Source organism: Callorhinus ursinus, unplaced genomic scaffold (assembly GCF_003265705.2).
Source record: "Callorhinus ursinus isolate GAN/ISIS: 27379988/994484 unplaced genomic scaffold, GSC_fseal_2.0 scaffold27, whole genome shotgun sequence".
In the NCBI taxonomy this organism is placed as follows: domain Eukaryota; kingdom Metazoa; phylum Chordata; class Mammalia; order Carnivora; family Otariidae; genus Callorhinus; species Callorhinus ursinus.
This window is the reverse complement of record NW_027397089.1, coordinates 21,798,661-21,940,618: the sequence shown is the minus strand read 5'-3', so window position 1 is coordinate 21,940,618 and position 141,958 is coordinate 21,798,661. Positions and strand designations below refer to the sequence as shown.

Sequence of the window (141,958 nt, the reverse complement as noted above, 5' to 3'; positions counted from 1 at the left end):
GATCCCTATTCAGCTGAATTCCTGAGACCAGACGAAATCCAGGTCTCCTACTCCTCCGCCCTCTTGCTCCGCCTGAAAAAAATGTATTTTGACTCTCGGAGATTAGGAGATAAAGAAATGTACATTTGTACCATAGATCATCAATTTTGTATCATTTAATTAGAGCTTAAAAATAAAGCCTATGACACATATATGCTAATATACTTGATAGACATATATTAAAATAGTATACATTTAAATGTATATTTAATTTGCATATAACATTTCATATTTTAATTATATACCATTTTAATTTAATTAGAAAATGATGTATGGGGCCAGGAAATAATCTCTTAAAAAGTGGTGGGTAGTGTTAACTGAAGGCATACAGGACTCATTTGCTAAATGAAGAAAGAATATATGAAGGAACTAAGGTATATGAGTTAATATATAAATACAAAGAGACAGAGTTACAAGGCTATTCCTCTAGCTGTTTTCTCGTTCTCTGAGTTCTCTCCCTCTCACTCATACCCTGCAAGGCACTCTTTCTCACCCAGCCTGGGACAAAAATGAAACTAATTTATGAAGAAAGTACTCTAAAAGACTAAAGTAGAAGTGTGCTTGTTGAACCTGATGTTTTCCTCCAGGCCCTGGGGAAGGGAAAGCAGAAAAGCTGAGTACAAGATGATGTGGAGATGGATTCCAACAAGAGACCTTTTGAACATAATGGAACAGAAAACAGGAAATAACCCAGCTGGCATGCGTCATTCATTTTCTACCACCTACCCATTGTCTTTGGGTGATTTAATATCTCAACAGTTCTGAACACTTTTAAGCTCTCCTCCAGAGAACGTAGGGAACTTGGACATCGTATGGGGGGGTTGGAACCACAAAGGGATAATTTTGACCCCTGACCAAGATGGAACTGAACTAACTTGTTCACAAATGGGATTCCCTTGAGAAAAGGCTGCTACATAAGGAAGGAGTGAACCTTAATGAGAGGGGGGGAAAAAAGTAAGCCTTCATTCTGAGAGCAGATTCTATTGTGGAAATAGCATTTAATCAGAAAATATGGCTCTGAAATGGAAAGGCTAATTGAGACTTTGAAGAAATGAATAGCAGTTTCTCAGAAAAAGCAATTTCAAGGAAGGAATTCTGAGACTCACCATACCAATACCAAAAGGGTATTGGTAAACATAATTAATGCTTTCACTATGAAATAATTAAAATAAACAAGAGCAGGGGTGCCTGGGTGGCTCACTTGGTTAAGCGTCTGCCTTCTGCTCAGGTCATGAAGCCTGGGTCCTGGGAGGGAGTCTCGCATCTGGCTCCCTGCTCAGCAGGGAACATGCATCTCCCTCTGCCTCTGCCCCTCCCCCCTGCTCATGCACATTCTCTTGCACCCTCTCTCTCTCTCTGTCAAATAAATAGAATCTTAAAAACAAATTAATTAATTAATTAAATAAACAAGAGCAGAAGGTCTAAAATTGTGGTCCTGGAATCAGAAGCATAAGCATCACTTGAGAACTTTTTAAAATGCATTGTTGGGCCCCACTTCAGAATCACGAACCAGGAACTAAGGTGGTGATCTGTACTTTAACAAGCTTTCCAGATGATTCTGAAGCAAACTAAAGTTTGAAATCTCCTGGTACTGACATCAGAAGCAAGTGAATCATAGCTGAAGAAAGTCCCTGACCTTAAATTAAACCCATGAGTGGGATATATAACAAAGAGAAACTAAAAAGTCAAATAACTAGAGGTTGGCCATAGTTGAGAAGTAAAGATGTCTCTGAATATAAAATTCTTCCTCAACAGCATCAAATGGGAATATGTTGAATCTCATATGTGGCATCTCATTATATTTTTATAGGATAACAACCAGCCTCAATTACACTTCATGTTTCTGCCTCCATGCCCAAATTTTGACAACTGAAAAAGGTCACCTCCCTTGGAAAACGGTCCAAGCTAATAGCACATCATCCCTCACTTGATGATAATATACCAAGAGCAGGCACCATGCTGGGAGTGGTTCAATTCATAGCCTACAGAGATATAGTTCTGAACTCACCTCTCAGTGTTACATCCCAAAGACTTATCCACTGAGTGGACTTACATTTGCATTTTTTCATGCTCACCTGGTTTCCTACCAGCACCTCCCTCTTCTTGGCCCACCTTCACTAATTACCAATAATTGGTTAAAACTCAGAAAATATCATCATTTGGTATTGCTTTGTCAAAGTGTATTCAACCCAATAGTAAAATATAAAATATGAAATTAACACGTAAGTGAGCTTTCGATCACCTGCTGCTTCTCTATGCCAACCCAACCCTCCACCATCATAAGCCTAGCTGAAAGTCCATTATAAAAGACACTATACAATACTCTGTGAAAATAAAACATAAAAATAGACTCAGATACTTCCTGAGAGATTATCAACATATCTAGCCCAGCAGCTGGGGCTACCTCCGGTATTTGAGCTAAAACCACACAGGAAGTCTCAAACTCAAGGAGCTCACTGTGTACCACAAGGCCCAGTGCAGAAATGTTTCAGTGGTGGAGGCATGGTGACCCTGACAAGGGCCTCCTTTCTTCCCTCATTTTCATGCAAGGTCCAAGAACAAGGCAAAAGTTAGGTTTTTAAAATAACATCAATTCAAGATTTACCTTTTAAATCCTTGGCTTACTTTAAATTTGGCCTCTTGGGTATGGATTCTTCCAGTATGGTCAGTAACAAACATCTATATGAGAATCTGAAATTGTATTAAAATGTCTGATGTTTGAAAATGTAGTGTTTGTGCCCAGTACTTGTTTTTACCTTGTATTTTTGGTCTCCTTTCAATCTTGGGAAATCTATATTAGAAAAACTGATTCCCGTCTCACAATCCAAATGTTTGTAAACTCAAATCAAGACTTTTTTTTTTAAGATTTTATTTATTTATTTGACACAGAGAGACACAGTGAGAGAGGGAACACAAGCAGGGGGAGTGGGAGAGGGAGAAGCAGGCTTCCCGCTGAGCAGGGAGCCGGATGCGGGGCTCCATCCCAGGACCCCGGGATCATGACCTGAGCCGAAGGCAGACGCTTAACGACTGAGCCACCCAGGCGCCCCTCAAATTAAGACTTTTTAATAACAGTGTTCCGTACTGTAATCTACCTGAATAACAGTGTCAATAAGATTATTCTCACAGGTAGATAATATCTTTTCCAGCAGACAAATACTTTCAAATATTATTTACTCATGTCTGCTCTTCAAAATCTTTAAACAATGAACAATATGTACAAAGTTCAGTATGTCACACTCATAAATAGAATATTTGACAGTTCAAATTGGGTGAATTGAAATTATGAAAAATGTATTATACCATTATGTCTTTTGCATCTGTCACCTTACTTTACGTATTTGCTTCTCTCTCTCCCTCTCTCTCTCTCTCTATCTGAGTTGACCATGTGTTCACTAAAGGCAGAAATTGTGTCTTACTCACTTCTGTATAACCAGCATGCAATGCGATGTCTGGCATATAAAAGACACTAGATAATTATTGAATAAGTGAATATTTTTGTGGTTTAACATAGTAGAGGACAAAGAATTTTAAGTTATGGTAGGTGAAAAAAACTTCCATTCCATTGCTCTGTTTGTCCTCACACTTGACTTCTTATTGATAACATGCAATGTATTTCTAGCTAATCATTGTTAAAAATTGGGGCAATAAACCTCAAAAAAAAATTGGGGCAATAAGGAAAACATGAAGAAAAAAAACCTTAAAATTGCCTGATAAAATATATTTCTGTATATTTCCTTTCCATATTTCTATCTATTTTTGTACATGATAGAGATCACACATTATTTTGCAATCCATTTTTTTCAATTAACATTATGTCAAAATCATTTGTCATATCATTGGATACTTCATAAAAATAATTTTAAGGCTTTCATATTTTTCAATTGGATGGTTGTATCATACATATCAACCCTCCCACTATAGTTGAACATGAGATTTTCCATGGTATTTGGCAATTCAAATAATGCTGAGGTAAAAATCTAAGCGTGTAGCATTTGGTTCACATACATCATTTTCTGAAGACAGATTTCTAGAAGTATCATTAGCTCAAAAAGTACTACCATTTTTAACACTAAAGTATATTTTGCTAAGTTTATTTGCAGTAGTGGTCTACTAACATTCCCAATAGCAGTTTATGAAAATAGATAATTATTTTATTCTTAGGTGCAAGACTTTTCTCTAAATTTAAGAGCCTTGATTTTAGAGCTTGGTCTGTGTGGTGATGCCATCTGGTGGTCATAATGCAAAATTACAACATCAGAAATGAAAAATCCTTTGGAAACTATATAGTAAACAGAATTAAATTTATAAAGTGTCAGCAGATATCACAGGTCTTATAAGTTTTCAAAAAGCACTCTTGTTGTTTGGATTTTAATTATCAGTAACCAAATAAAATAAAGCTTAAATAAAATTCAGCCAGAATTTCTGGAGCACCTCTCACATGGTGGTTATTATATCAAATGCTGAAGAAGAGGTGAGTACAGTTCACGACCTCGAGGAGTTTGTAGTATTTTTTTTTAAAGATTTTATTTATTTATTTGAGACACAGAGATACAGAGAGAGAGAGAAAGAGAGCATGAGCAGGGGGAGAGGCAGAGGGAGAGGGAGAAGCAGGCTCCCTGCTGAGCCAGGAGCCTGATGTGGTGCTTGATCCCAGGACCCTGGAATCATGACCTGAGCCGAAGGCAGACGCTTAACCATCTGAGCCACCCAGGCGCCCCAGGAGTTTATAATTTAATCAAGTTAAAAATCGGGAAGCAAACTGACCATTACAAACCTGACCACAAGCTTTTGCAAATGAAAAATAATATTTACTAATAATTGTAATTTGAATTATTTAAAATGGCCTCCAATTATCTCCCACACCTCTTGGTATTCATGCCATTGCCTAATCCTTTTCTCTGGAGTGTGAACTGATTTCTGTATCTCCCCCCACCCCCACAAAAAACAAACAGCTCTGAAGTGAATAGCCCTATGGAGAGACCCATGGAGCAAGAAATTGAAGTCTGGGGCAACAGCTGGTGAGGTCTAAGGTCAGCCAACATCCACGTGAATGAGCTCTGAAGCAGATCCTTCCTCATCAAACCTTGAGTTGAGACCCCAACTGTAGCCGACGCCCTGAGGGTGGCTTTGTGAGAAACCATGAGTCAGCAACCCAGAGGAGCCATGCCTAGCTGTTGTCGCACAAAAACTGTGAGATTGGTTGCAGGGTAATTCATTACACAGAAATAGCTAAGTCACTAACAAAGGGAATTTGAAACCTGCTTAAACATTTCAACATTAATTTCAACTTAATTGCTCAAGTCCTATACAAAATTTAAAATGCAGAGAGTTTAACTCTTTCGAACACCTCGAATGCCTAAAAGTGGCAAACATACAAAATAAGATTATTTCAAAATCTGTTGCTATTCTTACAATTAAACTCAACCTAAAACATAAGGGTAGTTTTTAACCTTCATTTTGCTTGTTATTCCTATAATTTTTTTATACTTCTCTGAGGCTATAATTGTGCTTTCCTCTTGGTGCCTTACTATGTCCTTTGTACCTTCTTGGGCTTTACAGTAATGTCCTAGATAAAAAGGCAAAATATTTCCGGAAATGTTTTGTCAAACAACTGATGTTTAGTCAGAGTTTGGGGCCTGTTTGCTTTTCCCACTGTGATCTAACTGAAGCTACCATTGAGTTACCTATTGTTTTAGGGTTAAACTTCAGTTGTTACAAAATAGCACATTTTATTTTTTTACAAAGATTGTATTTATTTATTTGTCAGAGAAAAAGAGAGAGAGCACAAGCAAGGGGAGTGGCAGGCCGAGCAGAGGGAGAAGCAGGCTCCCCAATGAGCAGAGTCTGAGGTGGGGCTGGATCCCAAAACCCTGGGATCATGACCCGAGATGAAGGCAGCTGCCCAACCGACTGAGCCACCCAGGTGTCCCACAAAGAGCACATTTTAAATTCTTACCTTTCACATAGGTTTTGGATTTTTATAACCTAAAACCTTTACTATAAATAATATCTGTTTTAAATATTATTTAGCCAACATTTCATTATGCATTATCCTATTATTATATATTAATATTATGTGTTACACTATTACAAATTATGTACAGACACACTTCAGAGATATTGTGACTTCAATTCCAGACCACCTCAATAACAGCATGAGTAAATGAATATTTGGTTTCCCAGTGCCTAGAAATTCATGTTTACACTATACTGTGATCTTTTAATAATAGCATTATATCTTTTTTAAAAAATGTGCATACCTTAATTTAAAAATACTTTGTTGCTAACCATCATGTGAGTAAACTAGCTGAGGATAAATAATACCAAACAAGTAACACAATAGAAGGTTTTTCTTTATTTCCTATATTCTGTGGTATATAGTTACTAGTTTCTTTTCTGTAAAGGACAAATGCCCTCTGGACCCATTACTTCCACATTTATTTTGGGGGATTAGTAGTAAGCAAATAAAAAATTTGTTGATATCTGGTTAAATCTTGTGTTAGGCTTGGCCTAGGGAGGCAGAGACTGTTGGCCAATCCATGAGCCTTTCCAAATCACCTTTCCTCCTGCCATTCTCACAAGTTACTCCCTTTCCTGGCTCCCCTTGCTGTGAGAGTGGCCACCCAGCCCACCTTTGGCGGTTGAAACTTAAGACAAAGTTCACTAGATTTCTGGAATGGCTTTCATTGCCTCTATTCTCTTTTTGTTTTCCTGAATACTGACAGTTACCTGGAGCTGTGGCAGTTTTTTTGTTGTTGTTGTTGTTTTTGTTTGTTTGTTTGTTTGTTATGGCAGTGAGGTTGTCAACATGCCCAAGGACAGATTAGGAAGATTTTGAGAGCCAATGACATTGATGATGTTGTCGAGGTGTTGGGCCAGTGCTTAGTCACTTGATCTCTGGGTTTCTTTGTATCTATGTCCAGACATATGTCTAAGAACCATGTCAATTTCAATTGGTTCCTTATCACACAGAAGAGGGAGGTCACACTGAATTAAAAATATAAACTAGGTAATTTGAAAAGTGGGAAAAACAGGATGGAGAAATCAGAAGAATTCTGTATTTACTATTACTGTAGCTATAAACTGTGTTCTTATAATCTGACATTACAATACACGGAGAATGTGCTGTGCTGTAAACCAAGATGGTTTAAGATTAAAAACAAAACAGGGCAACACAAATGGAAAAACTTGTGATTTGTGGCTTAGAAGTAAAAGGGCCTTCAATCTCTCAGGCAGCCAAAGCCACAGCTTCTCCCCCTGCTTTTTCTCTAACAGCTCTGCTCTTATGTATTTTAGTTCCTGGCCTATTATTTTCATTTTTTTTTATTATAGATCACATTTTGTCTTAACACCTAACGGTTTCACTCTTCTTGGATTAAACTATTTCTCCATCCACAACTGGCACAGCAGTATCCCTCAGATCTACAGAAAATCGCAAATGGGAAATCCCAATGTAAGCTTTATTTAGAAAGGCCCGTCAAAGGAACTCTCATACAAAAGGAAGAAAATCTATTCAGATATTATTTTTTATTGACAACTAAAACCCATGTCATATGGGATGTAGGAATTGTATGTAATGATTTTTTTTTCTTGAACCATTATGGAGGTTCTTCTTTCCCCATATTTTATCTCAATGTTTCTCTACTCTCCAGAAATGACTGAGGAGGATATTTACACAAGGTGAAATTGCATGACAAAAGGAAAAAATACAATCCAGAACTTCTGACAGGAAATAGGATTATAGTGACCATTTATTTTTTCAGAATCATAATGTTCGGACAGGATCTTATATGCCCAAAAGTCCCTGCTAAGCGGTGATCTGCCCTGTTTGAACACCTCTGGGGAAATCTAACTCATTTTTCCCCAAGTTAGTTAATCACAGATTTTAACTGCTCCTAGAATATTTTTCTTTATTCTGGATCATAATTTTTCTTCTTGCATCTGATCTGCACAAATATGACTCCTGAGCATTTTAATGGCAAAGAAGAAGTAATACTCGTAACATGTTTCATGACTTCTAAGGCTGAGTCCAACATCTCAGAAAATAGGTCATCATCTCTTCCTGGGACCCAAATTCATCACAGTGCAGAAAATACAGGAAAGATCATCTTATTTTATTTGACATAGAGTCAGTGTGTCTTTGCTATTTAAGGGTTTTGGGTCATTTTGGGAGATAAATATTTTTTTTAATTTTTATTGTTATGTTAATCACCATATATTACATCATTTGTTTTGGTGTAGTGTTCCATGATTTATTGTTTGTGCATAACACCCAGTGCTCCACGCAGAATGTGCCCTCTTTAATACCCATCACCAGGCTAACCCATCCCCCTACCCTCCTCCCCTCTAGAACCCTCAGTTTGTTTTTCAGAGTCCATCATCTCTCTGGTTCGTCTCCCCCTCTGACTTACTCCCCTTCATTCTTCCTCTCCTGCTATCTTCTTCTTTTTCTTTTTTCTTAAAATATGTTGCATTATTTGTTTCAGAAGTACAGATCTGTGATTCAACAGTCTTGCACAATTCACAGCGCTCACCATAGCACATACCCTACCCAATGTCTATCACCCAGCCACCCCATCCCTCCCACCCCCAACCACTCCAGTGACACTCAGTTTGTTCCTGAGATTAAGAATTCCTCATATCAGTGAGGTCATATGATACATGTCTTTCTCTGATTGACTTTTTTCACTCAGCATAACACCCTCCAGTTCCATCCACGTCGTTGCAAATGGCAAGATCTCATTCCTTTTGATGGCTGCATAATATTCCATTGTGTATATATACCACATCTTCTTTATCCATTCATCTGTCGATGGACATCTTGGCTCTTTCTACAGTTTGGCTATTGTGGACATTGCTGCTATAAACATTGGGGTGCACATACCCCTTCGGGTTTGGGAGATAAATATTAATGTCAGGAACTGTGTTCAAGTGAAAGGAAAAGACAACTGATACAGCAAACTTTATTGTTGTCTTAGTTTTAAGAAACCGACACAGCAGGGGCACCTGGGTGGCTCAGTCAGTTAAGCGGCTGCCTTCGGCTCAGGTCATGATCCCAGGGTCCTGGGATCGAGCCCCGCATCGGGCTCCTTGCTCAGCAGAGAGCCTGTTTCTCCCTCTCCCTCTCCTTCTGCCTGCCTGCCACTCGCCCTGCTTGTGCTCTCTCTCTCACTCTCTCTCTCTCTGTGTCAAAAAAAATAAATAAAATCTTAAAAAAAAAAAAAAAGATAGAAAGAAACTGCCACAGCCACCCCAGCCTTTAGCAACCCCCATCCTGGTCATTCAGCAGCTATGGATGTGGAAACGCCCCGCCAGCAAAAAGATGATGACTCACTGAGAGTTCACTTGCCTATAGCAACCATCAGTAAAAATAAACAAATAAATGAATGAATAAAAGACAAACAAGCCTTAATTAAAAGCAAAGGAATCTAAATCATTGCCTTTGAGGAAATAAACACAATGGAGTTAGAAGGATTCCTCCTGAAGTATGTGTCCAGGGTAGTGGTGATGCTAAAGAATAACACAGGAAGGAAAACCTTTAATAGAAAAGGAAAGAAGGATGAGTTCCCGGACCTGAGTCAAAGAAGAAAAGAGAAACAGTGTGGGCCTCAGCAGGAATCTTCAGATACATTTTGATCTTTCTACAATATCCATTCTCACATCTGTTCTTTAAATAACTGCCCTTTATTTGTCTGCTCTGGCTGAACACCATGCTGGTTTGTCCCTATTCACAGCTCCTCCAGCAATGTCCCGTATCCCACCTTCCGGCAACGCAACGGTCTATGGAGAGTTATGTGTTTGGCCTATAATCGCTCTGCGTGAAATTCATCCTTCCGCCTTTTCCAACTGGCAGAACACATACTCATCCTGTAAATACAATTGAATGGATTTCTTTGCAAAAGTCCTCCCTGTGCCTGAGCAGAGTTAATTCCATCCTTCCTATGGGTTCTCAGATCACCTTAATTATGACCAATTACTTACGCTTTCACATAGCGTTTCAATTATTTGTGGATATTTCTCCACCAGAGGTTTGAGCACTTCAAGGGGAGGCTCTGTGATTTAATTACAGTATCATTTCAGTACTAAGCATAATGCCTTACACATAGTGTTAAACAATTCTTGAACAAGTGTATAAAGGAACAAATGAATGCTTTTTTTTGAGGGAGATAATTATAAACAAAACTAAAAAGAAGGAGCCATTAGTTTTTAAAGTTATCTAAAAAAGAATAATTTGATTCCCTCAAATGGCTTTGTCTCAGCTAATATACAACATGCTCATGTTCAACAAGTTTTCAACTTATAAGGAAAAAAGAAATCTCATAGAGTTGTTTATCTGTATGCCTCCAGAGAACAAAACATTCCCTATCTGCACTATAGTTTATAATTAAGAATAAAAGCTAACTAAAAAGGATGATACAAAAGCACTCACAAAAATACTATTTCTAAAGAACGAAGTTAGGGCCCCTGGGTGGCTCAGTCGTTAAGCGTCTGCCTTCGGCTCAGGTCATGATCCCAGGGTCCTGGGATCGAGCCCCGCATCGGGCTCCCTGCTCAGCAGGAAGCCTGCTTCTCCCTCTCCCACTCCCCCTGCTTCTGTTCCTGCTCTCGCAGTCTCTTTCTGTCAAATAAATAAATAAAATCTTAAAAAAAAAAAGAAAAAAGAATGAAGGTAAACTTATATCTTCACTTTTCTCAGCCTTTGAAATGCACTTCTGAAAGAAAGAAACTCTGGAGGACCCAGCATTCTTCCATCACCAGAATAGAAATTCTTCTACTCAATGACCTCCTTTTAATTTAATAGGATTCTACTTGAAAATATTCTAATCCCGGAGGTTTACTTCCCCTTCCCTAGGTTTTATTTTTCTGAGTTTGTTTTCCTGTTCTTGAATTTCAAATATCAATCCCCATCAGACAGAATTAAGGATGTTTACAGAATCTCTAGAAACAATAGCTGATCATACCTTTGACCTTACCGGAAAGTGCCACACAGAGTTTGGTCAGAAATTGAGGTGAGAGGGGTTCACTTTCCCTCATCCAGGCTGAACAGAAAAAGATCTGATGTGCAGAACAACTGAAAATATCCCCAGCACTAGCACAGGGGATCTTGACCTTTCAGAGACATTCTGAAAGTGTCTGTTCTTGTCATAATTTTTACCTATGTTTACATTTTTCTTTTTTTTTAAGATTTATTTATTTGAGAGAGAGAGAGAGAGAGCCAGAGAGAGCAGGAGCGAGGGGAGGGGCGGAAGCAGAGGGAGAAGCAGGCTCCCTGATGAGCAGGGAGCCCAACATGGGGCTCCAACCTGGGACTCAAGGATCATGACCTGAGACGAAGTCAGGCGCTTAATCAGCTGAGCCTCCCAGGTGCCCCATGTTTACATTTTTTTCTTAAAAGACCCTTGCTCCTCTTTTTACCCAGGGCATAGAGCCAAAAACAAGTATCTACTAATAAATATTTTTGACTCATAACCGGAGGAAAAAATAATAATGTAGATGATGAGATAATGAAAGAAAGGAAGGGAAGAAAGAAAGGGGAGAGGGGGAAAAAAAAGACAAGACAGGAAAATGGGAAATAATTTGGTCAAAATTGTGACTACTCAGCTAGGAATCTCTGTAATCATTTTGCACGTAGTTTCCAGAGAGAGCTTTTGTCTTTCCCTGATGTTTGCATGATGGCAGAGGAAATCCAAGAATTAAGAGGACGCAAGAGTGCTCTGTCTGGTAGCACCTCCCACATCAGACAGACAGTTAAAGAAGAAAATGCACCAGAGAATTCTCTGCTTAGAAAACATTACAAATTCAAACTGTGGGAATAGGGGAGGTAGAAAAATTATCTCTTAATTAGCCAGAGAAAAGATTATAAATCATGAAATACTGTCATCTTACAACTGTTCTTATGTTTTTGTTTGGTTAAATTATTGGGTAGAAAATACACAACTTTCTTTTCTTTCAATGAAAGAATAAAAGAATAATGATCCAATATTTAAATTATATGATAAAATATGTATTATATGTACAACATTGCCACCACTTCTGGAAACATAAACAAACTTATATAATAAGGGTTTGCAGCTATCACTTCAAAATACGACATTACATGATCTGTGCTCTGTGCTATTCCTCATTAGCAGTGTGTTATGCAAAACAGGAATTAATGTCCGACATTAATGTAACATTTACATCAGGCCCTAAACATGTTTCTGTGAAGAGTTGCTTCTCATTATTTTTGTTTCTGATTTTCAGTGTATAAATCTGCACCTTTAGCATACCCTCAAGTAATCAAGAGGGTTAATGTGTAAAAAGTAAAAGAAAATATTATCTATATTTCTAAGCTTTAGCAGCCCTGTATTTGATGTTACTTATATTCTGAACCTCTCCCTAGTTATAATATCCATTTCTCATTAATAAGTTATTTCCTATTGTGGATATTTGTTTGTTAATTAATAACCACTTTGCCATTCAGCCTAGATTAGGCAGTCATGTGCATATTAATTTTAAATATCTTATACTTACCATAGTTTCCTACACACAGTAGTTTGCTTAATTAATATTTCTTGAATAAAAATCAACTCTAAAAATTTATTTATTTTTACCTTTGAAGTACATTTTGCATATATGACACTTTAAGTACACACTCTACAGAGTCTTATGTCCGCTGATGGTTTTACCATAATAAATATTCTGAAAGTTTTTTCAAAAGAAGTCTTGGAGCCGCCAATCCTCTGCTTATACTTTTCGCCACTGGGAAATAGTTTTCTTCATACTCATCCAAAGAAATTTCTTCTTTTTTTAAATGCTCACTGATCTTTTAAGAAATCCCTATAAAAGTCACTGATGTGTTTCGTTTTTGTATTGCTTTAATAACAAAAGCAAACTGCTACTAAGTGAGGAAATAAACCTGCTTTAAATTAACATAAATTATGAAAGAAAGTTAAAAAATACTTCCCAATGCAATTCATATGAACAAACACTTACTTAATATGTTCCAACATGACATAACAGAAGACAAAGGAGTTTCACAGAGTGGTAAAGTGGAAGTTAATGCTGACTGGGCTGGAGTGTGAGCACCTCTACAGAGGTCCCATGTGAGCTGACTCCCCAGAGAAGCTAGAAAGGAAAAAGTACAGCCGGCCAAATGAAACTCATGCTAGAGCACATAAGGGTGAAGCAATCAACATGTAGCATAGAGAATGAATTACATTAGGGATTGTGGTGTAAAATACCTAGATTCTACTTGGAGATGAGAACAAAGACATGGCAAATAAAGTCAAAAGAAGGAGAAAATTGAAACCAGCTCTCTGCCACAGTTGATCTGCTATATCCTTCTCTTTACATCAGGAGTTGGCATCTGCCAGGGGAAACTTAGCATCAGGTTCAACTGTTCTTTTTCTTTTGTCATGTTTTGTTTTGTTTTCTTTTATCAGATTCAGTTTGTATCTATACATGGTCTTACTGCTCCTGTAACAAACTGAAAGGCCTATTGTAAATAATTAGCATAGTAATTTACATGGAAGCATTGCACATACCATTTTTTTAAAAAGATTTTATTTATTTATTTGACAGAGAGATAGCACAAGTAGGCAGAGAGGCAGGCAGAAGGAGAGGGAGAAGCAAGCTCTCCGCTGAGCGGGGAGCTGGAGGAAGCAGGGCTCGATCCCAGGACCCTAGGATCATGACCTGAGCCGAAGGCAGCTGCTTAACCCACTGAGCCACCCAGGTGCCCCAGCACCTACCATTTTTAAACACCTATGCAAACATATACATCTGCCTTGGTACCCAAGGACATATCCACTATTATCACTAATTATTATTATCAATCATTATTCTTAATCTATTAAGACAATGCAAAGGTATCCGAGCTAAAGCTAAAGATCAGAGCTATATATATCATTGTCTGAGGGGAGGCAAAGAGCCAGGGCTCAAACCCCAACACCAACGATTAATTAATTGACTCATCTTACTAAGCTTTAGTTTCCTCATCCATAAAATGAGGATGATGTATTATCTCACGGGATTGTTACAGTGGTAAAGTGAGAAGATACATGTGTATCAGTAAGTGTGCACAAGGAAAAAAAATGCCTCTGGGTATTTAAAACAAAGGAAATTTAATTTAGGGAATTAAGAAGGTGACAAAGATGCTCAGAAACCACCCAGGAATCAGTAAGGACACTCAGAGTTTAACAACACCGGGAAGCCTCTGTTACCCCCTATTCTAGAAAGAGGTGGTTTCCCGGAGCCAGGATCACTGGCAGAATCTAGAAGCACAGGAGAGGCATTCAACAAGAGGCAAGAACATAGAAGTAATGGAGCTGTTGCTAGAAATGCAACCTCAAGTCCAGAGGGCCTAAAACTACACTGCCTTCTCCCTCTCTCCCGTCCTCCAATTTCCCATCACCCTCTCCTATTGACAAAACCCACCTTGAATCCTGGAGCCTGGTTTTACCAAACACATGTTATGTACCTTCTCAGATTCTCAGCCTCAGCGTCACACATCTCTCGGGGTGTTAACCCCTGGTCTTGCATGGTTGCCCCTGCAATGATCACCTACAAGTAAGGCTATGTGTTTCCCTTGTCTGAAGTCAACAACTGAACAGTTGGGCTCTAAAGACCATTTCCAGACTCTCAGAAGCACCACACCACAAGAGATGAGATGGGGATTCACTAGCAGCTGTACACACCACAAGGGCAGGTTACTTGTTTACTCTAGGCATGAACTATAACTAATGAGAGACAAGAGATGGAAAGGAATTGGCACGCGGATTACCTCTCCACTCCTCGCTTCCATGGCCTGCTTACACCTAGGATGTTTCTGTGCAGCCACATGCCCCGTGGTCAAGTGACAGCTTCGTTGCTTCACGGAGCTGTGGCCCGCTCAGTTGTGTGTCACCTAGTGCTTGTTTCCTGTCCTCTCTCACCCCACTGCTCTTTTCCCTAATTTCCACTGCCCTGGAAAGCATTGTTAGCATGGAAGATTTGCCCTCGGGCTTTGTTTTAAGACACAGGGAAATGCAACCTGGAGGGGTTAGCTGCCCTGCCAGGCAAAGTTGAGGAGGGGAAGAGCAAAGAATAGATCTGAATACAAACAGACCCAGAAGCTACTGTCATCCTTATATTCTTATTTAAATCTTATTTAACAGCTTCAAGCTTCAACCTAGTATGAGGCCACTATCTGCTATACCAAGAAAGAGGCTCTCACCCTCTCCCCAATAAGAAGAGACACAGAGCCCCATCAGGCATTGATTGCAGCCACCTCAAACACTGGCCCTCCAAATGATATGGAATCTTCCCCACCAGCTCTAGATGTGGCCCCTCATAATCTGGAAATCTGCCTGCCATTGATAAATTCTATTAACACTTCCTATACAAAATGGCAATGGCAAAGGAAGAAGAAAAAAATATATAATCACTTATCACATAGACATAATAAAAACAGTTTCCAATATCCTCTTTCCCGTGAAGGTCATGAAGCCATAGTTGATATTATCACTTTCTCCTCCCACCACTCATTCATTCATTCATTTGCTCTAATGCCTCAACTAGTTGGGATTCTTTATCTAGTGTTATGACCCCTCCTACCTGTTCCTCTCCTACTTTACATACACGTTTTATTTAATTAGACTGTCTCCATTATGTCCTCCTCTGCCTTGGAGTCTCTGGACTATCGTACTATGAAAACCACCTGATAACTAATCCTGCAATACAATAGCTGTCCAGGCAGGTGTGGGATGATCTCTCATTGTGATTTTGATTTGCATCTCCCGGGTGATTAGTTGTGTTGAACATCTTTTCAGCTATCGTTGGGTCATTTGTATATCTTCTTGGGAGAAGTGTCTGCTCAGGTCTTTTGTCTATTTTTAATTGGACTTTTATTATTATAATTGAGTTGTAGGAGTCCCTTGTCTATTTTCAATATTAGCCCCTTATCAGAAACTTAGTTTATGAATATTCTCTCCCATTCTGTCAGTTGCCTTTTAATTCTGCTGTTTCCTTTGCTGTGCAGAATCTTTTATTTTGATGTAGGCTCCCATTCTAATTTTTGTTGTTTTTGCCTGTGCTTTTCGTAATAGATACAAAAGCCATTGCTATGACCAATGTCATAAAGCTTTACCCCTATGTTTTCTTGTAGAATATACACAGTTTCAGTTTTTATGTTTAAGGCTTTGATCCATTTTGAATTGATTTTGGAGTATGATGTAGGATAAGCGTCCAGTTTCATTGTTTTGCACATGGATGTCCAGTTTTCCTGACATCATTTGTTGATTTCTCCATTGTGTATTCTTGGCACCCTTGTCGAGGATCAGTTGACTGTATATGCATGTGTTAATTTGGGGGCTCTCTGTTCTGTTCTGTTGGTCTATGTGTCTGTGTTTGTGATAACACCACATTGTTTTGATTACTGTAGTTCTGTACTGTATTTTGAAATGAGGTTATAGGATGCCTCCAGCTTATTCTTATTCTCAGGATTGTTTTGGCTTTCAGGGGTCCTTTGTGACAGGATACGAATTTTGGGATTGTTTCTCTCTATTCTGCAAAAACTCCATTGTGAATTTGATAGAGATTTCAATAAATTTGTGGAGAACATTGGGTAGTGTGGACATTTTAACAATCCTGAGTCTTTCAATCCACGAATACACAATAACTTTTTTTTTTGTTATCTTCATCACTATACATTACATCATTAGTTTTTGATGTAGTGTTCCAAGATTCATTGTTTGTGCATAACACCCAGTGCTCCATTCAGTATGTGTCCTCTTTAATACCCATCACCAGGCTAACCCATCTCCCCATCCCCCTCTAGAACCCTCAGCTTGTTTCTCAGAGTCTGTAGTCTCTCATGGTTCGTCTCCCCCTCCAATATCCCACCCTTCATTTTTCCCTTCCTGCTATCCTCTTCTTTTTTTTTTCTAACATATAATGTATTACTTCTTTCAGAGGTACAGGTCTGTGATTCAGCAGTCTTACACAATTCACAGCTCACCATAGCACATAACCTCCCCAATGTCTATCACCCAGCCACCCCATCTCTCCCACCCCCCACCACTCCAGCAACTCTGTTTGTTTCCTGAGATTAAGAATTCCTCATATCAGTGAGGTTATATTATACATGTCTTTCTCTGATTGACTTATTTTGCTCAGCATAATGCCCTCCACTTCTGTCCACGTCATTGCAAATTGCAAGATTTCATTCCTTTTGATGGCTGCATAATATTCCATTGTGTATATATACCACATCTTCTTTATCCATTCATCTGTCAATGGACAGCTTGGCTCTTTCCATAGTTTGGCTATTGTGGACATTGCTGCTATAAACATCAGAGTGCACGTGCCCCTTCGGATCCCTACATTTGCATCTTTGACATAAATACCCAGTAGTACAATAGCTAAGTCGTATGGCAGCTCTATTTTCAACTTTTTGAGGAACCTCCATACTGTTTTCCAGAGTGGCTGCAGCAGCTTGCATTCCCACCAACAGTGTAGCAGGGTTCCCCTTTCTCCGCATCCCCACCAACATCTGTCAGTTCCTGACTTGTAAATTTTAGCCATTCTGACTGGTGTGAGGTGGTATCTCATTGAGGTTTTGATTTGGATTTCCCTGATGCCAAGGGAAAACAGTGTCTGTTGGCCATTTGGATGTCTTCTTTGGAAAAATGTCTGTTCATGTTGTCTGCCCATTTCTTGATTGAATTATTTGTTCTTTGGGTGTTGAGTTTGATAAGTTCTTTATAGATTTTGGATAACTAGCCCTTTATCTGATATGTCATTTGCAAATATCTTCTCCCATTCTGTCAGTTGTCTTTTGGTTTTGTGGACTGTTTCTTTTGCTGTGCAAAAGCTTTTTATCTTGATGAAATCCCAATAGTTCATTTTTGCCCTTGCTTCCCTTGCCTTTGGCGATCTTTCTAGGAAGAAGTTGTTGCGGCTGAGGTCGAAGAGGTTGCTGCCTGTGTTCTCCTTTAGGATTTTGATGGAATCCGGTCTCACATTTAGGTCTTTCAACCATTTGGAGTCTATTTTTGTGTGTGGTGTAAGGAAATGGTCCAGTTTCATTCTTCTGCATGTGGCTGTCCAATTTTCCCAACACCATTTGTTGAAGAGACTGTCTTTTTTCCATTGGACATTCTGTCCTGCTTTGTCAAAGATTAGTTGACCACAGAGTTGAGGGTCCATTTCTGGGCTCTCTATTCTGTTCCATTGATCTATGTGTCTGTTTTTGTGCCAGTACCATACTGTCTTAATGATGACAGGTTTGTAATAGAGCTTGAAGTCTGGAATTGTGATGCCACCAGCTTTGCTTTTCTTTTTCAACATTCCTCTGGCTATTTGGGGTCTTTTCTGGTTCCATACAAAGTTTAGGATTATTTGTTCCATTTCTTTGAAAAAAGTGGATGGTATTTTGATAGGGATTGCATTGAATGTGTAGATTGCTCTAGGTAGCATTGACATCTTCACAATATTTGTTCTTCCAATCCATGAGCATGGAACATTTTTCCATTTCTCTCTGTCTGCCTCAATTTCTTTCATGAGTGTTTTATAGTTTCTGAGTACAGATTCTTTGCCTCTTTGGTTAGATTTATTCCTAGGTATCATAGTTTTCGGTGCAATTGTAAATGGGATTGACTCCTTAATTTCTCTTTCTTCTGTCTTGTTGTTGGTGTATAAGAATGCCACTGATTTCTGTGCATTGATTTTATATTCTGCCACTTTACTGAATTCCTGTGAGTTCTAGCAGTTTTGGGGTGGAGTCTTTTGGGTTTTCCACATAAAGTATCATATCATCTGCAAAGAGTCAGAGTTTGACTTCTTCTTTGCCGATTCGGATGCCTCTTATTTTGTTTTGTTGTCTGATTGCTGTGGCTAGGACTTATAATACTATGTTGAATAGCAGTGGTGATAGTTGACATCCCTGCCGTGTTCCTGACCTTAGGGGGAAAGCTCTCAGCTTTTCCCCGTTGAGAATGATATTCGCTGTGGGTTTTTCATAGATGGCTTTTATGATATTGAGGTATGTACCCTCTATCCCTATACTCTCAAGAGTTTTGATCAAGAAAGGATGCTGTACTTTGTCAAATGCTTTTTCTGCGTCCACTGAGAGGATGATATGATTCTTGTTCTTTCTTTCATTAATGTATTGTATCACATTGATTGATTTTCAGATGTTGAACCAACCTTGCAGCCCAGGGATAAATCCCACCTGGTCGTGGTGAATAATCCTTTTGATGTACTGTTGGATCCTATTGGCTAGTATTTTGGTGAGAATTTTTGCATCCATGTTCATCAAGGATAGTTTTGATGGGGTCTTTGTCTCGTTTTGGGATCAAGGTAATGGTGGCCTCCGAAAACAAGTTTGGAAGTTTTACTTCCATTTCTATTTTTTTGAACAGTTTCAGAAGAATAAGTATTAATTCTTCTTTAAATGTTTGGTAGAATTCCCCTGGGAAGCCATCTGGCCCTGGGCTTTTGTTTGTTGGGAGATATTTTATTACTGCTTCAATTTCCTTAGTGGTTATAGGTCTGTTCAGGTTTTCTATTTCTTCCTGGTTCAGTTTTTATAGTTGATACATCTCTAGAAATGCACCCATTTCTTCCAGATTATCTAATTTGCTGGCATAGAGTTGCTCATAATATGTTCTTATAATTGTTTGTATTTCTTTGGTGTTGGTTGTGATCTCTCCTCTTTCATTCATGATTTTATTTATTTGGGTCCTTTCTCTTTCTTTTGGAGAAGTCTGGCCAGGGGTTTATCAATCTTATTAATTATTTCAAAGAACCAGCTCCTAGTATCATTGGTCTGTTCTACTGTTCTTTTGGTTTCTATTTCATTGATTTCTGCTCTGATCTTTATTATTTCTCTTCTCCTGCTGGGTTAAGGCTTTATTTGCTGTTCTTTCTCCAGCTTCTTTCAGTGTAGGGTTAGGGTGTGTATTTGAGACTTTCTGGTTTCTTGAGAAAGGCTTGTATTGATATATACTTTCCTCTTAGGACTACCTTTGCTGCATCCCAAAGATTTTGAACAGTTATGTTTTCTTTTTCTTTTTCCTTTAAACATTTTATTTATTTATTTGAGAGAGAGAATGAAAGACAGAGCATGAGAGGGAAGAGGGTCAGAGGGAGAAGCAGACCCCCCGCTGAGCAAGAAGCCCGATGCGGGACTCGATCCTGGGACTCCAGGATCATGACCTGAGCTGAAGGCAGCCGCTTAACCAACTGAGCCACCCAGGCGCCCCTGAACAGTTGTGTTTCCATTTTCATTGGTTTCCATTAATTTTTTTAATTCTTCTTTTATTTTTCTTGTTGACCCATTCATTCTTTAGTAGTATGCTCGTTAGCCTCCATGTAGTTGAGTTCTTTCCGACTTTCCTCTTGTGATTGAGTTCTAGTTTCAAAGCACTGTGGTCTGAAAATATGCAGGGAATGATCCCAGTCTTTTGGTACTGGTTGAGACCTGATTTGTGACCTAGGATGTGATCTATTATGCAGAATGTTCCATGGGCACTAGAGAAGAATGTGTATTCTGTTGCTTTGGGATGGAATGTTCTGAATAGATCTGTGAAGTCCATTTGGTCCAGTGTGTCATTTAAAGTCTTTATTTCCCTGTTGATCTTCTGCTTAGATGATCTGTCCATTTCAGGAGGGGGTGTTAAAGTCCCCCACTATTATTTTATTGTTGTCGATGTGTTTCTTTGATTTTGTTATTAATTGTCTGCTCCCATGTTAGAGGCAGAGATACTTACAATTGTTAAATCTTCTTGTTAGATAGACCCTTCAAGTAGGATATAGTGTCCTTCCTCATCTCTTATTATAGTCTTTGGTTTAAAATCTAATTTGTCTGATAGAAGGATTGCCACCCCAGCTTTCTTTTGGTGTTCATTAGCATGGTAAATGGTTTTCCACCCACTCACTTTCAATCTGGAGATGTCTTTGGGTCTAAAATGAGTCTCTTGCAGACAGCATATTGATGGGTCTTGTGTTTTTATCCAATCTGATACCCTATGTCTTTTGATTGGGGCATTAAGCCAATTTACATTCAGGGTGACTATTGAAAGATATGAATTTAGTGCCATTGTATAATCTGTGAGGTAACTGTTACTGTATATTGTTTGTGTTCCTTTCTGGTCTATGTTACTTTTAGGCTCTCTGTTTGCTTAGAGGACCCCTTTCAATATTTCTTGGAGGGTTTCGTGTTTGCAAATTCCTTTAGTTTTTGTTTGTCTTGGAAGCTTTTTATCTCTCCTTCTATTTTCAAAGACAACCTAGCTGGATATAGTATTCTTGGCTGCATATTGTTCTTGTTTAGTGCTCTGAAGATACCATGCCAGTCCTTTCTGGCCTGCCAGGTCTCTGTGGATAGGTCTGTTGCCAATCTAATATTTCTGCCATTGTAGGTTACAGATCTCTTGTCCCGACCTGCTTTCAGGATTTTTCTCTTTGTCTCTGAGACTCATAAGTTTTACTACTAGATGTTGGGGTGTTAACCTATTTTTATTGATTTTGAGGGTGGTTCTTTGTGCCTCCTGGATTTTGATGCCTGTTTCCTTCTCCAAATTAGGGAAGTTCTCTGCTATAATTTGCTCCAATATACCTTCTGCACCTCTCTCTCTTTCTTCTTCTGGGATCCCAATTATTTTAATATTGTTTCATCTTATGGTATCTATTATCTCTCCAATTCTGCCTTTGGGATCCAGTAGTTGTTTATCCCTTTTTCTCAGCTTCTTTATTTTCCACCATTTGGTGTTCTAGATCACTAATTCTCTCTTCTGCCTCATTTATCCTAGCAGTTAGAGCCTCCATTTTTTATTGCATCTCATTAATAGCCTTTTTGATTTCGACTTGGTTAGATTTTAGTTCTTTTATCTCTCCAGCAAGGGTTTCTCTAATATCTTCCATGCTTTTTTCAAGGCCAGCTAGTATCTTTAAAATCATCATTCTGAACTCTAGTTCTGACATCTTACTAACGTCCGTATTGATTAGGTCCCTGGCAGTTGGTACTGCCTCTTGTTTTTTTGTTGAGGTGATTTTTCCCGTCTTGTCATTTTGTCCAGAGGAGAATAGATGAATGAGAGAACAAAATGCTAACAGAATAACAACGACCCCAGAAGAATATACACTAAACTAATCAGAAGAGACCTCAAACCGGGGGAAAAGTAAGGGAAAGAAAGAAAAAAAGAAAAAGATAAAAACAAACAAACAAAAACATAATATGATCAAATCTGATCATGCTGGTGCATAGATCAGTGCCACACACTAGATTTTGGGTGTATTTTGGTCTGTTAGAAGAAAGTGCCTCCCAAAATTTTAGAGAAAGAAAAATTATATATGTATAAAAATAAGGGTAAATATGATGAAGGGATGGAATATGACTGTAAAAATGAAAATTATAAAAGATTTTATAAAAGGAATCGGTAAGAAGTTGGTTGAAAAAAGAAAGAAGAGGATTAAAAGAAGGGGGAGAGAATGTGGTCAGGCAGGAGACTAGAACACAGCCATACACTAGAGATTTAGGGTATATTTTGATCTGTTAGAAGAAACTGTATCCCAAAATTTTAAAGAGAGAGCAACATATATATACCAAAAATAAGGTTAACTACTATGAAGGGATAGAATATGACTCTAAAAATGAAAAATAAAAAAGATTTTTTAAAAAAGGGATTGATAAGATGTTGGTTGAAAAAGGGAAAAAGAAAAATTCGAAAAAAAGTTAAAAAAAATTAACTTTGAAAGACCAAAGAATCATGGGAAAAAAGCCATGAATTCTATGTGCAGTATTCCCCTAGCTCTGGAGTTCTGCCATTCTCCTTGATCGGTAAACTTGGTCTTGGCTGGTTGTTCTTGCTGATGTTTTGGGGGAGGGGCCTGTTGCCGTGGTTCCCAAATGTTTTTGCCAGAGGCGGAATTGCCCCACCCTTGCCTGTCCGGGCTAAGTAATCTGCTCGGGTTTGCTCTCGGGAGCTTTTGTTCCCTGCAAGCTTTCTGTACAGCTTTAGAGGACGAGAGTGAAAATGGCGGCCTCCCAATCTCTGGTCCTGGTGGAGCCACGAACTTGGGTTCCCACTCCTCAGTGAGCCCACAGATAAAAGCAGTCAGTCACTCCCGTCTCCCCAGTCTCCGTGCTCACCTGCCCTGTGACCGAGCATTTCTATCTCTGGCACCCAACCCCATGTGGAGTCTCCAAACCCAGCAGATCCCCACAGTGAGCTCCTGCACCGCCCCTCCCTGGGGGAGGAAGGGGAGCCTCCCCAGATCTGCCGCTTGTTGGGTCCTTGCTGGAGGAGCAGTGGCCCGACCGGGCTGCGGATCACAGTTTATGGCAACCCCGAGCTGAGAGCCCGCACCTCAGCTCCGTCTCTGCAGCCAGCTTCCCCGCTCCAATACCTGGGAGCTCTACCACACTCAGGCACCCCCGGTCTTTCTGTGACCCCAAGGGTCCTGAGACCACACTGTCCCAGAGAGGGTTCAACCCCCAGCTTAGCCACTGGAGCAATGTCCCTCAGCAGAACTGACTTCTAAAATTTCCGATTTTGTGCTCCGCGGCTCTGTCACTTGCCAGTAGCAGCTGATGGAGGCCCCCTCCCCCGCCGTCTATCTTCCTGAATATCACCTCGGATTCACTTCTCCACACGTCCTACCTTCCAGGAAGTGGTCACTTTTCTGTTCAGAGAGTTGTTGCTATTCTTTTCTTCGATGTCCTGTTGAGTTCGTAGGTGTTCAGAATGGTTTGATCCCTATCTAGCTGAATTCCTGGGACCAGACAAAATTTAGGTCTCCTAGTCCTCTGCCATCTTGCTCCTCACTCACAATAACTTTTTTCAATTGGGTTTTTTAAATTTCTTTCATCACTCTATTGAGGTTTTCATGGCACATGTTTTTCACCTCCTTGGTTAAATTTATTCCTAAACATTCTATTCTTTCTGATGCTATTGTAAATGGGATTGTCTCCTAATTCCCATTGTTAGTATGTATAAACACAATTCATTTTCATATGTTTATTTTGTATCCTTTAACCTCATTTAACCTATTTGTTATTTCTAATAAAGAAGGAAAAGTCATCCAAATAAGAAAAGAGGAAACTAATCTTGCCATATCAGGCACACTAGGGCGTTAGCCCTCAGCTGCACTGAGGGACATCCCCATTACAGATGTCACATCTCTGTACAACTCCTCCATCGTATGCCCTCTGCCCTAGTTAAATTTAGGTCATCTGAGAGACTTAGCCCCTTAGCTTCAGAGAATGATCAGTAACAAAGCATCTGGACTTGGCCTTGCCTTTACCTCTTTTCTTTATATCAAAACCTGGTAGTTTACATCTTCTAGACATCCAATATCTACTCACAGCACAGAAAGTCTGCTTCCTATGTTCATCTGATGGTTACATATTATTAGCATTTCTACATTCTACAGGTTTTTCATAAATAATTTTTGATCATTTGTGATTAAATTTCACCCTCCTAAATCACCTGACAATTCAATGGTAGCAGTACAAATAACTACACATTTTGTGTGGGAGATCTGAGTTCTCATTTCCAAAGCAGGCATGAGACAACATGAGGACAGCTGTCCCTATACCTCCTCTCTAAGTATGGTTTGGATCCTAATGAAGGGATTGAAGATAATAAAGAATTCTCCATTCTGTCATATTGTAAACAGTCTAAAATAGTCTTTCCCGCTGGTTAATGGCATGTATACTTACTGAGAGAGGGGTTATATGATGTGAACCAAATCCTCATTGCAAACTCCCTTGGATGGCTACAATCCTGCCTTTCATTAGAGAGCACCATCTTACACCAGGGTCCCTTGAAAACAGAGGCTGAGGCCAACATTACAGGTGATAACACTTAAGGGGGGAAAGGCGTGAAATACAAAGGAAGCAAGCATGAGAGGCAAAAGGAAAGGGAAATCAGTCAGGGAAGGAGGAAAAGGAAGCACAAGATGGTAGGTTTTTAGGCTGGCCACAACTTCACAGGAAAATAGGCTTTTCTCATTCTATGGAACATCTCTGAGGAGCCCTTACAGAAACACCGTATCTCCAAATAGTCCATTACATTGGTGGAGAGGGCTAGCAATTCATTGGCAGCCTCTTCCCTGTCTCCTTTTTCTGTGAAAAATTGCCACATAGGTTCATATATTCTTGCATTTCTGGATTGTGTTACCTGAACCCTTCAGGCAACCTCTGGAAACCCATAGCCTCTGAGGGATCTGGTCAACCTGGGCACTGGATCTGCTGAAGCTCCTGCCAAGGTGGACACAATGAAGGCCATGCCAAAGTCTGGCCACTGTACAGGTTATGATGACCTAGTTTTATAACCATGGGTATACAACATGTGTTGCTGGGGCTGTGCTTCCTGGGAATTGGGCAAGCATCCAGGTGAGTGAGACAGATGGGGCTGAGAGACCAGAGAAAGCACATAAACCAGGTCTAGCACACTGCCCAATGATGCAAGATGCTCAAACCTTTTATTAAAACTTTACAAGCTTTTTAGGTCTCATATAGGTAAAGATCTATGTGTGACAACAGGATTAAAAGTTTTCACTTAAGGGGCACCTGGGTGGCTCAGTCAGTAAATGGTCTGACTTTGGCTCGGGTCATAATTACAGGGTCCTGGGATGGAGCCCTGTGTCAAGCTCTGCTCTGAGTGGGGAGTCTGCTTCTCCCTCTCCCTCTGCCCCTCCCCCTGCTCATGCTCTCTCTCTTTCTCTCTCTCAAATAAGTAAATAAATAAAAACACTTTCACTGAAGAAGGCAGGAAAATAAAAGCAGTCATACTCAAAACAAGTAGAAGGGAGAAAATAATAAACATAAAAGATGAAATAAGATAAAAAATGGACAAACATAAACAAATCAATGAGACAAAAATCTGGTTCATTGGCAAGATCAATAAAGTTGATAATCTCTAGCTAGACTCATCAAAACAGAAGAACACAAATACAACAATATCAAAAACATAAACAATATCAGAAAAAAACTAACAGGATCATCGATCCTACACACAGTAAACAGATAATAAGGGAATATTATTGTTATGGGTTGAATTGTATCCTCTGAAAAGATATGCTTAAGTTCTAACCCCTGCACCTATGAATATGACCCTGTTTGGAAACAAGGTCTCTGTGGGTGCAGTCAAGTTGAGATGAGGTCATTAGAGTGGGCTCTAATCCAATATGGCTGGCCTCCTTATATGAAGAGGAAACTGTACGTAAAGACAGGGATGCACACGGAGAATGCCATGTGATAACAGAGGCAGAAAGTGAGCCATGCAACTGCAAGCCAAGTAATGCCATGAATCAATGGCCACCATGAAAAGCCAGGAAGAAGCAAAGAAAGATTCCACCCAAGTCTCAGAGGAAGCATATTGACACCTTGGTTTGGACCTCTGTCTTCCAGAACAGTGAGAGAAGAAATCGTGATGGCTTTAAGCTGGTGAATTTGTGGTACTTTGTTACAACAGCCCTAGGAAATTAATACAACTGTGAAAACACTAAAACTATACATTTGACGATTTAGGCAAAATCAATAAATTCCTCAAAAGATCAAGATTATCAAAATTGACAAGAAACAGGGCCTCTGACAAGGGGCCTGACTTGAAATAGGGCCTCTATTAAAGAAATGATATTCCTAATGAAATATAATCTCTCAAAGAAAATTTCAGACACAGATTATTTCTCTAGTACATTTGAGCAAACACTTAAGGAATGAAAATTCAGATGCTACCCCAAAAAATCGATGGATATTCAGAAACATCCCAGATGAATACATAGGCCAGTATTTCTCCAAAACCATGAACAGAAAAAGATTTTTAAACAAATTAGGGGCACCTGGGTGGCTCAGTTGGTTAAGCATCCAACTCATGATTTCAGCTCAGGACATGATCTCAGGGTCATGAGATGGAGCCCTGCCTTGGGCTGCTGGCTCAGCAGGGAGTCTGCTTCTGTCCATTATCCTCTCCCTTTACCGCTCCCCTGGCTCACACATGCTCCCTCTCTTAAATAAATATATCTTTTTTATAAATAAATAAATACATAAAATAACACACCAATATCCATCATGAATATTAGTACACAATTTTTAAGAAAATATTATCCAAGCAAATCTACCAATATATAAAAAATGATAATAAATACAATATGACCACATGGGAATTACCCAAGAAGTGCAAGTTTTGTTTAACATTGAAAAACCATAGTGCCATCTATCATATTATGAATATAAGAGAATATCTATATAAACATCTCAAGAGATACAAAAATTTATATAACAAAACTCAATTTCCATTCATAGTAAAAGTCTCAATTAACAGGAATAGAAGGGAATTTCCTCAACATGATAAAGAGGATCTCCAAAAACCTGCAGCAGACCTGACATATAAGAGTGAAAAACTAAATACCTTTTTTTGTAACATGGGGAATAAGACAAGCATGACTCCTAACACCACTCTCTTCAACAGTGTACCAGAGGTCCTAAGCAGTACAATAAAGCAAGAGAAAAAAATGAAGGAAAAGAAGAAGTAAACCTTTTTATATTTTTTTAAAAGATTTTATTTATTTATTTGAGAACACTTACAACTTAAGAAAAGATTGAACAGGGGTGCCTGGGTGGCTCAGTTGGTTAAGCGTCTGCCCTCAGCTCAGGTAGGATCCCGGGGTCCCGGGGTCCTGGAATCAAGCCCTGTGTCGGACTCTCTGCCCAGTGGGGAGCCTGCTTCTGCTGCTCCCCCTGCTTGTGCTCTCTTGCGCTTTCTCCCTGTCAAATAAATAAAATCTTTTTTAAAAATAAAAAAAGATTGAATGGACACTTCAATAGGCAAAAAACTAAACAGACACTTCTGAAAAGAAGATACACAAATGGCCAATAAATACACAAGAAGATGCTCAATATTATTACTTTTCAGGAAAAGTAGTTCAGGAATGAATTACTGACACATGAAAGAACATGGATTTCAAAAACATGCTGAGCAAAAGAAGTTAGATACAAAAAAGTACATGATTATGAATTCTAGAAGAGGCAAAACTAATTCATAGTGACAGAAAGTGTAACACTGGTTGTCTGGGACCGGTAGATAGTGAGGGGGAAGAAAGGAGCTTTTGCAGGCAATAGAATTGTTCTATATCTTGACGTGATGGTGTTTACGATATGTATACATTTGCTAAAAACCCACTGACCTCATGACTTAAAATGGGTGCACTTTACTGCATGAAAGAATAACCAGATAAAGTTGATTTTTAAAATGTCAAGGTCAAGGGGTGCCTGGGTGGCTCAGTCCGTTAAGTGACCAACTCTTGGTTTTGGCTCAGAGTCCCAAGATGAAGCCCTGGATAGGGTTCTGAGCTCAGCAGGGAGTCTGCTTGAGATTCTCTCTCTCCTCTCCCTCTGCCCCTCCCACCGCTCACACTTTTTCTCTCTAAATAAATAAATAAAATCTTATAAAGTACAATAAAACAAAATGTCAAGGTCAAGAAGACAAAGAAACCTGAGGAATTCTCTGAGATTAAAAGAGACTAAAGTGCCATCACAACTAAATGTATCACATGATCCCACACATGCAGGAAAAATACCTATGCTGATATTATCAGGACAGTTGACAAAATTTGAATATGGGTTATGGATGAAATCACAGTACTCTATCAATGCTAAATATCCTGATTTTTATAATTTTACTATGGTTATACAAGACAAAGTACTTGTTCTTATAAAATATTTAGACAAAGGGACATAAGGTCCCCAATTTATTATCAATTAGAACAGCAACGGAGTAGGGGAGAGAGAGAGGAGAACTGTAAAGCACAGATATAACAAAATATGAACAAATGGTAACTACGTGCAAAGGTTACAGGAGAGTTTTTATACTATTGTTTCAACTATGAGGAAGTATGAAATTATAGCAAAGTAAAACCATTTTAATGAAAGGTGATTATCTAGATGGGGGGAGGGGAGGCAAAATAACTATTTTTTAGTTCTTAATTGTGCCACCTCTCAAACCCAGAGGCGACTGGAATGATTTATCCCACTTCTCCTACTAATAAGGAAAAGACCAGGCTATCAGAGTTGTCTAATTGGTTCTATGGGTGGGTCAGGGAAAGAGAAAGGGAATTTCTCAGGACCATTAAAGAAAGGGGAAACTTCTCTCCAGACAAAAGCATGCACTCTTCCTCAAGAAGACAGATGGCATCTGATCTCTTAAATCATAGTCCGAAAGAACATTTCCTTTCTTTTCCCACTCATCTCTGTTTCCACAGTAAAGTAACTCCTAGTAGCAGAAACATTAGTTTGTAAGTATTCACAAATTATCACAGGAACAAACAAACAAACAAATATCAGGTTCCATTGCACCTTTTCTTCTTGTATCTATTGAAGCAGGCAGAGAAAATATCATCAATTCTCTCCTCACAGATACAATTGTAGGTCTTAGAGCACTCAATAGGTGTTATTCTTGTTGGGGTTAAAAATGCACATTGTCCTCTTCCAGAAGAACTCATGAATGTATAGTTACTGTAGAATAGAAAACACACATGGTCAACTGTTTAGGGATGTCTGGGTGGCTCGGTCAGTTAAACATCTGCCTTCAGCTCAGGTCATGATCCCAGAGTCCAGGGATCGAGCCTCACATCGGGTTCCCTACTCAGTGGAGAGCCTGCTTCTCTCTCTCTCTCTCTCTCTCTCATTCGCTCTTGCTCTGTCTCATAAATAAAATCTTAAAAAAAATTAAAACCTTCTTGAATAAATTTATGAGCTGGCAAGAAGCAAATTCAGGCTCAGGCTGAGGTTAAGTAAAGATGGGAACCCAGAAAGGTAAGTGAAGGACTGGAGTCATTGTTTCCCTTAATTGATACAGCAGATTAAATATGAATTCCACTCAAGTTTCCATATGGAAGACAACCTACAGAGTTGAGACCCTGAAGATGTATCTTCAATGTAAACTACCCTTGAAAAGTCTTCAACCTTGGACTTAAGCAGAAGAAAAAATGAATAATCCCACCTAAGAATCCAAAATTACCAACTATCCCTCATGCAATTTGTATTTGCTATATTATTTGAATATCCAAATCTCCTACAGAAAAGAAAAACAAAAAACAAAAAGGAAGATAAATGAAACTAAGTAGCTTGGGAGGCGTGGGCAGAAAGCATGAGACATGTTCAATAAGTGCCGACGAGGAAATTAGTAACCTTTGAGACGTGTCAGGTATAGATACTGTAAGTACAGCATGTGCCTGCTGAACATAGGCAAGGAAGAAAGAACCAAGTAGCACTACATGTCTCACTCAAAATATACATTATGCACATAGACACTTACATCCATGAGGTCTTAAATTCACCTCCTACTGGTGACACTCATACTGGCCCTCTGCCTAACAAACTCAAATAAAATCCATAGCTGCTCATCAGGATCACTGGAAAGCTGCAGCTGTCCCCGGGCTTACATGCTCCCCACTAGAGAAAATGTGTATGCTGGCCAAAGAGCCTTCTGTTTGTCGGGCCCCCTTACTCAAAACTCAAGTGAATATCCTAGAAACCACGCCACTATCAGGAAAGGGGGATGCAGAAGAGTCAGGCCATCTGAAGATTATGTAACCGAGGATTCAGGTAACCTTGTACCTACTTGCACCTTATCCTGAATGTGATAACTGATCCTATCCCATCCCATTGTGATAAGCTATCCCATTTCTTTCCCCTTGCATTGGGCTATTTGTTCCAAATTGACTTAATTAACTAAATACAATTTGAGCATCTTAATTTGGCCCATGAGCCTTTCTGTTCTGTGCCTCTGAAGTGTTTGCCTGGAAGTGTACTCAGAGGCTATGACTGCATCAAGGTAATTTCCTGCCTGACATCTCTTAAGTTTGCAGCCACCTTTATCTCAGTCCTCAAATAATTTCCACAGCATCTCAAAAAGAAAACAAAAATCACTAAACACTACACAGAAAATGACACCATGAAAAAAATGCCAGCAGAAACTATAGAGTAGACCCACAAAACTTCAAATATTAGAATTATCAGATACCAAATATAAAATTAGTATGTTTGACACATTTTGAGAAAGCTTGAAAATGTAACTAGTAAGATTTAAAAACTTAAACCAGAATCCCTAGAAATAAAAGGTAAAAAGTTAAGATTTTTAAAAAATTATTGAACAGTTTAACAGAAAATTATAACTAAATGGAAACCCAAGACTTTACAAAATACTGCACTTCAAAATAAAACTATGGGGATGCCTGGATGGCTCAGCTGGAAGAGCTCGTGCCTCTTGATCTCAAGGACATGAGTTTGAGCCCCACATTGGGTATAGTGATAGTTAAACAAAGAAACAAACAACCCCCCCAAAAAAACCTAGTGAAGGCATATGTATGCATGCGTGCGTGTGTATACTCTCTTATATTTATATTTATAAATAATATAAACTAATAATATACAGATTTTATGATGATGTTATGTCCTGATAAACCCAACACAAATTGAAAATACCATTAAGTCAAAAATGCACGTGATACACCCACCCTACTAGCTTAGACTAGTGTACCTTAAATATGATCAGAACACTTATGTTAGCCTATAGTTAGGCAAAATCATCTAACACAAAGCCCATTTTATAATAACGTGTTGAGCATCTCATGTGATGTATTGAATACTACACTGAAAGTGAAAACCAGAACGGTTGTATGGGTATAGGATGGTTGTTAAGTGTACTGGGTTGTTGGTCCTTGTGATCAGTCAGGAGGATCACTGGGAGCTCCAGCTGCCACCACCCAGCACCACAACAGAAGATCACACTGCACATCACCAGCCCAGGGAAAGATCAAATTAAAAATTCAAAGTACAGTTTCTACTGAATGCATATTGCTTTCACACCATTGTAAAGTAGAAAAATTGTAAGTCAAACCATTGTTAGTCAGGGACCATCTATAAAGAAGTTTCAAATGAACTTTGGGGATCCTCCAAATACTTAACTTGTGATTGTGGGAGGGATCACTATAGCTGATTCAGGATGGTCCAATTCCTTCATATCACTTTATGATTTGCGTTTGTTTTGTGTACCTCATAACGCATACTTCTGAGCATGTGTTTAGCATCAAAATTTTGTTAATAATCTGTATGACATTTCTCTTTCTCTTTAATTATACTTCCTAAAACATTTTCTTCATCATTCTACTTGTTCTTACCAATGACCTCCGTGTGAAAACCATGTGAATTAAGAGAAGATTCTTTTTAGATACAGTCCTCCCAACCCCAACACCAATGTTGGAGCTTGAATGCATTCCAGAGACTTACATCCCAAAAGGTGGACCAGTGTCAATCCATTTCCATTTTTGTTCTCTATCATCATATGATAATCCAATCCAGTAGTTATTCCTATAAGTTTGGGGTTGAATAAAGGCCTGTAAGGAGACAAAACATATCATGTGACTAGCCCTATCTGTTAGATGAATGAAAAGGAGGAAGGTGAAGGTCCCAGCTGTTTCTATGGACAATACTCTGCTACACACCACACCATCTTCATCTCTATTCCTGGAAAACCCTCCCTCCCCTCCATCCTCGTGCTTTTATTTTCCAACGTAAGTTTTACCTCAAAGACTATTTACCTAATGTTAAAAATTCCTGCCACTCTCATGGATTATTTAAACATGAAAAAAATTCAAATCTAAATATCTAACATTAGACTTGTTAAATAATGTATGTCACTATAAAACTACTCAAAATCATGCTCCAGAAAAATATTTAATGGTGTAGAAAGTGATCATTACTTATTACCAAATGAAAAAAGGAATCTTCACAACAAATTTATTAAAATAACAACTCTATGTGAGAAGTTGTGCATCAAAACCCTCAGTCTCATAAGAGAAAGGTTTGCTGTAGTTTAGTAGTTGGAAGGGGTGAAGGGAAAATGGGCAGTGTTTGGAAATATTTACTATGTCAAAAAATGTAATATGGCAAAGTGACACTTTACATAATGTCTGATTAAATGGCTGAATGTATTTCAAAATATAGGTTTAAATTTAAGTGAGTTTTACTGAAACAAACAAACATTATTTTATGGCTTGATATCATAAATTCTTTTATGTTGTGACTTAAAACATCTATTAGATTTGCATATAAATGTTATGTTGTTTTCCTAAGGGATAAATAGAGGTTTTAGGGTGATCTTTGAAAATATTTCTCCGTAAAAAACATTTTGTGTGTGTGGGTAATTTTTACTAGTAATAAATTAAAAGATAATTTTGATACTGTTGTCACTTTATTTTCTCTTTTTACAATTCCTTTTGAAAGATATACATCATTATACAATATATTAGAATATTGATCAAGAAAATGTTACCTACAGATGCCATGAAAAGCACCATGAGGGTAACTTGTAACAACTGTTATCACTTTTATATTCCTCATTATTATCTCCTTTTTGCAGGTGGAAGAACTGAGATCCAGAGGTTAAGTAATTCACCCAAGGTCACACATATAATAGGTGGCAGAAGCAGATTTGCCTCATCCCAGGCAATCTGGCTCCTGGATTCCTCATAGCCCCTACTGGATTAGGTTCCTCCAGGTTCTCAGTTGCCATTTTGCAAGGATAAATAACCACTGCTTCCGGGCTGCAAATACCAAAGGGTTAAGGGCTCCATCGAAGGAGAGGCATGCTTCTCAGTGAGCTGTTCTGCACACACCTTAGAAAAGGAAATGAATGGGGGCGCCTGGGTGGCTCAGTTGGTTAAGCCACTGCCTTCAGCTCAGGTCATGATCCTGGAGTCCCGGGATCGAGTCCCATATCGGGCTCCCTGCTCAGTGGGGAGTCTGCTTCTCCCTCTGACCTTCCCCCTCTCATGTGCTCTCTCTCTCTCATTCTCTCTCTCTCAAATAAATAAATAAAATCTTTAAAAAAAAAAAAAAAGAAAAGGAAATGAATGCAAAAACCCAAACTAAATCTTCAAGGGGGTTTCCATTTTGGAAATAATAATGGTCATCATGATAAATAATATATGCTGAATGCTTAGAAAGTAGCAAGATCATATATGTGCCTATCCGTAGGCAGGGTTTTCCAGAACCCTTACCTTTCTTACCTACACAAGTTTTGCTCACTCAACAGACACAACACAGAGAATAACTGAAGGTCCCTCTTTCTGGCCTCCCCCTTTCCTCAGTATCTCAACATCTCTCAATATCCTCAACATCCTCAACATCACTCCAAGCATGAGAGACATCATTAGGAAAATAAAAGTGAATGTAACCGTCCATGATACCAGTTCATCTTCATCGTTTATCTTCAAAAGAGATGAATTATAACTTTGGCAAGTCTGTTTACATCCGTTCCAGTTTTTACTTTCAGGAATAAAATAATAACACTTTATTCCACAACAGGACCAGCGGTTTTCATAGAGTTTGCCTACAACATATGAGGTGAAACATTTACCTGGTATTCTATTAAGCAGAGCAATATACTTACCAGCCCTCCATAATTAAATAATAAAAATCTTAATAGCTATCAATAATGATAATATTAGGTTCATCAAGATTCTGGAATGCCAAGAGATATCTCATATTCATTGCAGCATTATTCACAACAACCAAGACATGGAAACAACCCAAGTATCCATCCATAGAGGAATGGATAAAGAAAATGTGGTATATACATACAATAGAATACTATTCATCCTTAAAAAGAAGCAAATCCTGTCATATGTAACAGCATGGATTAACCTTGAGGATATTAAGCTAAGTGAAATAAGACATTCACAGAAGGACAAATACTACGCGATTCCAGTTATATGAGATACAAAAAATAGTCAACTCAGAAAAACATAAAGTGGAAGGTGGTTGCCAGTGGCTGGGGGAGGTGAAAATGATGAGCTTTTGTTCAATGGGTATATAGCTTCAGTTATGCAAAATGAGTAAGTTCTAAAGATCTGCTGTACAATATAGTACCTATGGTTAACAATACTGAATTGTGCACTTAAAAACTTGTAAAAAGGGGCTAGATCTTGTGTTAAGTATTCTTAACCCCCTCCCCAAGAAAATGTGACATGGGAAAGCTTGGATGTAATGGATATGTCTACTACCCTAATTGTGGATGATTTTACAGATACACGCATATGTCCAAACTTGTCAAATTATATACATTAAATATGTGCATTTTTTGCATATTCATAATACCTAAATAAAGCTATTTTTTAAATAATAAAAGTAATTTTTTAAAAAGATTCTGGAATGCCTTCTAAATAAAAGAAACATGATTCTTTAGAATTTCTTCTTTTCCTCATATATCTTATAATGTACCAAATTTTTAAAATACTATTGATTTTTTTTATTAATTTATTTTTATTAACATATAATGTATTATTTGTTTCAGGGAAACAGGTCTGTGATTTATCAGTCTTATACAATTCACAGCGCTCACCATAGCACATATTGATTCTTTAATAACAGAGAGGATAAATTCCTGGTACCGTATCTAAATGATATTAAATATGTAAAATTGTTTTACAAATTCCGAATCCTAAACAAATATTTTATCACTTATTGATTAACTAGGTTAATTCGTTCCATCCATTTGCATGACAATGGAGTTTCCTGTATGAGATTTAATATCCTTATCTCTTAGATGTTTTAAAGGGTATTATCACCAGAGTTATACAAACTCTGCAAAAGTACTGCAGAAGTACTGCAGAGACTACAGAGAGTGTATACAGACCAAATACCTGAGGTCAAGGCACAATGGAAGCACACACAACAGAATTATCTTTACAAGAGCATCCAAATAAAAGGCCTTGTGCCCATTTAACCTAAGTATATTTTTACTAATAGCCTCCATATTTCATGTCAGCCACAAAGTGGAGTGTCTAATTTGCCCACAGGTCCAAAAGGATCCACGTTTTCAGGGAAGCTGACACACTATTTCACCTCCTTGAAGCAGTCAGAATGCAAGAACTGCCACTGAGTTTGGGGAGATACAGAGCTCTGTTAATCCCAACACAGCTCCTGGGATCTCAGTCTCACATTTGACATAGGCAAACCCAAACACTCATATTGCATCTTGAGGTACAAATGAAAAGGTGTCTAGCAGACCTAGATCACTAGCATATACCATCAGCCTGCCTATCAGGCCTCAAAGCTTCTGGAAGGGGAAGAAACAAAGGCAAATCATGCAATCTTCCATTCAAGATGCCCTTCATACCTTCATTTCCTCTCTGACATCTCCTGTCTGCAAACAGTAAATCCTGTTCCTTTTTCTGCTGAAGCGATTCATTTTTGAGAATGTTATATTCCGAAATCATATTTGTCAAAAGTTGCTCCTTTAAGTAGCTGTCATTTTGCAAAATATGGTGCTCTCGAGTCAAGTTTCCTATCACTTCCCCCAGCTGATGGTTTTCTTGAATATACTGAAAAACTAAAATTAATAGCATAGATACAATACAAGGATACTCATATACTTGAATGTTAAAATTCAAGACAAAAGAAAAAGTCTCACTTTGACAACCAACCCCTTTCATTACTTTAAATGGTTAATGTGACATTTAGAAAGTAACACCTCAATAAACTGACCATAGAAATGGAAACTTCAAACTTCACACTATTAGCAACTTACGTGTAGAATAAATAAAAGAAGATATCTGAATAAAATTATAATAGTAACATCTTACCACTCAGTTCAGTTTCTTTTTAACAATTAGCATATCATTTATAAATAGGTCTCAGAGTAAAAACCAGTCAATCAACACTGAGCAATACATTTTCTATATATGAAAATCTGCACTAGGAAACATGAAGAAATACCATCATTGTTATTGAAGGTGATCGAATAGAAAAGGGAGGAAGATGTAAATAAGTACATTTATTTGAGTGGCACATGTTAGTGATTTTCTCTAAAGATGTCAAGAAATTCAAATAAAAGATAAGAGTTGAATTCAAGATCATCTAAGGTACACTTACAGAATCAATCTTCTTACTAAATTCTATCACTACAGACTTGGAAAAAAAATCAAGAGAAAGTCATAATTTCTTGTAAACAGTTGTTTCTCAAAGAATGTGTATCTAATATTTACAATGATCTAAACTCAGACGACATTATATGACTAAGTCCTGTATCTGAATGAATCCTATTATGCATTCTACAGAATGAGACAGTTCATTAACCTATAGAGTCATTGGAATAGGTGAATAAAATGAAAATGACACTGTGACATGTCTGGGACAGTCCCTCATGATAGCCAGGGAACAGTTAGTATCTGTGCAAATAGTGGTCCCTGCTATTACTCAGACTTGAAAGTTGTATTTTAATTACTCACTCTTTGTCCCCAGTAGGGTGACTGTCCCCAACAGTAGTAAACACAAGATCCCAAGAATCACTGCAATGAGATGCCAGGTCACTGAAAACCCTTTAAATAAGGAAGAAAGATAATCAGGAACAAAGCCTTGCTCACTGCTAACCTTAACCTGGGATACCATTCGAAACAGAGATAACCCACTCTAAAAATTTTACAAAAATATATCATACAGGGTGCCTGGGTGGCTCAGTTGGTTAAGCGACTGCCTTCGGCTCAGGTCATGATCCTGGAGTCCCGGGATCGAGTCCCGCATCGGGCTCCCTGCTCAGCGGGGAGTCTTCTTCTCCCTCTGACCCTCCCCCCTCTCATGCTCTCTCTCTCCCATTCTCTCTCTCAAATAAATAAATAAAATCTTTAAAAATATATATATATATATCATACAAATTGATTTAAATTTATGACCTAGTAATTACAGTTTTAAAGTCTCAGATTTCTGACTGATATACACTCATTGTAGAAATCCTACACACAAGAACAGTCCTCCGGGATTTTAAAAGCACTTTCCCTACTAAAGCACAGATGGCCTAATGTATAGATTTGTTCAATCACTATGTTGTACACCTGAAACTTATGTACATTGTGCATCAATTATAATTCAATTAAAAAATTCAACAAAGTTTTTTTAAAAAAGCACAGATGGCAATAGACATAATACACTTTTATAAGAGTCCACACTGACGTGTATACTCCTTACTCCTTCCTGTGATCACAACTAATCATGAAGAGGAAGGAAAACGCAGTCAGTATTCTTGAGGAATTGGTAGCCAACAGTGGATATTATGAGGCTGGAAATGTGACTGGGGTCCATCCTTAAAAGAGTTTCTACAAATCAACTTTCCTTTCTTTTTCATCAATCCTATTTTTCCCTAGACAATATTTATCCTCTTACTTTTGAGGTCCTGGGTTTGAAAATTGTATCTCTGATTGTCACTAAATTAAAACAATAAAAGTTAATCTCACTTTAGAGTTTGTGACAATATTTGAAGGTAGAGAGCAAGAACAGAAAGAACAGAAAAAAGTGAACACTCCTTTTGCTAATCTTCTGTTTCTTCATTGCCAATTAAGGTTTGATAAATATTTAAGTCACCTAAAATATCTTTTGTCTGAATAAAAACATTGTTTCTAACAAATATTCCCATTTTTCAAGCATTCTCTAAGACCTTTGTTTCTCTAGGAGATTCAGTGTTTTCTTGAGACTCTAACCTGTCCTTTACTTTTAAAGGCCTCACAAATTCCTCTTGACCAAATTTGAATAAAAACACTTTATTAGCTTTGCAAATTTTAAAGAATTCATTAATTTCTCCATTTTCACAAACATAAAAATATAAAACACGGCTTTGCTCTGCTACTCTATACCATCATGGTTTCTTATTACTATTTGAAAACAAAAGGACAAACAGGAACTTTTTTCAGATGTCAAAGTTTGACAATCCATAAGAGATGCTTAAGACATATACCTTTGCCATCATTTTTCCCAGGCCTTTGAGTCCTACGTGGCCTTAATCTATTTGGTGACTCTGAAGAAGACTGAAGAAATCTCAGGGTGGAATAAATCACTTGCTGATTGCTCATATCTACAGTAAGAAGGGAAAGATGCTTTAAATTAAAACCTCACAACAGGATGATTTCTGTCAAAAGAAAAATTCAAATCTCAGGCTGTATAAACATACCAGCGACATACCTAGAGGCTTGTGTGTGTATCTGTATGTGTGAATGTGTGTTTAACTCCTTCAAGTGCATAAAGCATGTGGACTGATCCTGATTTATTTAAGAAATGGAAAACCTTTCAATATTTCTGTTAAACTCATTTATACTCCTAGTGATTACCGCCATGATTATTAGAAAATATGGAAAGAATTTTTTTAAATGTCCCAATAGATTGAACAGGCTGGGTCCTATTCAACCAGCCAATTTAGCTCAAAATGTTGAACATACATATATGTATTTTATTCATTTATATGTCAGAGAGAAAAAGAGAGAGTACAAGCAGGGGAGCTTCAGGCAGAGGGAGAAGCAGGCTCCCTGCTCAGCAGGGACTGCTCAACACGGGACTCAGTCCCAGGGCCTCAGGATTATGACCTGAGCCTAAGGCAGATGCTTAACCAACTGAGCCACCCAGGCATCCCTGAACATAGATATATAAATGTTGGACAAATTTGGCACCAGTATAAATTACTGAGACACTTTAAAGACTATCAATTCAAAAAAATGAAAATTCTGTTTTTGAAATTCCAAAAAAATATATATATCTTGGCCTAAAAATCCTTAATATACATGTTCAGATATACATATAAATATTTAAAAGTTCTTGCATTCTTTCAAATATAACAAGACTCTACCAGAGTATGTCTCCCAAAGTATAACCCATAAACCACCTGCAAAAGAATTATTAATGGTTAACATCGCAGATTGGTCAACAACCCAGACTCCAGTGCCCCATGTAAGATATGCTGAATAAAAATCTCAGTGGAACCCATATGCCTGTATTTTTAATCCCAAATGATTCCATGTATATTTGAATATTAGAAATAACTTTCTAGTGTGTGATGTTGCCAGAAAATCCTCTCTGAAAATAAAATTTGTCAACAGGCAGTCACTAGTTAATATCCATAAAGGATTCAGTCTACTAATGGATATCAATATAAAAAGAAATTATTAGGGGTGCCTGGGTGGCTCAGTTGGTTAAGTGACTGCCTTCGGCTCAGGTCATGACCTCAGGGTCCTGGGATCAAGCCCCGCATCGGGCTTCCTGCTCGGCGGGAAGGCTGCTTCTCCCTCTCCCACTCCCCCTGCTTGTGTTCCCTCTCTCACTGTCTCTCTCCATCAAATAAATAAATAAAATCTTTTAAAAAAATAAAATAAAGAAAAAGAAAAAGAAATTATTAAATAATAAATCTTTAAAATTTACCCTGATTCTGGTATTAATCAGTGTGAAAAGATGATATCCAAGAAACAGAAAATAGGGAAAACAAATTACACATGAAACTATATTCTCCTTAAATTTTTTTATTAATTTACAAAATTTTCTAAACTTATTCACATTTTCTCTAATTTCCTAAGGAACAGGAGTCTTTTCTATTACACAGTCCTTTAGGGTGGATAATATCTACATCATTCGACACAAAGCAAAAGTCACAGTGTATCGAGAAAAAGAAAATAACTTTCCATGAATGTTGCACTACAGTTTTCACATCCTTTATAGAGTTAATGCAGTTCTAATGTAATCATTAGAAAATGCTTTTCTATCAATCCCCATATTTATGCCACGCCATTTATAATAAAATGCCACCTTCCTAGAATCTTTTTTTCTCAGAATCTCTTCGTTATTAAGTGGCACTAGTAGGACACAGATAACAAAGATCTGGGGGAACAGAAGCAGACATTACCTGTGTCTATGCCATGCAGGGATGCAGGCAGAGAAAGCTGATCCAGAAAAGAGGTGGAAGAAGTTGGCCTTTCTGATCCTGGATCCCTTGTGTGCGTGAGGGGCTATAAGACAGAAGGCAGAAATGGTTGTCTCTGAATGGTACTCCCACTCAGAAATTCACTGCCCCTCCTCTTGCCCAAAGTGCTGAAAGGAAATTGTATGAAAAGGCTGATGTTGAGGTACATCTTCCTCCATTTCAACTAACCAACCACTTCATACTCTTTACAAAATAATGTTCAAAATCACTATTTGAGGACTGAAAATATAAACGAACACAGCTTTGGAAAAAATAAGAACTAATATCTTCAAAAAAACTAGCCTATTTAAAAGAAACTACTAGCAAAAACAAATGATTAAAATGCATAAGTATACATATACCTAAGAAATATTATAACTAAATTCTTTAACTCTTAAAGAGTCTGTCTCTTAGAAACTTTCTTACATGTCGCTATTTGAAAAAAAAGATTTTTTTCCATTTATGTGTACTATCGATAAATGTATTTTAGAAATTATTTTAAAACATCCATAATCCCACTACAAAAATGTTGGTGTATATTCTTCCTGTTTCTTATCCACATGCTATGATTACTATGAAAGTTGGCATTATTCATACATAATTTTTTTGATTTATTATTTTCTAATAAATGTTTCCCCACTTAAAAAATATTCATCTAAAATGTGATTTTAAAATCCATATATAGTCATTATCCACACAGATTATGCCACCATCTATTTACGCAGTCCCCTACTGTTGGACATTTGAGTTGTTTTCCAATTTATTGCTAGTACAAAAAATATTTGGCCTTACATTTGAATGCTGTCTAGAAAAAAATGTTTAAACATGAAATTAGGGGGGTCAATACATTAAAGAACTTTGATACATATTGCCCAATGCCTTCCAGTGAAGCTGCTCCCATTTATATACCAAGGTGTGTGAAAATGCTCACATTTTATTTTTTCAAAAGATACTGTTGAATTATTCCTCTACTTGAGTTTTGTGCATGAATCTTACTTCATGAAGAACTACAAACTTCCAGCTAAAAGAAATTCATTTCTATAACTCTGTTTCTATGAGCCAGACCTTACCCGAACTTCACTGCAGTTCATTTTCATTTAATACAGGCCTTGTCAATCTTCTGACATACAGCTCTATGAAATCAACTTAAGTTGCTCTTCAAAGGAGATGATTATGGTTAATATGGAGTGTGGAGGAAGACGAGAGAGGTGGGATGAGAAACGGAAATTGGTCATGAAGAGACAGCTCACCCTACTTCACCAGGCTCTGACCAAGTTCCTTACTTATTATTCTCTTTCCTTACCAACCTCCAGCCACAACTAAACCATTGTACTTTAGAAGGATTTCCCATCCTTCAGGTTGTTCATGCTTCCCACCTCTCCTCCAAACTACTTTACAAACACAGCTACTGAATGTTCTGACCAGTAGGACCAATCTAGGTTATGTTGCTGTTCTTTGGCCCTCAGCTGACCCACTTCTGTCCCCAAAGCACTCCTTAATCTCTAATCACCACTTGTCATCACGTGCAAGCACTCAGCTGAAATACCCCCCAGGCACTAATTTAATTCAATAATATAAGTTTCATGGGGAGAGTCTGGACACTTCAAGAACACTGGTTACTGGGGATTTTCATCTCTTTACTCCAATCCTGGATTGGCTTTGTTAATCTCAAAACAGAGAAAGATTCTAGCCCTCTATTCTAAAGCCATAAATAAATAAGCAAACCAACCAACCAACCAACCAACCTCTGCTGAAAGAACATAGGGAGCAAGGGTGGGAGAAGTATTAAAGGTGATCAAAGAGGTAGCAGAGAGAGACACTGTCATTTATTGAAAGACCCACTATATGTATAACCATATCAAACCCTCCCAACGCTGATAGCCATTTAATATTGCCCCCATTTTACACATGAGGAAACTGTTAAGAAGTTAATTGACTTGCCAAAAGATACATTATTGCTAATTCTTGACCCATGTTTAAAATCAGGCTCATTAAATATTGAACATTGTTATTTGAGGTCAAGGTTCAAATCCTCCCTAGATATAAAAATGTCAACAAGCTACTCCCAATCTTCAAAACCTTTTCCTCATGTGTTCAATAAGAATATCACTCACTTCATAGGCTTGGAAGAATTCAGTGAGAGTAGCACTAGATAGGATTTCTCAGACTTCAAAATACATAAATATTCATTTTTTTCCTCTCTCTCTCTCCCAAGGTTCTATAAACAGTGGAAGAGCCAGGACAGCAATGCAGAAATCCTGACAGGCTGAGCTGGTTTCTCTGTCCTCACCTGTCAGGTTTGGACTGCAGATGCTTGGAAGAGAGGGTGTGGGGAAGGGCAGGGGGCACATTGCTAATATTTAGGAGCTGGAAACATGTGGCAGCATACTGCACCTCCATTCTGTGACCTTGGATCTTGTTATTACCATCTTACCGTCCATGCACTTACTAGTAATGCTGAGCCTTTATTCTGTTTTGATTTACATCCTTAGAGCTGGTGAAAGGTGGTCAGTTCTCATGATGCAGGCTAGACAGGTGCAGAACAGTTTTAAACCACCATAGTTGTCTGTCCTCTCTACATACACTCTGTAAGCTGAGTACCACGTCCGTCTGGTTCCTTATTGTAACTGCAGCACAGACAAGAGACGTGATGCCCACATGTGCACTTGATGAACAAGGTGATTCAAGTTCAGAGGAACTGGTTTCACTCATACGTGGAACATAAGGAATAGAGCAGAGGACCACAGGGGAAGGGAGGGAAAACTGAATGGGAAGAAATCAGAGAGGGAGACAAACCATGAGAGACTCTGGACTCGGGGAAACAAACTGAGGGTTACAGAAGGGAGGGGGTGGGGGGACAGGGTGACCAGGTGATGCGTATTAAGGAGGGCACGTGTTGGGATGAGCACTGGGTGTTACACCCAACTAATGAATCGTTGAACACTACAACAAAAACCTATGACGTACTATATGCTGGTTAATTGAACATAAAAAAAATAATAAATAAACTAGATTTTCTAAAATAAAAGAGGAATTGACTATAAAATCTAGATTTTTCAGTTTTAGACAAAAGCAATTGAGATGAATGATGGGGAAGCCAAATTGTGTAGAAGCTCCCTCCAAGCTCAAGTTATTTGGTTTGTTACTAAGCTCTAATTTCTGGAAGAGGTAAATTTCTTCTTAAAGGAGAAGACAAGATAATAACAGCACTGACTTCAGGTGGGACTAACTGAAACTCCTAGCATGGGCCTTTGATCAAAGCAGCACAACACTGGAAGCACCAAACTTCATCTGAACAAGCACTGGTTCATAAAACAGAAAGATGAAAAATTTGAAGAACACTTTGAATGTTCCTATACTTTGTCATCCAAATTCACTTATGTGCAAGACACACATAACACATACACACATGAATAGATAAAGAATTTACTTATTTACTTCCTGGCTGCTTTGCTGTAAAACCTCTGTTCATTTGGGAAACCACACATTTTACACCAACCATTATTGACCATATTTACTTTGTCAGCTAGCTTAGCTCACAGCTTCTCGTCACACCTTCAAGCTTTCTGGTCACAACTTCAAACCTCAATGGCTTATCATTTCACACCAACATGCTGTTCTTCCATTTGTAGGCCAAAGTGAAGGATATCTAGAGGAACCACCAGCTCCCAGAGAAGGATGGTCTGCATCCCTCTGAGAAGAGTACCTCACCTCGCCGGGTTCCCACCTCCACAGTTAGACTTCATGCCTAACCTTTATGACACTGAGCAATACTCATTTTCTGGCTCTTGCTGCAAAAACTCAAAAGCCCTCCTTTGAAGTTTCTTGTTCCCCTAACTAGTTACCTCATTTGTCCTTCTTGTCTTTACAATAAAATCTGTTCTAATGCTCTAGAGATAAAATCCTTTATATGGGTCCAACTGCCCTCCAGCAGTCTATCAAACAGTACCCGTCCTTCCTCCAATTTCTAAGTAACTAAATGAGAAGACCACCTCCATCTCAGGAAATAAGTAAGCTTGAAAAAATTATGGCAAAAAAGGGACTTTAGAGGGCTATTTGGGCTCTCTGCCATTAAAGGTAACCTGTCTATTCACAGGTGGAAAAGGAAAATAGGTCTGCAAAGTAAGGGCATAATTAAGAATTCTGATGTATCAGTTAGTGTTCCCTCCACCATCTCACACAGTTCCAGACTCTGAACTTAACCTCATTCATTTACCTTTGTTGTTTATTTTTTATTAAATTTTGTGGATGTTCTATTCTAGTGCATTACTATATAATGATAGGAAGCTAATTATTAAAATAACCAACAAACTTGATCACCCAAAAACCTGCACATAATTACAGGAACTTTATTTATAATCGCCAAAACCTGGAAGCAACCAAGGTGTCTTTCACTAGATAAATGGATAAGCTGAGGTCCACCCAAGCAATGGAATATTATTCAGTGCTAAGAAGAAATGAGCTATCAAGTCATAAAAAGACATGAAGGAAACTTAAACATGTAAGTGAAAGAAGTAAAAGAAGTCAATCTAAAAAGGCTACATATTGTATAACTCCAACTGTATGACATTATGGAAAGAAAAAACTGTGGAGACAATACAAAGAGTAGTAGTGATGATAAGGGTCAGTGATGAGGGTAGGGAGAACTGGATGGAGCACACAGGAATTTTAGGGTAGTGAAAATACTAGCTGATACTATAATGATGGATATATATCATTATACATTTGCTTAAACCCATAGAATATACACTGCCAAGAGTGAATCCAAAAGGAAACTATGGGCTTTAGGGTGATTATGATGTGTCAGTGGAGGCTCATCAAAAATAACAAATGTACTACTCTAGTGCAAAATGTTGGTAACAGGAGGTTATGCATGTGTGCGGGCTGGAGTATATGGGAAATCTCTGTCCCTTCCTCTCCCTTCTCTGTGAACCTAAAATTGCGCCCAAGGAAATCTTTAAAATAAAAAAAAAATCACAGGGATCAGTAGTTGAACTTTCATCACAACCCATGTTCACAGGTCTCACATATTTCAAAAATTCCTTTTCGCTGTGCCATTATCTATTGCTTTGGCTGAGCAAAGTTAAAGTGTCTACTTGAGAAATTAGGATCACAGCTGTGATCCAAAAGACACATCCTTATCCAAAGTGTTTGAATATTCATCTCTGTGGCAGGACTATGTGCATATGCAAAGCTCATGGTAACTGAAAAGTTTTCCATAGTTACAGAAATGAATCTCTTCCCCTTCGGACTAAGTTACAAAGACAAAATAATCTGATGGCAGTAAGTACAAAAGACAACCACCTCAACAAACTTTTACAAAGCATCTACTCTGTGGAAAATATTGTGCTAGATGCTGGGAAGCAACACTCCATCCCATAAAAGGGCCAAAGGAAGGATGGGGCACAGAACCGATACTTGGAAAATAAGTTTTGATTATTGCAAGAGAACTCTTTATTATGGGGAGGAAGGGAAGGGAACATGTATGTGCTGACCTGAGTGCTATTAACATTCCAGTTTCATATAAAACTAGTATTATACAAAATTTAATTGTTAGTGATCATTGTCCACCAGCAGCTTACAATCTAGGAAGAAGCAGTTCAAACAAGGTATAAGAAAGTATAAATAAACAATATAAAATATTTATCTTAATGATGTAGCCTCCAATCTTGGTTTGAATGTGAGAAACTCAGTAGACAGCGGGGACAGAGCATAACAAGTCAGCACAAGAGGGAAGTCGGAGAATGATGACAAGGAGTTAACATGTTAAATCGAAGAACCATTTCTCCCAACTTTGCTCCATCTTGATCATCTTACTCAATGTCTTACTCAGGAGCCACAGAATATTGAGGAGCAAACAAAAATTGTGGGCCCACAAATTAAAAGAGCAATCATTTCTCCCTTTCTCCTTGAGGTTGACATCTAAGTATAAGAAAATACATGATTTGACAATGCATATCCATCAAGGTCTACAACTTGAACAGAAATGTTTATTATCGTTAAGAGATCTGGAGGTGATAACAGTAGAGTCTTGCACAGTGGAGATCAGGTGACTTTTCAGGACAAACCTGGAGGATGGCCATGGATTGTTTATATAATGTGGAAGACCAGACAGGACTCCATGGCAAACACGCTGCCAAGACATGCTCTAGAGCTACAATATCCAAAGGGTAGCTACAAGGCACACTGGCTATCTACATTTAATCAAAATTAAATAGCACTAAAAAAAAAAATGGTTTGTTGACAGCAATATACCATTTTATTCTTACATGAAAAATCAACAGGACATGATTTAGAATAGACTTACTTCCGTAAAAAATTATTCCTTATAGAATCTGAATTGGCAGATGGCTATTCATTTTACAATTCTTGTAACAATTTCCATGCTTGAAATTCTTCATAATAAAATTTGAAGAAAGTTTAATAGAACTATAAATTCCGTTATACTAGCCACATCTCAAATACTTAAGTTGCCACGTATACTACCTAGTGACTACCTTATTGGACTACAGAGATATAACGTCTCTATTATCTCAAAGAAATTTACTGGCCAGAACCACTCTAGAACCAAGCTCAGGAATACTGGCAAACTTCAGAGACCAATTCTTCCCAATAAGGTCAGTTCTGACTGTCCCAAGGGGGAGTGAATTATCACTACCAGGACTGCACACTTTTAAAGAGTGGGGGTTCAGATGGAGGATTAACAATACCAGGGGCATAGTTACTAACAGGGAAGTAATGAAAGATCAAGTATATCAGAAAGAGGTTGCAGGACTGAGAATCATGAGTTAAACCTATGCTCATTAATAGTTAGAATACACACACACACACACACGCATTAAAGTCTCAATTTTAAATAACTTGTAATGCTGAGAACTCATTTAGTTCCTACAGAAACACAAAATATATTCTGAAATATCTTATTGACAAAAATCTACTGTGAAATAAGGAATAAGGGCATAACAGAAGATGTGTTTGACCTGGGGAGCTGACTTGACTCTTGTAACCCTTTAGGCAATTACTGATTACACCAAAAATATTTAAACTTTAATAATTCTGAGGGGTTTGGGATACATGTGAAAAATCCAGAACCTTCTGTAAACAACTTCTATAGGCACCAAAAATTACGTCCCATTAGGTATGGAAGAAATAAGGAGAGATCTGCAATTGCCTTTAATGGATGAAAATCTGGCAGCATTCTTCTGCCTGAAAGAACTTCTGCTACAGGATGTACCTACTAGAACAATTCTTTATTATCTTAAAGTCAATAAAGAGACTTAGCCTTCTGAAAAAAAGAACAAAAACAAAAAACCCACTCTCCATCCAGACTTTGATATGTTTTATTAGAGCAAACTCTCAACAAACGGTTGCTTTTATTTACATATTTCATGCATGAGGACTGTCCAGACCACTTGGACCCAAGTGAGAATAATCAGTAAGCCTGCTTATGTATTTCCTTATTTTTAGTTGGCATACAAAAAAAAAAAACTTCACATTTATAAAAATCCCAATAGTGTAAATGACAAACCCATCCCTTAATTAAATATAAAAACAGCTTCAAAAACATACAATTTAGATTGGTTTAATCTTGAAATGTAATCCAATAAGACTAAAAACTAAACATTTCAGGTCCTGTACCAAATAGTAAAATACTCGAAGGCCTTCAGGATCCCTAAAATTTAAAAAGGTAAAAGTTACTTTTTTGTTCCTAAGATGAAACACATAATTTTAAAGTTAATTCCCAAAACAAAACAAAACAAAGGAATTCAGGAGAATGGATTTGCTGCAACTAAAATGAACATACTGATTACCATCTCTGTCTTTTCTACAAAATTCATTTCATATTTAAGGTGTTTATTTTCTTATAAAAGAAATAGCTATACATAATAAGAACGTAGAAGGCAGATAAAATTACAAAGACAGAAAAAAATAATACTCCTAATACTATAAAATGTCACTCCTCCCAGGATAACTATAAATATTTTGGTGTTTCCCTATTTTCGTAACTAAAATCATTCCCTGTGCCCTTTTTAATATTACTTTTTCCTTCTTTAATATTAGTTTTTCCTTCATTTGTGAATTATCAAAATTCTCTTTGTTAAACATTTGGGTTTCTCGCCAATTATAAGACTTCAATGACCGGGCGCCTGGGTGGCTCAGTCGTTAAGCGTCTGCCTTCGGCTTGGGTCATGATCTCAGGGTCCTGGGATCGAGCCCTGCATCAGGCTCCCTGCTTGACAGGAGGCCTGCTTCTCCCTCTCCCACTCCCCCTGCTTGTGTTCCCTCTCTCGCTGTATCTCTCTCTCTCTCAAATAAATAAAAAATCTTAAAAAAAAAAAAAAGACTTCAATGACCATCTTCATGGATAATACAGCGTTTTCATTATTTGAGAGTATGTCCCTAAAACAGATGCTCAGAAATGAAATCACTAAGTCAAAGATGAATTTGTTTATTTTTATTTTTTAATTTAGTTAATTAACATATAATGTATTATTTGTTTCAGGGGTACAGGACTGATTTATCAGTGTTATGTAATATCCAGTGCTCATTACAACCCTCTCTAACATCCGTCACCCAGTTACCCCATCCCCTCAGCCCCCTCCCCTCCAGCAACCATGAATTTAAAATGTTAGCTTCATGATGTAATGAACACTGGGTATTATATAAAACTGATGAATCACTGACCTCTACCTCTGAAACTAACAATATATTATATGTTAACTGATTGAATTTAAATAAAAATAAATTAAAAAAATAAAATGTTAGCAGCTTTTGATGCATAATTATCAAACTGTTTTCCAAAAAACACTGTACCAATTTAAAATCCTACTTAGGGTATGAATGCCACATCCTCATCAACTGTGGGAAAATCAGCTTGATAGTTCAAAAGTATCTGATTGGCCTTTATGAATGTAGCCTTTTGTATCCAATAGTTACTATGCATTCATTCCTTTCTCCCTTCCTCTAATAAATATTTACAAAGCACTTCTTGTGTGCCAGGCCACTGTGCTAACTTTGGTGACACAGCAAGATTCTCATGGAGTTCATATTCAAACCAGAAAAGCAAACAAGTAAGTTTTTACAAGTTAGGGTAATAGAAGAGAAAGCACTAAGAAAATATTCTGAGGCATAAGAGAGAAAAGAAGCGGAAGCATGGAAATTTTTTGGACAAAAACAATACTATATCCTACAAAGGCCCAGAGGAGACAAACTTGGGAAGACAGAAGAAGCTAAAGCCATACTTAAGTTATACTGACTTTCTTCAATTTCTTTCAAATATTAAACTCAAGGAGGAGAATGATGTGGTATTAGGCTAATGAGGCTGATATAATCCAATGAGGATTTCTTTTAAGTTTTATGAAACTCTATCCAGATTTTTACCAAAAATAGCTATTAAAATTTGGTTGCTGTTATGAATATGGTCAGATTAAGATTTGTTTGACAATCAGAAAAGTACACTGCTAAATATTTGACAGCAAGTCTTCAATGACATAAAAGTCAGAATTATATCTGCAGAATAAACCAATAAATTGCCACTGAAATAATCCTAATAAACTGGCGATTGTTCTAAAATGACCCTCTCAAATAAATTATGTCAATTTTTTTTTTAATTTTTTAGATTTTATTTATTTGTCAGAGAGAGAGTACAGGCAGGCGGAGCAGCAGGTAGAGGGAGAATCGGGCTCCCCGCTGAGCAGGGAGCCCGATGCAGGACTCAATCCCAGGACCCTGGGATCATGACCTGAGTCGAAGGCAGACGCTTAACTGACTGAGCCACCCAGACATCCCTAAATTACGTCAATTTAGTTAAAATACTTCAGCATACTTACTTTGACTGATTTACATCAATAAGAGAACCTATTTTCGATGTTGTAAAAGAAATATGTTCATCTCCAATTACAATTTCAAGCTCCTGAAAAAAATAAAATAGATTAATGTAGTTAATATAAAACTCCACCTCAGAGGTATTGGTATTCTTGTTACCAAGAGGTCCCAATTTAGCTGCAAGTTTTCTAGCAGTCATAGAGGAGAAGAAGGAAAAGAAAGAAAAAAAGAAAAAAGAAAAGGAAAAGGAAAAGAAAAAGGAAAAGAAACTTGACCTGACAGACATAAACTATGTTTGTAAAATAAAAACCTCATCAACTGCTCAGGAGTCCCCAAATTTAGGATCAACCAAGAATTGCTTTCCAGAGATCTCATAAATAAGATACTATAAATATGAATGATATATGTAAGAGTACACATAAACATTTCTTATGTCATTAAAAACTAAACACATAACTTTGAAGCACAATGCTATAAATATGGGTATAAACCTATTTTTAATAAATAAATACAAGCACATTTAACCTTTCTACCAGGCTTTATAAGTAAAATGCACAATACTAATAGCACCATTTGGGCATCTACTATGTATGAGGCCCTACTGCTAGGGACTTTACAAACATACTCTGTAATCCCTAAAACACCCTTCTCAGGGTATTTTACAAATACAAAATACAAGACTCATAAAGCATAGGCAAAAAACATTGATGTATATACAATCACGAGAAGTGAAGGTATTGATATTTGAGTCCTCGGCTATTAAGACTGAAAGACTCATTGTGGTTTGACTTCACAAAGCACTGAAAATTAAGACCTACTAAAACAAATACAACATGCTATAGACATTCTTAGCGTGCCATAATTATTGTAGAAATTGTTCTCTAGATTTTATCTGCAAATCTAAAACCAATAATTACGAGGCTATGTGTGTAGTGATTTATAAGGTTAAATAACAAATGCCATTAAAGATGGTCTTAGCTCTGTATTTCATTATGGGACCTAATTATGCACAGTTTTTGGCACGCACAAAAATGGAGAACTAAGGCTCTCAAACGATCATAAAATCTTTGACTTAAAGATCCAATAGATGATTTCTGGAATATGCCTACCCCTCCCCACTAACCAAAACATATAAATACATCATCAAGTTGGTAGATGAAAATACTGGGTTCTCCCTGAGTCTAAAAGAGATAAAAGGTTTCCTGTTGTAGTGTCTGTTTTTTAGTACGTAGGTACCTATAGCATAAAACAAACCGAGATTTAAATTTACTTTTTAAAAGTATTTACAATGTGTAACATAAATACTGTTAACTATTACCTTTGCTTTCCTAAATACTTCTTTAAATAGAAGAGTTAAATGACTGCTACAGAATGTCAGCATCTATTTGACTTCTCCACATTTTCTTTTAGTCAAAAAAGGGGATATAAAGTGTAATTCTCAGGAATATACAAAAGTGAAATTAAGTGTTTCTTCCTCCAGGAGTTGTATTTCATTTCTTCAAGAGTTGAAAAAGCCCAAACTGTCTTTCTACAGAGTGAAACTAAGCCTTCAAACTTCTCCAGAAGCCCTTTGAGAAACATTAATTACTCTGAAGGGAATAAGAGGCAAAAGCAATGATCACTTTGAACAAAGAAACCAATCAAATCCCTCTTTTGGGCATAAGGGTGCAAGTAAGAGTTCTCAAAGTTATAAAAATGAAGAAAGTGAATTTTACAATCAATAAGAATCTTCTCTTGAATTTCACAAACACTGTACTTATTCTTAACAGAAGTAATTAACATACAACAGCAATTATCCATAACAGTGTGAAAACATCCTAACTTTAACCGGTGAGGCTACAGAGAAGACTGGTCAGAAAGATGTCTAAGTTTAGAGCTCTGCACTGACTCCTTTACTATTCAGAGGTAGAACAGAAAATGAAATTAAGTGAAATAAAATTAGAGTATTTACCGGGTACCTACTAAATGGAAAACCAAAGAATCGAGGGGGATCTATGCTAAGTAAATACGGAGAAACATAACAATTATATCACCAATTTCTAACAAGTACGCATGTAAAGAACCACTGAATACGAACCTGTCGGCCAACTCTGTCAGGGGGAGGCCACAACGCATCATCTTCTTTTGTAATTTCACTGTCGTCAATAATCCTCTTCAGTTCCTCCATTACACTCTTGTGCACGTAAGCCTGAAAACAAGTTACAATAAAAATTCCACAATGTCTATTACTTCCCACAACTCAGAATGAAATGATAATATGAAGTTACAAACCCTAAATATTCAAAGAGAATATCACAGAAGAATCTAATACTGATCCTAAAAGTACAAGATGGGAGATAATCACTCATCCTTATGATTTTAACTCTCTCGCCCTTTCCTTTAATATGTATTTGTTTCCAAATTAAAAAAAAAAAAAGATAACTTACACTAGCCCCCTTTTAAAACCCTGGATACTGCCTTTTAACACGGGACTCAAATACCTCTGAGTGGTTAAGAATGATAACAGAAAATCTGTGAGGTGAACAGAGACAAATGCAAGTAGACATCACAGTCACTGCTTTGACCTTTTTCTTATCCTTAACTTTTGAGCTTTTCATTTAAAATTCTGTAAAATACTGTATTTAAATCTTGACTATCAGTTAGTTTAAATAGGGAATGGGATAAAAAGACAAAGCTAATTATGAAATGAATGAAATTATATGTTCAAAGGTGGAACTACAACTTAATATGATCAGATTACTTCTTTGGCTGTTACACATGCTACATTTAAATCTATTTAAATAGACTCCTTTTTCAATCTCTAAATTGGCTTCTTTATAGCAATACTGCCTTAGATGTACTTTTGTAAATTCAAAAAAAGACATGAAGAAAATGGTCTAAATGTAAAAAATTAGACATTTGAAAAGAACTTACCTCCTTTCTGATCATGACATCATTTTTGTAATTGCTGTTGTTGGCATATCTAAGCTTTCCTGTGGGGAGTGGAAAAAAATTCAATCTATAACAGCAAAAACCACTAAAAAAAAAAAATAATAAAGAAATGACATTGTAAGCAATTTCAAAGGTACAGACCATTTTATACTACTACTTTTATTAATATTTCCACCCTTTTAGCATAAGATCAATGCTAGACCTGTAAACACTCAAATATTTGTTGGTAAAATTTGGCTAAAGTTGAAGCCAGTCATTTTCAAAACTTTCACACCTTCAATAGTTGAATTTTTATTCAACATAATTTTTAAATATTTCATGCTTTCAATATAATTCAATATAATAGGAGGGTCATTCTTTTTTTTTTAGGTTATGTTAATTACCATACATTACATCATTAGTTTTTGATGTAGTGTTCCATGATTCATTGTTTCCGTATAACACCCAGTGCTCCACGCAGAACGTGCCCTCTTTAATACCCATCACTAGGCTAACCCATCCTCCCACCCCCATCCCCTCTAGAACCCTCAGTTTGTTTTTCAGAGTCCATCGTCTCTCATGGTTCATCTCCCCCCTCTGATTTCCCCCCTTCATTCTTCCCCTAGAAGGGTCATTCTTAAGGCTCATTTGCTTAAGCTATGTCATGAACTAGACAGGGAATCTGAAAAAGGAACTAACATTTATTTTTAAAGCCTATGTTATATATCTGTATTGGCCCTAAGTGATTTACCCAGAAAATTTAACCTAATTGGTAAAACAATACTTAATAGGTTTTGTTCTCTCATCTATTTATACTTGAGAGAACAGAGTTAAGTAACTTGCCCAGGGTCAAAAAGATTCATTTCTAGGTCTACCTTCTTCCAATACTCATGCTTTCCCCAATACTCCAAAATGTTCTTTTAATTATTTCCCTCAAATTAATATATGTACACAATATGGCAATGCTACTATTTTAGCACTGTGACTAAGATGCATACAAACTATGTACTGCTTCTAGATAAAAGTTGGTCAGTTTGTTAGCTGACCTATATTTAATTTTAATCCATCATGACTTTTGTACTCTCTGATGCATGCTTCTCATCATGGCTATGGTCAGTTGCTCAGACACAAATGTAAGGTGGTCCTGATCTCTGAAATGATAGGTTTTCCTAATGAGGTGACCCCCTCACTACTGAAGGAAATATGTGGAATGGTGTGGTGGCAGATAACCAGATGAGAGTCACTGTTCTAGCATGAACTCTCCGTGATAATATCAGACTACTTAATTTATGTGACTGGCTAAACATGATATAGGCAAGCTGAAAGCTGTTCAAAGGCAAAGGCACTAAAAAGAGTATCACCTAAGAAAATAGATGGAAAATTCAGATAAATTTGGCTCCTTAGCTAAATTTAAAAGAGACATGGGGAGAACAAGGGAAAATAAAGTGATTAAGGTTTCTGAACTGCAAGGCTGTAGCTACCTTGAGTTCTTCCTTAAATGTCTGATACTCTTCCTTTTCCTAATATGTGATACTTCTCCACTTTTTTTTTTCACTCACATAACTTTGTCCAAAGCATAATACACCACTTAACATCCACACTGTTTTATGGCTAGTTTCATGTCTGTGTCACCCACCAAGACATAATTCCTTCAGAGAAATTAAAGATACTTACTCATTATTGTACCCTCAATTTTGGTATTTACATGTTGCCTTGCACATAACACGCATTCAAACAAAAGTCTATGCAGGTGGACCATCCTTGTTCTAAGCAGAGTTCAGTATACAGTAACTCTCTGAAGAGAATCAGGACTCTCAAATGATAGAATATGCTGCACCTACAGGGCAGCAGACAGTCCCACCTCACCCTTTGCTCATGCTGTTTTCAGCAGTCTGAATGGTTTTTTTCCCCCTCACAGGCCAAGAAAATACCTATTCTCATTTCAAGACTCATCTTGAAAGAGAACTTTGGCTACCCACATTATTATGATCTCAAACCCACCTTCGCCCCACATTTTTTTGGCAAGTATTGTTGGCATTTTGGAGACAGTCTTTGAGATGCTAGTCCACTGTCTTCCCGGTGCTGGCCTCTCTGAAATAAATTCCTTTCTTGTCTCACCACCAGTAGATTCTCTGCCTTTGGATTTTGTCATTGGTGAGCCTCCAATCTGGTCTGTTTGGGAAACCCAGAGCAGCCCTGCGCACCAACTACAATTTCAACTGTTACCTTCTCTAGGAAGCTTTCCTTGACTCCTAACCATTCCCCCCTTTTTATTCTTAATGCATCCTATAGGGAACAACAACTATATTTAAGCACCCAAAACACATAATTACTACACCCATTTTCCTACACGTGGAGCTCCCTTCTTCAGTTCAGCGCACCGGAAGCCATCTAGTTCACTTGACGTCATCCTTGAACATTTTAAAGAACATCCCATCACGCGGTTGTCCAATGGATGCTTAAAATCTTCCGGTGACCGGTAATTTTCGCACTCCCCGGTTCAACCATTGTATTCATTTAGGCGCTGTATGTAAGGCCACGTGTCTAGGAAAAGGGATGAGACCTACTCTGAAGATTCTGATTACCCTGTGTTCAAGTTTTCAGTATCTGGCAGGATCAGATTTTCTGAGTTAACTTACACCCATTAATTTTCTTTTATTCACAGATCCACTTTGTGCTTCTGATAGTCTTCGGTTCGGATTTACTTCGACTCTAGCGGTGACCTCAGTCCCCAATATATACTTGCAAGCCCACTGAAGCGGAATCACCCCACTCCGCCTCCTCCGCGTCCTCTCCACCCCGCTTACCCTAGCCGCGCACCGAGCTAAGCTGCGGCGGCGGCGCCGCTCCTCTGCTCACCGTCTGGCCGAAACTCGAACTCCAGAAACTCGTGTCCAAACTTGCCCTTGTGCCCTACGTAGTAGCGCAGATAGAAATCGCTGGCCATAGCCATTTTTGTCCCCCTGAAGCCAGCCCAAGGCCTGGCCAACGTGCCGCCGGGCGCCTGGTAGCGACGTCATCGCCCGGGATAAATGCGTCACTGCGAGCGCGCCTTTCCGGTCCCAGGTCACCAAAGGAAAGCGGGAAGGCCGACTCTCGTTCCAGAGTCTCAGGGGCGCCGGGGCGAAAGGAACTTTACTAGGGTTGAAGAACACTTTTTTCCCCAAAATTAAGTGGATAAGATTATATTAGCAAAACACAGAAGTGTGGAAAATGTGAACGCATTTTTTATGGGTTTAGAATTAAGGTTTGCAAGTCGCTTTTACTTTTCGGGTCTCTAATTCTCGCGGCATCCTGTCCTCACGAGGTGGGTGTGGCATTATTCCCCTCTGACTGGTGGAATGAGAAAAATAAAGCCCGGAATCAGAATGGTAGAGCGGGATTACCTCTCTTTGCTCCGGTTAGATTCCTAACCGGAGCTTTGCCCTCTGGACAATGACTGCTGGTTATCCGGCAGCCAGAAGCCCAGAATAAAGACGAAGTAGAAAGAATCCATCAGAAAAGAGGTCTGAAGTTTAAAAAGCACATTGAAACGAAAGATCTCTGATAGTCACGGTAAAACTTTCATCATTCAATAAGGGTTAATCTTAGTAGCCTATGGAGTTTCGGCAGTTTGACTTAAGATCAAATGGTTTAGCCCACGTTTCTTTTTTTTTTCTTTTTAAAGATTTTATTTATTTGAGGGAGAGTATGAGCAGAGGGAGGGGCAGAGGGAGAAGCAGACTCCCCGCTGAGCAGGGAGCCCTATGTGGGGCTCCATTAGGGACTCCCGGATAATGACCTGAGCGGAAGGCAGAGGCCCAACCAACTGAGCCACTCAGGCGCCCCAGCCCACCTTTCTTACCAGAAAGAATTAAATTGGGGAGATGAAGGAATGCTGCAATGTGGAATGTTTTTTTTTTAAAGATTTTATTTATTTATTTGAGAGAGAAAGAGAGAGAGAGCACGAGAGGGGGTAGGGTCAGAGGGAGAAGCAGACTCCCCGCTGAGCAGGGAGCCCGATGAGGGACTGGATTGCGGGACTCCAGGATCACGACCTGAGCCGAAAGCAGTCACTTAACCAACTGAACCACCCAGGCGCCCTGGAATGGGTTTTGAAGGAGGTAGAAGGACAAGGTGAACTTTTATACAAAGTTTACTTTTGAAATATTATTGATCACCCTGTTTTTACCAACAGTAATTCTGTTGGGTGACCTTTAACCTTCAGCAGGATTTAGAAGAAAGAGTGGCAGTCAGAAGACCTGGGATTCATTCCCATCACTTACCTCTACTAACCGTGGTTATTTAGTCACTGTCTATGCCTGTTTGTTCACCAACCAAATGAATATCCTACAATCAACTTTGCGAAGCTCAGGAATTGTTGAGAAGATCAAATGAGATAATAAATGTATAATAAGCTTTAAAATTTATAAAACAATGATTTTAACAGGCGTTATTAAAATTATGTGCCAGAAATGGATGGACACTGGTGATAATTTTAGAGCCCTTTACACTTTTAGTCCAGAGAAGAAAGCAAACAGTAGATAAATATTAACACAAGGAAGCAAACCTTACAAGAAAGAATATTTTTATTCTTTCTTTTTATTCGTTCATTGAGGAAGATGCAGTCACAGCAATAATGGAGCTTTGGATGCCCTGCTTCCACTCTTGACTCACCAGTGTTCGCTCTCGCAGAGGAACAAGTCAGTCAGGAAGCCGCACCGCAGCCATGACTTTTTAAAGACACCAGGAAGACACCCATGGAACCAGCGATTCACCGAACTAGAACCAGCCACAAGGTAAAATCTTTGGAGAAGGTATGTGCTGACTTGATCAGAGGCACAAAGGAAAAGAATCTCAAAGTCAAAGGACTAGTTCAGATGCCTACCAAGGCTTTGAGAATCACTACAAGAGAAACTCCTTGGACCCACAAGCTACTCATTGATTTACACAGTCCTTCTGAAATTGTTAAGCAGATTACTTCCATCACTATTGAGCTAGGAGGTGAGGTTGAAGTCACCATTGCAGATGCTTAAATCAACCTTTTTAATAAATTGAGTATCAGTTGTTTAAAAAAAGGGGAAAGAAAATTTTTAAATGCTGGTAGCACAGCAGAAGAAGCAAGTCATTTTACTGGGGAGCAGGGGAAACTGAAGAAAGGGAAGTATCAGGGAAGTATTGTGACAAGAGGTACAGTTTGAATCCGATCAAGTTGAGTAAGTTCAGTATATGTTCAGAGGGAGAGAAAGAATTCCAGGCAGAAAACAGCCTGAGCAAAGACACAGTGGTTGGTATGAAAGTATGTGATTTGGGAAAGCGAAGAAATTCACTATAGTTAGAAGATAAGGTTCATGCAAGTAGAATAACTAGAAAGGCAGACTGCGCCAGATTATGTTGAGTCTATATTAACACTTATATAACTGTCAATATAGATATCTATATTAACCATTGTATAAATGTTAATATAGAAAGATGGTTCAGTTCCTATATATACTGCCATTATGGAAAATATACAAGAGACATAAAGCACTATCCCTTACCACTAAGGTGACTAACTGTTCCGGTTTGAACAGGACTGGGGAGTTTCCTGGGATGTGGAACTTTTGGTTTTAAAGCCTGCAAAGTCCCAGGCAAACAGAGATGAGTTGGTCAGTGTACTTACTACAAGAATAACCCACAGAAATTTGACCACAATATCCCATAGTGGCTCTGAAAATATAAGCAGTAATCCATTTGGTTTGTTTTTTGCAGGGAGCCTCATTCAATATCTTTAGATTCCCTAGTGCACATCCTCCAGATTTTTGGCACACATACCAGTGTTCATCTTCATGCTTACATAAGAGAGCTACAGGTACCAGAATTTAATACAATGTAAGTAGTGCATGTGGAATGCATAGTGTTGAGATCTTTATCTATAGGCCAATGATTGTCTTTATTCCCTAAAAAGACTTCTGAGTTAAAGACTAATCCTCTCTAACCCTGTCTTTAAGAGGAAATGTGGAAATATATGTACTTAATCCTTTATATATGAAAAGAGCCTCACTATCTCTTGTATCTGATAAGGATTGCAGAGTGATAAAGCATTTGTGTTTTGTGGTCTTCTTGGATGTTATACAACAGAGATGTGGAAATGTTCTGAACGGCTCTTGAGCACTTGAAATGTGGCTGGCGAGACCAGGAACTGAAGTTTTTCTGTTTAAATATTATTTCATTTGTATGAATTTAAACTAATATTTAAATAGCCACGTGTGTCTATTGGCTACTTGTGTTGGACAGTGAAGTTATATAAGAACCACTTCATACACTTTTACTTGGGCTGGAAATAGTGAAAATATTTTTCAGACACTGAGAAATCTCAATCTCAGTTGCTGTAGAGTTCAAATTAGAGCATACTTCCCAGTATCACCAGTTTATTTATGAAAACAAATGTTTGGGCATCTTAAATGAAGCCAAATAAAGTACTATTTCTGCCTTTGCTAATGCAACCTAATCTGTGTTAGCTTTAAAATATCCTTCTGAAGTAAAGAAATACACGTTTTATTTCCAACTCCAGGCGAAATTAAGACTTAATGATTTAATCAAATACATAATATTCATTGATAAAATAATGATTTTCCCCCTGAGATTTTAAGTTTATTGCTCTCAGCTGCACGGTGATGAATCCAGTCAGAGGGCTATAGTCAGAGATGATTATTTCTTAGAAGTATTAATTTAATCTTTCAAAATGTTCTGATTTTTCCTACATCAAAAATTCTTTCTTCTTTTGATCTCTCAAGTCTGCTCTGTCCTCACACTTTTCTTTTGCCTTTTACCTCACTATTTAAAATTATCAAATCATTCCTACTTAAAATTTTCAGAAATATGTCCTCAATTTCCTGAGATAAACGCTGGAGAGGATAGGTTTTTGTTGTTGTTGTTGTTGTTGTTTTCATTTGTTTTCTTTATTTTATCAGTAGCTTTTAAATAGTTTGAATTTGTATTTACAGAACAAAAGCTGCCAGGGCTATCTCATTCCATTAAATGGGTCAGAGTAATAAACCAAGAATGTTATATAACCTAAATCAACATTCTAAGGTAATTAAAAAAATTTTAATGTCAGAATGAGATGGTTTGTTTCAGCCTTTATGCCGTCCACCCACCTTTCTCTTCTCTCTTCTAAAATAGACTTCTTGGGGCACCTGAGTAGCTCAGTCAGTTAAGCCTCTGACTCGATTACAAGTCAGATCATGGTCTCAGGGTCATGGTCTCAGGGTCAAGGGATAGATCCCCACGTGGAGTCCTGTGTGGGGCTCCACGCTCAGTGCAGAGACTGCTCGTCCCTCTCCCTCAGCGCCTCCCCCTGCTCTCGAGCATGCATATATCTCTCTCTCAAATAAATAAACTCTCAAATAAATAAATAAATATATAAAATCTTTTAAAAAAATATACTTATCTATGGAATTTTAACCATAAATGTCTTTTTACACTCACTTTACACTTTACACTTTACACTTTTTACACTGGTATTACTTTTTTAATGACAAACACCATCATGCAGAAACACAAAAATTTTCATAACGTTGTTTCTCAGATATGTTCATATGTGGTGAGCACTATTGCTAGATTTTTTTTTTTTTTAAAGATTCTATTTAGGGCACCTGGGTGGCTCAGTTGGTTAAGCAACTGCCTTCGGCTCAGGTCATCATCCTGGAGTTCCAGGGTCGAGTCCCGCATTGGGCTCCCTGCTCAGCAGGGAGTCTGCTTCTCCCCCCTGATCCTCCCCCCTCTCATGCTCTATCTCATTCTCTCTTTCAAATAAATAAATAAAATCTTTTAAAAAATTCTATTTATTTGAGAAAGAGAAAGAGCATAAGCAGCGGGGAAGAGGCAGAGAGAGAGGGAGAAGGAGAAGCAGACTCCCTGCTGAGCAGGGAGCCCAACGAAGGACTCGATCCCAGGACCCTTTGATCATGACCTGAGCCGAAGGCAGATGCTTAACTGACTGAGCCACCCAGGCGCCCCCTATTGCTAGATTATTATGACATGATGATATATTAAATTCCAGTATTCAAACTAATAATTTTTCCAGTATATGACAATATCATATGCTTCTAACACATAGCATGACCACTAACTCTTATTTCCAAAACAAGTAAAAACAGTCTCTAAATTAACTATAATAGGCTACCCTCCCACTTTTCCATTGTATTTGCCATACTTATTTGTTTAAATGAGCTATAAGATAAAGCAAAAATTTAATAATTATTACAGCAAGGTTAAGATTAAGAAGATTCTATCTACTAGTTTACTTTTTCTTTAAAAATAGTGAAAAAATAGGGGCACCTGAGTGGCTCAGACGGTTAAGCGTCTGCCTTCGGTTCGGGTCATGGGGATCGAGCCCCACGTCTGGCTCCTGGCTCAGTGGGGAGCCTGCTTCTCCCTCTGCCTCTCCCCCTGCTCGTGCTCTCTCTTCTCTCTCTGTGTATCTCTGTGTCTTGAATGAATAAATAAAATATTTCTTTAAAAAAGTGAAAAAATTATTCAATTTTAATAACAAAACACCTAAATCTACCATGAAAAACATTAGTATGATTTGAAACTACTGGTTCAGACTATTCTAAGTTAAACTACATTTTCAACTTTCAGTTAGACACTGTATCCAGGTGCATGTTTGCTCAGTTCCTAGCTATGTTAGAGGCTTTTTTAAACAATAAAGCATAAATTGGAAAAACAAGATCCGGGGAGGGTGGAATCAAAACAATAAAACAAATCCTAGCCCAGATTAAACTTAATTGAATGGTAAATATTTTTATTCTCTTTTCCACTCATTAGCTCAGAAATACCTGGTTTGTCTGACCAGTTAAAATACCAAAAATATAATCCCCCTTTTGGAGAAATCCTGGCCAAGTAATGGGAAAGACCCAGTTTTCTTAGAATAAATAATCACTGTATCCATTTTTCTAAACCTATATCCAGAAAAACAAATAAAATTAAGGGTAAAAATTTTAAATAGCAATTGTCCGCTGCTTTCCCTCCTACCAAAACAACTATTAACATACAGTGTGAAAGAGCAATGCTCTGATTAATTATGCACCAATTTCATCCTAACCTCACTATGCCGCCATCCACTTGCCTACTTGCAGTTTCTCAAACAATTTATGCCTTTTTCCTTGCCCCAGAGTTTTCACACTTATAGCCCGACTCCCCTCTCCCGGATGGCTCTTCTTCTCACTCTTTGTCAGGTTTGCTTACCTACCCATAAGGTCTGAGTTTAGGGGTACCTGGGTGGCTCAGGTCATGATCCCAGGTCGGGCTCCCTGTTCAGCGGAAGACTGCTTCTCCCTCTCCCCACTCCCCCTTGTGTTCCTTCTCTCGCTGTGTCTCTCTGTCAAATAAATAAATAAAATCTTTAGGAAAAAAAAAAAAAAGGTCTGAGTTTAAATGCCATTTCTTCAGGGAGGTCCTCATTTTACATTCCTTTCTACTATCCTGTAGTTTTTCTTCCTAGCACTTACCACAATTTGTAATTATACCCACAAACATATACATAAAGTCTCTTACTTTCTAGACTGTAACCAAAAGCTCTCTGTTTTATCCAACACCTGGAACAGTGCCTGGCATAGCTGGCCCTAACACTCACCTTTTTTAAAAATATTTGAATACATAAATATTTTGGTAAATTTGACTTACATGAACAGACAAGCAACAACAATGAGATTCCATAGGACTTTATCATTTTGTGCCAAGCCACTCTACCTCCCTTCTCCCTATTGCAACTTAACACCCCCTTAAATCCTTACTAGTCATGTGGTGCTCCTACCAGTGCAAGAATCATTATTCAGTTAGATGACTAATCATGACCTCATTCGGATTCCAACTTCTACAAAATTGTCAACTGCCAGTCATCTTTCCTACAGCAGCCTTCAGTGTCCCTCCCAGAGCACCCAGAGTGTTCTTTAAAACCATAGATCGTGCTGGGATGAGCACTGGGTTAGTTATACTTAACTAATGAATCATTGAACACTACATCAAAAACTAATGACATACTATACAGTGGCTAACTGAAAATAAGAAAAATAAAGTAAAACCATAGATCACATGTACAAGTACATTGTCATCACCATGATATTTTCAGTATTTTCAAATTGTGGAAGGCTACTGTCATCATCCAGAAGCTCATACAAAAGTGATGAGCTCATTATTTTAGTCATGTGGCACTTGTACCATGCCATCCTTCGGTATGTCCTGCCTTGTAGTGTGACTGACAGACTGAGGTTCTCTTTCTGGCTACAGTAGATTTTAAATGAAAAAGATATGAAATATTCTAGGATAGGCAGGGCAAAAAGAAAGGAAACTACCATTTATTGAGCGCATATGAGCCAAATACTGTACAAACATATATTCTTATTCAGTCCTCAACAACCCTGTGAGGTAGGTAGGTATTATCCCCATTTTACACCTAAGGAACCAATTTTCTGACAATGCAGATTGTCTCTTAAATTTTTCTGTTGACATTAACTTCATTTATTTACTTTTATCCTCCCTATTGTAGAGATTTTGGCAGCTGTATACTAGAAAATCCTACTTTACTCAATAAATACTAATTTAATGAAATAAAGTTTCACAGTACATCAATGAATGATTGAATCAGAAACTACATTCTTCTGTCTCAGATTACATCCTTTTCTAACCCTTTTAAAGACCTTCTGGACTACTAAGCATTCTTGCTTGGCTTTCACATTTCCTACTTATTAAATACACACATAGTACATAGTACATTGAACAACACAGGGATTAAGTGTGCCGACCCCTGCATAGTCAGAAATTTGCATATGACTTTGACTCCCCCAAAACTTAACTCCTAATAGCCACTGTTGACCAGAAGCCTTACCAAAAATATAAACAGTCAACACATATTTTATATGTTCTATATATTACATTCTGTATTCTTACAGTAAATTAAGCTAGGAAAAAAAATCATAAGGAAGAGAAAATACATTTACAGGCCTGCACTGCATTTATCAAGAAAAAAACTCCATGGATAAGTGGACCCACATAGTTCAAACCTATGTTGTTCAAGGGTCACCTGTATACTCATCACAGCCTAATCGGCTCTCTAGGCTCAGTCTCCCTAGTTTTATGGGGACCAGGAAGCTAGCCTGATGAACAATAGCTGTTGAATGTTCTTAATCATGAAAGGACCTCTCCAGCTTTTAGTTAAAGGTCGTTCTAGCAGAGTTCACTTGTCTCATAATTAGATAAAAAGAGACTATCTACCTCTTATCTATACCCAAAAGGAAACTCTGAAGTTTTCCTTCGTGGTCCTCCTCCAGTCCTGCATGAACGGACCTGGACTGAAGAACTTTATCTCCTTCCTCTACCTTCTCTTTGAAGGATGACCTTGGTCCACGTCTATACTCCTGAGCAAATAGAACCTTTTGATTTTCTTTCTCAACTTCTTTTTCATCTCCCTGTTCCCTCAGTTGACTCCCAACTTCTCTGGACTCTATAATCTAGATGAAAGCATGCTTCAAGAGGAATCCAGTCTGTGGTGGGAGGACCAGCTTATTTGTGCAATGCCAGACAAACGTGGATTTCTAAGATTTTCTTTGCAATGGTACTATCCACCACATCTACCGTGGGTCTTCGGGATTGAGACAGCAGTAATAAAACTATACTTCTCAGTCTCCAGGGTATATGGAGTGTAGAGCCTCATTGGGCATCATTTTGGGTATCTAGGGAAATGTGTAGGGGAATATCCTATTTGTCCCGTTATGTCCCACTAGAAAGCATTCTCTGTTCTCGGAGGAATCCATTCCAATAGTATATGATCACTCATAAATGTTTCTTTCCCCAGGATCTTCAGAGGACGCTGTAGTTGTAGGAGAGGCTGTCCATGCTGATACCTGCCACGGCTGCATACAGTTCAGGCACCACCAACTCGGGTACTTGCAACACAGCTTTGTCATTTGCAGTTCGAGCGGCGATTTCTAGGCGTGAGTGTAGCTCTTTAAGTGAGGGGCGGCTCTCCTCACTCCAGCGCCAGCAGGACTTCATAAGACCATACCTGAAAGGGAAACAAGAGAAACTGACTTCCTTGACAAGGCAAATGTTTGAGGAACGTTGTCTCTTCTCCTAACACACCTTAACAACAACAACAATAAAAAACCCTGCACTTCATTCATCTACTTCTCACTGTCCTCTCCTATTTTTACAGAGAATAATATTCCTTCTTATCCTCTTAGTATTAAATCACTTAATACCATCTTCTCATCAGGGCCCTTTTTATAAAAAGAACGACTGAAGATTTCTCAAACTAGAATCAGTATGACAGAACCAAGTTTTTCTTTCTATTGCCCAAAACTCTCAGAAGTTAAGTGTTCTCATCCTTTAGATGTTACTAACTTGTAGCATTCCAGACCATTGCTATAAGGTATCTCCCAGTAAAAGCTACATCACAGCCAACAAAATAAGAAGTTATGGAATAATATGATTCACACTAATTTTAAATAATCTAATTAATTAGATGTTTCCTTTCATTAATCCAGGTCATTGCCCTCCTTTATTATTTAGCTTCTCCAGGAAATTGCCTTAATCTAGATAAAAGTACTTACCGCCTTTCCGCTGTTATATATGTATGTACATACATATATAAGTATATATGATATATGAGCAGATGTATTTTACTGCGTAGGTGTGTCTAAGGCTGTGTATTAGGATATAAAGGACAGCTAGGGATTAGGATATAAAGGACAGCTAGGGATTCCCACTTTAAAAGGGCACAGTTGATGGGGATCAAAAAGGAGTTGCAATGAGAGAAGAGTAGACCCTAAAAACCACTTACATGGTATGTGTGCAGCTAGTGGGTCTCTTCATTATTTTCCTTCTTTGGAGATGTTGTAGGATGCCAGTAGGAGGGACTTCAGGATATGGTGGTGCCCCTGTTGGTATGAAAAAAATGAGAGTAGCAAGGGAACTTTAGGTCCTCTGGAATATGAACTATAACATGACTCTATATCCACCTGGGCTAACTGCCTGCAAAAGGTAGAGCCAAAGGAGAAACGCTAGATACAGTATAGTTGCTCCCCGGTGATCAAGTAAGAATGTAGCTTAGAGAGTTTGGGAGTAAAAAAAGGTGTTTGGGAGGAAAAAAACTGATAATTTAGGAAAATGTTGAGTTTTTACAAAAGTAACAGAGCAAAGTGAGAAGTGAGACCCGCCCTCCACTCCCCAAACATGGGAAAGTACTATATTTTCTCAGATAGGTTTATAAATCTAAGGACAACGTATTTTATACAAAATCATTCTTGGAATTATTCTTTGGATTTTAAAACCTCTTTTGGAATTAGTAAAGTGTTGAGAGAAAAAAAGAAAAAGAAAGCAAAAAAAAAAAAAGTTAAAAGGAGGAGAGGGATTTCATATCAGCCCAGTTCAAACCTCAGAGATCATACTGAAACCTCTTCCCATAGCATATGCCATCCCCCACCCAAATAAACATACTTGTATATTTGCATACAGGTACTACTTTAGGGACCCTCCTTACCTAGAGTCACCATCTCATAAAGCAGGATCCCAAAGGACCAGCTGTGAAAGAAACAAAGCCATTTACTTAATTTATATTTCTGCCTTTCCTAAAGAGAGTTTACTTAAACTATCAGGGGCCTTCAGTGAGAATCCTATAAAGGCAACGAAGGGGAATTAAAGGTGTCTCAAAACATAAGCAAAGTAATTAGAAAGCATTTCTGTTCAATCCTTTCAAGTCTAATCTCTTTGCAGACTGGATTTATGTCTCCTTTCTTCTATATTTCACACTAATAGATGTTTACTATCATTTGCTGAACTGTGTGTGTGTGTTTATGCAAACACACAAACACATCTACCCAAACATAAATTACCTTCCACATCTTTTTCATCCTTCCCATTCATTCCTACTGAAATTCTAGCCTTAAGTCTCAGTGAGGTTTATCATTTATCTACTATTTCCTCAATAGATCTAACTGCCCAAACCTAGGAAAAATATTAACAAAACAAGCTTTACATATAATGGGAATAAATATTTGCCAGAGCAATATGATTTAAGACATGTTAATTTCACTATTCTATAAATCACATTAAACAAGCAGTATTTCCCAGTTAAGCTTATTACTCCCAGACCTCTACTGAAAAGCAGATGTCAGTGAAGCAGCAATGGAAATCTCTTAATTGACTCACCATATTAACCGATGTTCTAAATTTCCTCTGCTGCTCATGACATTCATACTAGTAAGATTTTATATGTTACATCTATGTGCTTCGCCAAGCTGCTGAATTATATGGTTACCGAAAGTCAACTGTGATTCTTTCCAGGACTGTTTATACCATCAGATGCATCAATGTAATTATGTAATCAGTTAAATATAAATGCAAAAAAGTATTAGCTTCTGAAAACTAGGTTGAATGCTTTGAAAGTATTCTATAAAGATATACTGCTAAAAAGAAAGCATTGTCAAATTGTGTGGGTGAGCCAACAGTAGAAAATTAGAAAAAATAATAATAAACTTCTGCAATCAAATTGCTTCACCATTTTTTTCAGATTTCTCACTCAAAATCATCCCAAGCTGAAACTCAAAAATAATGTGTTATGGATGCTATTTATATGAGAAATACAATGTATAACTTCACTTGGCAGGTCAGTCCTCATAAAAAAGCTTTGGCCCTCCCCCAAAAGATCAATCAATAAATGTACATTTATATGTTTTAAGTCAAAGTAAATTATTCAAAGTATGTATATTTCTTTTTCTTTTAATAATTCCTGGTTTAACTGAACTTTTGATTAGGTGGACCCACCTCGTTCAGATAAAAGGGACTCTACTAGATTAAGTCCTTGGATATTGGTATAAATAATCTTTTCACTTTCTTTTCTCTTTCCTGATTAAGGCTACTAATCTAATACAGAAGGAATACTTTAAAAGGCACTAAAAAGGATTGCAGCCAGATGTCAAATATGAGCTCTGTCACAAAACACACATTTCTCCTGGAGAGTCTGTCTGACTTCTAAGTAGAGATTTCACATGTAGACATAATTGACAACAGATACAGTCATGGTTAGGAACTGGGGGACATCTAGGTCAAGAAGGGAAGAAGTCCAAAGGGCAGGAACAAACCGTACACGTCTCCTTTGATGCCAGCTGGTCTCAGCAGAAGCCGTTCTGGGGCGAGCCACTTGAGAGGTACGATGTGAGTAGCCGGGATGGCCCCTCGGACATGGACTTCGTAAGCCAGGCCCAGTCCACAGAGCTTAGCAGTAAGATCACTTTGGATCAGGATATTCCTAGCTGCCACATCTCCATGGAACAGATGCTTATCCTGGAGAAATTCCTGTAAGCATAAGATCAAAGATGGATCAGCTGTTTGAGTTCATGGCTTGAGTCACAGACAAGAAGAAGCAGTCCTAGGAATCCTCAAAAAGACAAGGACATTTTCAACTCTGAACAAGTCTCATTGATAATGACATATCACTTCCAAGTCACCATAATGAATCAGACATTTTTGCATTACATTTAGGATTACCAAACTGAACATATAATCCAAATAGCATTAATACTGGGTTTGGAAAGTATGATCACCCATTCTGTGTCAAGCTCTGACCCCTGCCTGAATTTACATTTCTCTCAGATAGGATCCAGCTACACCCTGGAAAAGGAAGCAGGTTTCAAGTTTCTAGCAGCAGTCCCCCAAACAAGGTAATACATACATAGCGAAATGAGTGTCATAATAATGAATTTATACAGAGCTTTATATCATCTCATTTTGTCCCTAAAATAACTAGGTCAGATAAATCTAAATGATTACATTAGATCACACAGTTTTGAGTGGTAGTGACCAGAACCAGGTATTCTAATTCATAGGAATTAAAATTACAAATTCTAATAATTTTCAAGCCAGCCTACAAATCAGAATTGCCAGAGAGCTTTTTAAAAACTTATGATTTTTGCCCCAGCTTTACTTAACCAAAATCTAGGGAGAAGGAACTAGTAATCTCTATTTTTAAGAAGTATCATAATGATTCTAGCACAGCCAACAAAGCATTTGAAAACCATTGCACCTGGATGACAATGATTTGCTGCAATCATTTCCCCCAACATCAGCCTATTCAAGGCATAAGAAGTTGAAAAGCTATACATGACCAAAGAGCTAGAGATTGAGGTCTATGATTGCTAAATAAGAATGACATTAAAAAAAAGGGGGGTGGTTTAAGATGGTCATTTCCAGTCATTGATGATGGAGGAAACAGTAACTAGCAGTTTTCTGTCCCTGGTGAGGTGAGGTTTTAAACAAAGAAATTATACTATCATGAGAAGAATAAAGAATTAGTGACTTTGAGGTTGTCAAAGTAAGAAAAAAAATAGTATGACAATGCCTTGTAACTGGTAACCCAAAGCCCTGATCAGTGCATCTCTGTGGGGCACCACTGCAATTGTGGCTCACAATACGAGGTAGGTTGTATCCTGACACCCTAACTTTATCAAGGGAGCGTACCAACTAGGACCTCCAAACACCGTAGATAATATTCATTTCTACAATGTGCTCTCTCCTGTGCCCCATGGGAACTTCGGCTGTAACTACTGCTCTTTTTCACCTCACTGCTTTCCTAAGTTTCCCAGATTCCATTTAGATCCCTGGTACGTTTCACACCTCAAGGAGGCAAGATATGTCAAATACTTGAAACAGTAGCTTCACAGAGCCTGATTTTCTATATAGCAAATGCTAATTTTAAGCAAAGTTATCTAAATAACTTCATAGAAATTGTCATCTAAATTTCCTAATTCTGGTAAAGGTACTTTTTATTTTCTCTTAAACCCTTTTTTTCTCTTACCTCTTTATTTAAGTTGGTTTAAAATGAAGGAATGATCTCACTGTTGCCCCTTCTTATTTCTTTTTTTCTCGTGTTCCTTGTTCTTTTTAAAGTATATGTATTTCCTATCACATTCAGTATCAAAGCAAGTCTCCAGCCAAGCGTGTTCTGAACTCGTCTTTCTTGTTTTTCAGGCATAAAATTGTGCACTTCCTTCTAGCTCTGCAGCCTTTCACCCATTTGGTTTGTCTTCCCGTGTCTCCTCCCAACTCGCTCGCTATTTGCCATCTTACATCTCTTAATATTAGTATATATGGGGAAGTAAGAGTGTCAAGCATATATCTCTTGGCCCTGGTTTTTGACCTTTAAGACTGAGAAACTTTTAAAATCCTTCCTGTTCCTTCTACAAACCCTAAGTTGATGACTTTCTGCCTAGAATTACCAATCCTGTGTATATTATCTAAATAATTTCATAAAGAAAGAACTGAAAACAATTTATCAGTGCTTGAGTTTCTGCCCATTAACTTCCATCTGATTTTCTTTATAATCTATAGCCCATTTGGAAATATAAATATGAGAAATATGATGTCAAATATCAGACTAACAAGAAAAATCCATACCATCTGTTGTCATTTTTCCCAGCCTTACCAAAGCCCGGAGGACCTGCCTCCCGATGTGATATACTTGTTTTTCTGTGAGATCATAGAGAAGGCCATCCATGGTCATCACATCCTAGAGAGACAAAGAAAAAACATGATATCAAAATGACATGAACAGATCTAAAAAATAAAATAGGGGCAGAGATATTCTTAAATGCAGATGTCAAGGCAAAGATACAAAAACATAGGGATGAAAATTCAAGGAGAGGCTAATATGAGAGATTCTCAGATATGCAAAGAAGTACAATGATATATTGACCTAAAAAAAACAATAAGGAATGTAGATAAATAACCAGAATGAAGGAAGAACAGAATAGCAGGTAGGAAAGACAGATATCATAAGACTATCCCCTGGATAAAGCAACAATTTTCCTGGGGCACTGTGTGTGTGTGTGTGTGTGTGAATAATTAAGCGCATTAAGTCAACACATTATTGAATGACTACTATGTGCCAGGTTCCATCTTTGGAACTCAGAACGCAAGAGTGAGCAAAATAAACATGTCTGCTGCCTTCTGGAACTTAAAGTGTGACATCAGAATCAAATAATCATACATAAATATATGGTTACATGTCTATAAGCTCCATGAAGGACATGAAAAAGAGCATATGATGGTGACAAAAAAAGATCTGAAGGATGAGTGGACAATGACTATGCAAAAAAAAAAGGAAAGGGAGAAGTTTGATGTAATGAGAGAAGCATGTGTAGATGGTCTAAAATAGAGAAGCATAATCGTTTTAAAAACTAGAATAGCGTAGAGCAGAGAACAAGTTACAGATGAATAACCTCTTACAAAGGCCTAAATGCCTAAAGACTTGCACATTGTCCCATTTGCACCACTGGATGTAAGGCATTAACAGGGCCCCTTTATCATACACATTTAGCAGTAAAGTAATCAGTCTTTTGAGGAGGCTTGATTAATATTGAACTTGTTCATTGGTAAGTGAGGAACTAACTAGGGAAACATGCAGTACTTCAGAAAGAGGAATATGTAGAGAAGCAGAAAAACTGCAAGCAAAAGGACTTGCATTTTAGCCTGGAAATTTCTAAACATTTACCTTTTTTTAAATATGAATTTGAAGTACAAAAACTTTCAAGATGAATGTCTCCTCATCAACCCTGGCATACTAGAGGGATGTTATGGAATAGAAGACACATTTAAGGCTAACAGCGATAAAATTACAGTCAATACTAACAAAAGTTTTTACATGCATAATTTCTGTTAATTTTAATAATAACTTATTATTATTCCCATTGTACAGATGCAGAAAATTCAGGCTCAGAGGGATGACTTGCCCAACAAAGTCACATCGCTCATAGGATATAAAGCCGAGAGTTCATACCCTAAATCTGCACTGCCCACTATGATAGCCATTAGCCACATGTGGCTGTTGAGAAGTTTATTATTTAAAACTAAATAAAATTTTAAAAATTCCATTTCCCAGTCACATCAGCCACATTTTAAGTGCTCCATAGCCGCATGTGATTAGTGGCTAACATTTTGAACAGAGCCCATAGAGAATTTTTCTGCCATCATAAAAAATTCTATGGGATGGTGATACTTAATCATTATTATGTTCCTATAATGTCTCTGCTTTGTCGTTTGCCAGGCTATTTGACATGTGACCAGCTAATCAGCCAGGTCAAGCCTTTCCTTCCTAATGCCTCTGCCCTGCTGCTCACCCGCCGACAGGTCCAGAGAAAGCTGAGCAGGTCCCCTTGGGCCACATCCTCCAGCAGCATATAGAGCGGCAGCTCCTCTGTGCAGCAGCCTTGCAGCTGCACCAGGTTCTCATGCTTCCCCAGGTGCTGATAGAATTGGATTCGCCCTAAGAAATCCTGCACCTCATGGAGACCAGCCGGTTCTGTGGCAGACAGATGAACCAGGGGAAGCAGTCAGAACATCACCAATAAAATGGGAGGTATGAGGGAGGAAGCAACCTCAGATGGTAATTTTCAAGACTCCAAAGGAGAATAAGTATAGACAGAAAGTAAAGAGAAAGGGAACTAATTAGAAGATAATTTCAAGGTCACTGATTTTTTTCTTGTCAAAACAGAGAATCATAGGCCTTAGAACTGGATAGACTTTCATCTGCCTAAAGAGACAAGTGTTCACATTCAAATATTATCACTGCCTAGTCCTTTTGATTAGTATTCGTGCTTATCCTATCCTTGTTCTGTTTTATGTATCTGCTACTACTGGTCCATATAAAGAGAAAAAAAGAAAAGAAGGAAGGGAAGGAGGGAGGGAGGGAGGGAGGGGGGAAAGGAAGAAAGAAAGAAAACAATATTAGGGAAAGTGATAGTGCAGACAAATGAAGGAACAACCTCAAAATCCATATGCACTAATATCCAGTATGAAAAAAATCAGTTTTTTTCATATTGGTATCAGTTCTAGCAACCTCAACAGGCATCACTGAGCTAGGGAAAAACCCCAAGAAAAACATTTCTGTCTCAAGTTTTCATTTTCTATCCCCTTCTTACTCAGCTCACAATTGTGATCACAGCTATTTGTTGATTAACATCTTAATGTCTGTAAGCTTGTTAGCATTCATGGCTGGGGGCTCACAATGGAAAAGTAAAAAAGGGAAAGGGAACTCAAACACTTCTTTTACCTTTCAAAGCCTTGAGGACAACACTCTTTGGCTTAGCAGGGTCCCCAGTGTACATCTTGGTTCGATAGATGGCCCCACAACTACCACTGTGGATCTGCTCCAGAACTTCAGAGAGTTGCTCCCGGGGCACCTGCAGCTTAGCCAGAGCATGAGTGGTAGTTCGTAGGAGGCTTTCCACCGATGTCTCCTTAAGTGGCACAAACACACTTCCTCCATGTCCTGCCGCCTCCCAGCTTAGGCCCCTAGATGGAGGCACAGGGGCAATGCCTAGAACAAAGAGATGATACCAATCATCTTTTCCCTACCCTAGGGACTCCAGGAAAGCAGAGCCTGGAACACACTGGCAAGGAAGTTCCTTTAGCAATTTTCTCTCTGCCCGATGTGGGGATACCTGCTGTGAACCAGCATCAATGCCAACCTTGTGAAACATTTATAATAACCCTATTACTTCTAAGACAACTCAAGATGGACCTCTGGAAAGTGGTAATGACATTTTCATTCTACTCTTCTCAGGATTACAGTTCAGTATTAGTATGGAAACAAGTAAGGAAGTTCCTGAGTTGGTACTCAAACCACAGATACCCGAAACGTGGTGGTCACTACCAGTAGGGACTAATGCTTAAGTCAATCAAATGGCTTTTAAAGGTGGAGGGAAGGTATGGATAACTACTCAACTCTAAGCCGTGCCTATTCTTCCTCCCTTAAGATGTCCCCAAAGTCAAATTGCATATTTCCTAGAGTCTCAGTCAAAAAAAAATCTTCTAGTACTTTCCCCTTTCCTTGCTCAGTTTTTCTCCATTGGAAAAGAGAAATTCATTCTTCTCATTAAACCTCCATTCATTCATCAATCTATCCATTTATTTGGCAAATATCACGTCCTGCATGCCAGGAACTGTTCTAGGTGTTGGGAATAGCCAAAGCCCAGATTCTTATGATTACTTTCTAGTGGTAGGAGAGAGGGGAAACAGATAATAACATATAAGGAGATAAGTGTTATAAAGGAAAATAGCAGAATCAGAGGCTATCCGTGATGCTATTTTATATTTCAAGGCCAGGACAGGCCTTTCTGATAGGATGAACATTTGAGAAATGCCTGGAAGCAATTAGAGAGCAAACCATACTGGTATCAGGGAGGATATTACAGACAGAGGGAACAGGAAGAGCAGAGGTATTGAGGAAGAAGCATACTTGGCATATTTGAGGAAAAGAAATGAAGTTAGTACAGCTGGAACCATGTGGGATAATTGGAGAATCATACGAGATGAGGCCAGAGAGGGCCCAGGACATGGAAGGTCATTGGAAGAATTTTGTCTTTTTTATTCTAAAAAAGAATTATATTTTATTTTATTCCAAGCAGAGAATGATCAGGACTGACTTAGGCCTTAAAAGAATCATTCTGCTGTCCTGTGGAGAACCATAAAGGGACCGGGAGAGAAGTAGGGAAACCAGTTAGGAGTGTATTACAACGATCTATGAAAGATGAGAGACACTTGAGTTTCTTCTAAAGATAGAGTTAACAGGATTTGCTGATGGATTGGATACAAAATATGAGAGAAGAGGAGTCAAGGACATCTGCAAGATTTTAGACTGAACACTTCATAGAAAACCAGAGGACATTTGTGAGGGAATTTCAGGACCTTTGCTGTGGGCATATTACATATGAGATGTGTATTGGATCCAAACTGCAAAATAAGTGGTTTAATACAGGAATCTGGATTTCAAGGGGGACTACAGTTAGAATAGAGAAAGGGTTTGAATCCCTAAGACTGAAAACGAGACCATTAAGGGAGTGACTATAGGTTTAAAAGGAAAATAAAGTGTTTCAAGAAGGAGAAGGTGCATAATTGTTCCAAATGCTTTTGACAGGTTAAGAAGAGGACTCAATATAGCTGTTATTGGCAATCTCTGAAAGAATTGTTTTGGTGGAGTGGTGGGGATAAAAGCCTTATTTTAGTATGTTCAAAAGAGAATGTGACAAGTAGAAGTCATGAGAGTGAGTTTAGACAACTTCTCTGAGAAGTTTTTCTGGAAGTGAATTAGGAGAGAATTGGGATAATTTTTTAAATGTTTTATTTAAATTCAATTTAGTTCACATATAGTGCATTATTAGTTTCAGGGGTAGAATTTGGTGATTCATCAGTTGCTTATAATACCCAGTGCTCATTACGTCAAGTGCCCTCCTTAATGCCCATCACCCAATTACCATTTAGAGAGGGAATGGGGATCAGCCACTAAACAGTTTCTGATCACTGTCATGATTTTTTTTTCTCCTCCTTACTCTTAGTTTCATGTAAGCTAATTCACTTTCATTATATGCTCACCGGTACTTCAGAACAGGATATTATCTCCTACTTAATGTTTCAAAGACTGCTATGAAGGCTACCCTTTTTCATCATATAGTCCAGGAGCACAGAGGAGGACTGGGATCTATTACAGAGTAAAATGTCATCCTTCGAGGCTGGTAACAAAGCCTTGGGCTTTACCCAGTAATCTTCCTCCCCAATATGTAGACACTCGCATGGCCAAATATTTGATAGTGCAATAGGACAAAGAAGATAGAAACAGGTCACATGAAGCCTCTCTTGCCTACTGTTGTTTCAACTAGCAAGCATATACTGCGTTTCTACTCATGACTTCCTAGAGAAGAGCTCACCTCCCCTCAGCTCCACAAGAGGGACCCCATACCTCCTCTCCCATAGCAGGGACTTGACCTTCTAGACTTGGGCTCATTGAGACTTGGCTCTTACTTTCTGTAATCTCCATCTTCCCCGGCCCTTCTCCCAGCCCCAGTTTGAGTTTTACCTTGGAGTCCAGGAGACTGTTGTTGAGCTCTTTGTCCTCTGATAAAAAGCCACAGGATGACTGCAAGAAGGATAAGGAAGGTGCCAACCAGAATGGTTGGGATGATGATGATCTCATACTGCTGCTCCCGGACAACTGGGTAGGAAATCAAGCAGGAGGAGGAGAGATTGAAGAAGAACCCCAATCTGATGTCCACACAACTTCCCCTACCCACACAGTCCTCAGCTCCTCATACGTGAAATGATCATTTCTTCCTTCTTCCCCTCCATTTCCAAACAATGGAACCACTATTGAGAGCAGCTCTCTAATCAGAAACCCCAGTGTCCCCACTTCTCAGCCTATCAAGTGTGCTCTGTGTCTCATCTCTCATTTTTCCTGCTGAGGTGAAGGATGCAGCATCTGGATCTCTGATTGGCACTTGTCCCTCTTCAAAGACAATGACCTCTAGTGCCCATTCCTTTATGAACACCGTCTTCATTTCTACTAGAAGTCAACTCATCCTCCTAGAATCTATGCAGAACTTCGTCTCTGTCATCCTAGAATCAGAAGATAGGCATCTGTGGTGTCTGTCCTTACCACACAGCTTGTCACTGAGACTGCATTCCAGTAGCTTTCGTGCCATGCCCCTCTCATCTCCCAGGCCACACAGCTGTCCACTCCTTTGCTTGGCCCCCAGAGAATGCACAGAGCACCACTGAGAATAATTCCCAAGGGTGAAATTATTCTGAAAAAATAAAATGGAGCATACAGAGAGTTTTAAGATACCTCAAAAGATCATTAGGTATTAAGTACATCAGTACCTGGAACTTTCTTTTTTTTTAATTTTTTATTGTTATGTTAATCACCATACATTACATCATGAGTTTTTGATGTAGGGTTCCATGATTCATTGAGTGTGCATAACACCCAGTGCTCCACGCAGAATGTGCCCTCTTTAATACCCATCACCAGGCTAACCCATCCCCCCTCCCTCCTCCCTTCTAGAACCCTCAGTTTGTTTTTCATAGTCCATCGTCTCTCATGATTCATCTCCCCCTCCGAAGTACTCCCCTTCATTCTTCCCCTCCTGCTATCTTCTTTTTCTTTTTTCTTAACATATATTGCATTATTTGTTTCAGAAGTACAGATCTGTGATTCAACAGTCTTGCACAATTCACAGCACTCACCATAGCACATACCCTACCCAATGTCTATCACCCAGCCACCCCATCCCTTCCACCCCCCACCACTCCAGCAACACCCAGTTTGTTTCCTGAGATTAAGAATCCTCCTATCAGTGAGGTCATATGATACATGTCTTTCTCTGATTGACTTATTTCACTCAGCATAACACCCTCCAGTTCCATCCACGTCGTTGCAAGTGGCAAGATCTCATTCCTTTTGATGGCTGCATAATATTCCATTGTGTATATATACCACTTCTTCTTTATCCATTCATCTGTCGGTGGACATCTTGGCTCTTTCCACAGTTTGGCTATTGTGGACATTGCTGCTATAAACATTGGGGTGCACGTACCCCTTCGGATCCCTACATTTGTATCTTTGTGGTAAATACCCAGTAGTACAATTGCTGGATCGTATAGTAGCTCTATTTTCAACTGTTTGAGGAACCTCCATACTGTTTTCCAGAGTGGTTGCACCAGCTTGCATTCCCACCAACAGTGTAGGAGCGTTCCCCTTTCTCCACATCCCCGCCAACATCTGTCGTTTCCTGACTTGTTAATTTTAGCCATTCTGACTGGCGTGAGGTGCTACCTGGAACTTTCTGAGTCATCCATTCATCTCTATCCATCTACCTGATATTCAAGTGTGAAGAACTTTGTTTTTTCCTAGCATTTTCCCCCTTTCTATTATACAACAAGTATAGCCTTGATCTGGCCTTATCCTTTCATGCCATTGTTTCTCAAATTATTTAAAGGTTCCCCTCCTACCCAAAACCCCTGCTCCAATGCTCAAGTTCATGTTCACACCACCCGTCTGAGCAATTGTGGTCCATGGGTTATATGGAAATGATCTACCTCCCCTATAATCCTAAGCAGGTTTAATATTTTCTTTTCTGTGTATCACTTATTTTTTAATGGGAGCTTCCCCTGGTCATTATATATAGACAGACACAGGCATTCAGTCCTACTAGTATATAGATTAAAGGGAGTATCCAGAACCAAGCCATTTTCTTTCTCTCTCTCTTTAACTATATAATATATACATATATGTGTATATATTCATAAGTTACAAAAATAAAAAATTAAAGTGCTATACCATAAAAATCTTTCTCCTACCCCATCCTTCTACATTTATTCAGTTCCCAATTCTCCTCCAAGTAAACTAGTTTCTTGCTTACTGGGCCAGAGATTCTTTAGGTACATCACTTTTAATTCTGTATGATCAACATATATTTGAAATTCCACCTCCCCAAACCTGGTCCTTTCTTTCTAAAGAGAGCTGGTATATATATATACACATATATATATATATACAAACTTTATTTTGCCCTTGGTAAACGAAAGTCTTCCCTGGTTCTAATTAATTCTGATGGATCTGGGGGGAAAAAATGGTGATTTTTTTTCAGTGTCTAGGTGATCCTAAGTGTGTGATCTAGTTTTGTAGTGATTTGATAACAAGGTAAAATTTTACAAATCAGAATTACAGAATACTATATTGTACATAAGTGCTATTCGCCATATTATGCGGTCTTCTATTACATGTTGTGCTTTATTATTGATACTAATAACCACAATGTGACTTATTGAGGCAGAGTCCCTTAGTGCCTGAAACACATATATAAAGAAACCTTCCAGTTCCAGCCTCACCCCCTTTTCACTATTCTTGAAGCTCCGTGATTGGGAGATGAGAATTAGACAATTTTCTTACAACTCAGAAGAAAGACAAGTGTGTGGTTGGTTGACAGAAGCCCATGTATACAGAGAAGTGGCCAGGAGGAAAACTGGGGAGAGGAAAGTCACCTTCTTATCTGTGGGCTTGTACATAACAAGGGATCTATGAAGTCAATGAATTATAAGATAACAAAGTCCATCTCATCTAGTTTATAAGTCAAGAAAGCAAGGTGAAAGGGAGTTGAGAAAGTTTCCACAGTTCCACAAGACCACAAGGAAGGAAAGCACTGGTGCTAGGGCAAGAATCAGGGGGCCTTGAGATGGTAGAGAAAGAGAAGAGCTTAAATAATAAAACATTAGCACAGTCCAGAACCAGGAAGCTTTTGAATAAAAGCTGCTTGAAAATGTCTCACTGCCATTCTCATTCTTGTTCTCCTTTCCTCTTACTTCCTTTTCAGTGCACTATCAGATGTAATTGTGTTCATTCAGGGAGCAGCCAGTTTAACAAGTTTGGCTCTCCAGGGGAGTGTTCTGTGAGCATAATCTCTCTTAACCACAGTACAAGTGGAAGAAAAAGTCAGTCAGCAGCTGGCTCCAGCTTGGAAGCTCTGCCCAGAAACGAAACTACACACCCACTAATACATACCAAAGGAAGACATTTAAAGGCCTGTGTGTACACGTATCCTCACTTAGAACTGCTCATGGTGGCCCAAACTGAGCTATAGGCACATGGCCAAACATACCCACCCACACGCAGTGACTCAAATCCATGCTTATACCCTTGCACCTACATATCACACTTAATTACAGAGCACAGTGTGGTCATTTGGATATAGTATGACCTTCTATTACATTTCCTGAACAAGGTTCATTTGTGTATCTTTATTTGGGCATACATACTTTAAAGAAGCTGGCTTAGTAACAACAAGAAACCCAAAATAATTGAATGCTAGACCAAGGAAACAAACGTGTAGGGCTATGGTGAGGGCCACTCAGTAGATTGCTTTCCAGGCATTTGTACAATAAGCTCTTTCCAACTATTAGAGTTTGGCTAGAGACATATGGAATATATGAAATGCGTCCAGAATTTTTAAGGTGAACACACCAGGCATACCCACCCCCATAGGCATGGAAGCCTACGTAGGAAACCTTACCACCTCTAGAGCCCACCAAAGCACTTATATCAGAAGATGCTCATACTCACTTGTAGCAACAATATTCCTCTCACATTGCTTTTCTCTCTGCAGTTAAATATTCAATTACCACATGACTTTGCCTGTCCACTGTGTCAACCTGAGAAAAGACATGCCTTGATGCCAGAACTTTCTAGGATGACTCTTCCTATTGGTTAGATTCTAACCTATCAGTGTTCTTGACCAACATTTCTATACAATATGACCAATACTCTACCCCTTCGATTACATCTAGACAGTTTTCTCACTGCGTTAATACAAAAATGTAAGGGCGCCTGGCTGGCTCAGTCAGTAGAGCATGCGACTCTTGGTCTCAGGGTTGTGAGTTTGAGCCCATGTTGGGTGTAGAGATTACATAAAAATAAAATCTTCAAAAAGAAAAAAAGAAATGTATACTGGCTACTCTTCTCTTACCTAGACTGTAAGGTCCTTACATATATAAAACATTATTCCACAGTTCTCTCCTTAGTGCCATGTATTACTAGTATTACTGGAAGCCATTGGAATCAAGGATCCAGTAAAGTTGGGAAATTGTTTATTCTGATAATTCCATTTAATGGTTGGAAAACATGTACACAGCTTGCCTATAGTTTACACATACCTACATCTAACAGTGCCAAATCTCCTCAGGCAGGGCTCTAATTAAAACAATATTATTCCCTCATTTGTGGTTATCATTTCTTATCTTCTCTCTTCTCAATCACTTCTGACTTTCTGTCGGCATATTGAAAAGTTCAGCTCCCTTCCTGAATTGAGAATCTAGAGTAGGAAATAGCACAATGAAGAAGGAGATACAATAGGAAGAAAATGAGAGTGAAATGAGGGGTAAAGTTCAGCCCAAATCTTCGCAAGACTACAGTCTGGACACCACACAAGTGAATGGTTATAACTGAAATTAAGCTAATTGTAAACATAAACTCTCCAAACTCTTACACAGAGGCACAACGCAAGCATAACACCATGCCCCATCTTTATATCTGTTTCATTACACACAAACACAGTTTTGGTTGCAAGAATAACACAACTCCTACTAGCAACACTTCTGTCCGGTGAGCACAGTATAATCTCCCAGATACAGTCAACAATTTACTCAGGAGTATCCAGAAGAAATTCTTCTTACCAAATACACTTACAAATAGAACTTTAAAAATTAGATCCATTCTCCTGTATTCCATCTGCCTACGTGGTGTGAGAAATTCCTTGATTGACCTCCGTATAACACCTGGCGCCATTACCATAAGATACGATTAAATGTTACACCAGCCTCACCCTCAACCTCACCACCTGTGTATCAACACAAGTGGGTCCACCAGCCATGTTCTTTTTATGAAGACAAGTGACCCACTCACCCACATGGATGCCACACTGGGTAAGGGAGTTACTAATAGCTATGAGCTCTGAGGCAGAGGACTCAAAGAGTTCAGGTGAGAAGGGTGAAATATATGGAGGTAGTAGCCCCCAGACTGAAGCAGTCCACCCTCTACCTCACTCACCTTCTCTTCCCCTCCCCCTTCATCCTTATCCTTGAGCAGTCTGGTAAAACAAAACAAAAACAAAAAACCATTTACTGGAATGAACATGTTAAATTGGAAATGAGAGGGGCGCCTGGGTGGCTCAGGTCATGATCCCGGGGTCCTGGGATCGAGGCCCACATCGGGCTCCCTGCTCAGTGGGAAGCCTGCTTCTCCCTCTCCCACTCCCCCTGCTTGTGTTCCCTCTCTCGCTGTGTCTCTCTCTGTCAAATAAATAAAATCTTTAAAAAAAAAATTGGAAATGAGATAGAAAAGAATTGCTCAGATCTATCTACAGGATTCCAAAATTACTTAAGCTTTAACATTCTGAAAAGCAAGCTGTCCTTCCTATTTTCAGCTCCAATAAACATGTTGAGCAACTACAATATGCCAGGTATTATGCTAGGCACTTTCACCCAAAGGAGGAAACTGTGGCTCAGAAAGATTACGTTCTGAATAAGCCAGGGTTAAAAAAATTAAAACGGAGGCTCCTAGGTGGCTCAGTCAGTTAAATGTCTGCCTTTGGCTCAGGTCATGATCCCAGGATCCTGGGATCCATTCCCCTATGGGGCTCCTTGCTCAGCAGGGAGCCTGCTTCTCCCTCTGCCTGTTGCTCCCCCTGGTTGTGCGCTCACCTGCGTTCTCTTGCTCTCTCTCTGTTAAATAAATAAATAAAATCTTTAAAAAAATTAAAACATAAAGAAGCAAGTAAATGACACAGCAAGTTTTCATACCCCAGTCTTTTAGTTACAAACCCGATATTCCTTAAACTACTTTACTACACATCTGTCACTCAAATGGACAAGACCAATAGTGTCAAGAAGGAATTATGTCAGAATCCAAAAGAATCATAGAAAGCATAATGCTGAAATCAAACTTCACCAACAAATACAACATAATTTGGGAAGGGCAGGTGAGTAGAATCTGCCTTTAAGTGTGTTCTCCAAGATCTTACGGGGGCACAGACAATGTCTGCATGTCTGTCTTCAAAATGTCTTCAGAAAATAAAGGTAGCATCAGAAACTTTTCCCAGTACTCACCAGATCATGGAATCTTGGGTCATTTTCTTTGTTTGCTCATTTTCCTGGATCTGAGCTCAATTCTTTTTCTACCTTCTGCTTTTGGAGGGAAAGGATCTAGTTTCCAGGCCTATAGCAAGCTTTCATTGGGAGCATGAGGCTCAGAAAGGTGCTAGAACTCCCAGGAGACAGGGCACTGGCCTAAGACGTAGAATCACCGTGCAGCACCCAAGGCTCCACCTTCCTCCTGAAGCACACTTGGTCAGAGGACAAAGAGTAAAGGGAAAGTACACTGAAGAGATGACCCTCTTTCAATCCAGAAAACCTGACTAGTGTAGATAACTTGTCTTGTGCAGCGTGGTATCGCTTAGTGAGGATGAGGCAAAGAGAAGGGGAGGTTACCCAGAAGGAATCCCTTGTCCTCCTGTTCTCAGATATTGAAGGATTGTGGTGGTTCTGATCTTCACCCTCCCCCACCTTCCTAGAAGCCCAGAGCTTGAAACACACTTTGAAATGGTTGGTAGAGAGTCTCCTGTGGTGCCTGGGAATCCTGACCTTGTTTAAACAAAGGTCTTTTAACAGTTAGACTGAGTGTTATCAGCTTTTCTTGCTTCTTATTCTTATGTATCTATAGGAATTCCTAAAGCATGTGCTATACGGTAGAGATGAAGAAGCTGAACTTCTATCCCGGTAGCTCCGGAAAAGTTTGCTTTATAGAGGAGCAACGTGATTGCAAGACAGGCCCCCTAACATCTAGGTAAGAATTTCAGTAATACTGTATGCCCCATCAAATTTTAAATATGATTACAGAGATTACATTTTACTTCCTTTGAGGTGTTACACAAATTCAAGACATTTTATTTTTATTATAATTATCATTCTATTTTTTGTGTTCTTGATTCCATATTCTCCATCTACCACATTCGAACCTCAAAAGCCCAGAAATAGTATATGTATCTCAAATTAGATATTCTCCCACTGATTGTTTTCTCTTCCCAAGATCACTAATGAACAACAATTTCCCCAGCCCAGAATAAGGATTCTCAGTCAGGGAAAAGCCAAGGACACGCAGCTACCGCCCACTTCTAAACACAGAATCGCTTCTGATCCATCTGCATCTCCTTTCTCCTACCTGATTGACACAACAGAAGACGTCTGCTCGGGGCTTCTCTCAAACACCTCACTGCTACTGTTGTCAGTCACAATGTGTTTCCAAGGATCAGTCCCCCTCTTTGCTACTCATTCTGCTAGACTTTTCATTCAGGGGTGGTGGGGAGACGTCTGGTATTTAAAAATCTTGGCAGTTTCCCCATAAATGAGGAGCCCCTTGTTGCTCTGCCGTTTCTCCAGCCTATCCTGGCACACTGCCCTCTGGTGGAGAGGGGAGCCACATTGTAAAGAACAGAAGGAAGACATTTTGGGAAGATTGCTGCAACACACACACACACACACACACACACACACACACACACGCATGCACACACACGCATGCACACACACACTTTCTCTTACTCTGAAAAATGAGTCCCAGACTCAGGCAGGCAGAGAGACAAATGGACAGGGGATTTCACAATCAAGAAATCAGCTCAAATGCTGTTTGCCTCAGTGCTATGTCATACAGGGTGTGTCCCTATAAAGATTCTATACATAGAAGGTAATCCTAGGTAAACAGCAACAAACGCCTGGCAAGACGAAAAAGACGCTTCTGGGAACGTCATTCTGCACAGCAAGGAGCAAACAGCAGATTCCCTCGTTAGGAATGGGTCAGCGTGCTTCAGAGCTGAGCAGTCTGGAAGTTGGGAGACATGGAATCAGCACGGAGCTGGTGCTATGATAACAGAGCCAGAGGTTTGAGTTCTAGTTCTGGTTTGATAGGTGATTCATCAAGCATCCAGAGTATATAACACCTGACCTTGCCATGCCTCCTCTTCCTAGTTTAGGGAGCAGGACACCTCTTTCTCTCCTGAGGGCGGTGAAGAACCACAGAGAGCAGCAAGAAATGAATCACATCGGAAAAGGGGCCGGGCAACCAGCAAGACACCTCAACCAGCTATACCACCTTGCCTCTCAAATTCTGAAGGTTCCTTCAGACCGGCATCTTCTGACCCTTATCACGGCAGCCCCAGAAACTCTCCAGTTTCATTCCTATCCCGACCCTGCCTATAATTTCCTATGGGATAGTGGTAAGAGAAGGAGATTTGGAGTCAGACTTCTATTTGAATCTCAGGTCCACCATTCATCATGACTGCATATAAGTCACTCTCACTTTTCTGAGCCTCTGTTTTTCCACCTGGAAGTAAAGACAACAATATGTATCTGTCAAGGCAGTTGGAAGCTCTACAGGGTACTTGATGTAAAATACCTAGTATAGTGTCAGGCCCACTACAGACAATCAATATGTAGTATTCTCTCCCTTCCTCCCTCCCTCCTTCACCTATCTCCCAGGCTGGGAGGTAGTCACATAGCTGTACCAATCAGTAAGCATCTATAACTCCGAATAAGAAAACAAAACACCTATTATCAAAATATTTATATTTGTGGATCTAACTATATTTAGTCCTGTGTGTGAAGAGGAGGTTAAAGCAATCATAAAGTTAATGTGGGTTTTAAATCTCTTCATATTAACTAGATATGATTTGACAGTCTAAGTATTACACCCGCTAGGCGGTTTCTGAATTGGACAATCATGTTGAGGAAGGGAGATTTAAACAAGATGGATCAAAGACCATAATGCTGTAAACTAAGGTATAAAACAGATAGAATGCTAGATAGTGATATATTATTAATTAATTAGTTAATTAATTCACCTCCTGTCCTAACTTTCTCAACTCCTTCTAGCTGGTTCCATTGATACCACCTATCTGCTGGCTACATTTTTACCCAGTCCCTGAACCAATCTTGATGGAGGCAGTAAGAAGAGCAATAGTCTCAGCTCCTTCTCCCCATTCTTCTTACCATACTCCCCCATCTGAGAAGATATAAGGTTGATCATTTTTCGCAAGGGGCATCCAGTTACTCATAGTTAATACCCGAACACGGTCAAATCTGGAGTCCTGTTCCGAATGTCTCACAGGTGGGTAGGCTCTTACTGTTCTTCCGGCTTCAATCAATTCTCTTTCATTAGATAAGAACTTTACACTACAGTCTGGTTACTGAGGTCCTGCTACAAATGGAAAGGACCCCCCCACACACACACCCTGATAGATACCCTGCTGGCTTGGCGCTTGAGTAATGGCCATCACCTCATCCCACTATGCTTCATGCCCACCCACACACCCCTGAACCGCTTGCCCCCACAGTTCTGCTCACATCCTATAAACCCAAGTTGCTTATTTTTGCCTACATTTGAGTCTATAACCAAACTGTCCGCCTTTACCTAGAATTCACCTCCATAACCTAGTTAGTTTATCTCAAATCACTCACTCAGACAAGTGACCCTGAAGCTGATGAGAGGTAAGAAAAGTCACCCAGTGGATACAGGCAGAAGGGAGATCACTCAGGGTCATAAAAAGAATAGTTGTAAGGCAGTAGCAGAGCTAGAGAGAGGGGTGGTTCAGGGAATAAACAGAAAAAGGTTGGGAGAAAGTTTAGGTAGCTTTCCTAAGATGTTTAAGTATGAATGAGAGAACTAAGTTGAGAAGTTCAAGGAGGACTCATACAGTAGATTTGTTTGGAAACTTAAGGCTCCAGCAAGATGAGGAAAAGAACTGGTGACATCTCAACATGCGGTAATCTCTCGTTCTAAAAGCAAAACAAAATTGGGGGGGAGGGGCATGTCCTAGGCCTGAACATGTTACAAGGCCTAACACACAAAATGACATTGAAAAACAGAGAGTAAGATTAATAGAACAAATAAAGATCCCAGAAGTAAAATACATATTTAGGAATTTAATATAAAGAAGTCAGCATGAAACAAAACAAGCAGATTCTCTAACTTGGTTACACATTAAGAATCTTGTAGGGAGCTTTCTAAAAAATACCAATGCTAGGGTTCACTGTCCCCCACCTTGGAAGAGATTGTGATGATTATGAATCCCATAATTATGATTTCACCTATCAGCATTGGAAAAAGGGACTATTTCCCAGGAGAGACTAAACTATAGCTAGGTTGAGAACTATTGAGATTGATTATTATTATGTGGGTTATGCATATTATGATTGCTCGTTTGGCAATAATAATTTCCATCCTTGCTCCATTCCTATGCAAAATTAAATTTTAGTTGTAAAAATAATTATGTGTTTTAAGAAACAAAAAATAACAGTGTAAGTTATATTGGATTGGTGAGGACTTAGTAAGTTTAAAACAGAAGATTCCTGGGGCACCTGAGTGTCTCAGTTGGCTGAGCACCCAACTCATGATTTCAGCTCCAGTAGTGACCTCCTGGTCATGGGATTGAGCACCCCCCAGCAGGCTCCACACTAAGCTCAGAGTCTACTTGCTTCTCTCCCTTCCCCTGCGTGTGTGCTCTCTCTCTGTCAAATAGATAAATAAAATCTTTAAAAAGAGAGAGAAAGACTCCTTCCAATAGGGGAAAAAAAATCCCAAAGAAAGGATCAACCAGTGAATAAAAACAGAAAATCTATATAACTTAGTGACATAGTAAGAAAATCACTAAAATGACAATAAATAAATGGTCATGAAAAGTGAAAAACAAAAGAAAACCAATACACCAAACTAAAATGTTTAACAAATATGGAAGAAGAGTAATGTAAGATTGAAGATGTTTACCTTAACTAGTAATTAAATAATACACATTGAAGTAAAAACAAGATGCAAATTTTTTTCTCTAGCCATAGAAGAAGAAAAAAGTGAAAGAGAATTATGATGCTCTGAAGAACCCTATTTAAAAAGCCCACTCTAACATATTAACAGGGAATCTAAATTTCTATGTTTATGGAAACAAATTTGGCATGTAAGAAAAGAGCCTTAACAACATTCATAATTTTGACCCAGTAATTTCTCTCCCAGGAGTCAATTATAAAAGGATTTTTTTTTAAAGATTTTATTTTTAAGTAATCTCTACACCTAACGTGGGGCTCAAACTCACAACCCTGAGACCAAGAGTCACACACACCACCAATTGAGCCAGCATCCCATAAAAGGATTTTTTAATGAAAGATGTTTCTGAACGTGCAAAAAAATTTATTATACTATTATTTATTTCTTTTGAAAGCAGAAATAGGCATGTGCTTCAGAATAATCCCAGGACTTGAGCAATGGAATTGTGTGGAGGGTATAAATGAAACACGATTGGCCATGTGTTGAAAATTGTTAAATTTGGGTAATTAATAATAGGTAGTCATCCTACCATCCTACCTATTTGCGTGCTTTTTATATACTTGAAATTTTCTACAATAAAAAAATTAAAAGTAGAAATAAATTTTCATCAAGAAAAGTGGGATGGTTAATTTTATGTGTCAACTTGGCTAGGCCATGGCACCAATATAATTGATCAAACATTATTCTAGATGTTTCTGTAAAGGAATTTTTTTTATGAGATTAACATTTAAGTCAGTGAACTTTGAGTAAAACAGACTACCCTCCATAATGTGGATATGCCTCATCCAATCAGTTGACAGTCTTAATAGAAAAAGACTGACGTCCCCAGAAGAGGAGGAAATTCTGCCAGCATATTGGATTTAAACTGGGTCTCCAGCCTGCTTGCCTACCCTGAAGATTTTGGACTTCCCAACTATCCACAGATTCTTTAAAATAAATCTCAATGGATACATAGATACATAGACAGACAAACAAACCTTCTGTTGTCTCTATTTTTCTGGAAAATCCTAACTAATACAAAGAGGGATGTCAAATTTTTATACAGCTATACAATGGATACTATAAATAATTTTATGTTCAAGTTCATTAATTTTATGCTCAATTTTATATTCAGTTAAAGTTTTTAATAAATGTTTTTTTAATGTTAGTAGGTAAAGTAATATAGTCAGATTTAAAATTCATCAGGCTTGGGTGCCTGGGTGACTCAGATGGGCGTCTGGGTGGCTCAGATGGTTAAGCGTCTGCCTTTGGCTCAGGTCATGATCCCAGGGTCCTGGGATCGAGTCCCGCATCGGGCTCCCTGCTAGGCGGGGAGCCTGCTTCTCCCTCTGCCTCTGCCTCTCTCTCTCTGACTCTCATGAATAAATAAATAAAACATTTAAAAAATAAAATAAAATAAAATAAAATAAAATAAAATAAAATTCATCAGGCTCTAGTTTAATAAAGTTCTATATTGGCAGCCATGTTTTAACATTATCTCTGTCTCTCTCTTTCTGACTCTGTCATTTTGGGCAAGTTTTATCACATCCCTGGGTTTTAATTCCTAATTCATAAAATAACAGATCATAATCCTTGAACTGCCTAGTCAGAGACGTTCTGGCAAGACAAATAACATATGACAGGACTTTAAAATTTTAGACTAAAAGAATTTTATGGATTTCAGAAATCCAAGGTAGAATTATCATGTTCCCCCTTTCCCCTGCCCTCGCATGCCTACGGCCCTCTCTTCTGAAGTATCCTTGCTGCCCACAGTTAAAGCTTTTCGATAATAAATGATTTGGAGTTCTGTTAAGCTGCTGTTAAGGCTTTGGTGTTTCAGAGAATTTCAGGCCAATTCTACTCATTATTCCATCATTTTTTTGATCATACATTTTCTCCTCTCATATATCAATACCAATAATTTTTCGGAAGACAGATTGATGCAGATATGAGATGCACTTTGGAGAAAAACCTGAGATCAAAAGAACATTAAATAATACTATTTCTATACCAGCATGGATTCAAATATAATGAGGCTCTGGCATTAATCTTTACTTTGGCTTCAGCTGCCTTCTGCCCTAGAATTGGTCATATTTTCCTCATCTAGATTACTTAATAGAAAGTTCTAGGAGAAATGAAGAATGAAAAGAATCTCAGGGTGCCTGGGTGGCTCAGTCAGTTAAGCATCTGCCTTCAGCTCAGGTCATGATCCCAGGGTCCTGGGATCCAGCCCCACATCGGGCTCCCTGCTCAGCAAGGATTCTGCTTCTCCCTCTCCCTCTGCGTCTGTGTGCACATGCTCTCTTTCTCTCAAATAAAGGAATAAAAATATTTTTTTTAAATTCTCTCCTAATACAGGCAAAGGGGATATGAGATCTCAGTTATGGCCCTGGGTTAGCACAATCTTGTGTGTGACCTTAAGTAAGCCAATTAACATCTCTTTGTCAAAGGTTTGTATATAAAGCATCATGAAATATACAGAGTAAAGATATAAGGCATTATAATCATTTTTATTTAGTATCCAAGAAAGCAAAACTATGATAAAACCAAAGCTATATAACATATATTCACATAGAAGAGAATTCAGAAGTGTAAAACCAGAGGAAAGGCGGACAACGGAGTTTGTCTCCATCCTTTTAAGTAAGAAATGTAATACCTTCTACCATCCCCTCAAAATGGCTATGTAATCTAGTCCTTCTTTGCTACATGTTGACAGAAAGAATCAGATCTACAGAAAAGTTAGGAATAGTAAATGCGCCCTACAAGGATGCCGAAAGCAGTTTAAAACAAAGGGATGTGAATATTGTTAGAAATACCTGCCACCGTCCTGGCTTCTTGATTTGTTTTGGGAATAAAAATGTGGCAGTGATATGAACTTTAAAGATTGGCTTGGGGGCGCCTGGGTGGCTCAGTCAGCTAGGCATCCGACTCATGATTTCAGCTCAGGTCATGATCTTAGGGTTGTGAAATCGAGTCTCACGACAGGCTCTGCGTTCAGTGCAGAGTCTGCTTGAGCTTCTCTCTCCCTCTCTCTCTCTGCCCCTCCCCCCACTCACGCTCTCTAAATAAATAAATAAATAAAATCTTTAAAGATTTGTTTGATTTTATTTTGAAATGAAAGAGGTAACAAGATCCCAATAGAGGTAGGAAGAGAACAAAGATCGTAACTTTATTATCTAAATCCAGAGGAAAACCCTCAAAATTTTTGCCTAATATTTATTTAAATTGAACAACAAAAATTTATTAAGTACTTTTCACCATCCCTTGCTCTGGTTCCCTCCTCTATATGTCTCCCCAAATACAGTTTTGGATCTTTTCAGGACACAGGAAAGGTTAAATATAGATAATGTATCCTGGACCCATATTATCTCTCCCTCCTTTCCCACTAAACTCAGTTCCTTTCCGTGAGTCAACGTGCAGCAGAGTTCGGACAATAAACCAAGTGAAGCAATCTGCTTTGGACTCTGCCCTGTTCTGCTTCTCCTTAACTGTCATTTATGGGTAGCATAGCTTCCTTAATACTGGTTTTTGCTTCCCGCTACAACCTAGCACATTTTATGGCATGTAGTTACAATGACAAACATTCAAATAGTGCTCCCCATGTGTTAGGCACTGTTCTAAGCACTTTACATAGAGATGAAGAAACTGGGTCACAGAGAGATTCAGTAACTTGCTCCAGATCACACAGCTAGTAACAGGGATTTGGAATTCCCAGGTTGTGTGGCTTTGGAATCTGTTTTCTTACATTATACCATCTTCCTAGCAGATTCTTGAAAATATTTTCTCTTTTCTTTTTTCCTTTCTTTTCTTTTTTTTCTTGCAAAATTAGAATTACCTTCAATATTGCTTTCTTTTTGACCAAGATATAATTCACATACCATAAAATTCATCCTTTTTAAAGTGTATAATTTGGGGCGCCTGGGTGGCTCAGTTGGTTAAGCGATCTGACCTCAGTACAGCTGTGTTGAGGGTCGAGGAAAGCCCCAGGTCCCCCTATTTCTCCACCATCAGAACTCTGCCTCCTAACCATCACATCCATGTTGTAGCAAAAATCAGTACTTTATTCTTTTTTTGTGGCTGAATAATGGTTTTAATTCTTAAATTTAAGTTTTTGACCTATTTTGAGTTAATTTCTGCATACGTTGTGAGGTAAGCATTCAATTTCATTCTTTTGCTTCAGCATTCAATTTCATTCTTTTGCTTTTGTGTTGTTTCAGCACAATTTCAGTGTTTCTGTGTTGCATGTGAATATCCAGTGTGTCCAAACAATTGTTTTGATACTGTGTAGAAAATCAAATGGCCACAGGTATGAGTTGAAGACTCTCAACTCTGTTCCACTGGTCTATATGACTATCCTTATGCCATCAGTACACAGTCTTAATTACTTAGCTTTGCAGTGTTTTAAAATCATTAGATATGAGTCTTCCAACTTTGTTCTCTTTTTGATGATTGTTTTGGATATTTTAAGACCCTTACATTCCAATGTGAATTTTAGAATCAGCTTGATCATTCCTGTAAAAAAAAAAAAAGCCATCTGGAATCTGAGTAGAGATTACATTGACTATATAGATCAACTTGGGGAGTACTGCCATCTTAACAATATTAAGTCTTCCTACCTAAGAACACAGGATGTCTTTTGATTTATTTAGATCTTTAATTTTTTCAATGATATTTTGTAGTTTTCAGTGGACAACCCTCATTTGTTGTCGATGCTAACATTTACAGTTCTGTGGCCTCTAAAGGTTAAGCCAGAATTTGTGTATGACTTGGTGATATCACAGAATGTTCTGTCTCTAGAAAATCCATTCTAGAACAGGTTGGACAATACATGCCTCTTAGAGGCTGGCCAGACATGCTATCTATGTCTAATACCATAGCATACTAAAAGGCCACTACTGATCCTTCTCATATTTGGATAAATGCACAGACCATAGAGCACCATATTGTGTAGCTCTTAGTGTCAGAACCCAGTGTATTTTCTTGGATGAGCCTGAGTTCGTCTAATTTCTCAGGTTGCCACAAATTGGTAGGATTAGAGATGGTATCCAAAGAATGACATCTCTAAATTTCTATCAACATAAATACTTCTTCATATTTAATCTATGGAGAACACTGCTCCCTGGGCACCCAAAATATGTTTGATTGAGGTTTAAATAAAAGCCACAAAGGACCAGCCCCCAGTATCACTGTTAAATCCTATAACTCAGGTGTAAAAATACAAGGATTTCCATCTAGCACAGAGAGTTCTATCCCAGGGTTCAATGAACTTCTTTTTGTGAGTGAATTATCTCACATGCTATCTGAATATCTATAAACCCACACCCTGTGGCCTTGCTGACACTATCAAATCTTTATTGGCCATCTATTTGTAGTTAATGTAAGCTCATACTTTGATTTTTAAGTCAGCTTGCCTCCATTCCCCAGTCAATGCTAACTCAGTGGATTAAAAATAATCAACTTTAGGGGCGCCTGGGTGGCTCAGTTGGTTAAGCGACTGCCTTCGGCTCAGGTCATGATCCTGGAGTCCCAGGATCGAGTCCCACATCGGGCTCCCTGCTCGACAGGGAGTCTGCTTCTCCCTCTGACCCTCTCCCCTCTCATACTCTCTCTCTATCTCATTCTCTCTCTCAAATAAATAAATAAAATCTTAAAAAAATAATAAAAAATAAAAATAAATAAAAATAAAAATAATCAACTTTAATATCAGCCCAAGAAGAGCAGACTTGGAAAGATAAATGTGGTGGTAAAGGAGTGGTGCTTTACAGATAATTATAAGATCACATTTGATTTATTTATATTTCTTCTTTCCCAGTCCTACAGAATTGGAATATTCCTCAAAGCTATCTTCAGTTTTATAATAGAAAGCCACTTCAGAATACTCCACAGCTGTCTTAACAACTTCATACATGGAAACTAAGGTCTGAGTGATCAGGTGACCTGCCCAAGGTCAGAAGATCTAATCAGATGTGAAAGCTCCCGATCTAGAATTCCAGATTAGGCCATCCTAAGAATGGAATGTGGGTGACGACAAGAAGGACAGGGAGTGAAACCCAAGTCACCTGGTGATACGGGAGATGCTTGGGCTTCAAGAATGGATGCAGATATGACAGGTTCAACTCTCAGTATCAAAAAACCATTCTATTCCCGTGCTGTAAATGTAGTAACCACTGCAGTGCCTTCTGGGCTGCTATAGCCACACCCCCTGCTAAAGAAACAATAGAAAGAGCAGCCCCACTTTCCATCTCTTATTGTGCCTGAGGAGCAGGCTATGAAGTGCAACACACACTCCACAAATGTACAGGATCCTGAACAACCAGAAGAGCCCTCTGAAAGCAACAGGAAAACCTCACCTCCACAACTTACCAATGAGGAAACTCGGGCACACAAGAGAGGTGTCTTCCAACAGTGAGCACTCAAGCTAAGGCTACCATTGTGTGTCTTGAATCTGCACCTCATGCTCTTTCACTACCATTCTCCACCATTCAGAAGGCTGGCTGGAGATTTGACCCCTTGTTTTTCAGTTAAGTTTTGTAGGAGTGAGGATAAGGAAAAGGATCCTAGTTTTTAGAATTCCTAATGCACATATACTTTCATGGTTTCTTCCACCTGCTGGATCTTTGGGCTGTTTAGTGTCTGGACCAGGCTCAGAAAATCTACCCCATGCATCTCCAAGGTTGAAGACTAGAGACTTCACATTCCAGTTATGTTTTCATTGCAGGCACTGCAGGGCTTTCAGAATACTCTAGTGGATACTTTATTTCCTTCTTCTTCCTCTGCCAGAACTCATTTTGATTCATACTAAGATAGCAGCCCCCCAGAACGCTAAAGGGATCAGGCGTTGATACCTGTGGGTAAAGACCACAGAGGTAGGAGGCAAGGCAGCTGCAGGCCAGACTGGCTTGATTTGTGGAATCTGCTTATAAATCTGATGGAAAATAAGGCAATGGAGATAAATATTTAGCATTCTTTTAGCCTTCCTCCTCTTTCCTTGAACCACAAGCAAGCCTGTCACTTCTACTACTCAGATAAACAAGCCCTTTCCTGCCGCCTTAGCCTCTAACTGGCCAGAAGGAGCACTACGTTGGGGCCCAGACTGAGCATGTGGGCAAGGGCCAACAGAAGCTTTTCTTGCCTGGGCCAAGCCAGTCCCATCTGGCTTAAGAGGGACTTTGGAGAAGTTGATCCAAAGGATCCAAACTAGGGGTGGCTTTGACATACAACTGGCCCTGATGGTTGAGTACTATCAGAAAAACGTGCTTAGGGGGCGCCGGGGTGGCTCAGTCAGTTAAGCGTCTGCCTTCAGCTCAGGTCATGATCCCAGGGTCCTGGGATCGAGTCCCGCATCGGACTCCCTGCTCAGCGGGGAGCCTGCTTCTCCCTCTCTCTCTGCCCCGCCACCCCCCGCCCGCTCATGCTCTCTCTCTCAAATAAATAAATTTTTAAAAATCTTTTAAAAAAAGAGAAAAGAAAAACATGTTTAGGATCAATTTCTCCAAACTCCAAATTATCACCTTTCACAAATGTTTTTCATCATTCAGTTGATAGCATAATAGGAGTATAACATACATAGTGTCTCCTGGAGTTCTTCAACACAAAACTCTGCATTTACCCAACACAGTACAATTGGTTAAATCATTCAAAACTGAGGAGACAAAAGCTAATCATTTTGAAGCTTTCTCCAGAAAGCAAATTGGCTTAAAATATGAGCATTATATGTTCATTATTGAGATTTACCTATGGCCATAACATATATTTTGAAACAGTTTTCTCTTAAGCTTGAGAATCTGCTACAATTTGTTGTCGGTAGAATTCTAACATAGCCTAGAACTATATACATATAATAATTTTAGTTTAGGCCAGTGTTCTGGAAATAGCACCACATTTCTGTCTTTTGTAACCTGACATTAAGCACCACTGCCATTTACTATGGCTGAGGCTATACGATGTTAACAGCTATAGCAGGAAAATTAAAACAGGCTTCCTTTTCATTTATAATTTTTGCCAGTAACTTAGTCCATAAAAATCTACAAGTGCAGGTTTGAAAAATGTAATCACTATCTTCAAGTTGATTTGCTCACGGCCGTTATGAAGAAAATTAGCTGTATGGATAGGTGGCTACCGCCAGAAAGATTGCAATTATACCTGAGGAAACAGAATGAGTTGCAGGTGGAGACAATTCTTAGAAGTTGGGACACGACAGAGACTGATGAGGGCTAAAGAAGGCAGGAGCTTCGGCAGATCCTTCCGTTCCTGAAAACTCACCCTTACAAGTCGCATTCACAACATGATATAGCTGGAATCTAGAGTAGCCAACTCAGCTGGTGTTCTAAGCAGGAGAAAGTAGAGAAGGGCAGCTGAGCTGAGGGGGTAAGAGCAGTACCCTCAGGAAAAGAGGCTGAAGTCAAGGGATGGGTGGGAACCCCTTCACCCCATCCCCACTTTCCTTTCTTGCCCAGAGGTGAGTGTCTCCCCAGCTAAATTCTACCCTAACCCCTCATTATTTTCCTAGTTAGGAAACTCAGAGAAATTGTAAGAAATTCAAAAATAAAAGACTCATTTTTTTTAACCTGGGAAGATTCCCCTGAGGTTTCCCAGTCTACCTCAACCCTTCATTCGCTAAGGGCGGGGGGGGGGGGAGGGGGGGAATATGAGGTCATGAAGGACACTGAGGTAAATCATAAAAGAGTGAGCACAAAAAATGTGCCAGAGCTTAAAACAGATTTCAGATCCCCGCACTCAGGACTGGACTTTTACCACTCTACACGGATGTTTGTGCAAGTAGGTGCTTTGTGGGTGGGTGTGTGCACTCATCTCCCTCTACTTTCATTTTCCCTGTTAGAAACTGGGTCCAAGAAATGATATGCTAATATAGAGCATCGAGTGCCCAACCTGCTCACTCATCTGTTATTATCTGGCTCTTCCCAACCAGATGGTAATTTCCTGGAGGGCCTGGTCAGCTTCTTTAGGTCCTTCATTAGCACAGCCCAGAAGTAGGCAGAGGGCAGTAGCCACATCTAAAGTCAGAAGTATGGTGGGCAATTGAGACTGGCTAAACCTAGCCTGGTGGGAAGGACAGAATGAACTGAGAGAGACGGACACCTTCATGAGAATAAGAATTTCAGGACTTCGTCTACTTTCTTTCTTCATTACTGTATCCCTTCCACTAGACCAGTGTCTGACACATATCAAAATTCATGTTTGCTCAATAAAAAAATAACTATAATTTCACCTATAACATTGAGGGACGCCTGGGTGGTGCAGTCAGTTAAGCATCTGACTCCTGATTTCAGCTCAGGTCCTGATCTCCGGGTTGTTGGGATCAAGTCCCTCTTCGGGTTCCCCACTTGGCAGAGAGTGCACCTGAGATTCTCTCCCTCTCCCTCAGCACCTCCCCTCCCGTTCTCTCTCTCTGTCTCTCTCTCTCTAAAATAAATAAATAAATCTTTAAAAAATTAAAATATAAAAATATCACTGGATCTAAAAGAAATTTTTATAGAAAAATAACCACTACAAATAAACTGGGTATAAATAATTTAATTGTAATGCCAAAAGTACAAGTAGGGCTGGGAAGTCGTTTCTAACAGTGTTAGATAGGAAGTATCAGGGTTCCCAGCTCTCTGCTCAGTGGGAACACATTTTTAGTTCTATCATTAGGCAGGACGCTGGTTTTCTCTATAAAAGGGATATAAAGTTCTTTGCTACACATAGCAAGCAAAACGTTGATCCGTCAGAGTGAAAATAGGACAATAAACCCAATAAAGAAAACCCAGTCATTGAAAACTCAGTGTGGCTGGCAGATAACGGCCCCTGAAAGACATCTATGTCCAAATCTCCAGAACTACGAATATGTTAGTTTTTAATAGTGTTAACATAGCAAAAGGGAATAAAGATTGCAGATGGAATTAAGCAACTGACCTTAAAACAGGGAGATTATTCTGGATTATCCTGCGAGTCCGATGTAATCACAAAGACCCTGAATGTGGAAGAAAAAGGCACAAGTATCACTGCCGGCATAAGGAGTGGGAGAAAAATGACATGGCTTTGCAGATGGAGGAGCCCCAAGCCACAGAACGCAGGCAGTCTTTAGAAGCTAAGAAAAGGCAAGAAAAAGGATGCTCCCCTAGAGCCTCCATCAGCAATGCAGACCTGTCTACCCATCTTAGACTTCTGACTTCCAGAACTATAAGATAAAAATCTGTGTTGGTTTAAACCACCAAATGTGTGCTGATTTGTTACAGAAGCAGTAGGAAACTAACACACTCGGGGCGCCTGGGGGGCTCAGTCGGTTAAGCATCTGACTCTTAATTTCAGCTCAGGTCATGCTCTCAGGGTGGTGGGATCGAGCCCCGTGTCAGGCTCTGCACTGGGCGTGGAGCCTGCTTAAGATTCTCTCTCTCCCTCTCCCTCTGCCCCTGCCCCTACCCTCACCACCCACCCCCCCTGCTCAGCGCACATACTCTCTCCCTCTCTCTCCTTTAAAAAAATAAAATAAAATAAAAATGGAAACCAACACACTCAGTTTAAAACAGAACTGCAGAATCACAAAACTCCCTGGAGGAGTTTGGAGCACATGCTTACAGGAGCTGGTTGCGAAGAGTCGGGAAAGGTGGGAAAACAAAGTTTCTGCAGAAGACAACTGAAATACATGTGCTCGACTAACTTTGAGTGTGTACATAACTCAAGCACAAGGAACTGTTATGGGTTGAAGTGTGCCACCCCAAAATTCCTATGTTGAAGTCCTAGCTTCCAGTACCACAGAATGTGACCTTATTTGGAAATTGTCATTATAGAGGTAATTGAGATAAAAGGAGGTCATCCAATATAACTGGTGTCCTTTTATTTTTTTTAAAGATTTTATTTATTTATTTATTTGACAGAGAGAGACACAGCGAAAGAGGGACTGCAAGCAGGGAGAGTGGGAGAGGGAGAAGCAGGTCTCCTGTGGAGCAGGAAGCCCAATGCAGGGCTTGATCCCAGGACCCTGGGATCATGACCCGAGCCGAAGGCAGACGCTTAACGACTGAGCCACCCAGGTGCCCCAACTGGTGTCCTCTTAAAAGGCGGAAATTTGAAGACACATATGCAGGAAGGATGCCGTATGAACATAAAGACAGCCATCTATCTACAAGCCAAAGAAAAAGGCCTGGGACAAATCTTTCCCTCCTGGCGCTCAGAAAGAACCAACACTGCCAACAGCTTGACTTCAGACTTCTAGCCTCCAGAACTATGAGACACTAAATCTCTATTGCTCAAGCCACTCAGCTTGTGGTACTTGGTTAGAGCAGCCCCAGCAAACTAACACCGTGATAAACGCACTGAAGAAAGGGTGTACGATTTTCACTAAAGCAAAACAGGTGTGCGGTCCTATTGAATTTTGCTTTCTTGAGGTTCACAGATACTGTGTTTTTTACAAACTGCAGGTTTGTGGCAACCTTGCATTTTTTTCAACATTTGCTCACTTTGTGTCTCTGTGTCACATTTTGGTTATTCTCACAATATTTCAAACTTTTTAAATTATTATTTTATTTGTTACCGTGGTCTGCAATCTGTGATTATGACTCGCTGAAAGCTCAGGTAACAGTTAACATGCTTTTAGCAATAAAGTATTTTTTAAAAGATTTATTTATTTATATTGGGGGGGAGGGAAAGAGTCTTTTTTTAAAGATTTTATTTATTTCTTTTTTTTAAAAAGATTTTATTTATTTGTTTGTCAGAGAGAGAGAGAGCACAAACAGGGAGAACGGCAGGCAGAGGGAGAAACAAGCTCACCGCTGAGCAAGGAGCTGGATGCAGGACTCAATCCTAGGATCCTGGGATCATGACCTGAGTCTAAGGCAGATGCTTAACTGACTGAGCCACCCAGGCACCCCAAGATCTTATTTATTTCTTTGAGAGAGAGAGAGCATGCGCATGAGAGAGAGCGAGCAGGAGCTGTGGGGAGGGGCAGAGGGAGAGGGACAAACAGACTCCCCGCTTGGCAGGGAGCTTGAGGCAGGGCTGGATCCCCATCGCAGGACCCCAGGATCACAGCCTGAGCCCACGGCAGATGATTAACCCACTGAGCTACCCAGACAACCCTAGGGAGAGTATAAAAAAAAAAAGATAATTTTTTTCTAAGATTTATTTATTTATTTGAGAGAGAGAGAGACAGAGATAGTGAGAGAGAGCATAGGCGAGGAGCAGAGGGAGAAGCAGGTTCCCTCCTGAGCAGGGAGCCCAACGTGGGGCTGGATCCTAGGACCCCGGGATCATGACCTATCCGAAGGCAGATGCGCAACCGATTGAGCCACCCAGATGCCCCTGATAATTTTTTTTTAAGATTTTATTTATTTGTCAAAGAGAGAGAAAGAGCACAAGCAGGGGGAGCGGCAGGCAGAGGGAGAAGCAGGCTCCCCACTGAGCAGGGAGTCCGATGTGGGTCTCGATCCCAGGATCATGACCTGAGCCCAAGGTAAACCCTTAACTAACAAAGCCACCCATGAGTCCAGGAAAGAGAGTCTTAAGCCAACTCCACAGTGAACATGGAGCCTGGTGCTGGGCTCTATCTCAAGACCCTGAGATCACAACCTGAGCAGAAAGCAAGAGCCTGACACTTTAACCAACCGTACCACCCAGGCGCCCGAGCAATAAAGTACTTCTAATTAAGGTATGCACATTGTTTTTTTACACATAATGCTCTTGCACATTTAATGGACTACAGTACAGTGTAAATATAACTTTTATTTGCACTGGAATCAAACATTTCATTTGACTCCCTTCATTACAATGTTCGCTTTATTGCAGTGGTCTGAAACCAAACCCGCAATATCTCTGAAGTCTCCCCAAACAGTTGACCCTTGAACAATGCAGGGTTTAGGGACACCAACCCCCTGAGCAGCAGCAAATAAGCACATACCTTTTGATTCCCCAAAAACTGAACTACTACTAGCCTGTTGACCAGAAGTCTTACCAGTAACATAAACAATCGAGCAACACTTATTTTGTAGATTAATATATATTATATACTGTACTCTTATAATAAAGTAAGCTAGAGAAAACACTTAAAAATCATAAGGAAGAGAAACTACATTTACAGCACTGTACTGAATTTATTTTTAAAAATCCATGTATAAGTAGACCCACCCGACTCAAACCCGGGTTGTTCCTGGGGCAACTGTACCTCTCACTAAAAGACCAGGCTGGCCCCTCCCCGGCGGGGAGGAGTACTGAGGAGGGTCAGTCAGGTGGAGGGCATTTCAGTGTGTGCGCGCTGCACCTTACAGGACGCTGAGTGCTTGACTTCCACAACTGCTGATGGCTCTCGCTAAGTAGCAGGAAGAAAGCTTGGTCTGAAATGTACGAGGAACTCAGATGGCAAGAGGATTCCTAACAGAAAGAGGCCACGGTCACCAAAATGACAGGGAAAGAAAGCAGACAAAATGCGGACGAGGTTGACAGGGAGAAGAGAAAGAGGCACAGAAAAAGAGAAGACAAATTAAGAAGAAAACAGAAATTCGGTCACCAAGAAATGGCATATCGTACAGTCATAAACATATAAAACACAAAACCCATAAGATGTTCCTTCCAAAGAAATACAGGTTCATTCACCTGGTGATTATTGTTCGTTCACATAAAATTCGAACCGCCGCTCACAGCCGTCCCACTCTGGTCCTCACTCTTTTCTTCCCAAACGTCCAGGTCCACCACTAGCTGCATCACAGCCATGCAGCGCCCACCCTTCCTGCCCCCCAACGCCAGTTCACTACCGTGTCCCTCCTCCGGCCACTCTGATTTCAGATGCAACTGGCTCAGCCAGAGGGGAAAAAATGATCGCTTTGGATACGACAAGGTGTGCCAGCCTCAAGGAAATGCCTTTCAGTCCCTCCTTCCCACTGGTGGGGCGTGGCTGCCGGCAAAGGATGGAGTTTGGGCGGGCTCCCCACAAAGGGAAGTCTGTGGGCACGGAGGTTTCCGGGACTCACCACACACTAGCCAGCAGGAAACCTCTGCTGAAACTGTAAAAGCTGCACTTGTTACTGATATACTTACTGAGTTCCTCCTCTAGTGATTGCTACATGGTCAGGTATAAAGGAGACGTTGAGTCCAAGTGAAAAATGGAAAGTCATATTATAAAGCGCAACAGCGCCACCTCATGCCCGACCTTATAGCAGCAGCCTTCATGGGTGCTGTAAAAGGTACGGATTTGATCAGGATTTAGCTTGATGAGTCCTCTCCTGGGATAATCGCAACCTCCAGGCTTTGCTGGGGAATCGCTAAGGAATAAATGGAAATACAAGTATCAGTAGTAGGTAATCTGTCATTAGCATATGCTTTCTAAATACATTCTGGGCTCTTCTCTAGGGATATAGCGTAAACGAAAGTAGTTCTATTACCTGCCCACATGGAATTTACAATCAGAGGAAACACGAAAGAAAATACAGGGCTGAAAGAATTCCAAATTAGATACTAACACTTAATACAAGTTCTATTAATGAAATGCGGGTCACAGATAACTTAAATAGGGGACCAGTTTGCTCAGCACTGATAGCATACCAAAAAAGCACCTATTTACAACAGAAAGAATTTAGGTACAGTGTAACGTGAAGTATTTAGAGACTGAGGTACTTTAATTCTCTAGAGGCTTCTCTACTGAAATTTGTCTTCCTTCAGAGCTCTTTTAAAATTGGATGAACTGGGGGACCTGGGTGGGTCAGTTGGTTAAGTGACTGCCTTCGACTCAGGTAATGATCCTGGGGTCTTGGGATCGAGTCCCGAGTCGGGCTCCCCCTGTTCTGCAGGGAGCCTGCTTCTCCCTCTCCCTCTCCCTCTGCTGTTCCCCCCCGCTTGTGTTCTCTCTCTCTCCCTCTCTCTGTCAAATAAATAAGTCTTTTTTAAAAAATTGGATGAACTATACTAAATGTCACTGAATTGTACATTTAAAATGGTTCATGGGTAACTTTATGTTATATGAATATTACATTAATTTTTTTTTTAAAAAGGACGAAATCTCATCAGCCAACTGTTCTTCCCATCTGTTAGGACATGATTGATTTTAATAAAAGCCAAGTGAACTGATCTGAGCCTCATATTATGCAATCTCCTACTCTGCTTTCCCAAGCATCGGAATCTCCTGAGGCAGAGGCTGGAGCTTGCTCATATTTGTAATTCGTGCAGCACCCTATTAGACTGCTATATCCCCACTCTAATTTACAGAATTTTGTCTAAAAATCTCATTACTGTGAAGGAACTATTACAGTGATAGAAGTTACAACCTCTAGGACAGGGATTTTTTTAAAAAGCAAAATACAACAAAGAGGAAGAGGCCAGAATTTACTCTCCAATTTTATTGAGCAATTCAAATAAAAGATGAAAATATTTTAAATCTCTGAGATAGAGAAAATTCTGGAAATAGCAATGCTCAGACCCAGAAACACCTAAGTACATACTAGATACAGTGCTAGTTAAACAAGGTATAAACAGAAGGTCTCATGTTTATACTCATGAATAGTGGCTAGATATCCGTTATTTCTTTTTTTCTCTACAAGTGTTCATTCCCTTATAATTTCAATTATTGCCTCTTTCTCAAATGTCTGGCCCTCTGACTCATTTTCAGCAAAGCTTCTGTCCCACCATTCCTGCCAGGTGGTTATTTCTGCCTCACGGTTAATTCATTAAGCGTTGGTTTGAGTGCTCATTATCTGCTCTGCTCATGTGAAGTGTTGAACTGTAGGAATTCACATTGAAATATCCACCGGAGACCTCTTCATTCTGCAGTTTACTCCAGACACGCCTTCGCTATATTCTGCTCTCCTCGGAACTCCTGCAACAGCCATCCGTTCATGTGTTACTTAGCACATTCTTTCTTGTTCTTCTGCACTTGTGAGGGATCCCCCGCTTGGAATCTGGTGCGGTGGATACTCCTGAAATCCATTTACGTGAGGCCTGGAGAAACCCCTGGGAAATCATTAATTATAAGGAAAAAGAGAGTCGGGGCAGGACTTACAACTGAGTCCTAAGGAAAGGAGACTGTAACTGTAACTGGTAGAGTTATTTCACAAAGCAACAACATCAACAAACTATATTAGACCCTGGGTAGCGTTGCTTTGGAACTGTTTCAAAGGCATTTAACACAGAAGTGACGCAGACAGATTCTCCAACTTTATCTGAAAATGCAGCCCAGCTTCACCCTGGGAGGGCAGCGGCCTGCTGAAGCCTACCTGGAAGGCTTGCGCCGCACAGAGAAACAGAGCGATCCTGATGGGAGGCTGTAAATGGAGTCAGCAACTGTCTCTGCGGCAATGCCTGGCACCTAACTGGGGCTTCTCAGGCCTTGAGAGGACAGTAGACATCAGCAGAGTGAAACTAAGGCAGAGAAGGAAACCGGTAGACTCCACGTAGGAGCCGGGATTTGCATTGGCAAAAATTTACAATTTATTCCACTGCCCTGAGGACATCCAGGGCCAGTTGAGGAACTGGTTTTTGAAACAATTCTGAGGTCCTGCAACTAACTAAAGACAAAAACAAAAGAACGTGGGCTATCACTATCAGTATGACCTCATGTTTAACCCAGGGTGGTGTGTCCTAGGAAATGTGGACTATGGGTATTTAAATTTGCATGCATACATTGTTTCTTTTTCTGTTGCCGAGGCAGCAAATTACCACAAATCCAGTGGCTAACACAATACAAAATTATTATTTTACAGTTCTCTAGGCCAGAAGTGGAACATTCATCGCTCTAGGCCAAAATCAAGGTACTGGCAGGGCTGTGTTCCTTTCTGGAGGCTTTTAGAGAAAATCTGTTTCCTTGGCTTTCCCAGCTTCTAGACCTCCCACATTTCTCAGTTGAGCCAGCAATGGCCAGTCTAGTCCTTCCCACATCACACGTGTGTTTCTCTGACCCCTATTCTATCATTATCTCTCTGTCTCTGACCACAACTGAGAAAGTTCTTTACTTGCGAGGACTCATGTTTTGTTTAGATTGGGCCCACAGGATAATTTCCCATCTAAAAAGTCTATAACCTTAGTCACATCTGTGGAGTCCCTTCTGTTGTGGAAGATGACATAACCACAGCTTCTGAGGCTTAGATTATGAACTCTCAGGGCGTGGCAGGGCGTTATTCTGCCTACCACACATTGCTTGGTTGAGACTTTAGCATAAGGTCCATATCTCATACCTCTTTGTACTGTTTCCTGCAAATAGTGAGCAATCATAAGTGTTGTTGACCACAAAAGGAGTATCTCACTTGCCAACTACTTTTATTCTGGGAAAGAATATTCATATTCCCCATGGGGAGAAATGTGATGATTTGAGGCATTATGCCAACCATATGCTCCACTCATTTCTTCCTTGCCTTTTTCTCCCAAGATTCCCAAGATTCTCATAGACTCATTCAGTGTAGTTTAGAGATCAGTGACCTACAGCTAGTTTCCACAGCTTACACCAACTGGGACGGGTTGACTTTTCTGAGTCTCAGATTTCTCATTCGTGAAATGAAGAGGATGGAGGAAATTAGCTCCAAGTTTTTGTCAAGTTTTGCATCCTATGATTCCCTAACCCTTGAACACAAAAAACTCCTCTGCTCCAAATTCTTGCCCACTGATGACATCTCTGGCAGGTATTCATCCAGTTCTGTCTAAACTTCCTCAATATGAGCAGCTGCTACCAGGCCCCTCATTCCATCCATAACAGCTCTGCTAACTAGAAAATTATTCCTCATACTAAGTTAGCTTCACTAACCTGCAATTTATTTGTAAAATGGAGGTGAAAAATATCTATCTCATCAGGTTGTTGAGTAGTTCATGTAAGAAAATATACTTGAAAGTATTCAAAAATCAAAAGCACTATATAACTGTTAACTGCCATATTATTATCTGATACTATTGATAATAACAATCTAGGTTATTATTAACCTCTCTTTGTGCAATCTGTGATGGGTTGTACACTTATTTTTTTAATTATATCTTATTTATTTCAGCCCCCTTCAGGCAAAACATTAAAGATAATCCTGAATCCATCTCTGACTTACACTCTGCTGGCTATAGTATTGAGACATGGTCAACCACAAGTTGATTTAAAAAAAAAAAAACTATTAAAAAATTTCTACATACCTCATAAGGCACCTGGCTGGCTCAGTTGGTAGAGTGTGCGACTCTTGATCTTGGGGTTGTGAGTTCAAGTTTAGATTATTAAGATGTCATTTCTAACCAATCATACTTTGTAAACATAGCAATAAACAATCTTTGGTGAGCTAACAAACAGAAAGTTTGTAAGTGAGCAAAGCTGAGGACCTGGTTTCGTCATGACCATGCCCCTACCAAGTGCAGCATGAATAACGGACTAGTCTTTTTGCAGGTCCTTCCTTTGCCTTGCACTACAATGTGGCATAAAGAGAAAAACATAGATCCTATAGCCAATCAGACCGTGATTGAAACCCAGATTCACCTCTTAACACTTCCTGCTTTGGAATTGTGGCAGACTGTGGGAGATTCTGCTCACTTAACTTATTTCTTCTCTCCAGGTGCAATTAAGGGCTTGCTCGGCCCCCTTAAATCTAGGTACTGCCATGTAACTGTCTCTCGCCCATGGACTCTGAGCATTAGTGATATGTCCCGCATAGTCTGAAACAGACTTGCTGTCTCATTGCCCCATCTCCTGGCTGGATGGCAGCAGGACAAGCTGAAACCACACATTCAAGACGACAGAGCTACAGAACGGAAGGAGACTATTCCTAAGTAGCCCAGGGGAGGAAAACTGCCCCGGGGGAGCAACCTAACCAAACATGTCTGTAAGAAAAAAAAAAAGTGTATTCTATTAAGCCACAGAAATTTAAGATTGGTTGTTACAGCAGCTCACATTAATTACCCTGAGGAATGCAAGCATACTAGTTTTTCAGAGCTGCTGGTTTCCACATCAGTAAAAGGGAAGTAGAATATCTTGCAGTAAAGGTAGAAGATAATATATTTACAATGCTTGGTACCTAGGTTACTTTAGTGAGAGCTATATAAAGTAGGAGGAAAATATAAAGATATGCTTGTACTTTTATCTTGAAATATGTAAAAATGAACTTTCACTAAAATTCACTATGTTTTCATATGAAAGTGACAATGGCACACTCTGCATCTGTTTGTCAGAGTGTCCATGTATCATATATGGAAGACAAGGGATCCTGGGGAAAAAAAAATGGCAATCACGTGAAACAAAGGAATTAATCATTTGTAAGATGTATTTGTTCATGTTTAACATAATGCAAACTGTGATGATATCGTTGTGGTTCATTTTGTAAAATCAAAACCATTAAATAGTATAAACAGAGCAATACTTTGACATGAGAAGGGGAGTAATACTGAAAACCATGTGTCTTATAGTGAGCATTACACAGAGAAGTTGAGTCACTAGGCTGTATGCCTGACACGAATGTAACACTGTATGTCAACTATACTCAAAAAAACTACAAGTGAAGAAAAGGAAAATAAAGAAAAAAAATTGTCCTATTCAGGATTACTGTTTTAACAACCATCAAAGTACTTAAGGGAATTGTCACATTTAAAATATTATACATTTTCCTTTTATAAAGGCAGGTCTCCTAAATTTGCTCTTTTCTGTGGTCAGTGACTGGCAGGAGTATGCTACCAAGCAGATAGTTTTAGAAAAAATGAACATCTTCAAAGTAAAAGTGATTTTTTACAAGGAGTAAAACTGTTCACAATGAGTAAAAATGGAATTTTTTTGAAAAGAACCTTTGCTATGGAGTTTCAAAATAGGTTTTTAGAAATGTTACTGTTCATCATCTTGTGTTTTTGTTTTGTTGCTGAAATATAATATTGCTCACATATGAATTCATATTTACATGCTGTAAAACTTAAAAGAATTTTCTAACCTCTTTAAAAGTTATCTAGTTTCCATTCATTTTGAAAGTTATTGTTATGTAACTGGTTTACGCAAAGTATTTTGATACCAAGTAAATGGAAATTTTCTATGCAAATTTCAACAAAAACACTTATATAATTGGTCGATGGAGTAAAAAGTATATATGAAAGAGGCAAAATACTTCTCTTCCATTTGAGCCCATATATTCTTTTCAGCTATTCCAGCCAAAGAAATCAACTATCAAATTAAAATGAACAAAGAAATAGAATAAGCCAATAGCTTTACAAATAATGAAACATTTTAAATCACCATACTGATTTAACTATCTTAGTAAGAAGCTTGTTACATTAATAAAAAATTTTTGCACAATATTTCATCTTTCATCTTTATTTTTTATGTTTCATAACATATGCTATAAGTATATACTCACACATACATACATGGGGTTTATATATTAAAAGTATACATGTTTCAGGGTGCATGCTTACTTTAAAAATTTATTCAAATTGATTTATCTATTAGAATAGATGATTAAAAGAACAGAGAGATGACTGCTCTCAATGGTAGTGATATCATCTAAAATTTACATAACTTGACATGGAATTACTAGCAAAGTATCATGACAAAACCTCTACAATGGAGTCTTCTGTTTATTAACTTCAGGGAATTTATTCCTGAGAGTAGTGGCAGGATTAAAAGACAATCCCCCTGCACCCTCTAAGTTAGAAATACACAAATGGGCATTGTGAGGAGTTAAGATTGAGAAGGGAAATGCAAATCAAAAGCACCGGAAAAGTCTTCCTGGGTTTTATCTTTCAACTGCCGTCATATCTGTAAGGGAAGATGGTACTGATATAATTAACAACCACTATCTCGATATCCACCGATTGCTGCTTGTTTGGGAGATGGAAATGATTAACTGCACATGGCACCAGCAGTTTAATGTCTAAGAAGAAAGGGGGGAAAGGACGAAGCAGAGATGTAGGCAGGGAAAGACCTGGAAAGTTCAGCTCTGTAAAGAAAATGACTTCAGTCATTCTTAACCATTACTAGTATGTTTTACTTTGAACTTCAGCGTTATCTCAAACAATGCTTGTCAAAAAGGCTCTAGTATTACAATTTAAGCACACTATTCTAAACCGACATGAAGTGAGCAGAGAGGGCACAGTGTCTGATCCGTGTTCAGCCTCTCGCTTAACTGAGTTAGTTATACTTAACTTACAGCACAATCTTGTTCCCACACACCTGGAACACTCTATGTAGACTGCTGGCTCCATGAATCTTTGCCCTATAATTATGTACAGATATAGATTACAGGTCTCAGCCAGTGAAATATAATTCTCTGGTGCCATGCCTAGGTGTGACCTTGACAGAGTAACACACAAAGGACAATGGCATATTAGAGTGGAGGGAAGGCTAAAGATAATTCTGAAATGACTTCACTCTGACCACCAACTGAAAACCACTGATTCAGGGCACCAGGGTGGCTCAGTCGGTTAAGTGTCTGCCTTCAGCTCAGGTCATGATCTCAGGGTCCTGGGATCGAATTCCACGTTGGGCTCGCAGGGAGTCTGCTTCTCTCTCTGCCCCTCCTCCCACTTGTTCTCTCAATCTCTCTCTCTCTCTCTCTCTAATAAATAAATAAAATCTTAAAAAAAAAATAATTCCTCCAATCCTTTCCTTTCAGGCAAAGACATTGAGACCATGATGTTGAGTATCTTGAGGTTAAAAATTGTGAAAGCTTTGGACTTGAACCTAGATCTACTCATTTCCAGGCTTTTCTCCCTATGGCCTCTATTTCTGTGGGTTTGAGCCTTATAATAAACTTGTGTGACCTGGATACACAATGCCCTTACTTACTAAATGGCAACAAAACATTTTCTTTACAGTGCTAGCCAGGGGGCATCTGACTGGCTCAGTCGGTAGAGCATGTCACTCTTGATCTCAGGCTCAGGAGTTCAAGACCCACCTTAGGCGTGGAGACTACTTAAAAAAAGCAAAACAAAACAACAACAACAAAAACCAGCCATGATTGTTGTGAAGATCTAAAGCAATAAGAACATTGGTACTTAGGGGCGCCTGGGTGGCTCAGTCGTTAAGCGTCTGCCTTCAGTCAGGTCATGATCCCAGGAACCCCGCATCGAGCTCCCTGCTCGGCGGAAAGCCTGCTTCTCCCTCTCCAGCTCCCCGCTGCTTGTGTTCCCTCTCTCACTGTCCTTTTTTTTTTTAAAGATTTTATTTATTTATATGACAGAGAGAGAGAGAAAGAGAGAGCACACAAGCAGGGGGAACAGCAGAGGGAGAGGGAGAAGCAGGTTCCCCGCGGAGCAGGGAGCCTGATGGCGGGCCTCAATCCCAGGACCCTGGGACCATGACCTGAGACAAAGGCAGACACTCAACCAACTGAGCCACCCAGGTGCCCCTCTCACTGTCTTTCTTTGTCAAAAAAAACAAAACAACAACAAAAAACATTGGTACTTAATGTATTCTTCATTTGTACAAGAAACTTTAAAGTTTCTAAGTTAATGATACCATAATTTCTTACTTTTTTTTCCACAAATTTTTTTTCCCCACAAAATTTTTATAATCTTGTATTTTGTCCTACCCAATTCCTTAAACATTTGAAGGAGTTAAGATAGGTTTAAGTTAGGTCTATAGGAGTCTACAATAGAGGTTTCAAAACAGGAGAGGTGCTAAGATCTTGCCCTTGCTTCACATCAGCTGGCTCAAACTAGGTCTTTCAACAAACTCAGTCAGTATAAGGCCCCAGATTTCTCTTGTCTCCCCCAAAACTTAGCAGTATCATGTTCATGGAGCAGAGACCACTGGGCCCAGACAGTTAGATGCCAACCACCCACCCCGTGCAAGAATATAGAAAAACTTAACAACACCATCAATCAACAGGATCTAGTTGACATTTATAGAACACTCTACTCAAATATAACAAAATTCTTTTTAGAAAGCCATAAAATATTCACTAAGATAGGCTGTATCTTAGGCCATAAACCAAAATAATACTCAACAAATTTTAAAGTATTAAAATCACACAGTGCATACTCTGACTGTAACGGATAAAATTAGAAATTAATATCAGAAAGATAACAGAAAGAGATCACTAAGAACTTGGAAATTAAACATCACACTTCTAAATGGGTCAATGAGAAAGTCTCAAGAAAAATTTAAAAATACATTAAACTGTATGAAAATGTAAATACATTTGAAATTTGTGAGGTACAGGTAAAGCAGTGCTGACAGGGAGATTTATAGCATTAAATGCTTATATTAGAATAGGAGAGCAGATGCCTGGGTGGCTCAGTCCATTAAGCATGTGACTCAACCTCAGCTCAGGTCTTGATCTCAGGGTCATGAGTTCAAGCCCCTCATTGGTCTCCACACTGGGTGTGGAGCCTACATGAAAAAAAAAATTATGGGAAAAGTTTCAAATCAATAATCTGAAGAAGTTAGAAAAATAAGAGCAAAATAAACCCAAAGCAAGCCGAAAGAAGAAAATAATAAAGAGAAGTCAATGAAATGAAAAATAGAAAACCAGAAAAAATAATCAATAAAACAAAAAGCTAGTTTTTGAAAAGATCATTAAAGTTGAAAACCTGGGGCACCTGGGTGGCTCAGTCAGTTAAGCATCTGCCTTTGGCTCAGGTCATGATCCTAGGGTCCTGGGATCAAGCCCCACACTGGGCTCCCTGCTCAGTGGGGAGCCTGCTTCTCCTTCTCCCACTGCCCCTGCTTGTGTTCCCTCTCTTGCTGTGTCTCTCTCTGTCAAATAAATAAATAAAATCTTTTTTTTTTTTAAAAGTTGAAAGCCTCTGGTGAGACTAACAAAAAAAGAAAAAAGAAGAAAACTATAAATATCAGGAATGAAACATATCACTACCATTTCTGGAGACAGAGGACAATAAAGAAATACCTTAATAACTCTTCACACATACATTTGATGACTTAGATAAAATGGACCAATTCTTCAAAAAACACCAACTACCACAACTCATCCAATATGAAATAATTTGGATAGGCCCATTACTATTAAATTAAATTTGGAGTTAAAATTTCTCAAAAAAGAAATCCCTAGACTCAGATGGCTTCACTGAAGAATTCTACCAAATGTTTGAAGAAAAATTAACAACTCTACACTATGTCTTTCAGAAAATAAAAGAGGAAGGAGCCTTTCCCAGCTCATTTCATAAGGCCAGTATTACCCTGATAGCACAACCAGAAGAATAGCACAAAACGAAAACTACACACCAATATCCCTCATGCACAGAGATGTAAAAATCCTGAACAAAATATTAGCAAATTAAATCTAATATTATATTTAAAAATTTATACAGTATGAGACTCTTAGTCTGTTCAGGATCCTATAACAAAATACCCCAAGCTGGGTAGGTTAGGAATTGATTTCCAATAGTTCTGGAGGCTGAGAGTTCAAGATTAAGGTGCCTGCAGGGTCAAGTTCTGGTGAAGGCCCTCTTCCCGGTTTTTGGCCAGTGTATTCTTCCCACTGTGTCCTCACACAAGGTAATGGGCTAGAGATCTCTGTAATGCCTCTTTTAGAAGAACGCTCCACCATCATGATCTAAGCAGCTCCCAAAGTCCCCACCTTCTGACACCATCACACTGGCATTAGAATTTCAATGTATTACTTTTGGGGGAATACAAACATTCAGACCACAGCAATGACTGAGTGCATTTATTCCAGGGATACTAGGCTGGTTCAGTATTTGAAAAGCAACCAGTGTAATCCACCATACTAATGGGCTAAAGAGAAAAATCATGATTGTATCAACTGATGCAGAAAAAGTATTAGACAAAATTCAACACCCAGTCGGAATAAAAACTCCCAGCAAACTAGGAATAGAGCGATCTTCCTCAACTTGATAGAGAGCCATCTAAAAAAATACCTACAGCTAATATGATACTTAATGGTCAAAGACTGAATGCTCTCCCCCTCTAATATTGGCAACAAAGCAAGAATATTCACTCTAACCATTCTTAGTTGGTATAGTATGGAAGGTCCTAGCCAGCCAGTACAGTAAGGCAAAAAAAGGAAATAAAGGGAACACACATTAGAAAGGAAGAAATAAAGTGCCTGTATTTGCAAATAACATAATGAAAATCCTGTTCCTAACAACATGGAAAACCCCATAGAATCTACAATAAATAAATAAATAAATACAATCAATCAATCAATCAATCAATAAATCCTGGAACTGACAAATAAGTTCATTGAATTTGTAGGATACAAGGTCTACATATAAAAATCTATTGTATTTCTAGGGGCGCCTGGGTGGCTCAGTCATTAAGCGTCTGCCTTCGGCTCAGGTCATGATCCCGGGGTCCTGGGATCCAGCCCCGCATCGGGCTCCCTGCTCAGTGGGAAGCCTGCTTCTCCCTCTCCCACTCCCTCTGCTTGTGTTCCTTCTCTCACTCCTCTCTCTGTGTCAAATAAATAAATAAAATCTTTTTTTAAAAAATCTATTGTATTTCTATATACTAGTGATGAGAAAGAGGAAGCTGATATTAAAAACAATACCATTTGCAATTCCTAAAAACAAAATGAAATACTTTGGTATTGATCTAACAAAACATGTACAGGACTTGTATGCTAAAAACCAAAACACTGATGAAAAAAATCAAAGATTTGAAGAAATAGACACATGCCATGTTCTTGGATTAGAAGACTCAATGTCAATCCTCTTCAAATTGATCTGCGGATTTAATACATTCCCTATCAAAATCCCAGCAAGACTTCTTGTAGAAGAAGTCTTGTAGAAATCAACAAGCTTATCCCAAAATGTATATGAAAGGGCCAAAAAACTAAAATAGCTAAAATAATTTTGAAAAAATAAAGTGGGAGGAATCATTCTACCTGATTTTAAGACTTACAGTACTCAAGACAATGTGTTATTGGTGGAGGGATAGACAAACTAGAGCAATAGAACAGAATGAAGACCCCAGAAATAAACCCACATTGAGTACAGCCAACTGGATTTTAGCAGAGGTATAAAAGCCAGTGCATTTAAGTGAGAATAGTCTTTTCAAGAAATCGTTCTAGGATGACTGGAAATCCATAGGCAAAAAATTGAAACCCACCCTAAATCTTACAACTCATACGAAAATTATCTGAGAGGAAAACAGAAGAAAATCTTTAAGATTTAGCCTGGGTGAAGAGTTCTTAGACATGAAACCAATACCACAATCGCTAAAGAAAAAATAATTAGACTTCATCAGAATTAAAAACTTTCACTCTAAAAAAAAGGCAGTGTTAAAGAGGATGAAAAAACACCTTACAAACTGAAGAAAGAGTATTTGCAAATAGTTGACAAAAGACTCATATCAAGATTACATAAAGAACGCTCAAAATTTAAATAGTTTAAGCCAAAAACAAAATAAAGTCCAATAAAAAAATTTATAAAAAACATGAATGGACATTTTACCAGAAAGGAAAAATACACAGCAAACAGGCACGGGAAAATATATTCAACATCATTAGCTATTAGGGAAATGTGAATTAAAACCATAATAAATATCACCAGACACATAGAAGAGCTCAAATTTTGAAAGTGACAATACCAAATGCTCACAAGAATGTAGAGAGGCGCTCATACATTGCTGCTGCAAATTAAAATGATATGTATTAGTTTGCTAAGGTTGCCACGACAAAACACCACAGAGTGGCTTAAACAACAGAAACTTATTTTCTTACAGTTCTGGAGCCGGAAGTCCAAGATCAAGGTGGCAGTTCTGGCTTCTCCTGAGGCCTCTCGGGGCTTGCGGATGGCTGACCTCTTGCTGGCTCTTCATGTTGTCACCCCCCTGTGCATGTGAGCCCCCAGTGTCTGCACCTCCCTCATTTTGTAACAGTAGCAGTTCTATCGGATCAGGGCCTCATTTTAACTTAATCACTTCCTCAAAGACCTAATCCCCAAATATGGTTACATTCTGAGGTAGTGGGGGTTAGGACTTCAACATGAATTTAGAAGGGACACAATTCAGCCATAACAGCCATTTTAGAAAATGGTTTAGGAATTTCATAATCACACACACACACACACACACACACACACACACACACACACACTTCCCAATAATTTTATTGGTTGAGAAGTTCTGTTCTCAACTGATCAAAGGGACTTTTACCCGTGGTGCCATGTCCATGCAGTAGGCTCAGGAGTCATTTTGAACCCCACATGTGAAGTCCCCTTTGAATTAAACAGTGAGATCAATGCAGGAAAAAAAACTATGGTCATAACATATAGTGATTTCTCATCTCTTCTATTACATGCCTCCGTTCTATAACCCTCTTATTAGAATACTGAGCAAAAACTACAGAGATGTAGGGAGGGATCGACAAGCTAAGCAACCTCTGTCATGTTACCAGTGTGGATTTCAGCTCCATTACAGCTTGCCATCCCTTTGTGAAAATCTGGGTGGTTCTGGAGTTAGATTGTCAGATGAAATGCTTTCACCCTAAGAAAATGACAAAACTAATATAGTATCACCTTTGCTGAACAAGATTACCTAGTTTTTAGAGATTTATAACAGCCTGTTTCCTTTCTAGACTTCTCCTATAAAACAAGAAAGACACCTATGCCATGATATACAAAATCACTCTTCTGGAGTCAAGAGATTACATTTATTTTCTCCTCTTTTCAACTGAAACCGAGTACTAGCTTCCAGAAGTTTCAATCTGCATCAGCTCTAAGATTTAAACAACTTTATTACTTCAAAATCTCAAAGTATTTGTCTGTTTAAATACATTTTTCCATTCCACGAAGAGCTAAAGTACTTTCAAAAATTGCACCTTTGCAATGCAGGAGCCCCTTAGAATACTGTGTCAGTTGAGCTATTTGTGATACAAAAGCACCAAGCATCACTCTTGGCAAATAGTAGGCATGCAAATATTTCGAGTTGTGTAGGGTTTCTCTACAGGTGCTGTTCCATCACACATGCAAAATTCATGAGCTTGCTAACCAATCACAGCTAATGTGTGATCAATGGAAGACAGCATTCTAGTTAATCTCCAGCTATGTTCCCACCCAGATAGCCTCTGTTTCTTGATAAAGCAATTCAAGTCCCTGATCCCTTGCTGTAAAAGGCAAACAACAACAACAAACTTATTTCAGGCCCATCCTCACATCAAATCCAATTCTTTCTTCTGTACCTTCAAACCCGTGTTTTAGGATTATACTTATACCCACTACCAAAGATTTCCCCCCCCCCGACTCTTTGCATGCATTGTTATTGTTTTTTCTCCAGAAATAGATTAACAGTAAACCTGGAAATAGATGGAGAGTATTTAGAGGTAAGGATGTTGGAACTATGACATAAAGTGTTTATAATTGCAATTTTTAAAAAAGCCTCAATATCCAGTAAATGGGCTGACAAAATTATGGATAGCTATATAATTGAAATGTTGTGCACCCAGTACAAATGATGAGAGGATTCTGCCTAAGCTTGATAATGGAGTAACAATAAAGATAAGTAGATGGGCAAAAAATGTAAATGCCAGTGTATAAAGACATTCAAAAAATGTTTGAAAGACTCCACAATAAAATTGTTTAAAATGAGCAGGAAGGGGTGGGGGGGGAGTTAGAACACCAGCTGGGCAGTAAACCTACCCATGGCATTTTAAAAACGGATCTAATGTTTGTTGTTAGAATAACAATTAAAACCCCTTCCCCCTCCCTGAGTTGCATCAGTTTGCCAAACACACACACACCCCCGTGAACATAAAAGATCTGAAATAGATCTTTTTTTAAAAAACATACTACCTGGTTGCCCTAAGGGAATCAGAACTAAGATGACATTTCTTCATAAAATACTTTATACCTTTGAATATTTTTTGCCTTGTGCAACTTTGGTTTTTTTTGAACTTGCAAGGCAATACAAGTTCTTGAACAATCCACTTTCCCTTGCTTGCCATCTCTTAAACAGGCCAAGTATGCACGTTCCCTCCCTGCAGTCTTTGCATCTGCTCTCCCTGCTTTGAATGTTCTTCTCTCTAGAAATTCAAATGGTTATTGATCTCCCACCTCATGAATCCATTTATATATTGTTATCATTTAGAGACCACCCACCCCTGTTTAAAATAAATGTACCTCCTGCAATTATGCCAATCTTTAACCCTTTACCATGTTTTTTCTTTTATAATATTTATTGCCCTCTGACATTAAATTTCACATTTGTTTACATTTGTTTATTCTCGATATTCACTCACTAAAATGCAAGCTCACTGGGACTAGAGTCTTTTGTTGGTTTGTGCCCTCCTAGCCACCAGAATAATGCTTGGCACAAACCTAGGGCTCAACATGTACCTGATTTAAAGGATAAATTTGAAAGGCGCAGTGTATCTGAGAAGTAACTACATAGCATTGACATATACTGTAACATTTCTCAATTTGAGGGCACCACCTTCCCAGGGGGGGAAGAAATTTCTAGTGCAGTTGGAAAGGGGCCCCTCCTCTTCCTCTTTTCTGAAAGACACACATGTAAACATATAACATGGCAGTTGGTGTTGAAAACCTCAGGTTGGAGGTTCAAGAAGGTCAGAACTCCTAACTCCTTCATTTATATAAAGAAAACTAATCTAAATGCCATCGCATCACCTCAACGAAGAGTATTCGAGAGATAGAGTGTACGAATGAAGCATGCCCACTGCCGAACTCAGACAAGAACTTGTTCCTTCCCAGCTATACCCTTCTAAGAGGAATCCCATGGTCTCGAGCTCATATGCCTACATTTTATCAAATAGCACTAATGCACCTTTACATTGGCTCTGAGTTTACTATTTTGTGAATAAAGTGGTGTGAAAAGACAAAACATATGCTAAGATAGGAAAACATACTCCAGTCATACACCTTTTCCTTTCAAGGGTAAAAATTTTATTTTTGAGGAACTTCATACTGCACATTTTTAAAGAGTCACATAAGAAAGCAAAAATGTTATCCTCCCCTCATCCTAGAAATAAATAAGGGCATAAAATTTCTTTTTAAATCACGACACTTGGAAGTTTAGCACCAGCATCCAAAATGAACAAAAAAGGAAAAAAAAGCATTTACTATATATTTCAGATTTCTTTGGTTGGGGTTCTCCCCATGTGGTTATTAATATTTCTTCTTTCAATTCATATTACCAAAACAGTAAAAACCAGGAAAAAAATATAAACCTAGTGGTTGCTGAAACTGGGGAGGTTGCTCTCCTGTCTTTTGTGCAGGCATTCCCGGGATCTCAGCTTGCTAGAAAAACTGGCTGACTTTTTCCTTTTGTAGTTGTCTGTTTCATGAAGAATAATAGTAAACATTCTAATGTCCACATCTTGGTTATCAGTCTTCCACATTATTGCTTGGATGTTTCTTTGGTGTTGGTTAAGGTCATGGTCTGCTTTATGCTTTATTTTTTTTAATGGTCATTAATTCTTTAGGTCACCTGGAAAAAAATTAAAACCAAGAGTGACAAAATGACCAAAAGTTAAAGAATAAAAAGGCAAAAATGTTAATTCAAAAAACAGTATTTCAGAAGCTCTAAACGGAATCTATCTTTGCATCTATAGATTTGTAAACTATACATTTAATAAAACATTTTTGTTATAAACCAGAACATTCAGTACATGGTAGTAAAAAATTTTATAAAACTATATAAAATTACCATCATGAAGCCTTCTCAAATAAGTGAAACTACAGCCTCACTTATTCTTCATAATCATTTTAGTGGCTGTACAATATTTCCTAACATGAATATACCCCCAAATTGAGCCCCTTCCCAATGTTAGATTATAGATAGTAGAAGTATTTGTTTCCCTGTATTTTGGATTATTTCCTTACAAGACCTAGAAATAATGTTACTAAGTAGGTTACAGCCAAATGACTGAAACAATTCTAAGTCAGTTAATGCAAGCAAATTTAAATAGGGAGCTTAATTTTATGATATATTGTCCACAAAACCCAGAGATAAAAGACAATATTCCCAGCATAGCAAATGTCTACCTGACAGAAGGCTATGAGTTTAACAACCTCTTTTAACTAAAAGCTAATTCTTTATTTAATGAAAAGGGCAACAACCAAGAAATACTCAAAAATTTAAGTCCCAGGAGTTACTAGCTAAAAAACCCAGAATGAAAACAACTATGGCTTCTAAATTCCTCTAAGAGTGGCTTCACAATTGGGTCAGTCTTTCTAGTTATATTTTTACCTACATAAATTTTCCAACACCAGTAAAGACAGCAAGCTGAACTTCACCCAGAGGTTGCGCTTTACCACGCCCTGTTCAAGCACTTCATACCTGTTCTCTCGTAAATCTCTACAACAACCCTAGTGAGGTAGTCTAGTTGGTATCCCTGTTTTATCAGCAGCAGACATTGCTGAGGTAGAGGATAAACAAACCACTCGGTAGCATCCAGCAAATGAGCAGGAGATCCTGCACTGAGTACAGAAACCTCTTGGCTCTCACACATTATGCTGCACTGCCTCAAAATAAATTCTGTTGGTTATCAAAGGGAAGAAAAAAACTCTCAAGTTTATTCTGTACAGCAATCTCGTTCAAACTGGCCACTAGGTGTCACAAAAGTAAAACTTTCAGTTTTCTGAAGACATGTTAGTATTAAAAATTGTATTAAAAAAATTTTTTTTTAAATTTGATGTTTACACCCCCAAAAGCCTAGTGAAATAAGGTCAAATCCCATACTTAAGCATTAAAACGACTCTCTCTCCAAGATCCTAAAGGAGATTAAAGGTCGGCCCAGAGGAACCACAGAACTAGTTCAGGTTAGAAGTCAACAATACTTAAAATATCAACTCAAGCCTGGGGAGCTCTTACCTGGCGATGGTGAAGGTGCCTGGGGAGCCTGGTGTTACTCAGCACTGCTCTGCTCGGTGGCTGGAGCGGGGTTCTCAGATGGCGCTTCGCCTGCCTTGGTCTAAAACACGAAACAAAACCACAAATCAGAAACTGATCCAGATGACAATGGAAAGTTCAAGGATAAAAGGTCTCAAAAGTTAGAAACTTGCTGCTTATGAAGGTAAATCACTGTGCAAAATCAACTATTCTTAAGTAGGAGTCAAAAATTAGTACCACAGAAGAAAGGCCCATAAATGGCAACTAAACAGCACCACTCTCCATAACAAAAAGTCTCTGATACCCAATTGCTTTCAATACGTGCTTAGAGAGGCTCCTCTCTAAATGCTGTCCTTTGTTCAGAGAGCCCTAAACATTTTAATTCTGAATGTCCATTAGTATGCATAATTCTTTCAGAGAATGTTAATTAGTTGAATTCAAATATTGGGTTTGTGTTATGTACAGGGGATTCTCTCTCTCCATAACATATATAGATACAGATCTTCAGCAAAATATTATATATTAAAAATATATTATCATTTATATGAAATACATACTGTTAGATATAAAATACCTATGAATGTTACTATAAATAACATTTTATATAAAATGCTCTATCATCGTCAGTTACCAGGTTATCAAAGCACTCTTAGGATGGAATACTAAATAGGGTCTGACATGACTAAGGATGGTCTGGCAACATCCCCCTCTGGCTGTCTGACTTTACCTCTTTGCCATCTTGTGAAGGAGCATTAGGAGGACGGGGGCGACGCCGATAGTTGTAGGGGCGCCGGTATCCACGGCGAGCAGATGGCTGGTTTGGACCATTGGCCGCTTGTTGGTTCTCTTTATCTTCAGCCTCACCAACAGCTGGGGCAGGTCGGGGGCGAGGAGGGCCTCTAGAGCAGAGAACACGACGAAAAAAAAGAGCACAAGTGCAACAGGACGGGGGGCCTCAAGAATAATCTTTATTTTTTAAGATTAAGTGATCGGTATTTATAGCTAGAATTATACACAGGCTAATGCAGTAAATGGAAGAGAGATTTTTGTGAAAAAAAAAAAACAAACGAACATATTTTTCCACTATTTTCCCCTCTTCATCTGAATACCTATTTGTAGTGGACACATAGCATGATCCTGGCAGGCACCTGGCAGGCACCGAGGACAGGAAGATTTAAAAAGAAAAGTCTTGTCTGGTATCTGCTCTCCTCGAACAGTTTAGTGGAGACTAGGGGATTAAACATGGGGGAAAACTAACATTACTCTGTGCCAGAGCCTGTGCTGGGGATGTTTTTGTGTCAAATATTTCATCTCCATGCTAATTCTGGAAGTTGGATTTATAGTGAGAAAACCAAGAGTAGTGTAGAGAGGGTATTTGGTTGAACCACAGGGAATTCTGCTTTTTATAGGTCAACAAAGATCAGGTGTAACTTTCCCATGATCGTGCAGCCAGGGATTGAGAGAGCTGCAATCTACATATACCACTCTCCCCTTTCTGTTTTCATTAAGACATTTCTATGAAGTGTCTTATTTTTGAAAGTCCTTAGTAATTAATCATTAGGAGTGATTATGTCTAAAACTGGAATGAATCTTGTGAGGAAAAAGGACACAAAGTGGTACAAATCCTTTCCCAAAATAATAGACTCACCCTCCTTTCAATAAACCCATATTGCCAAACCTCAAGGTGGTAAAAATGTCAATCAGGAGTGAAGGTCTACTTTTTTCACTTACATCAAGGATCAGGGAGAGGAACAGAAAGGCTTATGATACAAAGAGCCTTAGAAGGATTTTATGGAGTCTAGCCCAATTCAGTCTTCACAAGGGATAAAGCACAAATAACCTATTCCTTCACTAATATGAACGTCACTGGTAGTAATAATGTCTCGTGTTTACTGAGGGCAGACTGTACCATGTGCCATTATCTTAGATTCATTAGTACTTTTAGAAATTGTAAAATACTCTTTAGTGTCCATCTTAGAGACCTGGTAACTTAAGTCTGACAGTCCAGGAACCTCCAAAAGGAGACACAGGTACAAGGTGGGAATTTAAACACAATCTGATCTGTAGCCTGACTTACCACCTACACTGCCTTGGTTTTCGCAATTCAGTATCCCAAATATCTTCTTGGCACTCACTTCTTCCTCCATTTGTAGCTCTACCACTGAATTACCCATCAATTAATTTACTGTTTATTTCATGAAATATAATAAAAAATTAAATATTAATTCACACCATATGAAAGTTAACAAATACAAATAATAGTCTGGTACAGAGATACCTAAATATTTTGTTAGGTGGGGGGAAAATATCCCACGGCCATCTGAAAGCATACTGCAGAGTTCCCCCGAACCTTAGGATGCAGCCACTTCTTCTAATTATATTACAAATCCATAAAATAGGCCCACAATAGTCTCATCCACTGTACTATTGCTCACAAGTGCTTCAACTGGTCGTTAGTGAAAAATGTCACCTACCTCCGGTACCTTGGGCGGTAAGTTGGATTTCGATGAACGGGTCCCTGAAGTTGGGCCCCCTCTGGGACTCCCTCCTTCATCTCTCCAATCTCACCAGCCTACAAGAAGGCAGTGAGAGCTGAAAATGAATGTCATACTACCAGATACAAGACACACAGAGCCCACAGTTACATTCAGAATTTTTAAGTAAAAAGATGCTTCATTATAAAGCCAAGAACTGTCAACTTTAACAGTGAACTGTGTACTGATACAGATCTTCATGAATGATAGCAAAGAAAACCTTATTTCCACTAGAACAGTCTTCTGCCTGTCACAGAGCATCTTATCTTATAAGGCCAACTTAACATTTTGAAGTGTCCCATTCATCTCTTACCAAAAAACCCCCACATTGTAAAAGGAAATACGATGATCTACTACATTTGAGCAAGGAGAATCTTTTCCACATTTCAAACTCAGACCCACTTATTCAGTCTACGGACAGGGTATCCCTTCAACCATTAATGATTTCTACATTCAAAGGTTTTCCCACACCTCCTAACTACACCTTCACCTCTGGTTTCTTCCTTTCATCTCTTTGCATTATTTAAGTATAACCTTTAAAAAATAATAAAATTACACTTTCCTGATGATAAATTTATTTTAAGTTGGGGATATAAAATTCATTTATTGTGGAACTTCCAGAGAAAGAAACGACTAAAAACTAGTAACAAAACCCACGAGACACATCTCTAAAATTCTTTATAATACAGCCACATCTCAGCTTCCTTTTTCTCAACACTAACATCCCTTACTTCTCCCTAGCTCACTAAGAAAAGAGAAGCAGCCAGCAAAGAATTTCCACTTTCTTTCATGCTCAAATCTGCCCAGATACCTGCGCTTGCTGTAATTTTCTCCTCTCTCCTAACCCTGGGTGAGTGGTCCATGCTCATATCCAAAGCCAACTCCCCTGTCACCTCCTCGAACACTTTGACTCGCGATCCCTCCTCCCCTTCATTGTAGATTTTTCCCTCTTCTCTACACCCTCGTTTCCATCCAGGCAAACAGGCTGAAATAGCACCCAACCTTTACTTACAGAAAAGTTGGAAGTACAGAACCTAATCCTCAGGCCCCATTCAAGCTTCACCAGTTGTTCAATAATGTCCTTGACAGCAAAAAGACCCATGCAGAACATGCACTGAATTTAGCTGTCTCTTTGCCCGGAACAGTTCTTCAATCTTTACTTGGTTTTCATGACCTTGACACTTTTAAAGATTACGGGCCAGTTATTTTATTCAATTTGGGGCTGTTTGGTGTTTCCTCATGATTTAGCTTATGCATCTTTGACAAAGAAGCCACAAAAGTCACACTGCATTCTTCTCATCGCATCCTGTTGGATGGCATATGGTTTCAGTTTGCATCGTTACTGACAGTGTGCACTGTCAAAAGTACTTAAGGTGGTATCTGCCAAGGCTACTTCTCTGTAAATTTACTCTTTCCCTCTTTGTCATTAATGAGGATTTTGAGAAGTACTTTCAAAGTCTGTAAATATTTCCCTTCTCATCAAATTCTCAATATATTCATTTATGTATTTGTACCTGTATAAACTCATGGTTTTCTATTTTATTCAATGAGTTATAATCTGTTACTATCATTACTGGCCAATGGGAACCCTTTCAAGCTGGCTCGTGTCCCTGACATGTCTCCAACATTCTCTGAGTACTTTCTTGCTTTTTGGCACAACAAGATGTTCCGGGCTCATATTGTACTTTCTCTGGCCCAGCTCTGAAATCAGCCATTTCTCCAAGAGAGCTTCTTTTTGTTGGAGCATGGTATTTAGGAATGAAAAATTGGGGACCAGGTATGCTCAGTGTTATTAAGGAGTGTCTGTTTTCAGGGACTGAAATAAGAGTCTATTTCTGTAGACAGAAATAAGGCACACACACACATGCTAATATGTATCTATATACATATACAGTATGAGTTACACATAGGTACATGTGCCTATGGGGGTATGAACGTAGAGCACATTTGACTTGCCCCTCTATAATGGCTTTAGGAGCAAGTTGTTGGGGAGGGAAGGGTTAGGGAGACCAGAAGAGAATTCACTAAATGTCAAAACAAAATCAAAGCAAACCAAAACCTTGCCCTGATCCCATATCCTCCCCTCCTCCAGCTACTACCCCATTTGAGTTCCTCTACAGACATACATATAAAAGAAAACCACCACCACTACCACCACAGAAACCTTAAAGGAGAATATAATACCTTTTCTTCCTTACCCTTTGCTCTCTTGAATTCATTCTAACCAGACTTTTGCCCTCACCAGACCGCTAACCTCCAAGTTACCAAACCCAGGCATCAATTCTCAGCACAACTTCCCGTGCGTAACAGCATTTAACGCAGCATTTCCTTCTTGACATACCTTCTCCCTCTCTGGTCCTTCTTCATCTTCATCTTGCATTGTCAGTGCCCCAGGGACTCGGGTCTAGGATCAGTTTTCAACCTACACTCATTTCATAGTTAACCCCATCCCTGCCAGGCCTTTTAATTTGTTCTTATGACCCCAAAGTTCCACGTAGTCTCATTCCCACCCCCCAACCCCCCCGGACCCCCTTGGGCCTCTGTCCCCGCCATTCCCCCTGCTGTTCCTGGCCTTTCCCAGTGCCCCGAAAGACTCTCTCCCTCACTTTATTTAGGTCTCTTTTCAAATATGACCCCAAAGACTTTGTCAACCACCTTACCTAAAATGACACCCTCCTAACTCAAGCCACGTTCTCCCTCTCAACCGTGCTTTATTTTTCTGCCTACTTCACATCTCCAGGTAATATTTAATGTGGGGTGGGGGCAGATCTCCAGATGATTTCCACCTTTCCCCCAAACCCGATCTTTCTTCAGTCTTACTGTATTTGTTTACATCAAAAACCACAGAGGTATCCTTTACTCCTCACACCACACATCACACCATTATCAAATGCCATCACTTCCAGGTTTAAAATATTTTTTTAAATCTGGCAACTTTGAACACCTCCACTGCTAGCATTCTCATCCATGCCATAACCAGCTCCACACGGGGAGATCATAGCAGCTAGTCTCCCTACTTCCACCCCTGTCTCCTGTGATCTAAGCTTCCATAAGTAGTCCCATGAGCTCTTAAATATGTCTTCCCTGTTTATATCCCTTTACTGGCTTTTTGTCACATTTAGAGCAGGTCGGCAGTCCTTACCAGTCTACCAGGCAGGCTGGATCTGCTCTAAGATACCACCCTAATCACACCTCTGACCCCTTGCAGCCTCGCTCACAGCTGTCCCAACCACACAAGCCTCCCTTTACTGCTCCAGACAAGCCAAGCTGCCTCTTCCCCAGGGACTCTGATTCACAAAAAAACAGACAGAAACAGCAATTGACATGTATGAAGGATGAGAATTTACTAGAATGGTAAGAGGGGAAGAGCATCGGCAAGAGACTGAGTTTAAATCAAGCTCCGCAACTTCCTGCCCATGCAACCTCAGGTAAAAGTTTGCCAGTTTTTAAAAATACTCAACTCTTCATTTGTAACACCAACAAAAATATGGAAACCACTGCCAATTTTATAAAGACTGGATGGGAAGACTGGATGAGCACTGATTTCAAACATCTGCCACTTGGTCAGTGCCAAATATTTTATACTCCCTCTTCTCTATCAGATACCTCTTCCCTTAAAGAATGCAAATAGTGGCTATTGGCTCAGTAACCAGTTCTACTTAATTTGCAAGTGAAAATTAAATTAAAATTAAGCTAGAATATTATCTTTAAAAAAATAGAAGCCATTTGGCCACTGATGTATCATGCTATATATGTCCTTTGTACATAAGGGAAATACTATTGTCCTGTATATTATAATTTTTTCCCTGTTGTGTCCAATAAATTTCAGTATCTATGTAGTAGAAAATGTTTGCAAAGACTTCTCTATTTGACCCCAGTAATTTTAACATCCTAGAGATCTCTCTATACTTTTAAGCCATTACACTAACAACCTTGCAGGAGCCTAGCTGTATGAAAGATGAGTCTTAGGGATTTTCATTTGATGCTGTTGATTGCCTTAAGCAGATTTCTTTAGTCACGGGACATCCAAACATGGTATGTATTAGAAAGATTGTAAGGAAAAAATGTTGAAGGAATCTAAGGACAGCTCTTATTTCATATACGGAATGGGTAAGAGATTCAGCTCAAGTTAAAACAACTCCATGCAATTATCAGAATAAGCATGTTTCTCAAAATTAGTTTTCAACCAGCTTGTGCAAATGTTGCTCTACAGAGCACTGAATTATCAATTTGTTCTGAACCTTCAATTCCTAAGATGAAATATAATTTATTTTAAAAACATAGAAAAAAGAATCATGTTCTCAAAAAATGATACATACAGACGTGCTAAATAAATATTAAGCAAGATTATTTCAGGAAAGTACAACTAATGCCCTAAAAATAAATGTGTATTGCAATCTCACTGACTCTTCCTGTTCTCATTTCCTAGAAGCCCAGAATGCTGCCCTAAAGAAACCTACTATGCCTCACGGACCCAATCTCTCCATATATGAAAGTCTACTTGTTATTTTTAGCACATTCGTCAGGGACAGCTGTTAAAGAGTGGAAGGGAAATAACAAGAAGCAATGTAGAAAGAACACAGTCATGCATGATGGGATAGGAGATGGGTAGCAACAAACAGACTGAACATAGTGTTCAGTCAAAACACTTAGTGGAAAAACAGAAAACAAAAACCAAGGACACGAAGAGGGAAAATTTATAGCTAGTGACAACAAAACTGATACCCTATCCCAAGTCTTCCAAGTTTCCTGGGAATTATGAAGTTGGTACAAGTTTATTAATTATAGGTCAGGTTCACAATAGCTATATCAGTATTCTTCAGGAAAAAAAGGAGAATCAGTAACTAACCAACGGTCACCACGTCTACGTTAGGTTTTCTTAATAATCGATGCCATCTCATAAAAATTCAAGACTTAATAGAGATTTTATCTATCCTGAGGAGCGTGCTAAAATCTTCACCCTCGATTTAATCATCATAAATCCATGGAAGAGGTACCCCTTCTTATTATCCCCCAGTTAATAGATGAGGATTAAATTGGTTTTCTCGAAAGCTCACAGAGTCAAGTAGCAGAGGCAAGATTCAAATCCAGGTCTACTGACTTCAGAGTTCTAGCTCTTAATGCATAACCATCTGTCTCTCTGCTTTAAACGGTACACTATTCACCAGGGTGGCCAATTACAGGCATGGCTCCTGTGGTTATGCTTTTGGTTCTGTTATGAGAATGGCTGCTCAGAAAAAGCATCCTAAAGGCCTTGCCTCAGCTTCTGTGGCATCAGGAAGCCACAAACAAGGTTTGACTCCCGGCGGCTGGTGTTGGAGGAGGAGGAGGAAGAGAAGGCAGAGGAAGGACGGAGGGGTGAGGACTGCTGAAGACAAGTCCCAGGTGCAATTTTACCTGCATTCTGTTGGGATGGGGAAAGACCCGTGAGCGGCGGTCAAAGGTCTGTCCCACGTGGTAAGGCGGGAACCGCCTCCGGTACTGAGGGCGATACTGGGGGCGGCGCAGCTGACTCCGGGCCCCAGAGAACTGCCCGTCAGTGGCAGGGGGCTCAAATCCTTCACTGCTGCCGCTCCCTTCCTCCTCCTCCTCCCCAGCGTACTAGCAAGCAAAGAAACAGAGATTCAGAAGAAGTTTCAGCAAGGACAGAACCAAAGAATACTGCTTAGGATGAGTATCACCAAAAGAAAAAAAAAATCTCCCCCAAAAGAATAATCCCTTCTATTATAAAGACAGAATGCATTTAACCCAGGTTATCATGTGATTACCTGGGATAAACTACATTAAGATCAAAGTAGATCTGTGCAGATAAAATATCAAGAAGCAGAAAAGCAAGAGCAATCAATCCATAATGAATTTAGTAGTCATCTAATCAGAACTGGTGACTATCTGTTGATCAACCACCCAAAAAAACCCAACTACAAGGTTGGTATTAGTTAGCTCCACCAAATGTGTATCTCCCAACATTTGCCATCCACTGGGGGCAAGATCAGGACAAAACAAGAAAAAAAAAATACTTTGTGATGTTCTCAACAGGTTTGTCCTAAGAGTCCAACCTTCCAGGAGCAGTTCTCAAAGTGTGGACAGGGTCTCGGAAAACCCTTCCGAGTGGGGGGCTGGTACTGAATTCCAACATTCTTGTAACGCTACTAAGACAATATTTGCCTTTTCCCCTCTTATTCTCTCATGCACATGTGGAGGGGCGCCAAAAGCTACAAGGACACGTAGCCTCTTAGCTGACTAAATGCAGAATGAGATATGAAAATCCAGCTGGCTTCTATTAAACCAAATATCAGAGATTTGCAAAAATATAAAGCAACATCTCTTCTCACTCAATTTAAAAACAGTTTTCATTAAAAAATGTTACTTATATTTGTGTAATGAGTTTATTTTAAATCAATTATCTTTTAAATGGCTGCTCTCATTGCTAATATAATATTAATAGATATAAACACACATAAACAAAAACTCTGGGATCATCAATAACATTTAAGCATATAGGGGCACCTGGGTGGCTCAGTCAGTTAAGCATCTGCCTCTGGCTCGGGTCATGATCCCAGGGTCCTGGGATCGAGCCCCATGTGGGGCTCCCTGCTCAGTGGGGAGCCAGCTTCTCCCTCTCCCTCTCCCCCTGCTTCTTCTCTCTCTCTCTGTCAAATAAATAAATAAACAAAACCTTTAGGAAAAAAAATTTAAGCATATAAGTGGGTCCAAAAACCAAAAAGTTTGAGAACTGCTGACTTATGGCATGATTCTTTTCATATGTTTTACAATAAAGTTTTAATTGCACTTTTATAGTAGTAAGTAAAAGATACAGGCAGTTTCTAAATATAGGCCTTATTAACAAAGGAAAACTACTGGCCTTAGATTTTTTTCTTACATTTTAGCTACCATATCACATACTGATACTTTATATTAAAAAACATCCAAACATCCCTCAAAGAATTTATATCAAATCTTAAAGGATATAGATATGCAAATGCCAAAGGTAGTCAAGAGAAGTAACTATAGTTTTCAAAAATGAATAAATTAAAAACTAATAAAATAATGATCTATTTCTTTTGGAAGTGAGGATATTTAAGATTTAGAACCCTCCAGAACCAACCACATGGGCAACTAAATTCCCAAAAGCAGAAAAGTTTCAACTATAGCCTCAACTAGTCTAATTTCAGAAAAATCAAGCCATTCTACACTTCATAAAACCTGCATCAGACACAATGTCCAACTATATAAAAACATATTAGCGTAGAAAATATACACCAAAATAGTAAGTGTGAGACTGCATAAATTATTCTTATTAGGCTTTTCTGTATCTTTTTTGAGTTTTATACAGCCAAATCATTAAGAGTTTTATAAAATAAGAATAACGGCATTGCCATTGCCAAACATGCTCTTTCTAGCTAAGGAGAAAAGTCTTTAAAGAAAAATTTCCTGGGACGCCTGGGTGGCTCAGTCGGTTAAGTGTCTGCCTTCAGCTCAGGTCATGATCCCAGAGTCCTGGACATCGGGTTCCTTGCTTAGTGGGGATCCTGCTTCTCCCTCTGCCTGCCAGTCCCCCTGCTTGTGTGTTCGCTCTCTATCTCTCTCTGACAAATAAAGAAATAAAATCTTAAAAAAAAAAAATTTCTCACTAAAGTTTTCCTACCAGCTTTACTTCTGAATTAACCTAGTAATCAAAATACAGTTGGCCCTTGAACAATGTGAAGGTTAGGGGTGCCAACCCCCATGCAGTCAAAAATCCATGTATAACTTTTAACTTCCCAAAAATTTAACTAAAAGCCTGTGGTTGCCTGGAAGCCTAATAATAACACAGAGTCAATCAACACCCACTTTATATGTTATATATATGATATACTATATTCTTACAGTAAAGTAAGCTTTGGAAAAGATAGTGTTTTTAAGAAAATCATAAGGGAAATACATTTACATTACTGTACTGTATTCACCAAAAATATCTGCAGGTTAAGGGCACCCACACAATTCAAACATATATTATCCAAGAGTCAACTGCCATCAAAACTGGAGTACTGTGAATCTGATGAATTTGACAGTTAACTTGATATAATAAATGTTGTAGTAGCTCATTCCTACTCCCTACCCCCTGCACAGGTTTTTATTAAAAATCAAATAGGATAAGCAAAATATGGGTAAAAAATAATAGAACTAGGGGAGGGGGGCAGGGAGGATGGATGAAATAGATGATGGGGATTAAGGAGTGCACTCGTCATATTGAGCACTGGGTGATGTTTCAAAGGGTTGAATTACTATATTGTACACCTGAAACTTACATAACACTGTATGTTAACTAACTGGGAATTAAAAACTTTAAAAAAAATAAAAATAAAATAGAGACCAGTAAAATTAAAAAAGAGAGAGAGAAAAGAAAAGAAAAATACAGAAACAGAAAAATAAAATGTCAACAGGTATCTGACAAAAACCAATTTGGGCAGGGTGTTAAGATGACAGAATGAAGAAGGAAAGCATTAAGGTAAGCAGAAAGATATAAACCTACCAAAGCATAGGGATAAATCATTCTCATTCTGCACACATTTTATTCTGATGAGATTTTTCAAAAGGTTTCCTTGGATAATATACACAACCACAATCTAGTGCTCACAAAGCATCTTCAGTTTTATTCTATAGTGCCAATCCCATGTACTAATTCTAGAAACATCAAAAAATGACTCAAATTTAATGGGATCCTCATGATCGCAAATGAATGGGATTCTTTTTAGGTGCCTTCAGAGTACTTTAAATTGAGCCTTCTAAGTAAGCTATAAGACAGACTTGGTTGTAAACCCTTTCACCAGGATTGCTACCAATCTAAAAAACTAAAAATCTGGAGAATTACTTACTGCTTCTTTACTTTAAAATAATGGGAAAATGCTATGCTAAATAAAATAGTTACTTAGTCAAGACAAATTAGTATTTTTGTGGTCAGTACTATTTTTTTTGCCTATTCCCAAGCTATTCCTCATTCTCCCTTGCCAACCAAACCCTTATTTTCTTAGAGGTCAACAGTGCCAGTGCCAAAGAGATGAACAACAGGTTTATACCAATCATGGAAATCCCATTCCCCTTTGCCAGGGAATGCCACATGACTAGGTTCTGGCCAGATAAAAGAGCCAAATAAAGAAAAAGCCCTTTTGACAACCCTGGCACAGCCTATCTTAATTAAGTCTTCTTGTTGAAAGATAATTGTCTGTTACTTGCAGCCAAATTCGTACAAACTGATACAACTTCTGAATGGCAAGTGTCCAGAGAGACTTTTAGCAAAAGAAAAATGCTAGACACTAAAAATTTCCCAACCAAAAAAAAAAAAAAATCATTTTGTGCCTCTAAGAGAAGATACATCTATCTGCTCCAAGTATGTACACTTAATTTTAGACATGACAATTTTTTCAATCGCTGTTTAGGAAAAGAGACAACATACATTACGGGGAGGTCCACGGCGTCTGCCATAATAGCCACGTCTATAACGGCGCCGATCAGCAGCATAACGGCTCCCTTCTACGGGAACTCCATCTGGTCCAGTCACATTGGCTGCTTCTGCACCCTGAGAAAGAAAATGGACAAAGATGGCCTCAAAATTAAAAGAAGCTGAACTAACCCCCCACCTCCACCCCCAAAAAAACCAGTCTTGGACAGTCAGAATGTTAAAGACTGGCAGAATGTACTCACAATTCCTATCATGACATCAAAAATACACCCAGGTATTAATAAGGTGAGCGAGGTGCTTGGTGTACTGATTACAATGTAGTTTCTTTGCTCATACAACCTAAACTTTTCCTTCTTGTTTGGTTATACTAAGTTCAAGAGCAGGATGTACCTCTTTAAGAACATAAACTGGTAAATGTAATGCTATTATAAAAGAAATAATGCTAGACCAGGAAGAATGTTCCCCAGTGGAAAATAACTGAGGCATTATCGTCTTAGAATAATGTTGAAACTGGATGCCTGGGTGGCTCAGTCAGTTAAGCGTCTGCCTTCAGCTCGGGTCATGATCCCAGGGTTCTGGGGTTGAGCCCTGAGTCTGGCTCCCTGCTCAGTGGGGGAGCCTGCTTCTCCCTCTCTCTGCCCCTCCCCCTGCCTCGTGCTCTCTCTCTCTCTGTCTCAAATAAAATCTTTATTAAAAAAAGGAAGAATGAAGGGGGGGAAATCAGAGGGGGAGATGAACCATGAGAGACGATGGACTCTGAAAAACAAACTGAGGGTTCTAGAGGGGAGAGGGGTGGGGGGAAGGGTTAGCCTGGTGATGGGTATTAAAGAGGGCACGTTCTGCGTGGAGCACTGGGTGTTATGCACAAACAATGAATCATGGAACACTACATCAAAAACTCATGATGTAATGTATGGTGATTAACATAACCTAATAATAAAAAAAATAAACAAAAAAAGAAAAATGTTGAAACCTGTATGATTCTAAGAGACACTAAGAGAAGAGCTATTCACAGGCCCAAGTGGCTCTGTCTGGCGCAGAGTTACTGAGAGGGAAACCTCCCAACTTGGCAGCAACAGAAAAGAAGGTCCTTGATTTAGCAAGACATAGGTTTCCACAAATGTAGTGCCACTTTAGACCTTCTTCTGATCCTTGAGACAGACTTACCATCCTTATTCTCATGTGGACAGGTAAAACAATGCTTCAAAAATATAAAAAATTGAGACAAGAGATTCAAGAGTCTATATCACACTCTACACCAATTTGTAAAACCTCAAGTTCTGAAAACATACAGAGGTAAAAATAACCTGCCAACACAAGATTTAAAGGGTTCAATGGGATAACAGAAACCATTACAGGTCAGCATTTGCTGGTGGATGATTTCAAACTCCAGATTTGCAAGACAGCCTAGGGATCACATTGGTAAAGAAATCATTTAAATTTCTCTATTAAATGCAGTGACTTTTTCTCTTTTAACAGAACAGCTTGAGAGCTATTAAGAATGTGGACCACGGGGGCGCCTGGGTGGCTCAGTCGTTAAGCGTCTGCCTTCGGCTCAGGTCATGATCCCAGGGTCCTGGGATCGAGCCCCGCATTGGGCTCCTTGCTCCGCGGGAAGCCTGCTTCTCCCTCTCCCTCTCCCCCTGCTTCTGTTCTCTCTCTGGCTGTGTCTCTCTCTGTCAAATAAATAAATAAAATCTTAAAAAAAAAAAAAAAAGAATGTGGACCACGGAATGGTGTGTATGTATGTGCAAAGAGCACATGCACAGTAGTCAGTCAGTCATTCACTCAGTTTCTCGTTCAGCTGCCACAAGCTTCCACGGCAGTTATATCATATGTGGTTTTAAAATGTTTTTATTCTTATTCTAGATTGTTTTACTGATATCTATAACAGACTCTATTTACAGATATCTATAACAAAGCATAAAGGACATTACTAATGTTGGAATAATATAAAACAAAAGTTCTGTAGATTTATTTCAAGATGATCAATTAGCTTCTTGTATTGTTCATCTGAACAAAGTTGTTACTCAGTCTACGAAGACGCCCCTGGCTTTACAAAACCCAAGCCAAAGAGAAAATACAATGATTATGTTAAATTTGAATCTTCTTTCGGGGCGCCTGGGTGGCTCAGTTGGTCAAGAGTCTGACTACTGATTTTGGCTCAGGACACGATCTCAGGGTATGAGACTGAGACCCGCAATAGGCTCCACGCTCAGCAGGGATTCTCTGAGATTCTCTCCCTCGCCCCCCTGCCTTCCCTCCCCCTCGAGTGTGTGCACGCACATGCTCTTTCTCTCAAATAAATAAATCTTTTTTAAAAATTTGAATCTTCTTGGGGTGCCTGTGTGGCTCAGTTGGTTAAGCATCTTCCTTCGGCTCAGGTCATGATCCCAGGGTCCTAGAATCAAACCCTGTATCAGGCTCCCTGCTCAGTGGGGAGTCTGCTTCTCCCTCTCTCTCTCTCTCAAATAAATAAATAACTCTTTTAAAAAGAATTTGGGGCGTCTGGGTGGCTCAGTTGGTTAAGCGACTGCCTTCGGCTCAGGTCATGATCCTGTAGTCCCTGGATCGAGTCCCCCATCAGGCTCCCTGCTCGGCAGGGAGTCTGCTTCTCCCTCTGACCCTCCCCCCTCTCATGTGCTCTATCTCTCAAATAAATAAATAAAATCTTTAAAGAAAAAAAGAATTTTGAATCTTCTTTTATTGAGGTTAAAACATTCTTTAATGTGTATTATTTGTGCAGAAGTGCTTACAAATCACAGCATGAAAATTTTATGCTTATAAAAAGGAAATCTTCCCCAAAGCAACTTGTATCTATTTTTAATACTATGCAAGTTATGGGTGCCTGGCTGGCTCAGCTGGTAAAGCATGTAACTCTTGATCTTGGGGTCGTGAGTTCGAGCCCCATGTTGGATACAGAGATAACTTTAAAAAAAAATACTACAAAAGTTAAATTTTAATCTATACTTGAATATATATTTGGTACCAAAATAAAGTATCTCCTTTAAATTTCGAAAAATTAGCTTCTCCCTCCATAGTTGAACAGGGTTCACCATTTATTAAATGAGAAATTAAAATGCCCTTTTATAAGAAGTCAAAGAACGTTTACAATGATATTCAATAATCAAAAATTTTCTACTTAAAAAAGTCACTTCTTCCTGTCAAAAACAAAGTAACATTAATTCAAAAGGGGCCGAGAAACCATTTATTATGCAAGAAAACCATGTGCCTGCACACTTTGATACCCAGCCACAATATTCTCTCACCTTTTCTCCTTCAACCACATCAAACTCTACAGTTTCTCCATCTCCTACACTGCGCAGATATTTCCGTGGGTTATTCTTCTTGATGGCAGTCTGTCGATAACAGAAAATTCTAAATGAAGTATACATCAATATTGGCCACAGATTTCATCTTTCAAGTTTATTGTTTATATTATTACTTTTTTAAATTATCATTCTCCCACTAACCCGGATCTCCAAAACAAACAAAAAACACTGTAAAACTATGTTCCACATTATTGTCTTGATTCATGTTATCTTTTGAAATTCTTCTTGATAGGTGGATTCAACAGAATGCTTAGGTAATATACACAGTTTTGTTACAACCTGATCATAATACTGGATACTATTAGTTCCCTCAAACTATTAAGTACCTAAGATTCAGATTGAACCTCCATCAGTGGTGGGGGAGAAATGCCTTCATGAAATCTTACGTAAAGACACAAATACACCATTTCACATAGAGAGGTTTCTATGGACAAGAGAAACTGCTAACCTCAAGAGGAATTGTAAAATATATGAAGGAGTGGAAGGATGATGAAGAATAGAAAAAAAGGAATTTAAAAATGCCAGAAGGATACTTTTTTTATTATGTTATGTTAATCACCATACATTACATCATTAGTTTTGGATGTAGTGTTCCATGATTCATTGTTTGTGCATAACACCCAGTGCTCCATGCAGTACGTGCCCTCTTTAATACCCATCACCAGGCTAACCCATCCCCCCACCCCCCTCCCCTCTAGGACCCTCAGTTTGTTTTTCAGAGTCCATAGTCTCTCATGGTTCGTCTCCCCCTCTGATTCCCCCCCTTCATTCTTCCCCTCCTGCTATCTTCTTCTTTTTTTTTTCTTAACATATATTGCATTATTTGTTTCAGAAGTACAGATCTGTGATTCAACAGTCTTGCACAATTCACAGCGCTCACCGTAGCACATACCCTCCCCAATGTCTATCACCCAGCCACCCCAAGAAGGATACTTTCTGATGGAATACACAAAATTATCTCAGGAATGAAACATTACTGATAATCATAATCTGGCCTCTTCCCCACCTCCCCCCATTTTAGGCATAAGGAAACATGAGGCTGGTTAGTGATTTAGCTGAAGACCTGAAGATACAGCCTGGTGGGGAAAGTGCAGAGAGCGGGTAGGAGAAGCTCCCACCCCTGCACTGTATCTCTGACATTATTCCCCCATCACACCACTCATATGTCACTCTTCCCTACACACTCCCTGATGATGCATTAAAAGGTTAAGAAGATATTATGCTGCATGAGACATGTGCCTCTAAATATCTGCCTATGAAAAGGCTTCCCTTCCTCAGTCAGTGAAAGGGGGAAACAATAATTTCTGCAATGAATTTCCATTTCTTTAGTTGGTATCTCTAAATAGTTAAAGGGGCTCCGAGTTTCTGTGGAACTAGGTCAACCTTATTTTATAAAGCGATTAGGCATGTGTAATCCAGCCCTTCCCTTACTCTGAGTGGGAGGGAGGAGGGAAAGAAATGAGCCAATAGGGCAGAGACCGCACCCACAGGGGAGAAAGGCAGCTCAGGACAGGGTATCTGCGCCCGCAGTTAGAACATTCAGCCATTCCAAAAACAGCCGCTCCCCGCCTGCTCCTTCCCTCCTTCCTGTTAAACTGGGCAGGCCTCAACGCATTGAGGTGACTCACCACACAACCTCATAGGGGCTGGAATCGGGTCATATACTTGCAGGCTAATGATGCTGGCGACCAGTACAGAAACTTGTGAGGTCCTTTTACTGTAGCTGTCACCAAACAGAGTTCTGTACCCAAAAGGTCGATTAACTTCTAGGTATTATAAGCAACACTTTCTTTCAGCCTATTACGACTTTAAAAGTCACCGTATCTCAACAACAAAAAAATCTATTCAGAGTATCTAGGTACAACTGATATATATCCAGTCAAGCAGAAATGTAAACAAGAGAAACCACAACTACAGAGCTTAATCTTCGATATCACCAGCTCCAGTCACCACCCCCACCTCAAATTCACAATCCTAAACAGAAGGAAACAAAAACGCAGAAAACCAGATGCTTGACAGAGTCCTGCAGGTAAACGTACTGGAGTTAGTACCTGGCTCTATACTTCCCTGTTGTACACTAAGAGTTCCCCACATATTTGAGACAACTCACTGAAAATTAAATATACAAAAAGAACAAGGGGAGGCATTTCTTCTTTTAACAAATATTGTAAAACAAGTCCAGGATACACAATGAAATAAAGAGCATCCCAGGCCAGGAAAGTGAAGACAGAGATCCCAGGAGCAGACAAGCCTGCCGTTTGCCATATTTTACCCATTTTCTACATTTCCTTCAAATCCAAGGGAACGTGGACCTTTTGACCTGGACATGTGCTAACCATGCCTCATTTTAACAGGAGGGGAGGACTATCCTGGGAATTGGGGAGGTTTCTCATGTCTTGGATACACAGACTCTAACCATCCGCTTCGCTGTGCTTTATTTACCTCAAGTCAGAGTTACTTTGGTAGAAGGGCTTTAACCAAGACCCACCCAGGCAAAAGCCAGATCAGTTCCAGCCAAACACTAAGGAGGAACCACAAAGTCAGGAAAATAAGATGCTAACATGGAAACAAAATTTTGTCAAGGCCTCAAAGGCTTTAAAAATTAGAAACTGGTCTAACTGATTATTACTCCATTCGAATATTACTGCAAACATAAAAACTCAAAACAGTTTATATGATGGAACAGAAGAGTTTATCTGCCAATCTTAAAAAACGTGTGCCCTTGCACAAATAAAAATCACAGTAAGAGTTCAGAGTAGAATAATAGTTTATAGGACTTCATTTTCGAAAAGAGACAACAGCAGATTACAGACACCCCCTCCTCACATGAGAAATGTAACATTTATTATCCCTCTTACCTGATGTACAAATACATCTTCTTTGGTGTCATTTCTGTTGGGAGACAAAAAAGTTCATAAATAAAAGTACTAGGTATATGGAAAAACTTAAAAGAACAGATGTTTTTATGAGTTTAGATCCCAAGACTTCAAAAAGACAACATAAACTTTTGTTTATCCTCTCAACTTAATTCAGATGCCTGGAATCAGTCCTTGTGAAAAACTTCCAAACCTGCAAGATACCTGTCTTACTCCTCCATATTACCGGAGTGCTTAGATCCAAGTGTACAGATTCTACAGAAATATCCCTTCCCTCTCATCTCCTCCTAAATCATGTGGAATGTAATCAGAGCCTGAGATTTCCCTCCCAGTAAAAGCAAAGTAGGACAGTTCAGAGGACAGGGCACAGCTGTGAACTAGGCTCTCCTTACACTGAAACCTAAAACAGCACCCCCCCTTCCTTCCTGCCCTAACTCACCCCCCACCCCACCAAATCAGATAAGGAAGAAATTAAGGAATTTTTAAAGGGGGGGCAAAGAAAATGACAATATCATGTAAAAACTTCATCACACTCCCAACAGCCTACAGTTGTGTTCTTGTTTTTATATGGCTAGAAGTTACCATTGTCTATTTTTATTTTTTTAAGATTTTATTTATTTATTTGTCAAAGAGAGAGAGCACAAGCAGGGGGAGCAGAAGAGGGAGAAGCAGGCTCCCCGCTGAGCAGGGAGCCGGATGTGGGACTCGATCCCAGGACCCTGGGGGTCATGACCTGAGACGAAGGCAGAGGCTTAAGGACTGAGCCACCCAGGCGTCCCGAAGTTACCATTGTTTAAAGAATACACTACACTTTCTACACAGGACTTGGGACAGACCTGGGTTACAGATCCAGCTCAATTACTCACTAGTTGTGTGACCTTAGAAAAGTTGCTTAACCAGTCTAAGATTCCATTTCTCCATCTGTGAAATTATGGATGTGGTCCCAATTATCCTAAGGCCCTTCCCATTTCTCATTTATCTCCCTCACCTTTTCTCTTCTAATGACTGAATTTTATAAAATACATTATTTATCAGTATTCTGGAAATGTATTTTAATTAATATTTAACACCAGTAGCTTAGAAATGAGAATGTTGACAGTGCTTACAAATCTTAAAACTTACCCCAGACATCAATTAAAAACCAAACAAACAAACAAAAAACTTACATAAGCCATTTAAAAAGTATGGTAAAGGATTTATAAACTGCTGGTGCCATAAAGTAAGCATGCATTTTAAAAACATATACAGAGATACACACATACCGATTTATAAATCCATATCCATTTCTGACGTTGAACCATTTGACAGTGCCAAGGACTTTGGTGGCTAAAATAAGATTAAGCAGATAAATTAGTATCTGACCTACAAAGAGATAAAGCTCATATCAATAAGGTCTTGATAGCATTATATAAAGCCTAAACATACCTGAGGAAACCATTAAAGGCTTAATTCTAAAATATATACAGAAAAGAAAATGGAGCAAGGGAAGATATCATAGGAAAATACTTTTCAGAAGACTAAACCTCTCTTCCTTGTTAAACTTTTCAGTAAAGTCATAAGAAAAGGAGTGGTTGTAAATCTATACAATTCTGCAATAATTAAAATTGGGAAACACTGTTTAAGGAAAAAAACAAACAAAAAACACTCTTTAAGATCAAAGTTTTAATGCTGAAAAATTTTCTAAGTGCAAAAGAAGGGTCACAATGAAAGAGAAGATAGATAGATGAACAAAGTACCAATGACCCTAACACATCACTTTCACACTCTGACATATAAGGCAAACTTTAAGTGAAATAATAGCTCCTACAAAGCTACTGTTTTGTAGCTAATCTACAAAGACATAAAGTAGCTTGTCTAGTTGCCAGATGGGGGCCTATCAGAGGAGTCAAGAGTAATAATAGAACTGATGCTGTCTCAATCCCAGTTTGTACTCACCCCCCCTAGGCATGATGTAACAGGCCTTTCCAAACCGTAGTGATGAATTTGGGCTTCTGTTTCATTGTTTATCCTACTCTCTGCAGTTGGTGAGAGTCAAACTCAGCATTTTTTACAAAATCCCCCTCTTTAACCTGATTGTCTCAACTTTCCATCATGAGTAGGACAATTTCTGTACAACACCAGACTTCAACAGAATTCAAGAGAAGGAATCTAAATAATATGGTCATATTACTTGTACTTCAGAGATTCATATGTCAGCCGTCAAGCATGATTTGAGAAGACTCCTTTGAATCAATTGTGAATGCTAAATTCAGAACCTCTAGGAAATGCCTACATCTAAATTCAGGAAACACATAAAGCAATTATCAAGACTCAGTGAAACAGGAAATACGACAATAAGAGTAAAGTTAAAAAAAAAAAAGGCTTAGTAGAGAATGAAAGTAATCTATGCTGCCTCTCTATGAGATACAAAGTTGATAACTTCAAGGATAAACAATAAGGATTCCGTTTTTAAATTCAAGACTAAAAGAGTAATTAGCTCTTGCTTGCTTGTGGGCAGATGCTGTCCACAGTTCTGCTATGTTGATATGCCCAAGGAAGTATTTTAGCTGTAAAAAGAAAAAAAAAAAACAAAAAAACCTCATTATGCCTCTAAAGTCATTCAGCCCACCACTGACTGAGCAATCTCCAGCTCTATGTCCAAGCAATGAAGATCTCTCCAATGAAGAGATTGAACCATTGGAATCTTCAGTTTTAGGCCATTCTAATTAGAGCAACAGGTCAAAGAAGAAAAAAAAAAACCTGTATTAGATCTAAATGTACACAGAAGAGGCTCACTTTTGATAAATCATACGCTTTTAAGTCACATGTTATTTCAAATGATAGGCTTTTTGTGCCTTTCATTTGCCCCAAAATTAATGACCTGGGAAAATATAAAGATAGGAACTCTTTGATCCACTTCCATATAGTTAATGTCTAGCACTGTCAGAGGAATAATCTTGATTAGAAAGGCAACACTAATAGGAAAAAAGATGAAATTTTTAAGTCGAACTTCAATCCAGGCTGAAGGCCATTTTTACTCCCCAAAGTAGTTTTTCAAAATGTCCTAATTCCACAAATATCTCCAACAATGTCATAGGATCGAACTTTCATGCATACCTCTTGCTTTAAAACCATAAACTCACTTCACATACACAAAGGAGGAAGGGGAGCGGGTAGTTCAGAGGAAGACCATATGGCTTCTAGGATGTTTATTGGGAAAGTTTTCTTTCACTCGGGTAAACTATCTCTGGCCTATGGTTATCCACTGAAGTTAAAGACTGTTTGCAGGAACCAGAATGGGAGAATCCAAAACCAGAATTCCATTTCAGTCAGCACTGTGCCTTGCACATTTTAGGCACCCATGTGTTTGCCCGGCAAAGGAAAGAAGATGGCAGAACACACTGGACAGGGACAAACAGTGTCAAAATGTCATGTAGAAGGCTGTCCTTCATTTTAAGAGTTGGAGTTACAGTGGAAAGATGAAAGACCTCCAGAATCATCACCTGGGATGTGGTAGAGGCTTAATAGCAGTTGGTGGTTAAGAAAAGTTAATTTATCTGTTCCTTTCATCTTTAAAGCTATCTGCTTCAGTTAATTTTCTTAAGATTCTATTTTTTTTAAAGATATGTATTTATTTATTTATTTGACAGAGAGAGAGACAGTGAGAGAGGGAACACAAGCAGGGAGAGTGGGAGAGAGAAAAGCAGGCTTCCCACTGAGCAGGGAGCCAGATGCGGGGCTCGATCCCAGAGTCCTGGGATCACGACCTGAGTCGAAGGCAGACGCTTATCGACTGAGCCACCCAGGCACCCCTCTGCTTCAGTTTAAAATCCAGCAGTTTAGGGGCGCCTGGGTGGCTCAGTCGTTAAGCGTCTGCCTTCGGCTCAGGTCATGATCCCAGGGTCCTGGGATCGAGCCCCGCATCGGGCTCCCTGCTCAGCGGGAGTCTACTTCTCCCTCTCCCTCTGCCTGCTGCTCTGCCTACTTGTGCTATCTCTCTGTCAAATAAATAAAATCTTAAAATAAATAAATAAATAAATAAATAAATAAAATAAAATCCAGCAGTTCAGTTTAGATCCAGAGGGTACAAGGATCAAGTGAAAACCTGAAAACTTTCCTGTATAGAAAAATGAATATTAAGAATATACCTTAACACTGCTTTGGTTAACCCAAGGTTGTCTCTCTCAGACATTTTGCATGGAAATGTTCCAAGAAACACTTGTTGGAAACAATATCCCAATACAACAGTGACTAGACTGAAGTAACTTTTAGTCCAGCAAAATGAGGGCAATTTTGTTTCTGAACCTACACAGTTTACATTTAGCATGTTGTCCCCCAGTAACTGAGTAAAAGCTCTGGAAGAACAAAACAGGCCTTTCAAAGCGGGGGGGGGGGGGGGGGGGGGG

At 39.0% G+C, this 141,958-nt stretch overlaps 4 protein-coding genes and 1 long non-coding RNA gene across 17 annotated transcripts in view; 1 reads left to right on the top strand and 4 right to left on the bottom strand.

The window, feature by feature from the left end:
* Nucleotides 1-27,560: 27,560 nt before the first annotated feature.
* Nucleotides 27,561-43,398, bottom strand: LOC112830176 (killer cell lectin-like receptor 2). Of its 3 annotated transcripts, XM_073877977.1 has the most exons (9): nucleotides 43,231-43,398; nucleotides 40,725-40,827; nucleotides 38,796-38,912; nucleotides 37,300-37,389; nucleotides 36,189-36,401; nucleotides 34,258-34,400; nucleotides 32,297-32,403; nucleotides 29,363-29,521; nucleotides 27,561-27,775 (listed from the first exon to the last, which is right to left on the bottom strand). In XM_073877977.1, the coding sequence occupies exons 3-9, from the start codon at nucleotides 38,908-38,910 to the stop codon at nucleotides 27,694-27,696; spliced, it is 909 nt and encodes a 302-aa protein (XP_073734078.1). In that variant the 5' UTR covers nucleotides 38,911-38,912; nucleotides 40,725-40,827; nucleotides 43,231-43,398; the 3' UTR covers nucleotides 27,561-27,693. The 3 variants fall into 3 exon arrangements, with proteins under 3 accessions (XP_073734078.1, XP_025735686.1, XP_073734079.1); XM_025879901.2 differs by lacking the exon at nucleotides 43,231-43,398 and having other exon boundaries at nucleotides 40,725-40,926; XM_073877978.1 differs by lacking the exons at nucleotides 37,300-37,389; nucleotides 43,231-43,398 and having other exon boundaries at nucleotides 40,725-40,926.
* Nucleotides 43,399-48,105: 4,707 nt separating this feature from the next.
* On the bottom strand, nucleotides 48,106-56,532 carry MAGOHB (mago homolog B, exon junction complex subunit). 4 transcript variants are annotated; one of them, XM_025879956.2, is made up of 5 exons: nucleotides 56,376-56,532; nucleotides 53,520-53,578; nucleotides 52,684-52,794; nucleotides 50,612-50,694; nucleotides 48,106-48,453 (listed from the first exon to the last, which is right to left on the bottom strand). In XM_025879956.2, exons 1-5 carry the CDS (start codon nucleotides 56,467-56,469, stop codon nucleotides 48,354-48,356), a joined length of 447 nt encoding a protein of 148 aa, XP_025735741.1. In that variant the 5' UTR covers nucleotides 56,470-56,532; the 3' UTR covers nucleotides 48,106-48,353. The 4 variants fall into 4 exon arrangements, with proteins under 4 accessions (XP_025735741.1, XP_025735742.1, XP_025735743.1 ...); XM_025879957.2 differs by having other exon boundaries at nucleotides 53,520-53,622; nucleotides 56,376-56,498; XM_025879958.2 differs by having other exon boundaries at nucleotides 56,324-56,431.
* Nucleotides 56,533-56,872: 340 nt separating this feature from the next.
* On the top strand, nucleotides 56,873-65,467 carry LOC141370172 (uncharacterized). 2 transcript variants are annotated; one of them, XR_012374002.1, is made up of 3 exons: nucleotides 56,873-57,071; nucleotides 58,191-58,294; nucleotides 65,332-65,467. It is a non-coding gene; the product is annotated as an uncharacterized lncRNA (long non-coding RNA). The 2 variants fall into 2 exon arrangements; XR_012374003.1 differs by having other exon boundaries at nucleotides 58,118-58,294.
* STYK1 (serine/threonine/tyrosine kinase 1) lies at nucleotides 65,337-103,513 on the bottom strand. Of its 6 annotated transcripts, XM_025879926.2 has the most exons (12): nucleotides 103,431-103,513; nucleotides 101,840-101,951; nucleotides 97,615-97,672; nucleotides 76,960-77,107; nucleotides 76,384-76,518; nucleotides 73,582-73,848; nucleotides 72,650-72,831; nucleotides 70,957-71,040; nucleotides 68,623-68,831; nucleotides 67,018-67,058; nucleotides 66,319-66,415; nucleotides 65,337-65,541 (listed from the first exon to the last, which is right to left on the bottom strand). In XM_025879926.2, the coding sequence occupies exons 4-12, from the start codon at nucleotides 77,003-77,005 to the stop codon at nucleotides 65,337-65,339; spliced, it is 1,266 nt and encodes a 421-aa protein (XP_025735711.1). In that variant the 5' UTR covers nucleotides 77,006-77,107; nucleotides 97,615-97,672; nucleotides 101,840-101,951; nucleotides 103,431-103,513. The 6 variants fall into 6 exon arrangements, with proteins under 6 accessions (XP_025735711.1, XP_073734075.1, XP_025735709.1 ...); XM_073877974.1 differs by lacking the exons at nucleotides 101,840-101,951; nucleotides 103,431-103,513 and adding an exon at nucleotides 101,728-101,774; XM_025879924.2 differs by lacking the exons at nucleotides 101,840-101,951; nucleotides 103,431-103,513 and adding an exon at nucleotides 101,287-101,551.
* Nucleotides 103,514-117,421: 13,908 nt separating this feature from the next.
* The window catches only part of YBX3 (Y-box binding protein 3), a 26,368-nt gene continuing 1,831 nt past the window's right edge, over nucleotides 117,422-141,958 (bottom strand). The window contains exons 2-10 of one of the 2 annotated variants that reach the window (XM_025879723.2): nucleotides 138,836-138,899; nucleotides 137,556-137,589; nucleotides 134,635-134,724; nucleotides 131,360-131,482; nucleotides 127,324-127,527; nucleotides 121,867-121,964; nucleotides 120,120-120,291; nucleotides 119,375-119,474; nucleotides 117,422-117,988 (exon numbers count right to left, since the gene is read on the bottom strand). In XM_025879723.2, coding sequence (XP_025735508.1) covers nucleotides 119,409-119,474; nucleotides 120,120-120,291; nucleotides 121,867-121,964; nucleotides 127,324-127,527; nucleotides 131,360-131,482; nucleotides 134,635-134,724; nucleotides 137,556-137,589; nucleotides 138,836-138,899 — 851 coding nt within the window. In that variant the 3' untranslated portion in view covers nucleotides 117,422-117,988; nucleotides 119,375-119,408. The remainder of the gene's footprint in view (nucleotides 117,989-119,374; nucleotides 119,475-120,119; nucleotides 120,292-121,866; nucleotides 121,965-127,323; nucleotides 127,528-131,359; nucleotides 131,483-134,634; nucleotides 134,725-137,555; nucleotides 137,590-138,835; nucleotides 138,900-141,958) is intronic. The other variant, XM_025879724.2, reaches the window with a different exon arrangement.

Coding starts and splice junctions, on each gene's coding strand:
- LOC112830176 (XM_073877977.1), bottom strand. CDS start 38,910: ATGAGCAATCAGCAAGTGATTTATTCCACCCTGAGATTTCTTCAGTCT. Junction 34,401..36,188: donor ATGTCAGAGAGGAAATGAAG/GTATGAAGGGCA, acceptor CATATGTTGTAG/GCAAACTCTATGAAAACCGC. Junction 27,776..29,362: donor AATAGATACAAGAAGAAAAG/GTGCAATGGAAC, acceptor TTTATTTGACAG/GGAGAAAGCGCAAGAGAGCA.
- MAGOHB (XM_025879956.2), bottom strand. CDS start 56,469: ATGGCTATGGCCAGCGATTTCTATCTGCGCTACTACGTAGGGCACAAG. Junction 50,695..52,683: donor CTGACAGAGTTGGCCGACAG/GTTCGTATTCAG, acceptor TATTTTTTTCAG/GAGCTTGAAATTGTAATTGG. Junction 48,454..50,611: donor ATTGATGTAAATCAGTCAAA/GTAAGTATGCTG, acceptor TTTAAATTTTAG/GGATCCTGAAGGCCTTCGAG.
- STYK1 (XM_073877973.1), bottom strand. CDS start 95,976: ATGCGACTTGTAAGGGTGAGTTTTCAGGAACGGAAGGATCTGCCGAAG. Junction 76,519..76,959: donor TCTCAGTGACAAGCTGTGTG/GTAAGGACAGAC, acceptor TTTCCTACCCAG/TTGTCCGGGAGCAGCAGTAT. Junction 72,832..73,581: donor TGTCCTCAAGGCTTTGAAAG/GTAAAAGAAGTG, acceptor TGTCTGCCACAG/AACCGGCTGGTCTCCATGAG.